At 43.3% G+C, this 143,133-nt stretch overlaps 6 protein-coding genes and 3 pseudogenes across 18 annotated transcripts; all 9 read right to left on the bottom strand.

The window, feature by feature from the left end:
- Positions 1 to 7,625: 7,625 nt before the first annotated feature.
- Positions 7,626 to 13,766, bottom strand: mrps2 (mitochondrial ribosomal protein S2). The gene is made up of 4 exons (XM_017722059.1): positions 13,709 to 13,766; positions 12,222 to 12,335; positions 9,981 to 10,110; positions 7,626 to 8,856 (listed from the first exon to the last, which is right to left on the bottom strand). The coding sequence occupies exons 1-4, from the start codon at positions 13,731 to 13,733 to the stop codon at positions 8,334 to 8,336; spliced, it is 792 nt and encodes a 263-aa protein (XP_017577548.1). The 5' UTR covers positions 13,734 to 13,766; the 3' UTR covers positions 7,626 to 8,333.
- Positions 13,767 to 25,347: 11,581 nt separating this feature from the next.
- Positions 25,348 to 32,440, bottom strand: ppp1r26 (protein phosphatase 1, regulatory subunit 26). Its single transcript, XM_017722058.2, has 2 exons — positions 32,299 to 32,440; positions 25,348 to 28,866 (listed from the first exon to the last, which is right to left on the bottom strand). The coding sequence occupies exon 2, from the start codon at positions 28,796 to 28,798 to the stop codon at positions 25,364 to 25,366; it is 3,435 nt and encodes a 1,144-aa protein (XP_017577547.1). The 5' UTR covers positions 28,799 to 28,866; positions 32,299 to 32,440; the 3' UTR covers positions 25,348 to 25,363.
- Positions 32,441 to 37,173: 4,733 nt separating this feature from the next.
- LOC108442156 lies at positions 37,174 to 48,443 on the bottom strand. 4 transcript variants are annotated; one of them, XM_037545801.1, is made up of 6 exons: positions 48,161 to 48,345; positions 47,957 to 48,078; positions 43,290 to 43,383; positions 41,628 to 41,672; positions 40,753 to 40,824; positions 37,174 to 39,375 (listed from the first exon to the last, which is right to left on the bottom strand). In XM_037545801.1, exons 3-6 carry the CDS (start codon positions 43,316 to 43,318, stop codon positions 38,868 to 38,870), a joined length of 654 nt encoding a protein of 217 aa, XP_037401698.1. In that variant the 5' UTR covers positions 43,319 to 43,383; positions 47,957 to 48,078; positions 48,161 to 48,345; the 3' UTR covers positions 37,174 to 38,867. The 4 variants fall into 4 exon arrangements, with proteins under 4 accessions (XP_037401698.1, XP_037401699.1, XP_017577545.2 ...); XM_037545802.1 differs by lacking the exons at positions 47,957 to 48,078; positions 48,161 to 48,345 and adding an exon at positions 48,358 to 48,443; XM_017722056.2 differs by lacking the exon at positions 47,957 to 48,078.
- Positions 48,444 to 49,449: 1,006 nt separating this feature from the next.
- LOC108442150 (interferon-inducible GTPase 5-like) lies at positions 49,450 to 62,938 on the bottom strand. Of its 3 annotated transcripts, none has more exons than XM_017722046.2 (5): positions 61,736 to 61,941; positions 59,762 to 59,850; positions 55,095 to 55,204; positions 54,732 to 54,822; positions 49,450 to 51,193 (listed from the first exon to the last, which is right to left on the bottom strand). In XM_017722046.2, the coding sequence occupies exon 5, from the start codon at positions 51,109 to 51,111 to the stop codon at positions 49,969 to 49,971; it is 1,143 nt and encodes a 380-aa protein (XP_017577535.1). In that variant the 5' UTR covers positions 51,112 to 51,193; positions 54,732 to 54,822; positions 55,095 to 55,204; positions 59,762 to 59,850; positions 61,736 to 61,941; the 3' UTR covers positions 49,450 to 49,968. The 3 variants fall into 3 exon arrangements, with proteins under 3 accessions (XP_017577535.1, XP_017577536.1, XP_017577537.1); XM_017722047.2 differs by lacking the exon at positions 61,736 to 61,941 and adding an exon at positions 60,830 to 61,164; XM_017722048.1 differs by lacking the exons at positions 54,732 to 54,822; positions 55,095 to 55,204; positions 59,762 to 59,850; positions 61,736 to 61,941 and adding an exon at positions 62,906 to 62,938 and having other exon boundaries at positions 49,450 to 51,136.
- On the bottom strand, positions 58,688 to 61,954 carry LOC108442146 (annotated as a pseudogene).
- Positions 61,950 to 71,774, bottom strand: LOC108442145 (annotated as a pseudogene).
- A 10,687-nt stretch (positions 71,775 to 82,461) lies between these two features.
- On the bottom strand, positions 82,462 to 107,191 carry LOC108442144 (interferon-inducible GTPase 5-like). 4 transcript variants are annotated; one of them, XM_037545738.1, is made up of 2 exons: positions 107,142 to 107,191; positions 82,462 to 83,753 (listed from the first exon to the last, which is right to left on the bottom strand). In XM_037545738.1, the coding sequence occupies exon 2, from the start codon at positions 83,706 to 83,708 to the stop codon at positions 82,605 to 82,607; it is 1,104 nt and encodes a 367-aa protein (XP_037401635.1). In that variant the 5' UTR covers positions 83,709 to 83,753; positions 107,142 to 107,191; the 3' UTR covers positions 82,462 to 82,604. The 4 variants fall into 4 exon arrangements, with proteins under 4 accessions (XP_037401635.1, XP_037401633.1, XP_037401632.1 ...); XM_037545736.1 differs by lacking the exon at positions 107,142 to 107,191 and adding an exon at positions 86,168 to 86,296; XM_037545735.1 differs by lacking the exon at positions 107,142 to 107,191 and adding an exon at positions 85,448 to 86,115.
- Positions 103,036 to 130,611, bottom strand: LOC108442155 (interferon-inducible GTPase 5-like). 5 transcript variants are annotated; one of them, XM_037545743.1, is made up of 4 exons: positions 127,137 to 127,327; positions 126,929 to 127,050; positions 122,854 to 124,042; positions 103,036 to 103,184 (listed from the first exon to the last, which is right to left on the bottom strand). In XM_037545743.1, the coding sequence occupies exon 3, from the start codon at positions 123,995 to 123,997 to the stop codon at positions 122,873 to 122,875; it is 1,125 nt and encodes a 374-aa protein (XP_037401640.1). In that variant the 5' UTR covers positions 123,998 to 124,042; positions 126,929 to 127,050; positions 127,137 to 127,327; the 3' UTR covers positions 103,036 to 103,184; positions 122,854 to 122,872. The 5 variants fall into 5 exon arrangements, with proteins under 5 accessions (XP_037401640.1, XP_037401637.1, XP_037401636.1 ...); XM_037545740.1 differs by lacking the exons at positions 103,036 to 103,184; positions 126,929 to 127,050; positions 127,137 to 127,327 and adding exons at positions 127,738 to 127,871; positions 130,211 to 130,301; positions 130,574 to 130,611 and having other exon boundaries at positions 122,743 to 124,042; XM_037545739.1 differs by lacking the exon at positions 103,036 to 103,184 and having other exon boundaries at positions 122,743 to 124,042.
- On the bottom strand, positions 103,179 to 107,243 carry LOC108442151 (annotated as a pseudogene).
- Positions 130,612 to 143,133: the final 12,522 nt, after the last annotated feature.

Here is a 143,133-nt window from a genome sequence, read left to right as displayed (position 1 = left end):
AAGACCAACCCACATTTATGACCTTCTCTAAAACTACTTTGAAACAGTTGTAAGAGGTCCTGGGTGAAAAACTTCGCTCCAGGATTGCATGAAACTTTCCAAATGCTTTTCTACCATCATACACACTTGAGCCAGGTAATCCAAGGCTGGACTCGTCTGCAGCAGGTTGGTGTTTTGAGGGCTGGAATAAAACAGAAAACATGGGCTGGGGTTCCTCAAGGATCAATACTAGGGCCCTTGTTTTTCTTTCTTTTTTTTAAATCTAACCTAAAGAGACTAATGCTGGACTTATGTGTGTGAACGTATGAGAAGTTGTTAGTGGGAAATCACGATCTGTCGTTTTTCTAGTGTGTGCTTTGAGGTTTTGTGTTCAAAGGGGAATTCCACGATTATTTTTTCCCCAAATATCTGCATAAATCAACCTTTGCGATGCAGTTCAAAGTAGTTTGCTGTGAAAAGGTTCTTTGTAGAGATTTCTTTACAGTGGTGGAGATGGGAACCAGGGGTGGCCATGTCTAGAACACAAATATAGACCTTTTATTGGCAGTGAACCTACACGTGTCTTCTGAAATTTTATGTGTAATGTTGATTGTGGTAACATAGCGATAAACATAAATAAAATATATAGTTGTTTTGCTTTGAGATCTGCTGAATCTCTTCAGCATGAATCAATTAAACAATTTGTTTAAGGCCAAAATCTTCAAAACTCTCATAAAACAGCGTCTCAGTCATCAGGCAGTGAATTCAGAACCAGTTCATGTAGGAACTTTCTGTAGGAGCTTTTAGAGGGACGTCTGGTTCCCATCACCACCACTGTGAGGAGCTTTTAGAGGGAGACGTCTGGTTCCCATCACCACCACTGGGAACAGCTCTGACTCTCTGGAACGGAGCGTTTCACCCCAAACTGCTCTGAATGACATCTTCATTAAATTATGCAGAATTTTTGAAAAATCAGTGGAATTTGTCTAGAAGATGAGTGTAAAGTTTCTGCTGTGATAATTGAGACGGTGCTCTTTTCTCCATCTCCTGTTCCTCATTGTCTATTTTAACTCTATTTTAGAGCTTCTGCGAGAGCGAGTAGTGCACTCATGTAAACACTACGAGTGAAGAAATATGACGTCACAGCCACCAATCAGGGAGGTCCACACTAGCTGGCGTGAGAGAACGCCGACCGTATGTGTGTTTTTATGTAAGTCTAAATCGTTTTGTGTCGAGATCACCTGATAACGTGAGTGACCGAGTGGGAGTTCCATGCACCACACGTTCTCAGATCTCCCCCAGTGTCGCGTGGCCTCTGTAAAGGTTCTTGTACCTCGAGGAACGTTCTAATTACCCTCTGACGTGGAGCACAGCATGTGTTTTAGCTCAGAGACCTGTTCAAGGTACTTAAAGGAATAGTTCCCCCAATGTAGCTGATCAGCCAAGACATGTTTACGCCAGGACTTGGTTTGAAATGTCCTCGCCCACTTTGCACAAAAGGTCACTGGCTGGAGGAAGAGGTTGCCCCCAGCTAATCAGCTAGCCATGCAAAATCTTGTTTTTTTTGTTTTTTTAGACGTTGGAGCAAGTAAAGTGATGAGGTTTTATCAATAGTTTAGCTGTATAACAGATGCAGTACCCAAATCCCAGCAAACTGAATGTAGTGGTTAAGCATTTTAAAGTGGTTCGCTGTGACGAGCAGCTGTATCTGACGTTGTTTTCAGGTTTGAAAGGGGACGTCCATCAGATTTCAGTGATTCTGGGTAAGTTCTGCCCCTGAAGTCAACACATGTATTCACTCGGCCCCTCAGACCCTCAGAAGGTCAGCTAAGAAACTTCACCTGAGCTGATAAAGTAACAGAACAGCCCTTAAGGCGGCGTTGGAGATTCCCCCAAGGCTAAATGGACGAGGGCTTAAGACCTGTGTTGAAAAAGGTGGCTAGTTTTGTTGGGCCGCTGTTTGGCTGACCACTTCAAACTTGACTGGGGCAAAATCCGCTGCTAACAAATGTTCGTCCCCTTTAAAAAACCCTACACTACACCAATGAGGGTCCTTGGGCAAGACTCCTAACACCGCCTTGGCCTCCCTGTGTAAAATGATCAAACTGTAAGTCGCTCTGGAGAAGAGCGTCAGCCAAATGCCGTAAATGTAAATGTAAACCGTGGTGGGTTGCCAAGTAATGCCAAGTGAACTTGTGTGAGGTTTCATGACCTTTGACACAGGTTTGGCTGTAAGATTGGATTAAGGTGACCATTAGCCTCATATGGAGCTCCAGTGCAACACTAAGGAGGAAAACTTGGTCCCACTTTATATTAAGTGTCCCTTATAACTGTGTAGTTACATGTGAACAACATATGCAACAACAGTGTAACTACTAATGATTTAGCCAGTTACAGATAATTACAGTACTACACCTTATGTAATTACACACGTGTAGCAATTTCAGCTGTTATATAGGTACAGTGCAATTACAGTGTGGTTATTTGCAGAATGGCAACTAATGTGATGTGATTGGTTACCTTGTTATAACATAGTTATTCTGTAGTAATTATGTAAACCAAATGTAATATGTAAAAAACTTCTGTATCAAAAAGATGTGCTTGTGTAATTACACAGGCTGTACTGCTGTAATCCGTCTGTAACACTGAGCAAATCATCAGTAGTTACAGTGTTAAATATGTTATTGATGTGTAACTACACAGTTATTAGAGGCACCTAATAATATAAAGTGTGACGGAAAACTTCAGACATGTCTTGGCTGATGAACGCACTGGGAATTTGTGTATATCTGATTTATCCTCTCGCTTTTTCATAACACGCTCAATGTCTTGTTCATACTAAGGTACCTACTGTGACCTCTTGTTATCTGAGTATGTTCAGCTATCATTCTTGAGGTACTGCGGCGGTACCTCGGCTTTCCTGTTCCTTTTGTTTCACCATGGAAAGCAGCGCTGTTCATCGCTGTCCTCACGCATCCTCTACCAGGACCCTCCATCGCTCTGTTAGGAATAAACTGATCTGAACTGGACCCTGAAAGAGTCTGTGAGTCTTTCCAGAAAGTGGTTGTGGCATCTCATTATTTCAAGATGGGGGGGGGGGGGGCAGAAAAATCTCTTCTGAAGACATCATTATTAACTTCCAAAAAACTCAAAAAAAAGATTTACTTTTATTTCATTTCATGTTATAAATGCTTCAGTCGTGTAAACTGAGTGTAAATAAATACGAGACCCCAAGAGACTAGTAGTATAATCAGTATAATAACAATAGTGAAATTATATCACTTTGCATTGATGCTTCAGTATATTTGAAAAATACTATAATTATACCAAAAACTAGGAGTGCGTGAGAAAGTATCACGATATTTCAGAACATTTTCTTAATACACGATATCATCATCATCATCATCATCATCATTAACTGCTTAGTCCAGATTGGGTCGTGGTAGCAGTTGGGAGAGCAGAGAATCCCAGACAACACTGTTCCCTACAACATCCTCCAGCTCATTCCCAGGACCCCCAGCTGCTGCCAGGACCAACTTGGAGTTGTAATCCCTCCAGCAGTTCCTAGGACGACCCCGGTAGGCTGTGCCTGGTACACCCCCACTGGGAGGCCTCCAGGGGGCATCCGGATCAGATGCCCGAACCACCTCAGCTGGCTGCCCTCAATGCGGAGGAGTGGCGGCTCTAGTCCGAGCTCCTCACCCTATCGAATAGAGTGTAGTCATCAGCCTGTGAAGAGGCTCATTTCTGCTCCATGCATCACAATATTTGGATTTTCTGCGATAATTGTAAATGGACAAAAAGAACCAGAAGTGCCCCGTTTAAAAAAGCCACGATCAACAAACCAAAACAAATGCCCAGATTCATAAAACTAGACGGCAACAGAGCAACGCCACGCAAAAAGTGCGTAACTGTATTTTCATCCGTTTCCTAGACATGAGCCAATCAACATCCACATGTACATGAGCACATACGTGCCAAGTGAAGCTCCGGTTGGCTCCCAAAGTCACCAGAAACAAAGAAACAACAACAACCGAAATTCTCAGAAACAGCGACAAAGGAAAGTGCAGCAAATAATAATAAAATTAAATTGAAGTTTTAATTGTAGGAATTACAGTTTAGCATGTGAGATTTCACGTCTCACTGGTAAGAATGTAAACCTTTTTCCCATTTATTAAAATCACAGTATTACTACTGACATGACTTGAACGTCGGGATAAATCTGGGTGGCGCTTTACGAATGTGGTCCAGTGTTTCACTTAAAGAGCCAAATTCATTTAAACGAGACTAATTATGCTCATTAGAATGAATCATGCAGTTGGTCAGTCGTTACCATGACAATAAATAATGTCATATTGCCCACCCGGTCCACAAACGGTGTTGTTGGTCATCATGACAGTGAATGTAATGCCGTCCCATCACGACCTGCTACTCAGGGTCACAGGACTAGTGTCATTCCTCCAGGTGTGTGTTAGAGGACACAGCAATGATTCGGTCCACCCTGTGGACACCAACACGACCTGTCCAGGGTGTATCCTGCCTTCTGCCCGATGACTGCTGGGATAGGCTCCAGCACCCCACCCCACCCCCCCGACCCTGAGGGAGAAGCGGCTTAGAGAATGGATGGATGGATGGATGGATGGATGGATGGATGGATTTCACTAAAACAGCTCAGAAAACTTACGAGTTTATTGTTGGCCCATAGAACACTGACATTACTGCCACTTGCTCAGGAGCGCCCTCTACTGTCAGACACACCCAGGACACATTACTGAGTGGCAGCTCTCTGGCATGACTGCTGTGTGCTTGACCGCGTGAAGCGAGGTGGTCAGGGACGGCATGGGGTGTAAGCAGGCTCTATAGAGGCTTACCGCCTTGGACTGCTAGCTAAGCATCTCCTCTGTTACGGCTGTTTCACACATGTTCCCGCTTGGTTTGTTGGCAACGAGCTGCTTCCATTCTAACTCGGATGGATTTTCTCTCAACATTTTGGACTTAGTATCTCAAAATGACTCCTCTGAAAATTTAGATTACATAGCTCAAATGACTCTTCTCTGAATTGTGACCTAGAATGTCAAAATTTTGACTTATCTCAAAATCTGTAAAAAAAAATTGGACTTTGTAGCTCAGTTGAGTTTTCTCTCAAAATTTTGACTTAAAATTTTCTCTCAAAATTATTTCTCGTGCATATCTAACACTTCATACGGTGACATTAAAACGCAAAAAGAAAACAAATGACAGGAATAACAATATCATTCAGCATAACAATCCATTTCGTGGCTTCTCACAGTGCCATTATTTTCTCTTATGTCACAGTTCTTAATCCACACGTTACAAATATTTAAGCAAAAATGCCTCAATAACGTCAAACGCGGTGATAATTAGGCAGAAACGGGGGACTTTTATTATGAAAGTGAACAGGGCAGGGCAGGGCGTCTTTAGGTCGTTACTCGTTTTGACTAAACCAAGTGGCTTTAATGAGGATTTTATATTGAATTATTATTATTATTATTATCTTTAGACTAATTATTAGAACATATGGGCGAAGAAGAAAGATGTAAATAAAGTCGCTGTGTTATAAATATAATTATTATAATAAACCGCATATTAAACCGAATATTAACTCGCTCATATTATATCTATTAGGTCTGATTATATTTAGTGATATAATAATAATAATAATAAAGTGCTTGATAAATATGAATAAACCGTGAAACGCAGTTCTTACCGTCGGGTCAACGCTACGGCAGCCTGCCGGGTCCAGCCAGGCACGTCAATGGCTCCGCCACCTTAGGGCGGTCAACCTCGCTGCGGGACAGCACTGAGTGCCGTTACAGAGCGGCAGTTTAATAAAGATACTGTCCAGAATTCCACTATTTCAGGAATATCGCTCTCAGAAAGTGGGATAGGATTATATAACAGAGGGAACGCAGTGATCCAGGCTCATGTCTGTGTGGTGTTTGTGTGTAGATGTGGTCGTGTGGTTGGTGAAGCTCAGAGAACCTGCTGATGTGGTTGGTGAAGCTCAGAGAACCTGCTGATGTGGTTGGTGAAGCCCAGAGAACCTGCTGATGTGGTTGGTGAAGCTCAGAGAACCTGCTGATGTGGTTGGTGAAGCCCAGAGAACCTGCTGATGTGGTTGGTGAAGCCCAGAGAACCTGCTGATGTGGTTGGTGAAGCTCAGAGAACCTGCTGATGTGGTTGGTGAAGCTCAGAGAACCTGCTGATGTGGTTGGTGAAGCTCAGAGAACCTGCTGATGTGGCTGTTTATCCTCTGGTTTTATATTAAGCTGCTTTCATTTAATCATCTGTTTGGGGGTCTGAACTTTATGTAGGAGCTATTTATTCACAGTGATGGTTAAAGCTTTGTAGCGGTCAGTTAAATCGTTCCTTAATCCGTGTAGATGTTCATCATGGAATGACTTTAGCACCTTCTTACACGAAGCTGAAGTCAGACTCTTATTCAGCAGGTTCCTGTTCGAGTTTTCACGTTCCACCTTAAATGCTGCAGCTTCAGGCACCAGAAAGTAACTGCTGCACCATTTAAGGTGGAACGGGAAGACGAAGCCGCTTTAGCTCCGTCCTTCTGACCGTGTTTAGGGGGTTTATTGTGTGTTTCTGTGTATTAATATTATAAGTGACTCACTCACTGATGGATTCGCTGAGGTGTGTTTCTCACTCGTCTATAATTATGTACATTCCCTGCTACAAAACCCACATATGCTGAGTTTTAGATGCTGTTTAAATGAAATACTGTGTGATCTCAAGATGAACTAAGGCGTGCTGATTTAGCTAGCACCGTTATGAGTGGTCCAAATAAGAAACGAGTTACGGGGCTCCATCATAATCCATTTATTACCCTCATGAAGTCACACTGATCATAAATATGTTGTGTATTAGCCTCCAACGTTGGTCTCCAACACTGGTCCTGGAGAGCTTCCTTCCCACATTACGTGCCAACCTGTATCCCGTAAGCTGCCCCCCCCCCCAACTCTTATACATCTGATCCAGCCAATCAGGGACATTGAAAGAGGTTGATTAGCTGGGATAGGTGTGGCTGGATCTAGGCTCTGCAGGTAGGTGGCTCTGTAGGACTTGGGTGCTTCATACCTGTGACAGTACATCTCAAGAAGTCAGTCCCTATGTGTAGGGTAGTGTTGTCCTGCATAGAGATAAACAGAGCAGGCAGGTCAGTCTATGGCCGAACCACAGCTGTTCTGAGGTCATCTGAGAACCAATCACTGCTGATTGCGTTGTCTCGTTATAACATGCTTCAAAAACATACAGCAATCTCAGCGACCTCATGCTAGTTATGGACAATGAGCCGAAGGCTTGAGGCAATTGTAGCTAGTAAAGAAGCAGTAACTGGAGGGCTGAGAAAATAAGGCAGATCTTGTGTTGGACATTAAGTAATGACTTAATAGGCCATAACAGAGCGACAGCGCCCAAAAAAACAATTTAATTAATATCATTATCTTTAAAAAATCCTGCTTAATTAGATGTTATTTTCCCATTTGGGTGGGCCTGCAAGGGCTCCGCCCCTGAGCGGCTACCGCATTATCAAATCGGCGCCCTTTCCACCCCTCGTCATACGCCAGTTACGGCTGTGTGCACATTCACGGCTCATAAAACACACGATTACCACATTATGACTGAACCCCTCTTTAATTTAGCACACTTCACACAGAGAAGCTCATCGTCATAAAGAACACACAGGTACTGCATCACTACTAGTCCTCCGACGTCCCGTCAATCCAGGTCTTCATGTCTACGGGGGAAACCGTAAACAAAACTGTTCCAAACCAGATGTTTTCATCCTGTTTTACATCTGAAGTGAAATGCTGCAAAACTGTTCACAGTGGAGACGATAGGAACCAAATGCTGCCTGGTGTCTGAGACGCGGATTTACAGTCGTTTTGAGAAGGTTGAGACGATAGGATTTGAGAAGGTTGCAGGGTCCCAATGGGCTTTCCCCACTATTTTAGCATCACCATTCCATATAAAGCTCAGAAGACACGTGTGGGGTCACTGGTGGTTTTGGATTGTAAATAAAATCGTAATATCTGTGTTACAGAAGTCGCGTCATCACCACTGTAAACAGTCGCTTGGACAAATCACAACAGAGTTACGCAGAAGATCTGAGAAACCGGTGGACGTCTCCTTTAAGAAGTCCTTAATTAGCCAACAGGAGATTTGAGTTGGAGGTGAAACCTCCGAAAAGAGGGTTGGTGACCACTGCTGCCTTTTGGACCATCAGGTTAAGAGCAAAAGACTGTGATGGAGAACCTCTGGCCAAAATGATGACCTCCCTGCTCCTCTGCACCCCCCTCTGTCCACCCTCCTATCGATCACTCTCATATCCCCTTGAGCAGCTCCATCCGTTTCCTCTTGTCCTTCGCCCTGTTGATGGTCATCTTGAGGAGCCGACAGTACAGTTCCATGGCGACGGGTGTGTCATCGTTGCCAGGCACCGGGTACGTAACTAAGCTCGGGTTGCAGTTGGAGTCCACGATCCCGACGGTGGGGATGTTCATTTTGGCGGCGTCTCGGATGCCCACGTGCGTCTGGAAGACGTTGTTGAGCGTGGAGAGGAAGACGATGAGGTCGGGCAGGCGCACTCCCGGCCCGTACTGCACGGGGGCGTTAGTGAGCAGCCCGCCCTGCCAGTAGCGCGTGTGCGCGTACTCTCCGCACTCCTGCGCCGTCCTCTCCACCAGGTGAGCGAACTGACGTCTGCGGCTCACGAACAACACGATTCCCCCGCGGTACGCCACGTGTGCCGTGAAGTTCAGCGCCCTCTGCAGGTGGTCGGCTGTCTGCTCCAGGTCAATAATGTCGACATCCAGGCGACTCCCAAACAGATACGGCTCCATCAGCCTGAGGCAGGGAGTCAGGAAGGCAGAGTCAGGAGACGGTTAGCGAGTATTAATGACGGGTTTTGTCAACATCATATTGATATTTCTCTTATTAGTCCTGCTTAGAGAGGGTGTCCTTAATTTATTACTGTACCCCCTCAAAAAACCCAAAATTTGATTAGATGTAACAGCGGACTTTCCTCGGCTGTAGAATCAAAACTCATTTTTCAAAATTTTGGCATAATTGAATAGTTAAGATGTAAACAAAGTTCATTCAGAGTCTTAGAGACAGAATGGTTCACAGTGGTGGTGATGGGAACCGGACGTCTGTTAAGCTTCTGAAAGCTTCCACAAAACTATTACACAACTTGGTTACAAATATTCTGCCTGATATCTGAGACACTGCTGTTTGACAGTTTAGAGACGAGCCTTTTGCCTTAAATATGTATTTTCAAAATGCATTCAGGGCAAGGAAGTACATGAAAGATGACCTTTTTGTGTTTAATAGTATTTTATCATTATGAATATTACATGTAAAATCTCAGATTCGACGTCTGCATTTGTGCTGTAGACAGTAAGTGGGTTTATCTGCGGTTAATAACTGATAACTGCAGAAAATCTGATGTTTTCAGGAATCCAATCAATGTTTACATGCACTTGATAATCAGATAATGTGATTTGAAAACGGCCAATAAACTTTCTGTCTCACCACTTTACCTGAAAATATGTAAAGACATCTGAAGATGTATCATCTAAAAGATGAAGAATTCTAAAACCTTTAAACTGGTCCAGCATGTATTTGGCTTCGGCGATGCAGCTCGCTTATTTCCAGTGCCGCGGTCGGTTTTCGCTCATGCTCAGACTGAGAAATCCGCCAGAAATCAGAGTAAGAGCCTCCAGCACTGAGAAATCTGATTACTGAGCTAAACCCCAGCCTCTTTATCAGATTTCTCCATCAGAGTTTGGTGTTTACATGACCATTTCAATACTCAGATAACTGCAGAAACCCGATTATGATCAGATCGGATCGGATGAGTGCGTGTAAACGCACTCACTGCGCCTCCCTACATACTCAGAATGGATTTACACCATTTGACCGCATCTGCTGATCTTTAGAGCTGCTCTATCGCTCTGTGCAGCGCCTACCTGTGCCTGCAGCCTTTCTTATGTCCAAGGTGCACTCGGGCCTCAAACAGGTCCTTTACGGTGAACAGCTCCGACAGGCGGAAGTAGTCAGGCTGGGTCAGAGGAACGTTCAGGATCTTTTCATTCACACCTGCATGCAAAACACCGGACACACAACAGCAGAGGGAAGACCAGACGAGAGGGTGAGGTCACAGGTTCACGTCCTCACACAAAACTACATCTATTCATCTCAAAGGCCTCGTTCACACCTGGCACTGAGACGCATCCTGGGGGAGTTCATCATAATAAGCAGCATCAAGTACAACTGTAAAGTCCTGTTTACTGGATTTAGAGTGATACACTATATGAAATATTGAATAAAAATCACTGTATCCAGAGTTTCTGATAGCAGTTTTTAAATTCAGCACTACTGGTTCTACCTGGTCAGATATCTGAAAAAAAAAAAACAGATATCATGACAAGTTGTGTATTGAGAACACTTTACATAATGCCCACCTCTTTATATCATCTTAAATACATACACACTATATTTCCAAAAGTATTCCCTCCCCCATCCAAATCACTGAGTTCAGGTGTTCCAGTCACTTCCATGGCCACAGGTGTATAAAGCCGAGCCCCTCGGCCTGCAGACTGCTTCTACAGACATTAGTGAAAGAATGGGTCGCTCTCAGGAGCTCAGTGAATTCCAGCGTGGTGCCGTGATCGGACGCCACCTGTGCAGCAAGTCCAGTCGTGAAATTTCCTCCCTACTAAATATTCCACAGTCCACTGTCAGTGGGATTATAACAAAGTGGAAGCGATTGGGAACGACAGCAGCTCAGCCACGAAGTGGTCGGCCACGTAAAATGACAGAGCGGTCAGTGGATGCTGAGGGGCATAGTGCGCAGAGGTCACCAACTTTCTGCAGAGTCCATCACTACAGACCTCCAAACTTCATGTGGCCTTCAGATCAGCTCAAGAACAGCGTAGAGAGCTTCATGGAATGGGTTTCCATGGCCGAGCAGCTGCATCCAAGCCTTACATCACCAAGCGCAGTACAAAGCCCCTTAGTTCCAGTGAAAGGAGCTCTTAAAGCTTCAGCTCCAAGAGATTTTGGACAATTTCACGCTCCCAACTTTGTGGGAACAGTTTGGGGACGGCCCCTTCCTGCTCCAACATGACTGCACACCAGTGCACAAAGCAGGTCCATAAAGACACGGATGATCCAGTTTGGTGTGGAAGAACTTGACTGGACTGCACAGAGTCCTGACCTCAACCTGACAGAACACCTTTGGGATGAATTAGAGCGGAGACTGTGAGCCAGGCCTTCTCATCCAACATCAGTGTCTGACCTCACAAATGTGCTTCTGGACGGTCAGAAATTCCCATAAACACTCCTAACCCTTGTGGAAAGCCTTCCCAGAAGAGCTGAAGCTGTTATAGCTGCAAAGGGTGGGCCGACATCATATTAAACCCTATGGATTAAGAACGGGATGTCACTCAAGTTCATATGCGTGAGAAGCAAGACGACAGAATACTTTTGGGAATATAGTGCATATCGCTGTTGTCTGAACATTGTTTATTACATAATCTGAAAATACCTGTCGATCTTGACATTGTGTGTAAATTTCACGATGAAGGGACTAAACAAAATGACCCAAAATTACTAGGAAAAAACTCTGGTTCCATTGACTTATGATAAAAGCAAACTATGTTTTTTCCTTCTCCTGTAAAGTTACCATTAAATATGTATTACAATCCATTACAATAATGCAAATTCTTCACTCAGCTTCTCTTTGGGAATCACTATATTATGTGAGCTCCAAGCTAACTGAGGTGCACTTTCACTTCTTCACACTGGATTCAATACTAATTACAGCAACTCTACATAAACAAGGATATTTGTAGCTGACAAGAAAATTTGCAATTTTTTAGAAAATTTTCCAATTTAAAGCCTCACTCTCAATATCTGCAGAGCTGGTCAGCTCAGAGCGAGGACTCTTCTGCAGGGTATGTTTAGTAGGTTCTCATACACTTTACTTCAGGTACATTCAGTTTGGGACTGCAAACCTAAGTTATGTGCACTCACTGCAGTCCCAGGTTGCAAATCCTGGTGGGAAATTACAACAAAAGGCACAATCATTCATTTTATTCCACATTAGATGCTTTTATCAGGTACCTGAAGTCTGTAAGAGAACAAAGATGAGCTACGTTCATGAAATAACAGATCAGAGAGTCTAGACAAGGTTTCATCAGTCGTACCTGCGTCCACGCTGGGGGCCGCAGGTCTGGCAGCTGCAGCGGCACTAGAGAATGTGTGGCCATTGCAGGACAGAGCAGCTCCAACCACACCAGGACTTCGGAGACTGTGGATCGCTGACATGTTAAAACAAAAAGAGACAAAGGAAAGTATGTTACTGAAACACAGCGGACATGACTGATGAGGGCTTTGCAATGTCCAGAAGAAATAAAATGACCCATCAGAGTTAAGTGACCATTTAGAAGAGTCCATAAGTCGGCATCCAAGATTTTTTCTTAAGTCAAAAGTGTGATGAATTATTATAGATCTTTAAAAATCTTCGCAAAATTAAACAATTAAACGATGTAAACTGAGCGGTTTGGTGTGAAACGCTCTGTTCTAGATAAACGTTCCGAGTCAGAGATGCTCACAGTGGTGGTGATGGGAACCAGACCTCCCTCTAAAAGCTCCTACAGAAAGTTCCTACATGAACTGGTTCTGAATTCACTGCCTGATGACTGAGACGCTGTTTTATGAGAGTTTAGAGAACTTCAACTCCATTCATGGTGGAGGGAGACATGCAGGGCGCTGTGCGGCAAAATAGTCCCCAAAGAAAACTCATTATTCCAGATTTTCCACTGTTTTCCATCATCAACATTCCATATAAGCTCAGAAGACTCGTGTAGGTTCTCTGGTGGTTCTGGATGGTAAATAAAGTGTCTATATCTGTGTTGTAGTCATGGCGACGCCTGGTTCCCATCACCACCACTGTAAAGACGTCTGAACCACTTCACACCAAACCCTCTGGATCTCTGATTACACCTCTCACTCTGAGTTATGGCAGAAAAATCAGTAGAACTCCCCTTTTACACATTTTATCCATCTTTGCTGCACTAAAAGTTTCTACTCTTCTGGAAAGTCTTTGCACAAGAAGTTGGAACATTGCTGTGAGCATCTGACTGCCTTCAGCCTCAAGAGCATTAGTGAGGTCAGGGACTGATGTTAAATGATTCCAAAGGTGCTGGACAGAGATCCATCACTCCAGTGAACACAGGGCTTTATACCCCTCTAGATCACGCTTGGCTTTGGGCATGGTGACCTTATAATATGCAAATAGCAGCAACAACAACAACAACAACAACAATAATAATAATAATAATAATACTATATTGGGGTAATAGAAACTATTCCAAGAGCTATTTACGTAAATTTGTGGAACATAATGACCAAACATCTTAATTTGGCTTATTCCCCAACTTCTTATTCGAATTTCCCGTTCCACCTTAAATGGGCACCACTTCCATTCTGCCGCCTGTCAGGCATGACTGCAGCTACTGCACCATTTAAGGTGGAACGGAGAGTTCGAACACGCAGTGATCTTGAGCGTCATCAAGCCAACACAGCTTCGCTACGAGCTCAATGAACGTGCTTTATCGCACAGAACAAGTCGATAAAACTCCGCTCAGAGGCGCATTTTATCAAAGAACCGCGCTCATTACAAACAGTTCACCTTTCATCAGTACCCTCGCTGCCATGCTCCCGGTCTCCTTCCTCGGAATGTTAGACGATTGGACTTCTGGGTAATGTAGTATATGAGCAGTGTAATCCCAAACAGAGGCAGCGTGAAAAGCCACTCAGTGGACTACAAGAACCACAAACACGGCAACTCATTCAAAAACATCACGCTTTATTGTTCACAAAACGTTCTTAACAGCGTTTCTTGCGTAATTTTTAAAATATTGACTAAATATCAGCGCACGTCACGCAAAAGGGTGGATGAACATGAACAGCGCAGAAAAGCTGCACAACTGCACAAAATAAGGATAAAGTGTACAATAATTACAATAAGTACAATTTCAACCCACAACCTCAGTTTCAGTTTCGAAACAGGAAAAAATGAACAAGCAAACAAATAAAATAAATAAATAAATGAATGAATCACAAAAGAACATGAAACGCTCAAAAGGCAAGACTGCCGAACACTGCAAATTCATGGAGTGCGAAACCACAAGCATCCACCCACCCATGAACTACGCCAACAAATCCTCACCATTTCTGTGGAATTAAACAGTAAAGAGCGGTTTGGTGTGAAACGCTTTGTTCTAGATAAACTGAGTCAGAACCGTTCACAGTGGTGATGATGGGAACCAGACGTCCCTCTAAAAGCTCCTACAGAAAGTTCCTACATGAGTTTTCCATCATCGACATTCCATATAAGCTCAGAAGACTCATGTAGGTTCTCTGGAGGTTCTGGAAGGTAAATAAAGTGTCTATATCTGTGTTGTAGTCATGGCGACGCCTGGTTCCCATCACCACCACTGTAAAGACGTCTGAACCGTTTCACACCAAACCGATCAGAACCTCTGATTACATCACACACGGAATTGCACAAAACCTTTGAAAAACTGGGTGGACTTCCTCTTTAATCAGACCTTGAATAAATAGAGATGGGGGCTGGGGGTCTGCGGGCATCTGGGCAAGCTGACCGCAAACTGCAGCTTCCTTTTCACCGCTTTCATCATTCTGCTCCCCTGTAACTACAGAGCACACAGAGACAGACTCAACAGCGGTTCTCCAGCAAACTCAGTGTTCCACCCCTGTGCGTTCCACTGCTAGGGGACGGTAGTGTTCTCGTCCTCATTTACGCTGTTCTAGAATGTTCTCACCTCATCTCACACTGTTCTAGATTGTTCTCACCCCATCTCACACTGTTCTAGAATGTTCTCACCCCATCTCACGCTGTTCTAGAATGTTCTCTGTTCTCTATTAGCCAACATCTACAATAATTTTATAGTAATTTGTATAAATACAAATATAAAAAAAAACCTTTAAACTTGGAGACACGATGATGTTCTGCCATCATTCCTCTCTTCCATATCTATATTCAGCAGTGGAGGAGGTTCCTCTGCACTTTATTTACACTGAAAGAGGAACCACACCAATTTTTCAAAATTCCTTCATAATTCAATCATTGAGATGTAAACATTCAGAGGGTTTGGTGTGAAACGGTTCAGACGTCTTTACAGTGGTGGTGATGGGAACCAGGCGTCGCCATGACTACAACACAGATATAGACACTTTATTTACCATCCAGAACCACCAGAGAACCTACACGAGTCTTCTGAGCTTATATGGAATGCTGATGATGGAAAACAGTGGAAAATCTGGAATAATGAGTTTTCTTTGGGGACTATTTTTCCGCACGGCGCCCTGCATGTCTCCCTCCACCATGAATGGAGTTGAAGTTCTCTAAACTCTCATAAAACAGCGTCTCAGTCATCAGGCAGTGAATTCAGAACCAGTTCATGTAGGAACTTTCTGTAGGAGCTTTTAGAGGGACGTCTGGTTCCCATCACCACCACTGAGAGGAGCTTTTAGAGGGACGTCTGGTTCCCATCACCACCACTGTGAGGAGCTTTTAGAGGGACGTCTGGTTCCCATCACCACCACTGTGAGGAGCTTTTAGAGGGGACGTCTGGTTCCCATCACCAGTTCTGACTGTGAGCGTTTCTCTGTTTACATCTCGACCAATGAATTACGCAGAAAATTTGAAACGTTGATTCCCCTTTATACAACATTCTAAACTATAAGTTATATTTTTAGAAATAATATAAAAAACATCCATTTAAATAATGTAATTTATTTAAAATATATGCAAAAAGAGAAATTTTATTTTTGAGTATTTTTTAAGTATTTTGGGAACAAGAAGGACAAAAGATCTCCTTAAAGCTTTTCTTGATATCAGGTTTGTTGAATGTTGCACAGCTTTCTGAGAATCGTCTGCAGCCCTGCTCATCACTCTGGAAACGAGCAGGCCTAGCGCATCATGTAGAACTTCATCTGATGTTATAGAACTGAAAGCACTGCTACTAAACCTCTGGACGGTTGTGCACTGCAGTGATCAAATGTGCTAACCCTCCACGTGTGTTCGTGTATGTGTACCTGCCGGATGTGTCTGAACTTCTCTCTCCTCTCTTCTGTAGTCAGGGCAATGTAGGGGCTGAGCAGCTCACCTGGATCGATGGAGCTGGACAGGGACCTGCTGGAGGAAACAGACACAGCGAGATGAGAGTGGAGCTGGATTCGTTTGGGAGGAAACAAAATGAATCAAGTTAAGCTTGAGATCCAAAGGAGCTCCACACAGTTCCACCAAATCTGGTAGAAAAGAACAAGCCGTCCCCTCCTGTGGGTCCAGTCAGCCGTTCGCTGAACAGGGAGCGTCTGTGCAGATCTGTGCAAATCAGGCTGCCGTCAGGCCCAGTGGGAGAAGAGCCAAACAGCTCCTCCACTGAGGACGGACTTAAAAGAAGATCCCACTGTTTTCCTTTTTGTGAAGAGATTTACATTAAAGCGCTCAAGTCTGACGGTTTTCCTGCATATTCTCCTTTTTCCTGAGGGAATTTTTAAGACATCTGTTGTTTTACGTACCAAACATTCATAATTCATTTCTCCGTGATCCCTTTTCCGTCCTCTCTTTGTCCCCTGGTATCAAACGGTCTGTTCCTGTTATGCTAGTCTAACACCATCTCACGTCTGATGTCGGTCTCACACCAAACGACTTCTGAAGACGAATTTCCAACGTCGGAATAAAATCACGAGTCTTGCTTGATCTCAAACGCGTAGTGTGAGGTGGTCGGGACGGCCGTCCTAACTCGGCCTTTTCCTCGTCTTGACGCCGCGACAAAATCAATTTAATATTAGCGTAATTTTTGAGTTTGGCTCATGCGAATAGTGACAGAAGAAAGCGTGAAGGGGACTTTAAGAACGGCGCTACTGAAGAATCATCCATGCAGATTTCTTTTCTTTCTGTTACAGTGGTTTCTTATTCCCAGTCCTGCTGACGTGTACGGTCCCTGCACATTTTACAGGAATTCTGGGTGATGATCTGCCTGAATATACAGCTCTACAGTGAACTGCTCTGAGCTCCAGAGCGTCACACACCCAGCTAACGCATCTTCACACCTGCACCACTACAGACTGGAAGGAAAAGGTACATTTCACCAGGTGCGTGATGAGAAGCGGTAACGTAACCAGACGAATAAGACCCTTCCGTGAAAAACTAAGAGAGAGGCTTTACTGTCAAGGGCTTGGCAGAGACACACAAAGTCAATAATTCAAGGCAAAAAACGTAACGAGGTCAATCAGAAATGCTCTTACTCAAAGAAACCTCGCCAAGAATCTAGTCTAAAAACCTGGGCTTAACACTAAATCTAACGAGACACAGGAACAGATTAATGATTGGAGCGCTGAGATGCGTCATCAGTCTTGTGATCCCCCAGAGGGTTACATACACTGTATTTCCAAAAGTATTCCCTCGTCTGGCTTCTCACGCATATGAACTTGAGCAACGTCCCATTCTTAATCCATAGGGTTCAATATGATGTCGGCCCACCGTTTGCAGCTATAACAGCTTCACCTCTTCTGGGAAGGCTTTCCACAAGGGTTAGGAGTGTTTATGGGAATTTCTGACCGTTCTTCCAGAAGCACATTTGTGAGGTCAGACGCTGATGTTGGACGAGAAGGCCTGGCTCACAGTCTCCGCTCTAATTCATCCCAAAGGGTTTCTATAGGGTTGAGTTCAGGTGTTCCAGTCACTTCCATGTCCACAGGTGTATAAAGCCGAGCCCCTAGGCCTGCAGACTGCTTCTACAGACATTAGTGAAAGAATGGGTCGCACTCAGGAGCTCAGTGAGTTCCAGCGTGGTACCGGGATCGGACGCCCCCTGTGCAACACAGACCTCCAAACTTCATGTGGCCTTCAGATCAGCTCAAGAACAGCGTAGAGAGCTTCATGGAATGGGTTTCCATGGCCGAGCAGCTGCATCCAAGCCTTACATCACCAAGCGCAATGCAAAGCGTGGAATGCAGTGGTGTAAAGCGCCGTCACTGTCGAGCCCTCCTGCTACCCACTTCAGACCAGCTGCCCACGCCCCAGCTGCCACCACCTGTCCTGGACTAGTTGCCCACCCTACACTGAAGTTTCTCATGGACTCCCAGCTGTTACTAATACCAATATTACTGCTATTAATATTATTAGTATAATCATTTGTAGGTAGTTTGACCAGAGGAGGACGGGTCCCCCCTGGTGAGCCTGGTTCCTCCCAAGGTTTCTTCCTCAGTTCTGAGGGAGTTTTTCCTTGCCACTGTTGCCCCTGGCTTGCTCACCAGGGGGGTTTTTTACACTCCTGTTAAAACTTTTTTTTTTGTTTTTGTCTTTTCTAAAATTCTGTAAAGCTGCTTTGTGGCAACATCCGTTGTAAAAAGCGCTATATAAATAAATTTGATTTGATTTGTAAAGCGCCGCCACTGGACTCTAGAGCAGTGGAGACGTGTTCTCTGGAGTGACCAATCACGCTTCTCCGTCTGGAAATCCGATGGACAAGTCTGGGTTTGGCGGTTGCCAGGAGACGGTACTTGTCTGACTGCATTGTGCCGAGTGTAGTTTGGTGGAGGGGGGATCATGGTGTGGGGGTGATTTTCAGGAGTTGGGCTCAGCCCCTTAGTTCCAGTGAAAGGAGCTCTTAAAGCTTCAGCACCAAGAGATTTTGGACAATTTCATGCTCCCAACTTTGTGGGAACAGTTTGGGGACGGCCCCTTCCTGCTCCAACATGACTGCACACCAGTGCACAAAGCAGGTCCATAAAGACGTGGATGAGCCAGTTTGGTGTGGAAGAACTTGACTGGCCTGCACAGAGTCCTGACCTCAACCCCATAGAACACCTTTGGGATGAATTAGAGTGGAGATGTTCTCGTCCAACGTCAGTGTCTGACCTCACAAATGTGCTTCTGGAAGAACGGTCAAAAATTCCCATAAACACTCCTAACCCTTGTGGAAAGCCTTCCCAGAAGAGCTGAAGCTGTTATAGCTGCAAAGGGTGGGCCGCCATCATATTAAACCCTATGGATTAAGAATGGGATGTCACTCAAGTTCATATGTGTGAGAAGCCAGACGAGCGAATACTTTTGGAATCTGTTGGGGTGCATGCAGATTCCAGTTTTATGACCAGTTTATCATCAACATTCCATATAGACTCAGAAGACTCGTGTAGGTTCTCTGGTGGTTCTGGATGGTAAAGTGTCTATATCTGTGTTGTAGTCATGGCGACGCCTGGTTCCCATCACCACCACTGTAAAGAAATCTGAGTGTCTACAATCAACCATTTCACACCAAACGACTCGGAATGGCTCCGTTTATATCCCAAACACCGAACTGCGAATACATTTAGGAAAATTACCGGCATTCTCCTCTGACAATTACTGTATATCGACATGCACAGGCCACACAGAGCAGAACACACAAGGCTGTGTTTGAAAGTCACTCTTTATTATTCTTTTTTATTTTTATTTTTTCATTTTTATTTTAAAGATACAGTTGGAGTATCTGGCCTCTGAATGAACCAGGGGAAGAAAAGCTCCATTTTCTGCAAAACAGCAGCCCAGCGCAGCCAGCGAGAGGCCTTTCTCTCCTTCACGTCCACAAAGAAAACGAAATAAATAACGTTCTTCTCACACAGGAAGGTGTTTACACGCCCGACCGGTCGGATCGAACAGAAGGAAACGGCTGAGAAACAGACCGGGGGGGTGCGCTGTGGAGGCAGATGCAAATACGTTTGAGAGTTTGTGTCCGAAAGAGTCCGTAAACAGCAGAGGCGAGTGTGTGAGCACGATAAAGAAGAAAACATTCCCTCTTTCCGTCCGGCATGCCAGTAAACATTGACATTTTTAATTCTGCTTTGAATGAGTTAGAAAAGAAATATGTACAACTTGGTAATGACAGTGTGTACAAGAATACAAACAGTCCTTTAAAAAAAGAAACAGAAAAATAAACAATAAACAAAACGTTACACTTGAGAGACGGATACCGGTTCCTCTCGTGGGCTTTTCTTGATATGACTAAAGTCTAACCTGTTAAAAAAGGAGAGATTTATACATATTTGTTGTAAAATAACAGGAATAGATAAGAAAACATAAAACTTTAGGATTGTAGCTGAACAGCGGCGTTGAGAAAGCTCCGAGTCCAGTAAATACCGAGCTACGACCACCACAGTAGCACGACGAGGGTCTTCGACTCTTTTTTACTGTGACGGCCCTCCTACTGCGTTTAATACAAACTCGCATGTCAGGCTCCTCACAGTAGAAGGGCTGTTTGGGCCATTAGGCTAACGCAGTGGTTCTGAGTACTTAATAAATACTTAACGAGTTCAATCAGTAAAAATCTCAACATGTGCGCTGCAGGACTGTCAGTGAACCCCACAGGTTCAATAAATATGCTTATACAAGGCACGGCAGGGATCACAGACCACCGGGGTACTTCACAAAACAAGGCTTCTGGAGGAAATCAAGGAGAAGAGGTAGTGGTTTGGTCTAAAACTCTCCGAACTGTTCACAGTGGTGGTGATGGGAACCAGACGTCCACCTCTAGAAGCTCCCTCACAGAAAACTCCTACATAAACGCCTGACGTCTGAGACACTGTTTTACGATGGGTTTGAGAAACTATGAGGCAGAACAGTCCTCAAAGAAAACCAATCATGTCAGATTGATCACTATTTCACCACTAACACTGCACATAAAACCTCAGAACTCTCGTGTAGGTTCACTATCGGTTTTGGATAGCCCTGGTTCCCATCACCTCCACCGAAAAAGACAAGTCTACAGTCACCTCACACCAAATCACGCAGTAAAAAAGTGAGGACTGTCCAACAGGAACGTCCCTCATCTCCTCCCTAACTGGCTCAAACTGACCTCGCGATTTTTTCAGACTTAATTCCCGTTCAGCCTAATGAGAAACGGAGAGTGAGCTGCTAGTTCCAAATGATCATTATCTTGTATGTTTGTGAAGGTTTGCACTGTTAAGTAAGGCTGTAAGGAAAACTTCAAGGAAGATGCCTGAAGGCCTTAGCGTTCTCCTGCCTGGCGTCATGCAGAGGCTTCGTTCGCCATGCCGGGCACGTGGCAACTGGGCGAAACCTGCGGACAAAGACGCTACGCGACAAAGCCTCTGATCGGTCGGTAAAAAAAGAGCTCAGCCTTTAAACAACGATGGACTTTGAGAAGCTTCGGCTTTGGCAGATAAACTAATATTTCACTGTGAAACACGTATTTGTTAAATAAACAACAAACACCTCCTAAACGCAAGATGCTGAGTTTGTTATTCTGTAGTACGGAGCACCAAAACATACAGGTCATCTTCTACTTAGGTTCTCAGGAGGACGAGGCTGAAGTTGGCTTCCTATTTGCCAGAATTTCCCCGTTCCACCTTAAATGGTGGCGGGATTCTGTGCTCAAATGGTGCCATAGTTAGAACTACGTAAGATTTGTTTACCAGCAGTCATGGAGCTCATCACAAAATGCCACAGCATCACGTGGAACATCTGCGACACTAAAAACCGCAGAGCTTGTAAGCTTGCGAAGGCATTTTCGGCTCCGTACAACCCTCGAGAACTTTTGCGAGAAGAACGGCGAGGCCTTTAGTCTGACTGCGATTAAAACACGATTCATTTTTCTACACGTCTGGGCTCCTTTATCAGGCCAACGCCTTGCCTGGGCAGAGGCTTCAACACGAGTTCTGTCAGTCACAGTATTTTAGACTGCAAACCCAACGTTATGCAAACACTACACACTTCCACTGTGAAAAGGCTCTCATTTCCTTGAATGGTGTTTTCTCAACACTCCATAAATCCATCTGATTGTGAAATACCCCTCGGCACTCTGAGTCAGACGTTCCTTTGCAGGGTTCTCCGGCTCCAGCCAGCGCTCTAACGCACCTGATTCACCTCAGTGAGCCGATCGTCCAGCTGATCTGAATCAGGCAGAGCCGAGCGATCGCGCCAAACTGAGCAAATCGGCCTGCCGGCATAGAAACGAGGCCAGGTAGGACCCCTCGGCCTCATGAAGGAGCTGACGCGCCCCGCGGGGACGAAGCAGGTGCGAGGGTCCAGAACGCCAATGAGCTACAGCTCCTCTGCCGCGCACACGCAGGAGCGTTTCGGTTCTCAGCTAAAGATACTCCTCACCAGAATAACTACTCTCACTTCCCGAAAAAGGCAAATAGTGTGCATGTGTGCGTTACAGAAAGGCAGACAGTTCTCTGGCGCGAGATACAGTGCAGTCACTATGGTGGGCAGATCTTCGTCCCTCTGATGACTGATGCTGAGGCCTCGTTTTCACCTGGCGTTAACCTGCATCCTGGGTGGTCTGATCATCAGTGGACAGCGTTAGGTACAGGTGTGAACGGGGACCAACGCAGTTTATAGTGACCTGATCATGCAAACCACCTTCGGAGGTGATCAGGGACACACGTGACCACATAATGTCGCAAAAGGGTCCCGAAGCACCCCCATGGAGTGCTGAAGGACCACCCTAATCAACTGCATCATCACAGCAAAGGGGAAAGCAGCGAAGCTCATAGGACGATCTCGCTTCTCGTTCGTTTGAAACAAAATAAAGAAATTTGAATAATAATAATAATAAAAAAAACTTTAAATTGAAAGAATTTTACATAATATCAACAACAATAATAATATTAATAAAACAACAAATAATTGAACATTCTAGTTCAGGCATGTCCACCGGCACTTGCTCCACTCCACTTTTCTGGATCCCTCTGCTTGCAGCTGGCGCAAGGCATCTATTGCAGTTATGTAAATAAAGGAACCGGACGGAACGTATCTAGGTCCGTAAACAATCCGGTGCTCAGTTTGCTGTAGTATAACGAGACTAAAATACAGATTTTTAATGCTTTTATATAATTCACGTGCACGAGAGCTAGAACACGTGTCAGACTCCAGTCCTCGTGGACCAAAGCACGGCAGACTTCAGCTCACTGCCTCGTTAAACACGCCTGATTCAGCTCGTCAGCGAGGACTTCGTTAACTGAACCCAGACTGTTAGATGTGTGTAAAGGCTGATCTCCGCGGTACTTTGGCCTGGAAGGTCTCCAGGCTGACATGCCTGAGCTGGAATGCTCTGAATTATTTATTGTTTTATTGTCACTATTATCTAAATTTCTATAAATTCCTCCGAATTTAATCAGAATCGCCCATCATTGTGATTTGTTGGTATTTTTAAAGTGAAAAATCAATGCATCCTCTCCAGAGATCACAATTTAGTGCACAATGTCTGTTTATTTGCGGTTTAAACATATGTGGGGGGAGGGGGGGGGGGGTGGTGGTGGGTGAAAACATAAAATGTCCCATAAATTTTGCACAGGCCACAGGCAAATTCGGCAAATAAACAATAACTGTGCATTAAAATATGCTTTGTGTTCTCGGTGGAGGAGCTTATCTTCACTAAATTGACAGAACGTGGAACACGACCGTACGTCTCGCTGCCCGCCTGTGATCAGGTCGCCCCCTCGCTGATGCGAACGCCAAGCGGGAACAGGCCCGACGAGGATCTATTCCGCCGGTTATTCGCTGTTTTTTGAGGTTCTCGTCATTACCACTGTTTACTGTCCACAATGAAACGAGCGAGTTCATATGTACCTGAAAGGGATATTATTCACCAATTCCTTATTATTAAACAAAATGAACAAAAGAACAAAATCAAACCATAAAAAAACTAAATAAACAAACAAAACACACCTTTGACTCATATGCAACCAAATCACGGCTGATTCAGTTCAGAAAATGCAAAAGGAAGTTCGATCTCTTAATGACATCATGAGTGCATTTAAATATATCCAGAAATGTACAAACATTTTTATATATATATATATATATAAAAAGAAGAATGGTAGAACACTCACAAGTCCTACGTGACGCTCCCTTAGATCCATAATGTACAAAAAACCCCAAATAAAACCCGAAAAAAAAAAAGGACTCAAGAGGGGAAGAGTCTGGGCGAAATCCAGTCAGCCTGCGATTAAAGTGACCCGAACCCGGCGCAGCCTGCAGAGCCAAAGCTTCGTCACCCTGCGCCCGAAAGCTGAAAGCGCTCAAGTAATCGAGAGGGGCAGAATTAAAGGGGAACTCCACCGATTTCTCTAAATTTCTGCTAAAATTTAGAAGACAAAATAAAGACATTAGGTAGTTTTTACTGTTCTAGAGAGTCAGAGCCGTTCACAGTGGTGGTGATAGGAACCAGACGTTCACCTCTAAGAGCTCCTACATGAAACGGTCATGAAGGTGCCACCTGGTAGGGCTGGATGATTAATTAACGGTTTTTATATTGAAATCACGATTTTAAGCGAGTGCAATTTTCAAAACCGCAAGAGACGCAATACTTAAAACTTTCTATAAAATGTAAGGAAAATTTTGAAAGAGGGAAAACTAAACTCTGTTGACGAGGCAGACCAATCAGAAAGAACCAAAGCGCCACGTTTCGTGACATCACAACCACAACTTACTGGGAGTTTGGTGCACCCCCCCATTGAGGGGTCAAGCCTCAAGCTGGTAAAGGTCACTATTCTGGTCTTGTCCAAATAAATATATAAATAAATAAATAAATAAATAGGCCCAAACCTTATTTTACAGAATATAATCGCAATTTAAATTGCAGTCGCAACATCAGTCCAGCCCTACGGCCCCAGACGTTGTTTATTTATAGTTTTGAGGTTTTGGCCTAAAACACATTTCAAAATTAAAATCCAATCATGGTGGGGAGGCACACGCAGGACGGGTTCTCATGAATGACTGAAATGACCAATCCTCCCCCCCCACCCCCCCTTACTGCTGTAATGTGGGAGGAAAACCCCTAAATAGAAAATTGAACTCCACAAACTTTTTGCTGTAGCATGTAGAGCTCAACACTATTTTTCAGATTTATTACCATTTTAGCATCATCAGCATTCAACATATGAAGCTGATGAGACTCGTGTAGGTTCTCTGGTGGTTCTGGATGGTAAATAAAGTGTCTATATCTGTGTTGTAGTCATGGCGACGCCTGGTTCCCATCACCACCACTGTAAAGACGCCCGAGTGTCTACGATCAAACCTTTCAGACTCTGAATGACTCATAAAATGATCTCAAACTTTGGCGGCTTGGTGGCATTGCCCTTTAAGTGTGCTGTATGGTCTAAGCTGTTTTTGAGAGAGAGAGAGAGAGAGAGAGAGAGAGAGAGAGAGAGAGAGAGAGAGAGAGAGAGAGAGAGAGAGAGAGAGAGAGAGAGAGAGAGAGAGAGGGTGGTGGTGGGGGGGGGGGGGGGGGGGCGTGTATGTCTATACTCACTGAGTGGAACGCTGGAGTCTCTTATCTAGCCTCTGCTGCTCTGCTCTCCTCTCCTCACCTAACTCTACATCTGTCTCATCTTTGCACCTCTCATCCTCATCCTGTCTTCCATCACTTGTTCTTTCCCTCTCTTTCTCCCTCTCTTCCTGCCTGTTTCTGAGCTGCAGGTGGTTGGTCTTGTGTGGGGAGAGCGGAATGACCGCCGCCTGGTCCCTCCGCAGGCGCACCACACTGGCGGTGATGCGCGGCTGGGACAGGGCAGGAGGCAGGGGTGCGCAGGACAGGTGGGATGGGTTAGTGGGCAGGTGAGGGGACAGGTGCGGAGGGTTAGGGGACAGGTGCGGAGGGTTTGAGGACAGGTGTCTGGTGTTAGGGTTCAGGTTAGTGGGGTGAGGGTAAGGGGTACTGGGGGAAAGGAAAGGTGGTTGGTCCCAATGTGGCCTCTTTATCCGACTGTGCAGGTAGAACGTATCTGTCCTGCTGTCGGGGGTTACCGAGTGCAACCGATCTCCCTTGGGCATCTCCGGGGGGGTGCTGAGGGGGGGTTTTACAGGGGAGGGACACACAATGCTAATAACCTCCTTTAAAGGGATTCTATTCCTGTTCTGAAGGCCACTCGACAAGTCTCTGAAGTCCACCATGGTGGCTTCCCTAACATCGGTCATGCTGCAGTTCTCTGGCTTCATCAAGAAAAGGTTCTGGTGCTGGACTTGGCACTGGGCTTCCCAGGTGCCTGTCAAACCCACCACAAACGGGTCAGAGCTGGTTCCTTCCCTGAAGGACACCTGATTCTTTCCTGCATCCAAGCTTCCGTTCCTCCACTCATCTGAGGTCCTTGCCAACACTGCTTCTGTCCTACCGCCTTGCGTGACCATCGGAGGCTCACCGGACGCTGCAGCGGTGTCGGCAAGTCTCGGCATAATCACAGGTGTCACAGACATCTCCTGTGGTCGCTCGTGGTCCAGCTGTTGATCTGTCCTCTGAAGACTTGGCGAAGCCCCAGCAGGAGCAGATTCTTTTGTCTTTGGCTCCTCTACTTTAATGTCCCGCTCTATGAGCCTAGTGGCTGTGGAGGCGACTTCCCCAGAGTCCTCTCGCTTCACTGAAGGCGCTACCACCGTCGTCACTTTTGCTTTCTCAGCAAGGAACCTGCGGATCTCCTGCTCGATGCTGTCATCACTGTCCACTGAGCTGCTGTCTTCATCCACATGCACACAGGGTTGAGGGTCCGCTGCTGTCCTTACTCCGGCACCTTTCTCCTGCTCTGCTTCTGCAGGCTTCTTGCTGCTCTGATGTGGCTTCAGACCCCTGTGCTTAGAACCTCCATGCAGCTCCTTGCTGCTCTTGGCCGGTTTCGCAGCGAGAAAGATCTTCTGCTCCGTGACAGGTTTGTGTTTTCTGAAGGTGTCAGGAGCTTCTGTGAGCTTCAGTCTCTTTTGTGCCTTGAGTTTCATGTCTCTCACTTTCTTTTTCACTCTTTTCTTTGTCTTAAGAAGGTCTTTTATTGCCGCATCGAGATCTTCATCACTATCCAGTGAACTGCTCTTATCACTGCTGTAATTTCTCTCTGGACAAACCAGAGGCCTTGGAGCCCTTGAGGGGCTGCTGGAAACTTTTTCCTTGCTTACAGATCCTTCTGGGTGTCCATGAAAGGGAGAGTTCTGTCTTGGCTTCGAGTGTCTTGCTGCGATCGGGCTACAGGTATGTGATGCCATGGCAGGAGAAGTGTTGATCTGGGTAACTGGCCTGGGCTGAGACTCCTCCTTACAGCATTTATCGACAATTTGCCTTTTCTTGTCTTCCTCCTCCTTGTGTTTCCTTTTGCGTGTGAGTGACAGTCTTTCTGCTTTGCTCTGGTCACTGTCGGCGTTCTTCTTCTGGAACACTTTAGGAGCTACGGGACCTCCGGGGCAAGTGACAGGCGACGGTGCTGGTGGCTCTTCGTGCATCTTCGCCTTGAGTTCCAGAAACTTGCGGATCTCTTGTTCAATCCCGTCCTCGCTGTCCACAGAGCTCTCGTCACTCTTCTCATCCGGCTGCAAGGGAAGACCAGAGGGAAAGAGAAGTGGGGCCTCTACCACCGTACTCTTTGCCAGACTTAGGCTGGGTTCGAATGCTGCAGGCATGACTGTCTTGGAGATGTCCAAAATGGCCTCAGCACACATCAGCTCAGCTGTGGTGTTCACCGTTAGGGTGGAGTGGATCTGATGCTCGACCACTGGCTCTTCAGCTCTGACCGTGCAAACGGCATCTCCTCTTGCCTTCAGGCTGGGTGCCGGAGACAAGTTAAGAGAATGGCTCACAGCTAGAGGCTTAGGCGAAGCACACTTTACCTCCCTCTCAGGGGCTGCACTTTTCTTCTTGGTCTTCTTCTTGGTCAGGTTTTTAAGCGGCTGAACACTAACGTGATCTGCAGGTGGAAGGATGGGCACTTTGCTGTTCTGCGTAGCCACCAAAGGACTCTGCTTTGGGTGAAGTTTATGTTTCTCCTGCTTCTCCTTTTCCTGCTGGTAATGCCGGATGGCCTCCTCAATGCCATCATCGCTGCTGGATTCCAGCTCCTCCTTCACGTGCAAAGATTTCTCGTGACGTTCTTTCTGCTCTTGCTGAAACCTCTGGATTTCCTCCTCAATGCCGTCATCACTACTGGAGTCCTGCGATGACTCCTCTTCCTCTTTTATGTGGAGGGGAGGAGGCGTTCTGTCCGCCCCAAGCGAAGAAGACGAGGCCTTCCGTGCTCCAGAGGACGGTGGAGCTTTTGCAGGCGAAGTTTTAGCTGCGTCCATTTTTCTGAAGGGGTTTTCTTTGCTCGGCTTCTTTTTCGCCTTCTTCAAGGTCACCAAGGGTTGGATCCCTTTTGAACATTTCTGGTCATGGTTACTTGCGGTTAGCACCTTATTGCTGTTGGAATGTGAGAGCTGTTTAGGAGTTTCGGGCTCTCTTCTTTGGGTGACTTTGGGAGTTGGCAGTGGACTCATGGCTGGCTCCCCTTTACGCTGGTGGTCCACTTTCTCCTTCAGGTACTCCTGGATGGCCTCCTCGATCCCTCGGTCCACAGAATCGTCGCTGTCAGAACCTTCGCTCGCAACCAAGCCAGCTGCCTGGAGCTTGCTGCAGTCTGAAGCAGCCCATCTGGATCTTGAAAGCGCCTCCACGTGGCGAGGCTTAGCCTTGTGGCCAGTGTGCCTGGCCAGGTCAAGGGCGGACTGGGCGCCGGCGTTGGCCTGCACGCTGTCGCTCATTTCGGAGGACTGCGTGCTGCAGAGGCTGTCGATGATCATCTGGACTTTGTGGGTGATCGGGGTTCCGCTGGCGGACGTGAAGTCGCTGTCTGAAGCACTGTCATTGAAGCAGAGCGGCAGGCTGAAGCTCTTACCGGACCTCCATTCTGAGTGAACTGCCACCACCGGAGGAACCGTCTTCAGGAACATTCTAGAACACCAGGCTAGAAAGCGTGGAGGGGCATGGGGGGTGGCAAAGCCTCCAACTGCGTCACATTCTGAAAGAGAGAAAAATCTCATTAGACATTCGCCAAAGCAGCACAGTCATTCGTTTCAGGTATGACAGCATCGGTCCCGTCAGGAATTACGCAGGACATGGACATCTTAAAGGGCCACTCCTACAGTGATGTCACAGTCTTCAGAGGGAAAGACATTCGGGCTTAAAGACTCCCTTCAGATTTGGGCTTGAATTAGGTCGGAACTTTTGAGAAAATCCTGTCTAAGTCTGATCCAAAACAAAAGTGCTAAAAATAATAATAATTCAGGTTTTTAAAAATTTCAGCCCAATTAAGATCTTAACAATTCAGTTCAGCTAATTTTTTGTAAAACGTGTGGAATTCCCCTTTAAATTACTGAGCCAGTCAACACAGAGTGGCGACAATAATCATCACAGCATGAATAAAAAAAATTTAAAAAAACTATAATAAAATAAGTCAGCAGCACTTTTCCAACATTTCTGATAGGCTAATCTTCAGAAGTTTAAAAAAAAACATCTGTAAAATCAACATTTAATATAAACTTTTACACGTCGCTTCTGTCAGATCAAAACCTCGTATCTCCAAAACTATAACTTTACAACAGGAGGTGAGAACTTACTCTACTTTTAATGTTAGTCAATGGAACCAGACGTCTTTTCCCCAGTAATTTTAGGTCATTTCTTTTGGTCCAATCATCATAGAGTTTACACTCAATATATAAGCCTGTGGGTGTTTATAAATTATATCAAAAACTGAAAAATGACAAAAACAGAGATACGAGGTTTTGTTCCGACAGCAGCGATGTGTTTTTTGGTCAAACACACTGAAGATGTGTCCATTTGGCTGCGCCAAACTGTCGTCTCTCCCAAACTGGTTTACATTTTATCCATCTTTTCTCACAAGAGTGGGTTCTAAGTTTCATCCACAGCATGGCTGGGCGTCTCCACGGCAGATTAAACCAGGTAGAAGGTGATTACAATAGAAACAATAAAGCTGAAGCAGCGCAAACGCCGGTAACACCTAGTTAAAGTGGCAGTTCAGTCCAGTTGAGCTCAGCCGAACGTTTCAAGCCGTACTTTAGTGCTGAACGTCTCTCGATACAAAGAGCGCATAATTAGACCCATTTAACTGTATTAATGCAGCACGTTGTGCAAAAACACTGAAAAAATCCATCATATTCAGTTTTTTATGAGTACGCCTTTAAATGCCGCGCTCCAGGAGCTTTTTTCTCCGTACAAACTGAGAAAGGCTGAACATCCTGATACATACTGTAAACCGTAAAACTGCCCGGAAGTGTCCGGATATTATATTATTGCCATATCACCCAAACCTACTGTGTAGGGACAATAACAGCCACCATGAGGGTGTAGATAAATAAAAGTCTAAACAACAGCCATTCACACGTGAAATGACCATTCGGTGGCCATTCCATACACAGAAAGGCTCTAACGAGCACTAATGGTCAGTGCAGCCCATTCCTGTACTCTTCAAGACCCGGAACACAGATCGTCATTAAAGGGCCCATATCAGGAAAACCCCACCATCAAGTATCCCAGTTTCACAACACGCACAGAAACAAGGCTGGCGGTTTAAAATTTACCGCTTCTGTGACATCACAAGAACTCATTTACATATCTGCCTGCAGCCATTTGAGCCCCACCCACTCACAATAAAGTTATAAGGGGCGTTTCAGCTCAGTGCTTTTTGGAGTGATGCACAGCCAATCAGAACACAGCTCATTTACATACATCAGTCATACAGGCACACCAGCAGACCAATGTCATGAGCACTCCTGGGTTAGTAACTACACAACAAAGAAAAAAATGTAGGATATGGGGCCTTTAAAGGGGAACTCCATCACGTTTTCAAAATTCTGCGCAAATAAACTGGTTAATGTGTCAAAGTTCAGACACAAAGTACAGAGCGGTTTGGTGTGAAACGCGCTGTTCTAGATAAACGTACAGAGTCAGAACCGTTCACAGTGGTGGTGATGGGAACCAGACGTCCCTCTAAAAGCTCCTACAGAAAGTTCCTACATGAACTGGTTCTGAATTCACTGCCTGATGACTGAGACGCTGTTTTATGAGAGTTTAGAGAACTTCAGCTCCATTCATGGTGGAGGGAGACATGCAGGGCGCTGTGCGGCAAAATAGTCCCCAAAGAAAACTCATTATTCCAGATTTTCCACTGTTTTCCATCATCAGCATTCCAGATAAGCTCAGAAGACTCGTGTAGGTTCTCTGGTGGTTCTGGATGGTAAATAAAGTGTCTATATCTGTGTTGTAGTCATGGCGACACCTGGTTCCCATCACCACCACTGTAAAGACATCTGACCCGTTTCACACCAAACCCACTCAGAATCTCATCTCACCGACTGAATTATGCAGAAATTTTGAAAATTGGTGAAGTTATCCTTTAAAAGTACCGACTCTCCCAGGCTGCAACATTCAGCCCGCACCCCGTTCACTCAATAAGCAGGCGTTTTTTGTGACGTCACACCCTCCCAATTAGCGGACCGTGTTTCCATGCGCGCACCGAACCGGGCAGGTGTACCGCGCGCGCCGCTGAAACCCCGCCAACCCGGTTTGTTTTGAATCGAAAGCAAATTAGCGGCTCCGGCTCTTCGCGCTAGCGGCCGCGGCTGAAGCGGAGCCCGGTGGCCGAAAACGAGCTTTCTGTGGTTCGTTTTTAATGTAAAACCTTCCTTAAAACGTCAAATAAGCGAGAAAAAGCAAAGTTTCGTCATAATTCTCCCCACTTAGACGCTTAAAGGGCAGCTAGCGCTGCATTTCTGAGGCTACATGAGCGGGTTCGCTATAAGCCGCCGAAGGAGCTTTTAGCATCGGCTACCGCTACGGCTACAACCGCCGCACGAAAAGCGGAACATCGGCGCTAAAAACCCCACAAAGCGGCTCCCTAAACACCCCTACGCGGCTCCGCTGAAGGGACAAGGCGCCCTAGTCCACCACAAACCCCGCTTGCCTTTGTCGAATTCACGCCTCGCCTTGCAGACCCCCACCGCCGAGGCGCCGCCTGTCCACGGCGCCTGCTGCCGGCTCAGGCTGCACCGACCGCCGGCGAGCGCAGCTAAGAGACACCGCAGAGCATGCAGCTTCCGGCGGCCACCCGGCCGGCCAGCCCCGCCGCTGTTTACGTCCTAACGCATCGAAAACCGCCGCCGGAGCTTCAGCAGACAAACTTTCAGCAATTTGGAGACGAGCACGCGTGTAAAAAAGACAGTTTGGGCGATATGTGCGCGGAGGTGGGGCGGCAGGGAGGCAGCCGGCGACGCTCTCCGGGGTTCTCCACAGCGGGCTGGGCTACAAGTCTGCCGGGCCTCTCGACTCCGAGCCGGCGAGAAAGCCAGCCTCTTTGTATCGAGGCTCGCCGAAAGGTTATGAGACTAAGCGGCGACTATGAGCGCCGTATGACACACAAAGGACACATGCCTACCTGTGGGAGCGCCGGGCGGCCGCGTCTCTGCGCCTCGGTTCCGAAAAGTCTCTTGTTGCGGATTTCTCTCTTTACCGAGCGGTCCGGTGTCCACACGGAGCGGAGCGGGCGCGCACAGACACGGCGCGGACTCGCGCACCCCCTGCCTGCCTTCCTACTTACCTTGGAGAGCTCACTTAAAGGGACAGTGCACCGTTCAAAGCACGGACCTGCCAGGGCTCTTGGCTGAGTGCACTGGTTCTGTTCACTATACAGAACGGTTCCTTGCGTGATGAAGCGGCTCCTCAGATTGACGCGTGGTATATGGTTCTTTTCGAATACGGTTCTTTAATAGCACCAGAAAGGGGTTCTTCTATTTCCTCGCTTGTAACGATAAAAGAACCCTCTTTGGGTCTGTATAGAGCCATTTACACCAACACGTTCTCCATCAGTCTGGAGAACTTTTTTGCCATTCACATTTAAGCATGCAGATGGTTCTAAACAGAACCATTCGCTTTACTAAAGCACCCTTGAAGAGCCATCTTTTTTCACCAGTTCACTGGCCACACACACACACACACACACACACAATATTCCCAAAAGTATTCGGTCATCTGGCTTCACACATACGAACTTGAGTGACGTCCCATTCTTAATCCATAGGGTTTAATATGATGTCGGCCCACCCTTTGCAGCTATAACAGCTTCAGCTCTTCTGGGAAGGCTTTCCACCAGGGTTAGGAGTGTTTATGGGAATTTTTGGCCGTTCTTCCAGAAGCTCATTTGTGAGGTCAGACGCTGATGTTGGACGAGAAGGCCTGGCTCACAGTCTCCGCTCTAATTCATCCCAAAGGGGTTCTATGGGGTTGAGGTCAGGACTCTGTGCAGGCCAGTCAAGTTCTTCCACACCAAACTGGCTCATCCACGTCTTTATGGACCTGCTTTGTGCACTGGTGTGCAGTCATGTTGGAGCAGGAAGGGGCCGTCCCCAAATTGTTCCCACAAAGTTGGGAGCGTGAAATTGTCCAAAATCTCGTGGTGCTGAAGCTTTAAGACTTCCTTTCACTGGAACTAAGGGGCCGAGCCCAACTCCTGAAAACAACCCCACACCATGATCCCCCCTCCACCAAACTTTACACTCGGCTCAATGCAGTCAGACAAGTACCGTCTCCTGGCAACCGCCAAACCCAGACTCGTCCATCGGATTTCCAGATGGAGAAGCGTGATTGGTCACTCCAGAGAACTCGTCTCCACTGCTCTAGAGTCCAGTGGCGGCGCTTTACTCCACTGCATTCCACGCTTTGCACTGCGCTTGGTGATGTAAGGCTTGGATGCAGCTGCTCGGCCATTGAAACAGTAGGAGTGAGCAGTGAGGAAATTTCACGACTGGACTTGCTGCACAGGTGGCGTCCGATCACGGCACCACGCTGGAATTCACTGAGCTCCTGAGAGCGACCCATTCTTTCACTAATGTCTGTAGAAGCAGTCTGCAGGCCGAGGGGCTCGGCTTTATACACCTGTGGACATGGAAGAGATTGGAACACCTGAATTCAGTGATTCGGATTGGGGAGTGAAGACTTTTGGAAATATAGTGTGTATGCACACCAGTCTATTCAGCCTACAGCAGTTTAGTCCCGCCCATTCACGCTGATGTTATGAAGAATGTTTTAGCTCCTTCTTAAATGAGGCAGCATTAAATGAGCTGTCCTTTTTTACTTTACAGCTACAAGGTGGACCGACCAGGTAGGAGTTGTTCTGTCACATGTGGAGAACTGCCCAGTAGTGTGGTCAAGAGCTGCTGAGAAACTTCACATTGTTCAGAACAGAGCAGCCAGTTTAGCTCGTCACCAGTCTTTCCATGCGACTGTGTGTGGACATGCATTAACGATTAACTGTGGAGGCTAAACTGAAATCCTGTCTTCTGTTATTCCTGCGTGATGTCCTTTGGAATAATACACCACACTTCTTTAGTAAAAATAAATAAATAATTAATCTCTTTTTTCTAATACACATCAAGTGAGTTGGTGGTGAGTGAAATCGCAGGAAGAAAACTTCTTCAGCTCAGAACACGCTCCCCATTAACATCAGAACAATCGCTAGCAGATTTTCTTTTAAAAAGTTACTCAAACTAAATTTGATGAACCTTATATAGATGCTATAGAACCTTTAGAGATGGTGTAGGACTTTTAATGGAACATTTATAGATGTTGTAGGACTTTTAATGGAACATTTATAGATGTTGTAGGACTTTTAATGGAACATTTCTAGATGTTGTAGGACTTTTAATGGAACATTTCTAGATGTTGTAGGACTTTTAATGGAACATTTGTAGATGTTGTAGGACTTTTAATGGAAGGTTTATGGATGTTATAGGACTTTTAATGGAACATTTATAGATGTTGTAGGACTTTTAATGGAACATTTCTAGATGTTGTAGGACTTTTAATGGAACATTTCTAGATGTTGTAGGACTTTTAATGGAACATTTATAGATGTTATAGGACTTTTAATGGAACATTTATAGATGTTATAGGACTTTTAATGGAACATTTATAGATGTTGTAGGACTTTTAATGGAACATTTATAGATGTTATAGGACTTTTAGTAGAACTTTTACAGATTTTTTGTTGTTTTGTGGACATTTTGGTCTTCAGTGTAAATTATTATTGTTTATTCTTTCTTTTTTTTAGCATTTGACTTATTTTTGAGTTTTGTTTCTGTTTTTAGTTTTTCTTATGATACAGGGCGAGTTTAAAGATGTGTGTTTTATTTTGATTGTAATTGCTCTTGTGTGGACCCCAGGAAGACTAGTGGCCACTTTGTGGAAGCTTATGGGCGTCCAAATAAAGAATAAAGCACTTACTAATCACCACTTTCCGGGTGCCAGTCCACCACAGGGCAGACACACAGCCACATATTCACCCACACTCACACCGAGGGGCAATTTATTATCTCCAGTTGGCCTGACTGCACCCTGTGATGGACAGGCTGCCCAGGGTGTTTCCTGCCTTCCACACAATGACCACTGGGATAGGTTCAGCACGCCCCCATGACCCAGAAGGATAAGTGGCTTAGATTGTGCGTGTGGCCTGACCGCGTGTTAATGGACACATGGAGAACTCCACTTAGAAAGGACTCTGGGTGCCCGGCCGGAGAATCGAACCCCTTCTTGCTGTGAGGGGACAGCGTTGCCCACTTTGCCAGTAGCTCAGACAGTATTGCCTTCTCTGTACAAAGGGAGGAACCTCAGTGTAGCCATGGCAGCTCATACAGATAGTATGTATTTAAACTGGACCCACGACCACCTGTGGTCACAGAGCCCACCAGCAGGTCAAAGCACCCCTGATAAAGACTAACTATCGTAACATTTCCTTTCCTTTCACTTACACTGTATGAGCTTCTCACGTCAATTAAACCCCTATAGAAACGACAGAATCCTGAACTGCTTCATCTAGAACGTTACACAGCAATTACTCCTTATCATAAACGCAGGAATCACTAGTAGTTTCACAAGGCGACTTATTTAAGTTCAAAAGTACTTTTGGTTATTATATTTTGCTGTGTTTACAGTACTGTATTGTGCTGTATTACTGATACGTGAGTATTAATTGATAGTCTTTGCTGTTTGTGGCCTGAGTGATTCTTTGTAGACTACATATTAGTATATTTTACCACTTTATGCCATCTTATTCATAGATCACAGTGAATTGTTCATGCTTACATGATGACCATTGGTTAGTAGTGTGAAGGTGAGCCAATACTGTGCTGAATATTTGTTGATTTGTTAATACACTACTGCTATATATGCTTATAGATGTAGACTGTAACCCCTGGCACTGTCCCTGTGCTGCAGCTGGATTTAGCAGCTGGATTTACGCCTCTGTGTGTATAATTAACCGTGTGAAATCATCACTGGAGTTTTATTAATGAAGACTAATGTGTACTATACCTTTATATGCTATATTCATCAAATATGCTTCTGCGTTAATCTTCTAAACAGAACCAAACATATTAAACAACTCTGACGGCTGATTAATGACACCCATCAACGCTCTGGCTGGACTTGCTGTAGTGTTTAGCTCACCTGAACCAGCAGGAATAGACTCTACAACACCTCCCGGGCACCCAGCATATCTTGTGTGTCATATCTGGCTCACAAATAGCTGATAACACAATACACACATTACACAACAGTTTACTGAGGCAGCTCATTAGACTTCTGCTCCACACATAGATAAAGACGTCAGTAAGCAACATAACAAGCCAGAATGCAGTTAATGGTCCATTGCTGTGGTTGTACTTTTGCAGTTTATTCTCAGTAACAATAATAATAATAATAAAGATTTGGACAGTTTGTCATATATGGCAGGTGGAAAGGTGAAGATGCAAGGAGTAGAGGTCGTAAAGGTGGATGACTTCAAATATCTTGGGTCAACCATCCAGAGCAATGGACAGTGTAGAAAAGAGGTGAAAAAGAGGGTGCAGGCAGGATGGAGTGGGTGGAGACGAGTGTCAGGGCTGATGTGTGACAGAAGGATAGCAGCAAGAGTGAAAGGGAAGGTCTACAAGACAGCAGTGCGTCCTGCTATGATGTTTGGTTTGGAGACTGTGGCTCTGTCTAAAAGACAGGAGGCTGAGCTGGAGGTGGCGGAGATGAAGATGCTGAGATTTTCGTTGGGAGAGACCAGGATGGACAAGATTAGAAATGAGCAGATCAGAGGGACGGTGAAGGTGGAGCAGTTTGGAGATAAAGCCAGAGAGGCCAGGTTGAGATGGTTTGGACATGTGTTGAGGAAGAATAGTGGATATATTGGGCAAAGAATGTTGGAGATGGAGCTGCCGGGTAGAAGGAGAAGAGGTAGACCTCAGAGAAGGTTTATGGATGTAGTGAAGGTGGACATGGAGATGGTTGGTGTGAAAGTAGAGGAGGCAGTGGATAGGGCAAGATGGAGGCAGATGATCCACTGTGGCGACCCCTAAAGGGAGCAGCTGAAAGAAGAAGTAGTTAAATATGGCAAGAATAAATGATGTTTATGATTTTCACCAGCAGAGGGAGACATTTCACTGGATTCCCTCATGTTCAGAGGGAAGTTAAAGGGACTTGGTTCAAATCTCATCTCTATATAAAGAGTTTGGTGACTCAGCAGTGATTCCATAGGCATACAATAAGATTATAATAACAACTACTTCACTTCCAGCTCTGTTTGGTAACTGAGAGGAGCAGGGCGTGCTGTTTGCTACCCGATGTTTCTTACTGAATAACCGTGGAGTTCCCCTTTAACACGCCTGCGCTGGTAAACAGGATTAATTACGCTCTCTTTATAATGAAACATGCGGGTGGTCAGTGATCTTAAAACACTGATGACGTCCGCAATGCACGCAGAAAAACACAACGTGGTGTGATTTATCACAATAGCGATAAATATACTGCCTGTAATTTCATAATATTAACGCCGTCACCCGGCTGGGGAACTGAACCCAGCCCTTTTTGCTGCGAGGCAACAGCGCTACCCTGCGCCACCGTGCCACCCCAGCATCTGATCACTTGGACCTAATTCTTGCTGGAGTGTGGGTCTGACCCGTATTCCTGAAGAAGCTCACACAGAATAGGGGTCAAAGGACAGCCCTTGCGCAGAATTGTCCCCCCTGTGCTTTCATTGCGTGGCAGCATGTTCCCCAAGATTTTACAACTTTCTAAACTGGGATGATCTGCTAGTTTCTTTTTAATGCAAAAGTCTAAGTCCGACCACTCGGCCTCCATAGCACCGTCCACTGTCTCCAGCTCTTCAGTCTGCTGCTGTGAGGACTGCCTCCTTTCTGACGTCTGACTCTTCCTTCTCTTTTTCCTACTCAGTGTGCTTCCCCAGTTTTCTAATCGCTGAGCCAGAATTTGTGCCAAGATGAGATATTTGTCATTCGCAAAGTTCTCTGGCAAGGAGGATGTGTTAATAATTTCATTGAGTTCACGTTTCAACTGGTCAACTGTCTCGTCATTCAGATGGCTGTATTCTAAGGCCCCATCAGGTCTTTGTACCTTATTTAGCTCTAGAGTATGAATGGCGGCCACAATCTCAACTCCACTGATGTTTTGGTTGTCCTTCCCGGGTCCTTCTGCCGTTCCCAGCTCCAGAGCTTGCATGGCTGCTGTAACCTCCTCATCAGTACTGTCTTTTGTCTTCAGCTCCAGGAACAGGGGCCTGTGGTCTTTGTTTGCTACGTCATCAAGGACGGTACATTTTTTGAATAACCCCTGACATTGCTTAAGCATAAAAAAGTAGTCCAACCTGGACACGATCTGCTCCCTGTTTCTGTTCTTTGTTGAAAAGGTATGTTTAGAACCTCCAGGTGCGTCACGTTCTGCAAAGACGTCAAACAGGTCATGACGGTCCATTAACTGCTCTACCAGTGGTCTGATTTTTTCGTGTTGAGGGTTTCTCTGTGATTCTGGATAATTCTTTAGGTTTCCTTTGTCTCCTTTGGCCCTGTCACTCTGTCTGAGTGTGGTGTTGAAGTCTCCTCCAATCACTAATGCTCCTAGGGTCACTTTCTCCAGATATGGTGAGAGCAGCTCTAGAGTGCTGGTGTCGTCTTAATGATTGTACACGCACACGAATGTGAAATCCTGGCCTTTCAGGCTGCATCGCAGAACCACGTAACGCCCGTTTTCATCCACTTCTTGGCTAAAATACTTAAACTTAATTTTCCTGTCTTTTTTCACCAAAATAGCCGCTCCTTTTCCGTTGTCACTATATGTCGTGTAGTAAGCATTCCATTCACTTAATGCTATCGTACCACCTTTACCGATGCATGTTTCTTGCAAAAAAATGACATGCGGGTCATCCTCTGATTTTTGCCGTTGTAAGCGGTTTACAACTTCCTGTAAATCTTTCTTCCCATTTATGTTGTAGCTGACGATGTTGAGACGATATGCAGGGTCATCTCTAGGTTCCTCTTCAGGCTCCTCTTCAGGTTCCTCTTCAGGTTCCTCTTCAGGCTCCTCTTTAGGTTTCAGTGTTGTGAACCGACGTCGAATGTTGAACACTCCAGTGCAACACCTAAACAAAGACTGTGTGCTGTTCCTTTCTCTGCCAGGAGCACTAGATAAATAAAAACATTCATTAATAAATTAATAGATCCAGAGGTCTGTGTGTAGAAAAATCAGGTAAGCACAAAATCAACAAAATTAGTTATGTTTTTGCATCACAATGCAACATTGATACAGACTTAAAAATGAAACATAATAATGAAATAGTAAATAACTCTTGCATTGTTGTTTGTTTGTTTTTTGCTCATTCTCAAAAATGTTATGGGCTGTGGTGAAAACACACTGTAAAATTTATATATATATATATATATATATATATATATATATATATATACACACACTATATTGCCAAAAGTAATTCACCCATCCAAATTAGCTCATGAGCAGCGTAGAGAGCTTCAAGGAATGGGTTTCCATGGCCAAGCAGCTGCATCCAAGCCTTACATCACCAAGCGCAATGCAAAGCGTGGAATGCAGTGGAGTAAAGCGCCACCACTGGACTCTAGAGCAGTGGAGACGAGTTCTCTGGAGTGACCAATCACGCTTCTCCGTCTGGAAATCTGATGGACGAGTCTGGGTTTGACGGTTGCCAGGAGATGGTACTTGTCTGACTGCATTGTGCCGAGTGTAAAGTTTGGTGGAGGGGGGATCATGGTGTGGGGGTGTTTTTCAGGAGTTGGGCTCGGCCCCTTAGTTCCAGTGAAAGGAACTCTTAAAGCTTCAGCTCCAAGAGATTTTGGACAATTTCATGCTCCCAACTTTGTGGGAACAGTTTGGGGACGGCCCCTTCCTGCTCCAACATGACTGCCCACCAGTGCACAAAGCAGGTCCATAAAGACGTGGATGAGCCAGTTTGGTGTGGAAGAACTTGACTGGCCTGCAGAGTCCTGACCTCAACCCCATAGAACACCTTTGGGATGAATTAGAGTGGAGACTGTGAGCCAGACCTTCTCATCCAACATCAGTGTCTGACCTCACAAATGCGCTTCTGGAAGAACGGCCAAAAATTCCCATAAACACTCCTAACCCTTGTGGAAAGCCTTCCCAGAAGAGCTGAAGCTGTTATAGCTGCAAAGGGTGGGCCAACCTCATATTAAACCCTATGGATTAAGAATGGGATGTCACTCAAGTTCATATGCGTGTGAAGACAGACGACCGAATACTTTTGGCAATATAGTGCATTTCGAAGAAAGATATTATAGTAATAAACTTTATCAGATGTAACTTATTTCTTTACACCAAAAAAAAAAACACACACAAACAAACAAAAAAATTAAATATATTATTTTCTCACTAGCATAGCTACAGTTTTCTGTACCATCCTACTTGCAGACTTTGACTTCAGCCAAGCCTGCATGTCCATTGACTCTAATGCTCAGTGGCAGAGAATCAAAGAGTGGAATGAGTCCAATTTTACCAACACATTTACCTGAATTCATCCTCCCTCAGCCGTCTGTCATTCTGATTCAGAGTACAGCTGTTGTTTGGCTGTCTCGGTGTTCTAAAAAGGAGAATCAAAAGATGCTGTTTAACAATGTAAACAAAGTCATTCAGCATGTCTGATAGTACAGACTCAGATCTCTTTACAGTGGTGGTGATGGGAACCAGGCGTCGCCATGACTACAACACAGATATCGACACTTTATTTACCATCCAGAACCACCAGAGAACCTACACGAGTCTTCTGAGCTTATATGGAATGTTGATGATGGAAAACAGTGGAAAATCTGGAATAATGAGTTTTCTTTGGGGACTATTTTGCCGCACAGCGCCCTGCATGTCTCCCTCCACCATGAATGGATTAAAAATAGATTTTAAGGCCAAAGTCTTCTCTTTACAGGTTACATTTTACTTGAACCTGATCTTACAAGCCGCTCGACTCCCTGATTTCATGACCACTGGAGACAATGGTGGTTTGTCTTGAACTGAGCCGTTTTCTACTTCTTTCAACCAAAGCCATCGTCAAATAAGGAGTTTGTAATTGTTTATTTAATGAATTTTACTCAGGTTTGGATACAAACACATCAAGGATGTCCTCCGTATACAGGTATTAAAGAGATGTGGGTGTGGAGGAGCTCAAACATCTTTAGATTCTCTTCATCACTGTCACCGATTCTCTGCTTCACATCTTTTGCAGCGTGGACTTAGTTTAGCCTCTTGCTCTGTACACCTCATCACATCACAGAAGCAGACAAAATACCATGTCTTAATAGTCAGGGGTCTTTTTAAACTAAGGTGTTGACATGGAGTCTGTGATAGTCCGAATAGTCATTATTTGGGCCCTCCATAGATCCAGATACTCACCTTGTCGGCAACAAAGTGATGCTGTTGCCTATCTCCCGTAATGCTCTAGAAAGGAGAAGAAAAGCGTGACAGTTATCACCAATCCACCTTAAACTACAACTACATCTCTCCATCTTAAACACCTTGTAGCTGTACTGAAGATAAGGCGTTAGCAGGACATGGCATATGCAACGTAAGCAGTTTCCTGAGGCCAGTGGGGACTATTGGGTCTTTAGGTGGGACCATAGTGTTTCAGGGACAAACACACGCCTTTAAATTCAAACAGCACCATAACTATCGCATAATATCTCTAAAAACATTGGTATAGCTTGCTTAAATGTATATGTTCTTCAGTGTGTTTAATTTTCAGCAGCAACCAAGGTAAAATAGCTAATCATTAGGCTAATAATTCAGAACTGCCAAATACAGAACTGCAAGATTGTTTAACATTTTAGTTGATTTTAAAAGAAGATTAGTCATCAAGGTGCACTCTGAGAAAAAAGTAAAGGGAATGAAGTAATTTGCTGCAGAACACGGATGCCCAATCCTGGTCCTGGAGATCTACCAGCCTGGAGAGTTCAGATTCATCACATTTGGATCTAATATTCAGATACTTTGAAGGCCTTCGTTAACTGAATCAGCTGTGTTAGTTAAGGGCTGGAGCTAAGCTCTGCAGGGTGCTAGATCTTTGAGGACCCTGCTGTAGAATGATTCAGTTCATTGAGTTAAACAACTATGTCCATGCAAGTCATGTTAAAACAAACTGCTTTCCAGGTATTTAGAATTATTTGTTTAAAACAATCTCTTGCATACTACTGAAGGTGTGTCCAAAATTTGTCAGATGTTTTCTTTTGAGATCCCTCCTCAACAGTCATTATAAATAGAAGCCATTCTATAAACTCTGCCTATCACTGTGTGTCCTGTCGGCTGAAAGTCCTATACCGTCTCCATAAAACCTGAGGTGCTTGGACCCCTATGATTGCCAGTCACCATGTAATTTGAGGTCTCATTGCGACAGTCCACAGAAACATCAGTTTCAGACAAAAACTGAGTGGCAGCTGATTGTCTTGGTTAATCATTTAGACACAGCATGCTCTTTGCTCCCATTAATGGGGTTGGAGAAATGTGTATGAATGAAACAAACTGTTTAAGAAACTTCTGTTGCATTTTGGCTCCATTAATCGGTGCCACTATGGCACAGAGTTCCAGTTACTTTAGCCAAGTTCATGTTTTCCGCTCATGAAACTCTTTCAACCTACATGATTTATATGAGTGGCATGTTTTATCATTTAAAATCAGGAACTGAAAGGCGAGAAGTTTTATTTGTCACTCAGTGATGTGTTTGGAGGTAGTAAAAGGTACATATGGGGTAACTTTAGGGGAACCAATCAGAATCTTTCTGGGGCAAGTGCTCCTGACTTCATTTCTGGGGCTAAGGTTGTGTTATATAGGAAAATATATTGTCAGTATCGACCATACTCATCGTTACTCAGCTTATTGTGATGGAATTTATTACAGTATAAAACATATTAACATATTTCCCACAACTAGGCGGCAAGTTGAAGATACACTTTAGCAAATTCAATGCACATTAGTGGTTTTAGGGGGTTTGACTAGTGTTCTAACCTGGGTGTATTTAATTTTGAAACAGTCAGTTCTTTGTATTCATATAAATGTACATACCGGAATTTATTCCCAAAGAAGTTTGCCATTGCCAGGACAGTCGAGAGCAGGTGGACTGAACGTCAGGGGCTGACAGGTCTCTGGTAAAAAGCTCCTGCGTGATCACAACGTTGAAAGCATATATTACCATTACATTCCCAATGATATTGATTTGATACCAAGTATTTATTCATTTTGAGCTTTTCTGAATATTCCTGAATATATAAAACAATATACTAATGTTTACTGTAAATTAATTGTCTGGGTAGTGAAACAATGAAAAGTCATGAATTTGAGGCCAAACTTGGGTCTAAACAGAAAGGTCAGAGGCTTTTGTTTGTCCAGAATGAATGGACTTAAAGAAAACACGGTCAGCAGTTCTTAGTGTCCATGATCACCTTTATGATCTTTATTATGTGCAGTGGCGGACAGTAACTGAGTAACTGAAGCCTGTTTAATTATGAGAGATGAAGAGAGGAGTGCTGTCATCCGGTCTGAATGTACGCTGTGCGCGTTTGGCTGCCGCTACTCGCCGGTGTTTTGTTTTTCTTTGGTTGCTTTTCTTTCCCTTTGCGAGACTTTTGGTACATATACTCTCCAGTATCGATGGACTCGTCTCTCTATGTTCAACAAGGTTTGGGAATTTAGTGTCGTCTCATCAACACGGCATCTATCTGGTGCTCTACAATGTGGGCGAGCCAGTTGTTTGCCTGGATTGAGATTGTTTGGATTGTCCTGTCGCTCTTCTGCGAACCTGCGACAGGCCTGTTCCAATACACCGCCGCTGAACTTCTCCGGCTGCGTTATCTCCGGTATGAGCCTCCGTCAGCAGTGCTGCATTTTCACCCGGACACTGCTTTTCTGCCTCGCCCGAGATGCATTCATCGTGGGTCTCGCCGGATTTTCCGTGTTGAAGATAGCTCTACTGAAATTCCATCATTCTGGTCCACCACCCGTCGCCCTCGCAGGAATACCGGCCGGCGTGTTAGCCACAGCATGCTTGCTAGCTTAGCCAGATCAGCTAATGCTACGGCCAAACACCACTACACTACCGTCAACTTCGGTCTTCTCAACATCCGCTCACTCACGAACAAGGGACATCTCATTAAAGATCTCCTCACTGAGCGCAAGCTTGACTTTCTCTGTCTAACTGAAACCTGGCAACAACCTAACGACTCCTCACAACTCAACGACTCTGCTCCTCCTGGGTTTGTCTACGTGTCAACCCCGTGGAGTAGGTCGCGGATGAGGTCTCGCGATACTTCATCTGTATCTGTGCCTGCTCTCAGTTCTCTGGAATGTTCAGCATGTGAAGTGCCTGGACCCTCTCCTACCATCACCGCTACAGTCTACCGTCCTCCTAAGCCCCATAATGACTTCCTAACTGATTTAGCCTCTCTACTCACTCATTCATCTACTCTCTCACCTAATCTAATATTGCTGGGGGATTTCAATATCCACATGGACTGCAATAATCTCCCCCTCACCAAAGACTTCTCATCCTGCCTGGAGAATTTTGGATTTAATCAATTCATCGATTTTCCTACTCACATAAAAGGACATACACTGGACTTAATCTGTTGTTCCGGTCTCACTCCGTCTAATTGTGCAGCTGATGAAGTTCATGTTACTGATCATTTCCTCCTCTCATTTAACATTACACTATGTCTCTCCATAACCAAGCCATCATGTCTCATCTCATTTAGGAACATCAAAGACATTGATAAGGATGTCCTCACCTCCAGCCTGGACAATATTCTGAAACTGGACAGCTCATCTTCGCTTGATGAACTTGTTGACCACTATAACAATAGTTTAACCTATATTCTCAACTCTTTCGCTCCTGTGAAAACTCGCCCCGTTTCCTTCACTCATTCTGCCCCCTGGTATACCCCTAAACTACGGCTAATGAAAGCTAAAGCTCGTCAGCTCGAGCGACTCTATAGAAAATCTGGTCTTACCATCCACAAAGAAATGCACAAAACGCACATGTTGCAGTATAAGGATGTAATTGTTCAAACTAAATCCTCCTATTACTCTGGTCTAATTAACTCTAGTGAAGGGAACACCAAAACACTGTTCTCTCTAGTCAACAAACCTTTCCAACCCAAATCCTTCCTACCTTCCCACTTTTACTCAACTGATACTTGTAATGCTTTAATGTCGTTTTTTTTTAGTGACAAAAATTCATAAAATCCACCAGAACATCTGTCCTGATCACTGAGCTTGATCCTTTCCCTACAGTCTTAGTTAAATATGGTCTTTCCTCTCTGCTCCCCCTCATAACTGCCATTATTCATTCCTCACTCACTAGTGGAAAACGGCTGCTATCACTCCTATTCTGAAAAAACCTGGCTCAGACCCCAACAACTTTAATAACCTTCGCCTGATTTCTAACCTCCCTTTCATTTCCAAAATACTTGAAAAAGTTATTGCTACTCAAATTCATTCCTTCCTATCCCAAAATTGTCTCTATGAACAATTCCAGTCTGGTTTTCGCCCCTCCATAACACAGAAACTGCTCTTCTTAAGATCACTAATGACCTTCTCATGGCATCTGATTCTGGTTTATTTTCCATTCTCATTCTTCTAGATCTGAGCGCAGCCTTCGACACTATTTCTCATACTATCCTCCTTAACAGACTATCTTCCTTTGGCATTAATCATATCGCACTCGACTGGTTTCATTCCTATCTCTCAGGCCGCACTCAGTTCATTCAACTCAAATCTTTCAGGTCTCAGTCTTCCCCTGTTTCTTCTGGTGTACCCCAGGGTTCTGTCCTGGGACCCCTACTTTTCATAATTTACCTTCTGCCCCTTGGCAATATTTTTCGCTCTTTCAACATCCATTTCCACTGCTATGCAGATGACACCCAGCTCTATCTATCTAGTAAACTAAGTACTTTGTTCCCGCCCTCTTCCCTTTCCAACTGTTTATCTGAAATAAAATCCTGGTTCACCTCTAATTTCCTAAAACTTAACGGTGATAAAACTGAAATTTTGCTTTGTGGTTCCAAATCCACATTATCTAAAGTGGATATTTTCTCTATCCAAATTGACAGTACATTAGTCTCCCCCTCACCTCAGGTTAAGAGCTTGGGTGTCATCTTAGATAACTGTTTATCTTTCCGCTCTCACATTAGTAACGTGACCCGGTCTGCGTATTTCCATCTGCGTAACATCAATCGTCTACGCCCTTCCCTCACCCCCCATACTGCATCTACTCTAGTTCATAGTCTTGTTACATCCCGCATTGACTACTGTAATTCTCTTTTCTTTGGCCTTCCTCATAAATCCCTCCATAAGCTTCAGCTGGTTCAGAATGCAGCTGCCTGTATTATCACTAAAACTCCTTCATTCTATCACATTACACCTGTCCTTCAACAGCTCCACTGGCTCCCTGTTAAATATAGGATTGAATACAAAATTCTCCTCCACACATTTAAGGCCATACATAATCTTGCCCCCCCTTATCTGTCAAATCTTCTCCAAATCGCAACTTCTACCCGCTCGTTCAGATCCTCCTCTTCCATTCATCTCTCTGTACCTTCTGCTCGTCTGAGTACCATGGGGTGCAGAGCTTTCAGCCACTCTGCTCCCAAACTCTGGAACTCCCTCCCACCTGACATCCGGAACATTGACTCTTTTCCTCTTTTCAAATCCAGTCTTAAAACTCATCTGTTCAAAATAGCCTACTCTCTCTGTTGATGTTTTTATTTTATTTTATTTTTTTATATATAACCCTACATTTTGTAGTGTCCTTGTGTGTCGAGAAAGGCGCTTTTTTTTTAATTAAAAATTTATTATGTAATTAGTTTCTGTACTTTAGTATTTTTTGGTGTATCTGTACTGAAGTTTCTCCGTTCTGGGCGTCTTTCTCCTTTCACTCCACTACATTTCAGAGTCTAATATCCGACTTTTTCCTCCTACATTTTGAGAAATCTGTCGTTCCTTTTGGTTTCTGTGTGTATAAAAACGTCACATGTCAAAACGAAAGAAGCGCAAAGCCAGAGCACCAATCAGGGCCCAGCGGTCACTTTGTTTAGAGCTGGTTTTGACCTGTTGGTCATACCGACCCAGTGCAGCACGCGGTTCAACGTCAGCGCAGCAGCGTAAAACTTTGGGAGAGTCTGTTCAACATAAATGATGAACTAACCTAACTTTGTGTAAATAGAGCTCAATATAGAAATATGTCCACATATGCAGTCGAGACTGACGCGGCTTTTTTCTGAATTTCTACAAACACCATTTCATTTTATAGTAAATTAGTTTGGGCTGGTTTATGTTTATGAACAGACGCCTACAGATCAACATAGTAAAGGAGCTCATCTGTGATCCTGAGTTTAAAGCCAGTTTTTATTCAACTTAAACTTGGAAATAAGATGCATCAATTAATCTTTAGTAATCTTACTTTTGATACTTAAGTACATTTGAAGGTAAATACTTTAGTATTTTTACTCAAGTGGAGGTCTAAAGGGAGGAACATTTTACCTTGGGGGTCTAATTTAACTCAGGTACATGGTACTTGACTTCATTCACCACTGCGTATGTGTCACTTTTTTACAGTGTGGCTTGAATGACAAAACATGTAACAGTCAAAAAAGTTTAGAAGTCATTGAGTCAATCAAAGTTGTAGCCTGCTTTCTAAGTTGGTTAAAAGCTTGTAGATACATTGCATATTCTCCTACCTTCAGTTATGCTGCTTTTAAGCTTGAAATTGTGGTTGTGACAGAAGCCACTAATCCAAGTACATCAGGTTTTCTCTGCAGAGCCAGCTTACATTGCTGTCCTCTCTTGATTCACAGGTAGGCTGTGACAGATCAGACAGATGGCTGTGTCCAGTAACTCTAAAATAATTAATTAATTTTTTAAAAGTTACTGCTTTTACCCACCAATCTCTCTTCCGTGACCTGGAAACTGATTTGCTGATCTTTTCTGCAGTTCGAATTCCAGAGGAGACAAAACAAGCTGCTTCAGAAACCCGCCGAAGAGTCTTCCAACTGAGGATTCTGATTTTTCTATTCTGATTTTAAGCTCAGCTATATGTTTATTTCAGTCAAGTATATAGCTTTAAACAAACAGCACTAACCTTCTTCCTGGCAACAGCGTAATCTGCAGAAGATACAGAACCCAGCACACTGCTGGTTGAATCTTTTTTAAGAACAGGGTGAAGACATTTCCTGTCTAAGTGAGAGGGGAAATAAGACAGTCTGCTTTTGTGGTTTATGCCTGTATGTTGAAATGAAGCCATCGTCTTCTAGGAATAGGGCTTCTGCTCTGAACTTGAAGTTTAAAGTAAACTTCTGAGGGTCTTTTTTTGTTTAAAAGTTCTGTAATATTTAGGCCACTGTATTCAGATGTATATATTGTTAAGACAGGATAATTCTAAACTACTTTCTAAGTAGACAAGTACTTATGAGACCGTATTCTACAGAGGTAGGAAAACTGTCAGTAATGGTCATGTTTACAGAGGGGGTTACCTGTAAAATATGTTCATGTTTACCAAAGCGGTTTTCTGTAGATTATGTTGTGCTATTCAATCTCTGTACTCCCAGAGTGAGTGTTGTGTTTGTATACTCAGCATTAAGTCAAGCTCGTTCAATCGTTCAGTGTTAGTGTTGATCTCCACCAAGGTTGTGCCTCGTCTCCACCCCTGTTCGTGATATTCATGGATAGGTTGTCAATGCGTAGCCGAGGTCCGGCGGCGAAGTTGGTATGTGGATCACCACCTCCAAATCTGAGTCCATGGTCCTAGCCTGGAAAAGGATGGCATGCCCACTCCAGGTGAGGAGATAGGACTTGCCCCATGTGGAGGAATTTAAGTATCTTAGGGTCTTGTTGGTGAGCAATAGGAAGAGGGATCATGAGATAGGCAGCAGGCTGGGACAGTTGGCAGCAGTAATGTGGTCACTGTACTGGACTGTAGTGGTGAACGCCTCTAAGTGGAACAGCCTACATGGACAAGACCACAATGTTGTCCTAGGACCCGATGTTGGTGATTATATCTCCAAGTTTGTCTAGGAGAGGCTTGGGATCCCCCAGAATGAGCTGGAGGAAGCTGCAGGGGACTGGATTGTCTGGGATTTTCTACCCTCCCAACTGCAACCCTACCTGGACTAAGCGGTTAATGACGATGAATGAATGAAAGAAATAAAATCTAAAGGTACACAAAATGCAGCTGTTGCTTTTTAAAAGTTTTTATTTTTAAAAGTTATTTTTATGCGGCTATAATACACATCAAGGATGTAAAAGAGTCTAATAGTGTTTACTGTTTATAGTTTATAGCTGTTTTGGTGTAGAGACAACATGGCATGAAAAAAACTTTATTCAGAGAATGTCACACAATGAAAGTGGAGAAAAAGACGTGAGTACTCATCTACAAAGTCAACATATAAGCATAGATAACAAACCACAAGCATTCTGGTACAAAGTTTGGTAAGAAAAGGAAATTTCTTAGGTATTCAAGAGCGTACATGAAGCTGAAACCCATAAACCTGTGTTACAAAACTATTTAATTATAATTATGCATCAGAGAATTACTTTTCATTGTTTTAGAACAATTAGAACAGACATTTAGAACAATCATTGGAAGAAAGATCTCAGGTGTGTGTGTGTGTATATATATAATTATTATTATTTTTTTAATCACTTATATTTCAATCAGTTGTACTTTCTCCTGAAGTATCTCAGGGTGTTCTCATCACTTTAATCCTGCCTCTCTCAGCACCTTTCTGGCTTCATCTGCCAGCACTTTCAGGCCTTTCTGAAGCAGATCACGTGTCGTAGTGAAAGAGATGGCTGCTGCTGCGGCGCTCCCAGGACCAGGAAACAAACTACACAGGAACTCTCCCACTGCTGACGCTCCCATTCTGACCGCTGAGTTTTGTGCAAGTTCCTTTAAAAGAGTGGACTTTTCAAGGGTCTTCAAATGTGGCTTGTTCACTCGTTCTGAGAGCTTTTTTAGTGATTTGTCATCAAGACCAAAGGCGTAGTAGCACCTGGTGAAGAAAGTTGCCATGATACTTGTATCACACGCGAATGTCAGACCGGGCACCGGGGCCACTGCAATTCCAGCAGACAGAAGAGCTGCAGCCCAGATCTCTTTCTCAAACGTTTTCACTTTTTCCTCTAGAATAGCCACAGAACTGACCGGCAACGACAGCAGCAGAGCGCACTGCTTATGCTGTGGGAGCTCTGATAGCAGTGTGGCTACCAGCCAGTCGAAATCAAATTCAGAAAGATCCAGGGAGGAAATCAGGAAAACTTTGGGCTTTCCGAATTCCTTTAAGTTCTCTTGGCAGTTTTCTCTGATTTTTGAGAGAGTTTCTTCTTTGTTGAATCTCTCCTTCTTCTTTCTTTTCTCTGACTGAATGTTGTTGTCTATCTTTGATCTAACAAAGTAAAACAGCTTTTTCTTTTTTTGGATCTCTTTGGCCAGCATGGAGTCGTTCTCTCTGAACCTCTCTGATGAGATGATAAGGAAAAAGTCATACCTGTCAAAATTCATTGCCTTAGCATATGTGTTTGCTTTGAACTTTGGGGTTCCGACTCCTGGCAGGTCCCAGAATACCACATTTGGCATTGTGGGGTGTGTGTAAGGTGTTGGTTCAGTGGTGGTTTGAGTAACTCCAGTTTCAGCTGCTCCTTCATCTTCATCACCCAGATTTCTAAATGCATTGATAAAGGTTGACTTTCCTACCCCTGATTCTCCAGTTACAGCTACATTGAGTGAGACATTAAACAGACGTTCAATCTGCTCTTGTGCCTTTTTACTTGCCCTGTCTAAAGTGGGCTCTCCTGACGACTGTATGGCTGCACTTTCATCACAGCTTCGGCTGGTCATCGTCACGGTGTGGACACTGCAGGATGTCTTTGATTTCAGAAAATGTTTTAGTGCCACAGTCAGCGTAGAGGAGCTCCAAATGCTGCCAAAACAAAAGTGAACATTACGAATTTCAGGAGATAAACTTTCTAAAGATGCCTCAGGCATTGCAGTGCGGCTTACACAAGCATAACTATATCTAACCAACTGTGCTCATTAAAATGAAGAATTCGTTATTGTTATCTTATTGTCTAATACTGTATCCACTCTGTAAAAATACTGTAAAATTTACAGTAATTTACTGGCAGCAGAATCGCCAGTAAAGTACTCTGTATTCATGGTAAATATTTTACGGTATTTTACTTTAATTTTATAGTACATTGCATTTTGAAGTATATTACTGTAAACCTATACACTGCTCTGAATGACCAAGCTGTAAAATAAACACTGTAAATTTACAGAAATGTCTTACAGGGTCGTGTTGTACAACCTCAATTCCAGTGAAGTTGGGACGTTGTGTAAAACATAAATAAAAACAGAATACGATGATTTGCAAATTCTTTTCAACCTAAATTCAATTGAATCCACTACAAAGACGAGATATTTAATGTTCAAACGGATAAACTTTATTGTTTTTTGCAAATATTCACTCATTTTGAATGTGATGCCTGCAACACGTTCCAGAGAAGTTGGGACAGGGGCGTGTTTCCCACTGTGTTACATCACCTTTCCTTTAACACTCAATAAGCGTTTGGGAACTGAGGACACTGATTGTTGGAGCTTTGTAGGTGGAATTCTTTCCCATTCCTGCTTGATGTCCAGCTTCAGCTGCTCAGCAGTCCGGGGGTCTCCGCTGTCGTATTTTGAGCTTCATAATGTGCCACACATTTTCAATGGGAGACGGTCTGGATTGCAGGCAGGCCAGTCTAGTACCCGCACTCTTTTACTACGAAGCCACGCTGTTGGAACACGTGCAGAATGTGGCTCGGCATCGTCTTGCTGAAATAAGCAGGACGTCCCTGAAAAAGACGCTGCTTGGATGGCAGCAGATGTTGCTCCAAAACCTGTATGGACCTTTCAGCATTAATGGCGCCTTCACAGATGTGCAGGTTACCCCTGCCATGGGCACTAACACCCCCCCCCCCCACCATCAGAGATGCTGGCTTTTGAACTTTGCGCTGAAAACAATCCGGACAGTCCTTTTCCTCTTTGGCCCGGAGGACACGACGTCCATGATTTCCAGAAACAGTGTGAAATGTGGACGCGTCAGACCACAGGACACTTTTCCACTCTGCGTCAGTCCATCTCAGATGAGCTCGGCCCAGAGAAGCCGGCGGCGTTTCTGGGTGGTGTTGATATGTGGCTTCGCTTTGCATGGCAGAGTTTTAACCTGCACTTGTAGACGGAGCGACGAACTGTGTTCACTGACAGTGGTTTTCCGAAGTGTTCCTGAGCCCATGTGGGAATATCCGTTACAGAATGATGTGGGTTTTTAATGCAGCGCCGCCTAAGGGGTCGAAGGTCACGGGCATTCAGTGCTGGTTTTCTGCCTTGCTGCTTACCTGCAGAGATTTCTCCAGATTCTCTGAATCTTCTGATGATATTATGGACTGTAGATGATGAAATCCCTAAATTCCTTGCAGTTGCACGTTGAGAAACGTTGATCTTAAACTGTTGGACTATTTGCTCATGCAGTTGTTCACAAAGGGGTGAACCTCGCCCCGAACCACGCACCCAATCATGACACCTGTTTCCAATTAACCTGTTCACCTGTGGAATGTTCCAAACAGGTGTTTTTTGAACATTCCTCAACTTTCCCAGTCTTTTATTGCCCCTGTTCAACTTCTTTGGAACGTGTTTCAGGCATCAAATTCAAAATGAGTGAATATTTTCAAAAAACAATAAAGTTGATCAGTTTGAACATTAAATATCTCGTCTTTGTAGTGTGTTCAGTTGAATACAGGCTGAAAAGGATTTGTAAATAATCATCGTATTCTGTTTTTATTTATGGTTTACACAACGTCCCAACTTCACTGGAATTGGGGTAACATGGGAAATTCTGGAGGGTCATACAGGGTTGGGTAGCATTAAATATTCAAGATACAATACAAAAAAAAACTTTACTTGATTCCATTACAGTAATAAAAATGATAAGATGTAAGAAGTGCTAATGACAAATGTCTCAAGGTTCTTAGAGATCTGAAGAGGTTTGAGAGTTTTGGGGGGACTGGTTGATTACTTGAAGTAAATGACTTCAGCCAGTCAACAGAGTTTATATTAAGTATTTTATTTTTTTTAGAAAAACAGAAATCTGCAGTTCTTCTGAAGATGTTTGAATCAGGCGTTTAACCGTATTTTCTAAATCACCAGATTCTACAGCAGCAAATTACTGAGCCCCTTAAGTGCCGTTGCAAAGAGAAAATTTGAACCACAATTTTTTCCCCTTGCAAAATGTTTGCATTTCTTTACAAAATCTGCTGCATTTGCAAAGGAACTCTTTGAATTATTGCGAATAAATACAAAAATAAACGTGGGAATGCAAAACATTTGTAGGAGAATGCAAATTTTGTGATTTTGTGTGAGGAAGTAGATTTTTTAAAAGTATGGTCTCGTGGGGCCTCCATAGCAAAGTGATCTGATCTGGAAGTAAACTGTTTTTCTCATCTCAGCGTTTCGAGCTGGTTTCCTCTTGGGAGGAAGAACAGTTTGGAATGTGCTGAGCCTTGATTTTTGAACTTATTATCCAATGTCAACACTCAAAAGTCGACTTATTTATATGGTACAGTACACTCTGCTGTACAAACATCTCAGTTTATATATATATAAACTGTCCAAGAGGAACAGAAAGTAATCAGATTATGTTACTCTAATATAGTAATGCTTTAGATTAGGTTAGTCATGTTAACAGGTAACCTGTAATCTGAAGTGACGCTGCCACGCCTTCATCTTATGGTTCTTTGCGTCAGACTGGCCTTCTCTCGCTCCTGCTCTTCCCTGCCTTATCACTTTCCTCATGCTTTGCCCCTTGTCTGCTGCATTGCTTTCAGTTTCATGGATTTGTAGCTGAGGTTATTATTTTTATTGCTTTTTTTTATTCACTTTTTTCATTTATTTTTGCTGTAATAATTTTGAGATATTTATATCGGGCTCTAATATGTTGGTTAAGACGCTGTACGGTCACAACGCATTTTTTAAGTTGTATTAATTCCGTTCTTTTTTTCATGTTTCCCGAGCGCCGACTGGTGGCACTGTTGTGTACAGCGTTTATACTTAAATGAAGCAGCAGAGTTCAGTAGCTTAAGTGATTCTCTGCAATACTTTAAGCTTTGTAACTTGAAATCAGTTATAGACTGTTTAAAGTTTTGCTATATATGTTTACATTATAATTTATTACACATGTTTTGTGAACATAAGAGAAGCATAGTGGACGCTTGTACGGGGAGTGCGAGAGCGCTATTCTGGCTGCCTGAGCTCACTACTGCCCCATGCTACTTCAGGAATAAACCTTCAGATCTCCACTTCCTGGGGTGTGCGTGACTGGTCTAGACTACTGTTTCAAGTCTGCTACAGATTCACATTCATCAATTCTTAGCTACGTGTTCAGCCCCTTCTAGCTCTTATGGACACACTCCTGCACTTACATCCAGCTGCCTCCTGGTTCTGCGTGTCGGTCAGTTCATAAAGATGTAACAGCTGTCCAGCGCCGTAAACGTCAACAGCTCAAGAAATGTGCTGCAACAGAAAAGACACTCAAACTGCAAAATCAGTCAAATTCATGTAGAAATACCTTCACTCTTTTTAAGAGGTACATCAGATCAATATCGTCTGCTTTCACATTATTTTCAGCATCATCGAGTAAATCATGATTAAAAATAAGAATTATTACTCGCACAGAAACACAGCAGCCCATTACAGCCTCAGTCATGAGAACGCTTGTTTTAATAAACTAGTGAGTGTCATGTCGTTTTTTACAGTGTGACATAAAAATCATGATGTTAATTTACCTTCAAAACGAGATGCACACGCTTCAGCAGCCGGTCGGGTTTTGAAACAGGTAACTGAAGTGTGGGGGTGAAATATGGGTGTGGCACACTTGGCAAGGTCTTCCAAATTCCTGTGGAAGGAGAAAGTGAAAGAACTAATTTGTGTTTTTGAACTCCGTTAATGTGAAGAAGCTTATTGACAATTCCAAAATCCTTCTAAGACAACAAGCCTTACAAATTCTATTACTTTTTTTTCAGCTTAAATACAATTCCCAACTCCAAAAATGTTGGGCGGCTGTGTAAAATGTGAATAAATGTAAATGAAAACAGAATCGAATGAATTTCAAATCTTAATGAGCCATATTTTGTTCACAGTAGAACGTAGAGCACGTATCAGATGCTGAGAGTAAGACCTTTTACCATTTCATGAGAAACATTAACTCATTTACATCTAGAAAAAGTTGGACAGGGGCAACAAAAGGCTGGAAAAGTAAGTGGTACTCACAAAAAAACAGCTGCATGAGAAATTTGCAGCTAACTCACGTGACTTGCTGCTGGTCTTTGTAGTTGTATGTATTGTAGTTTGAGTCCCTGTCTGTGTTTAGTTGGATTCTGATCTCTCCGTATTGGCTCATTGACCCTGGAGCATAATGACCCTGACTTTGCTTTTGCCCTCAATAAAAGTTGCTTACCTCCGCACATGCGTCCGCTACCACGCTCCACGTTACGATTGTGACCCATAGGGTTGTAATTATTATTAGACTGACTTTAGTACAGTTACCATGAACTTTAGTGTTCCATGTTAAAATGCCATCTGCTGAAGAATGCACACGGACTCATTTAAGACTCTGGGCTCTTGAGACTTGCTTGTACTGACTCAGGACTTGAGTCTCAAGACTTGAGATTTACTTCTTACCTGCAAGTCAGGGAGGAGTAAGAGCAATAGATGACATTTTCCCCTATGGCTGATGTTGTATGGACAACACTGCTGGCATCCTGTGTTTTAGTTTGAAGCTCATTTCTTCATCTAGAACAAACTGTATACAACAATTTTACACCCTGCACCCTTCAAATAACCTCTGCTTTCAGCTTGTGTTGCGATGTCGTCCAAATCTTGTTTAGAGTAATTGAAATGAAAACTGAAGCTAGACTTAAAGTAACCGCTGCAGATCTGTGTAGAATATTTTCAAAAGTTATGTTTATGCAGTTATGATACATCAAGAATGTGAAAATTTCTAATAGTGTTTACTGTTTATGCTTTTTAGTTGTTTTGGTGTAGACACACAAATCACTGAGAGAAGACATTATATAACATTAAAATTTTATTCAGGAAATGTTATTGAACAAAAGTGAGGAAAAACACAAGGATATTGATAAGATGAACATTGATCAGTCAAATCAACATATAAACAGAGATAATAATTCAGAAACATTCTGGTACAAAGTTTGGTATGAAAGGAAATTTCTTATACTTATATACTTATACATATTCTTATACATATACATTATAAAAATATTTAATTGTGAATTAAATTGTAAATCAGAGATGCGCTTTTAATTGATGTAGATCAATTAGAAGAGACATTTAGAACAAGCATTAGAAAAAGAATCTGTTTGGGAAAAGAGAGGTGTCGTAATGAAGCGGTCGGATGGTGTGTGAATGCATAATCATTGATTTTGAAGCAAGACTTCGACATGGAGACATTTATTTATTTATTTATTTATTTGTATTTGTATATCAGTAGCGGTCTTGTAATGTATCAACATTTCATTAGAAACGGAACATTTGTAATCCTCCGTTACAGGAAAAAAGGAAAAAACAAACTTCTTAATTCTGGGCCGTTTCCTGTGGTCCTCATGAAGTTTACACACCAAATAAAGAGTAACAGGCATTTTCAGATTATGTCAAAAACTGAAAAACGGAAAAACTGAAAAAGTTGTGTGAAGCTAAAAAAACACCTGGTGTTTGACTGGCAGCAGGTCAGTAACATGATTGGCTATAAAAGAGCATCTCAGAGAGGCGGAGTCTTTCAGCAGTAAAGAGGAGGAGGGGTCACCACTCTGTGAAAGACTGCACCATCAAATAGAGCAACAACTCAAGAAGAACGTTTCTCAACATAAAACAGCAAAGAGCTTCTGCTTTTCATCGTCTACGGTGCAGAATATCATTAAAGACTCAGAGAATCTGGAGAAATCTCTGTCTGTGAGGGACGAGGCTGAACACCAGTATCTGCTGGCCGTGATCTTTGGGCCCTCAGGCAGCACTGCATTAAAAACAGACATGATTCTGTAGTGGAAATCACTGCATGGGCTCAGAAACACTTCTGAAAACCACTGTCTGTAAACACAGTTCATCACTGCATCCACAAACGCTGTTAAACTCTAAAACACAAAGAAGAACCCAAATATAAACAGGATCCAAAAACGCTGCCACCTTCTCTGGGCCGGAGCTCATTTAAAATGGACTGAGGGGAAGTGGAAAAGTGTCCGGCGGTCTGACGAATCGACATTTGAAATTCTTTAGGAAATCATGGACACTGCGTCCTCCGGGCTGAAGACCACTCAGCTTGTTATCAGTGCTCAGTTCTAAAGCCGGTATTCATGATGGTTTAGGGGGGCATTAGTGCTCATGGCCTGGGTGACGTGCTCATCTGTGAAGGCGCCATTAAAGCTGAATGATATAAACATGTTTTATCAACATCTGCTGCCGTCCAGACGACGTCTTTTTAAGCAGAGGTGATGGACACAGCGGTGAACACGCCCCCGTCCCAACTTTATTGGAACATGTTGGCATCAAATTCAAAATATGCATATATTTTTCGAAATGCAATAAAATTTCAGTTTGAACGTTTGATATGATGTCTTTGTACAATTTGCCTTTAAAAATGTGGTTTACATGATATCACATTATATTTTTATTTACATTCTGCACAGCGTGCCAACTTTTGTACATACATGTGTGTACAAATATCTGTGTGTATATACACACTTGCAAGGGAACTCAAAATCATTGGGCACTTTATATACACTTGCCTGTCACTTTATTAGGTACACCTTGCTAGTAAATAGTTGGACCCCCTTTTGCCTAAAGAACTGCCTTAATTCTTCGTGGCAGACTTTCAACAAGGTGTTGGAAACGTTCCTCAGAGATTCTGGTTGGTTATTTGAGTTCCTGTTGTCTTTCTATCATCTGGAACCAGTCTGCCCATTCTCCTCTGACCTCTCACATCAACAAGGCATTTTCATCCACACAACTGACCGCTCACTGGATATTTCCTCTTTCTCGGACCGTTCTCTGTAAACCCTAGAGATGGTTGTGCGTGAAAATCCCAGCAGATCAGCAGTTTCTGAAATACTCAGACCAGCCCGTCTGGCACCAACAACCACGCCACGTTCAAAGCCCCTTAAATCCCCTTTCTTCCCCGTTCTGATGCTCGGTCTGCACTTCAGCAAGTCGTCTTGACCTCCTCTACACGCCTAAATGCAGTGAGCTGCGGCCGTGTGATTGGCTGAGTAGCTATTTGTGTTAACAAGCAACTGAACAGTTTACCTAATAAAGTGGCCGGTGAGTGTATATATGTGGTGTGTGTGTGCGTATGTATGTGCGTATGTGTGTCTGTGTGTGTGTGTGTGTACGTGTGCATGTATGTGTGCGTGTGTGTGTGTGTGCGTGTGTGTGTGTGTGTGCACGCCCAGTGATTTGGTCTTTTACTCTCCTTCAGTTGTACTTTCTCCTGATGTATCTCAGGGTGTTCTCGTCACTCTAATCCTGCCTCTCTCAGCACCTTTCTGGCTTCATCTGCCAGCACTTTCAGGCCTATCTGAAGCAGATCACGTGTCGTAGTGAAAGAGATGGCTGCTGCTGCGGCGCTGCCAGCAACAGGAATCAAACTACACAGGAACTCTCCCACTGCTGACGCTCCCATTCTGACTGCTGATGTTTGTGCAAGTTCCTTTAATAGAGGGGACTTGTCTAGGTTCTTCAAATCTGGCTCGTTCACTCGTTCTGAGAGCTTTTTTAGTGATTTGTCATCAAGCCCAAAGATGTGGTAGCACGTGGTAAAGAATGACCCCACGATAGCCGTATCACATGCGAATGACAGGCCAGGCACCGGAACCGCTGCAATTCCTCCAGACACAGTGGCTACACCCAAGATTACTTTCTCAACAATCTTCACTTTTTCCTCCAGAATAGCCACAGAACTGACCGGCACAGACAACACCAGAGCATCTTGCATAAATTGAGGGAGCTCTGAATTTAGAGTTTCAACAAGCTCCTCAAAATCAAATGCAGTAAGATCCTGGCAGTTTATGAGGAAAACTTTGGAATCTCCCAAATCTGTTAGGTTTTCCTCACAGTTTCTTCTGATTTTTGAGAGTTTCTTCTCTGTTAAAGTCCCTTTTATTTTCTTCACTTGTAATATCAATGCCCTACGATGGACTGGCAACCTGTCCAGGGTGTATCCTGCCTTCCGCCCGAAGACTGCTGGGATAGGCTCCAGCATCCCCCCGCGACCCTAACGGAGAAGCGGCTTAGAAAATGGATGGATGGATGGATGGATGTAATATCAATATCTATCTTTGATCTGATGAAGTAAAACTGCTTTTTTCTTTTTTTGATCTCTTTGGCCAGCATGAGGTCATTCTCCCTGAATCTACGTGATGAGATGATAAGGAAGAAGTCATACCTGTCAAACTTCATTGCCTTAGCATATCTCTTTGCTTTGAACTTTGGGGTTCCGACTCCTGGCAGGTCAGTGTAGAGGAGGTCCAAATGCTGCCAAAAAGAAAAATGAACATTGAGAATTTCATTGTAATATGAGGAATTTGGACAGTCACACAGGATTGGGTAGCGTTACATGTTCAGGATGCAATTCATAAAAAAGACCTTTGATTCTGTTACAGTAAAAAAATGATGAAGATGATGTTTAGGTTTTTGAAGATGTCATATGAATCTTGGAGATCTGAAGAGGTTTTGGATTTCTGGAAAGAAGATGGGGAGGTCTTTTTCTCAGCCAAATCAACAGAACATTTAGTAATTATTTTATTGGCAGAAGTCCAGTTTGACTTGCTTTTGTTAATGTTTTCTTGCCAGATTTTAACGCTGAAATGAGCTAAAATTAACTAACAGTTCCAAAATGTGAAAAAAGTCTCATGAGCAGCTAAGGCAGTTTTAATTTCTCTCAAATTATTTCTTTCTTCAACAGTTTTAGAATGATGCATACACAGCCAGCCTGTCTGCAATCCCGCCGGGACACATGTGACACCATGGGCTCGTGGTGCAGCCTGTCGTGTTTGCAGTGACACATCACATTCTACCTACTCTCACTGCATGAGAGAGAAACGATGCCTGGGGGTCTCGACTTTAACTCAGGTCCATGGTACTTGACTTCATTCACCACTGCGTATGTGTCACTTTTTTACAGCGTGGCTTGAATGACAAAACATGTAACACTCAAAAAAGTTTAGAAGTCATTGAGTCAATCAAAGTTGTAGCCTGCTTTCTAAGTTGGTTAAAAGCTTGTAGATACATTGCATATTCTCCTACCTTCAGTTACGCTGCTTCTAAGCTTGAAATTGTGGTTGTGACAGAAGCCACTAAGCCAAGTAAATCAGATTTTCTCTGCAGAGCCAGCTTACATTGCTGTCCTCTCTTGATTCACAGGTAGGCTGTGACCGATCAGACAGATGTTGGCTGCGCCCAGTAACTCTAAAAATAATTAATTAATTTTTTAAAAGTTACTGCTTTTACCCACCAATCTCTCTTCCGTGACCTGGAAACTGATTTGGTGATCTTTTCTGCAGTTCGAATTCCAGAGGAGACAAAACAAGCTGCTTCAGAAACCCGCCGAAGAGTCTTCCAACTGAGGATTCTGATTTTTCTATTCTGATTTTAAGCTCAGCTATATGTTTATTTCAGTCAAGTATATAGCTTTAAACAAACAGCATTAACCTTCTTCCTGGCAACAGCGTAATCTGCAGAAGATACAGAACCCAGCACACTGCTGGTTGAATCTTTTAAATCTTTTAAAAACAGGATGCACACATTTCCTGTGTGAGTGAGAACGGAAAAAAGACTGTGATTTATGCCTCTATCTTGAAATGAAGCCATGGTCTTCTTCTAGGAATAGGGCTTCTGCTCTGAACTTGAAGTTTAAAGTAAACTTCTGAGGGTCTTTTGTTGTTTAAAAGCTCTGTAATATTTGGGCCATTGTATTCAGAATTATGGGTGAAAGCGTTTAGATACTAGTGAGAAAATATATTGTTGAAACAGGAAAATTGTAAACTAGTTTCTAAGTAGACGAGTACTTATGAGACCGTATTCTACCAAAGTGGTTACTGGTAAATAAAAAGCGGAGAAAAAGACGTGAGTACTCATCAGTAAAGTCAACATATAAACATAGATAACAAACCACAAGCATTCTGGTATAAAAAGGACATTTCTTAGGTATTTAAGAGCATAAATGAAGCTGAAAACTATAAACCTTTGTTACAAGAATATTTCATTGTGCAACAGAGAATTACTTTTCATTGTTTTAGAACAATTAGAACAGACATTTAGAACAATCACTAGAAGAATGATCTCAGGTGTGTGTATATAATATACATACATACATATTTACTCTTACTTACTTTTTTACTTTTTTACTAAATTTACTTACTTGTATTTCAATCAGTTGTACTTTCTCCTGATGTATCTCAGGGTGTTCTCGTCACTCTAATCCTGCCTCTCTCAGCACCTTTCTGGCTTCATCTGCCAGCTCTTTCAGGCTTTTCTGAAGCAGATCACGTGTTGTAGTGAAAGAGATGTCTGCTGCTGCGGCGCTGCCAGCAACAGGAATCAAACTACACAGGAACTGTCCCAATGCTGACACTCCCATTCTGACAGCTGAGGTTTGTGCAAGTTCCTTTAGTAGAGGGGACTTTTCAAGGGTCGTCAAATCTGGCTTGTTCACTCGTTCTGAGAGCTTTTCTAGTGATTTGTCATCAAGACAAAAGGCGTAGTAGCACCTGGTGAAGAAAGACCCTATAATAGCCATATCACCAAGTGAATGTCAGACTGGGCACCGGGGCCACTGCAATTCCAGCAGACAGAAGAGCTGCAGCCCAGATCTCTTTCTCAAACATTTTCACTTTCTCCTCTAGAATAGCCACAGAACTGACCGGCACCAACAGCAGCAGAGCACACTGCTTATGCTGTGGGAGCTCTGATAGCAGTGTGGCTACCAGCCAGTTGAAATCAAATTCAGAAACATCCAGGGAGGAAATCAGGAAAACTTTGGGATTTCCGAATTCCTTTAAGTTCTCTTGGCAGTTTTCTCAGATTTTTGAGAGAGTTTCTTCTTTGTTGAATCTCTCCTTCTTCTTTCTTTTCTCTGACTGAATGTTGTTGTCTATCTTTGATCTAACAAAGTAAAACAGCTTTTTCTTTTTTTGGATCTCTTTGGCCAGCATGGAGTCATTCCCCCTGAACCTCTCTGATGAGATGTTAAGGAAGAAATCATACGTCTTTGCCTGGAAGTTTGGGGTTCCGACTCCTGCCAGGTCCCAGAATACCACATTTGACACTGTGGGGTGTTCGTAAGGTGTTGGTTCAGTGGTGGTTTGAGTAACTCCAGTTTCAGCTGCTCCTTCATCTTCATCATCCAGATTTCTAAATGCATTGATAAAGGTTGACTTTCCTGCCCCTGATTCTCCAGTTACAGCTACACTGAGTGAGACTTTAGGCAGATGTTCAATCTGCTCTTGTGCCTTTTTACTTGCCCTGTCTAAAGTGGGCTATCCTGACAACTGTATGTGTGGTCATTGTCACGGTGTGGACACGGCAGGATGTCTTTGATTTCAGAAAATGTTTTAGTGCCACAGTCAGCATAGAGGAGCGCCAAGTAATGTCCATCCATCCATCCATCCATCCATCCATCCATCCATCCATCCATCCATCCATCCATCCATCATTTTCCGCTTCTCCGGGGTTCGGGTCATGGGGGGCAGCATCCTAAGCAATGAGGCCCAGACCTCCTTTTCCCCAGCCACTTCCACTAGCTCTCCAAGGGGGATTCCGAGGCGCTCCCATGCCAGCTGGGCGATATAGTCACGCCAGCGTGTCCTGGGTCTTCCCCAGGGTCTCCTCTCAGGTGGACTTGCCTGTGACACCTCCCGAGGCATCCTGATCAGATGCCCGAACCACCTCAGCTGGTTCCTCTCGACATGAAGAAGCAGCGGCTCTACTCCGAGTCCCTCCCCGATGACTGAACATCTCACCCTATCTCTAAGGGAGAGTCCAGACACCCTGCGGAGGAAACTCATTTCAGCCGCTTGTATTCGCGATCTTATTCTTTCGGTCATGACCCAAAGCTCATGACCATAGGTGAGGGTGGGACCGTAGATCGACAGGTATCCCACATCACTGCTGACCCAGCACCAATCCGCCTGTCAATCTCTCGCTCCCTTGTACCATCACTCGTGAACAAGACCCCGAGATACTTGAACTCCTTCACTTGAGGCAATAGCCTATCCCCGACCCAGAGAGGGCTCTCCACCCTTTTCCGCCTGAAAACCATGGTCTCGGATTTAGAGGTACTGATTGTCATCCCGGCCGCTTCACACTAGGCTGCAAACCGATCCAGTGAAAGCTGAAGTTTGCAGCCTGATGTCCCCAATAGGACCACATCATCTGCAAAAAGCAGCGATGTGACCCTGAGGTCACCAAACCGGACACCCTCCATCCCCTGACTGCGCCTAGAAATTCTATCCATAAAAATTATGAATAGAATCAGTGACAAAGGGCAGCCCTGACAGAGTCCAACTCTCACTGGGAACGAGTCTGACTTACTGCCGGCTATGCGAACCAAACTCTTGCTTTGTTTTTACAGGGCCTGAATGGCTCGTAGCAAAGAGCCATGTACCCCGTACTCCCGAAGCACCTCCCACAGAATACCCCAGGGAACACATTCGAATGCCTTCTCCAGATCCACAAAGCACATGTGGACTGGTTGGGCAAACTCCCATGAACTGCTCCTCCTGGATCCGAGATTCAACTATAAGCCAGACTCTCTTCTCCAGTACCCCTGCATAGACCTTACCAGGGAGGCTGAGAAGTGTGATACCCCTGTAGTTGGAACACACCCTCCGGTCCCCCTTTTTAAAAAGAGGCACCACCACCCCAGTCTGCCAATCCAGTGGCACCACCCCCGATGTCCACGCAATGTTGAAAAGGCGTGTCAGCCAAGACAGCCCCACAACATCCAGAGTCTTGAGGAACTCAGGGCGGATCTCATCCACCCCTGGAGCCTTGCCACCAAGGAGCTTCTTAACTACCTTAGCGACTTCGGCCTCAGTAATGGATAAGCCTATTCCCATGTCACCAGACTCTGGCTCCTCACTGGAGAATGTGTCGGTGGGATTGAGAAGGTCCTCAAAGTATTCCTTCCACGGAATACTTGACGGCATCTCTCGCCTGGGGTCGTCGAACCGTCGGTTCGAGGATTACCGCCCCGACAGGCACCAACTACCTTACGGCCACAGCTACATTCAGCCGCTTCAACAATGGAGGAATGGAATTCTGAGTCAATGTCCCCCACCTCCCCCGATATCTGGTCAAAGTTCTGACGGAGGTGTGAGTAGAAGATCAATCTGACAGGTTCTTCTGCCAGACGTTCCCAATCCAACTCACCACCAGGTGGTGATCAGTTGACAGCTCAGCTCCTCTCTTTACCCGAGTGTCCAAAACACATGGCTGCAAGTCCGATGACACGACTACAAAGTCAATCATTGAACTGCGGCCTAGGGTGTCCTGGTGCCATGTGCACTTTGGACATCCTTATGTTCAAACATGGTGTTCGTGATGGACAAACTGTGGTTTGCACAGAAGTCCAAAAACTGAACACCACTCGGGTTCAGATCAGAGAGGCCATTCCTCCCAATCACACCCCTCCAGGTCTTACTGTCGTTGCCCACGTGAGCGTTAAAGTCCCCCAGTAGGACAATAGAGTCTCCAGGAGGAGCACTTTCAAGCACCGTTCCCAAGGACTCTAAGAAGGCTGGGTACTCTGAACTGCTGTTCGTTGCATAAGCACAGACAGCAGTCAGGACCCGTTCCCCAACCCGAAGGCGTAGGGAAGCTACCCTCTCATCCACCGGAGAAAAACCCAACATACAGGCGCCAAGTCGAGGGGCTATGAGAAAGCCCACACCTTCCCGCCGCCTCTCACCATGGGCAACTCCAGAAAAGAATAAAGTCCAGCCCCTCTCAAGGAGATTGGACCCAGAGCCCAAACTGTATGTTGAGGTGAGCCCGACTACATCTAGCTGGTATCTCTCAACCTCGCGCACCAACTCGAGCTCCTTCCCCGTCAGTGAGGTAACATTCCAAAGTTCCAAAAGCCAGTTTCAGCAACCGAGGATCAGAATGCCAAGGCCCACACCTACAGACACTGCCCGATCCACAAAGCACCGAACCCCTACTACTGCCCCTCCCATTGGTGGTGGGTCGATGGGAGGGGGGACTCATGTAATTCCTTCGGGCTGGGCCCGGCCAGGCACCATGAGTAAATGCCCGGCCACCAGACGCTTGCTGGCGAGCCCCTCCCCCAGGCCTGGCTCCAGGGTGGGGCCCCAGTATCCCTGATCCGGGCAGGGTACACAAGTCCTGTTTTTCATAGGGGTTATTATGGATCACACTTTGTCTGACCTGTCACCTAGGACCAGTTTGCCATGGGAGACCCTACCAGGAGCTTTTGCTCCAGACAACATAGCTCCTAGGATCATTCAAGCATGCAAACCCCTCCACCCCGATAAGGTGGTGATCCATGGAGACATCCAAGTAATGCAAGAAGTGCTAATGACAAATGTCTCAAGAATCTTGGAGATCTGAAGAGGTTTTAGAGTTTTGGGAGGACTGGTTGATTACTTGAAGTAAATGACTTCAGCCAGTCAACAGAATTTATATTAAGTATTTTATTTTTATTAGAAAAACAGAAATCTGCAGTTCTTCTGAAGATATTTGAATCAGGCGTTTAACCGTATTTTCTAAATCACCAGATTCTACAGCAGCAAATTACTGAGCCCCTTAAGCGCCGTTGCAAAAAGAAAATTTGCAAACACAATTTTTTTCCCTTGCAAAATGTTTACATTCCTTTACAAAGTCCACTGCATTTGCAAAGGAACTCTTTGAATTATTGTGAATAAATACAAAAATAAACGTGGGAATGCAAAACATTTGTAGGAGAATGCAAATTTTGTGATTTTGTGTGAGGAAATAGATTTTTTAAAAGTATGGTCTCGTGGGGCCTCCATAGCAAAGTGATCTGATCTGGAAGTAAACTGTTTTTCTCATCTCAGCATTTCGAGCTGGTTTCCTCTTGGGAGGAAGAACAGTTTGGAATGTGCTGAGCCTTGATTTTTGAACTTATTATCCAATGTCAACACTCAAAAGTCGACTTATTTATATGGTACAGTACACTCTGCTGTACAAACATCTCAGTTTATATATATATAAAATAGTGGGATAGGGACTGCCAGAGCCCTGCAAAATGACCTCCAGCAAGCCACAAATGTGCATGTGTCTGCACAAACGGTTAGAAACCGACTCCATGAGGATGGTATGAGGGCCCAACGTCCACAGATGGGGGTTGTGCTCACAGCCCAACACCGTGCAGGATGCTTGGCATTTGCCAGAGAACACCAGGATTGGCAAATTCACCACTAGCGCCCTGTGATCCTCACAGATGAAAGCAGGTTCACGCTGAGCACATGTGACAGACGTGACAGAGTCTGGAGACGCCGTGGAGAGCGATCTGCTGCCTGCAACATCCTTCAGCACGACCGGTTTGGCAGTGGGTCAGAAATGGTGTGGGGTGGCGTTTCTTTGGAGGATCGCACAGCCCTCCATGTGCTCACCAGAGGTAGCCTGACTGCCATTATTCAGATTCAGATTCCTTTATTGATCCCAGGGGGAAATTGCAGTTGTTACAGTTGCAGCCATTTATGTAAAAATAAACACTTTACTAATAATTTAAGACAATATAGAGAATTTATAGTATGTACATAGGATTTAAGTACTTATGAGTATAGTAAGGTGGCAGTGATTGTGATAGTAATAAGAAACATCAGGTATAAAGCAGTTACAATTATTTAAATTAAGTTAGTGTCCCTCTGAGTTATTGCGCACACAATTGTTATTATTGCACATATGAACAGTTTGGTATTGAGTTTTGTGAATCACACACTGAGGGAGGAGTTATAGAATTTGATGGCTACAGGTCAGAATGACCTCCTGTGGCGCTCTGTGGTGCATTTTGGTAGAGTGAGTCTTGAGCTGAATGAGCTCTTGTGCCTCATCACTGTGTCGTAGAGTGGGTGGGAGCCATTGTTCATAATGGCCTTCAGCTTAGACAGCGTCCTCCTCTCCGACACGGCCGTCAGCAAGTCCAGCTCCACACCCACAGCATCACCGGCCTTGCGGATCAGTTTGCTGAGTCTGTTGGCATCTGCCACCCTCAGCCTGCTTCTCCAGCATGCAACAGCATAGAGGATAGCCCTCGCCACCACAGACTCATAGAAGATCCTGAGCATAGTCCGGCAGATGTTGAAGGACCTCAGGCGCCTCAGAAAATAGAGACGGCTTTGGCCCTTCCTGTAGAGGGCGTCAGTGTTCTTAGCCCAGTCCAGTTTATTGTCAATATACACACCCAGATATTTGTAATCATCCACAGTGTCCACACTGACCCCGCTGATGGACACAGGGGTCACCAATGCCTTGTACCTCTTCAGGTCCACCAGTTCATTTGTCTTTGTCACATTTAGCTGCAGGTGGTTCCGCTCGCACCAAGTCCTTCACCGTCGCCCTGTACTCTTCCTCATCATCCTTGCTGATACATCCAACTATTGCAGAGTCATCAGAAAACTTCTGAAGGTAGCAAGTCTCTGTGCAGTAGCTGAAGTCCGTGGTGTAGAAGGTGAAGAGGAAGGGAGAGAGGACAGTTCCTTGTGGAACTCCAGTGTTGCTGACCACTCTGTCCGACACACAGTGCTGCAGGCGTACATACTGTGGTCTGCCAGTCAAGTAGTCAACAATCCAGGACACAAGGGGGCATCTACCTGCATCACTGTGAGCTTATCACCCAGAAGAGCAGGCCAGACGGTATTAAATGCGCTGGAGAAGTAAAAAAACATGACCCTCAGAGAGCTGGCTGGCTTATCCAGGTGAGCGTATGCTAGGTTGAGCAGGTAGATGATAGCGTCTTCAACTCCCAGGCGGGGCTGATAGGCAAACTGGAGGGGATCTAGAAAAGGCTGGACTATGGGGTCAGAGCTGATACAAGATGAGCCTCTCCATGGTCTTCATGACATGAGACGTCAGTGCCACTGGCCTGTAGTCCTTGGCGTCACTGGGTCGTGGCATCTTTGGAACAGGAACAATGCAGAATGTCTTCCACATCATGCGGACCCTCTGGAGACTCAGGCTCATGTTGAAGACATGTTGAAGTACTCCACAAAGTTGGGTGGCACAGGCTTTAAGCACCCTGGGTGGAACCCCATCAGGGCCTGCAGCCTTGTTTGCGTGGAGTCTCTTCAGTTGTCTTGTCACCTTGTCAGCAGTGAGACGCACACTAGAGGTGGTGGGTGGGGGAGGGATGGAGGTGTGAGATGGGCTGTCGCAGGAGGGGAGCAGGCTATCAGGAGGGGGAGGGGGGATGAGTGGGATGGTCTGCTGAGGACTGGCAGCAGAGGAGTCAGGATGGGGGGGGCAGAGCCTGCAGGGTCAAACCTTTTAAAGAACAGATTTAGCTTGTCGGCCCCGTCCACGCTGACCTCCGTTGTTGCTGGACCTGAAGCTGGCGATGGTCCTCATTCCATTCCAGACCTCCCTCATGTTGTTCTGCTGGAGTTTCCACTCCAGCTTCCTCCTATATTTGTCCTTCGTCTCCTTGATAGCTGTCCTCAGTTCCCTCTGGATCGTTCTCACCTCCACCCTGTCTCCCGCTCTGAAGGCCCTCTTCTTCTTGTTGAGGAGAGCCTTAATGTCCTTTGTTACCCATGGCTTGTTGTTTGGGTAACATTTAACAGTCCTGGTTGGGACAGTGGAGTCCACACATTAATGTAGTCCGTGATGCACTCTGTGAGCCCGTCGATGTCCTGTCCGTGTGGCTCACAGAGTGCAGACCAATCAGTAGCCATTAGGTACCGAGATGAGATCCTCAGACCCCTTGTGAGATCATATGCTGGTGCTGTTGGCCCTGGGTTCCTCCTAATGCAGGACAATGCTAGACCTCATGTGGCTGGAATGTGTCAAGAGTTCCTGCAAGATGAAGGCATTGAAGCTATGAACTGGCCTGCCCGTTCCCCAGACCTGAATCCGATTGAGCACATCTGGGACATCATGTCTCGCTCCATCCACCAACGCCATGTTGCACCACAGACTGTCCAGGAGTTGGCGGATGCTTTAGTCCAGGTCTGGGAGGAGATCCCTCAGGAGACCATCCGTTTTAAGGACATCACATCAAAGTTGGATCAGCCTGTCGTGTGTTTTTCCACTTAAATTTAGTGTGTGACTCCAAATCCAGTCCTCCACTGGTTAATAAATTTGATTTCCATTGATGATTTTTGTGTGATTTTGTTGTCAGCACATTCAACTTTGTACAGAACAAAGTATTCAATGAGAATATTTCATTCATTCAGATCTAGGATGTGTTATTTGAGTGTTCCCTTTATTTTTTTGAGCAGTGTATATACAGTAAAATTTCATAGTCTATTTTATGATACGACCCAAAAAGGACAGTCCAAAATGAACAGAAAGTAATCAGATTACGTTACTCTAATATAGTAATTCTTTGTATTAGGTTAGTCATGTTAACAGGTAAACTGTAATCTGAAGTGACGCTCCCACGCCTTCATATTACAGTTCTTTGCGTCAGACTGGCTTTCTCTCTCTCCTGCTCTTCCCTGCCTTATCGCTTTCCTCATGTTTTGCCCCTTGTCTGCTGCATCTGTCACGGCCTAAAAAGAATGGGCAACAAAACCCTTTTTCCAATTAAAATAAATTTGTATACACCTTGGGGATCAGTGGAGTCGACAGTAAGCACTCGGTAGAGGATAGAGTGTACAGTCTTTATTTAAAAACACCATAAACCACAAATTTAAAAAACAACAACTCCCGTTCAGACCCCGAATATTGATTTAAAAAAAAAGAATGGGGAGGAAGCAGTCCACAGTCCCTCTGGGATCCAGTCGGCGTCAACACTAGGAAAACAATAACAAAAAAACAAACGAGAGATCGAATTACAGCAATCTAAAAACAGCTAAAAAACCTAAACCTAAAGATTTGTAATCTAGCCAGAAACGTCTTAGGGGACGGTTTTATATATATGCACACACACACACTCTTCCACTAGCACTGGCAAATAAAATCCATTACACCACCCAACACACCAGTACCACCCCACATTCAAATTTCACACATTAAGGAAAAAATCCCCCAAAAAAACCCCCCACACTAATCAGAAAAATAAATATCAGGATTAAATTTAACCAGCAACCAGATAAATAAAACCAAATTCTCTAGGACTCATTTCTGCACTTGTGGTTTAAAAACCAACTATACTTAAAAAGCTTCCTACAAATAAAACAAAAACTGGTGATGAGCAGAAGGGTAAAAATAGTTTGTAGTTTGGGGACAGCACACTTAACTCTGGGAAGGGTGAGCGTTCTCACCCTTCCTTCTCTCCCACACGCCTTCAGATAATGCCACGAACGTCGGGTCTCTCGGGTTCCCTCCACACCTGCCTGCAGCGCCACACAGATTCAAAAAGAACCAAGTCCACCTTCCCGGCCAACAGATCAAATCGGCAGTCCCTCGCTTCGCTCCACTTCCGGCCCGAGCAGCACAGTAAATTTGTCCAGTGAGTAACATCGCTCTGCTCTTTCAGTGTCCAGATCTAGCATGCCTTGTCCCACGTTCTTCTCTTCGCTTGCCCCTCTCTAGTTGAGTCTCCATCTCCCTTAAAGGAGGACGTGCAGTCGTCGAAATTAGAGCGATCACAGCTGTCGCTTGTTTTGGTCCCACTAATCACTCTCCGGGCCATTTCGGCAAACCAAAAGTCCCCTTTAAACAGACATCGCCCCTTTTTTTTTTTTTTTTTTTTTTGACAATTCGCCTGTCACTCGTGACATCCTCCCCCACCAATAGGTTCTAGTCCCGAGAACCCCAACTCAAGAAGCCCAAGGACTACAATTTTCCCTTATGACATTTCCCTTCAACATACCTTGCAATAGGCCACGGATCTCTTTATAAAGGGTAGGGGGGACTGGTCTATGCCTTTCCCAAATGGGTGGGGCATCACCAGTGGGAATACAGTGCTTAACAACATCTGTACAGCCATAATCTTCATCATGGGATTCAAATAGATGCTGCCACTTGGCCAAAAACTGTTGTAATTTGCATTGCTGGTCCTCATCTAGCCCGTTGCCCTGCAAAGTCTCACCCTTTAGCCATTCAGGCAACTCATCCCCTAAGGGGCTTACCTCTGAACCCACCTGAACAATGCCTACTTCCGCACCCCCTACTTGAAAGTTAACCACCATATATCCAATATACGGGATATCAAGCCCATTGGCTGCCCTTAGGGTCAGCCACGGTATCCTCTGAGACCCACCCAGCTCTTTGTCCTGAAACAGTTCTTTACAGAGACTCTCTGCAAACATAGTAACCTGGGAGCCAGTGTCAACTAAACATTTTACATCTACACCATCCACCTTTACATCAACAAGAGGGCATACACCGGCCATAGCAGGTTGGGGGCTACGAGGGCCTTTAGGGGGCAATCCGGACACTTGACCCACAGTAGCCGGAGAAACTAAAAATCCTCTGGGGAGGCACATGCGGCTGAGCAATTCCTACTAATATGACCCACCCCATCACAACGGCTACAGATTGGCCTACCCTGAGGATCCCACGCAAACCTGTTAACAGGCATAGCAGCGGTCCGTGGATTTCTCCACCTACCTTCTGACCGGGCAGCTTCGTGGGGAGGTCGTTGATTACCTCAAAACTCATCTATAAGGGTCTTTGGTAATTGGGACATCTACTCTTTAACTTCCCTCATAATTTCGTTACGAAACTCCACCTTCCAGTCACTTACTGACTGTGAGGGCTGGGATCCAACATTAGCAAACATGTATGCAGAGGACTCCCAGTGTTCCTCACATTCCTGCTCTAAGGCTAACGCCTCAGTCTTCACTACCTCAAAAGTCAAAGTGGGAGTGCGCCGCACTTGTTTTCCGAGCTCCTGACGGACGGGACCATCCCGTAACCCCAAAATAAACTGGTCACGTAATAATATATCTCTATCCTCTAAGCCCGTTTCATCCCGGCTTTTCAACCTATGAAACAACTCCCTGAGATGCAAAGCAAGTGACCTAAGAGAATGTCTAGGCGCCTGCTTACAGTTAAAAAAACTCTGCCCTCAAAGCAGCAATTGGCGTGTTATCTCCATATAGCGTAGTTAACAACTCAAACACTTTCTTTGGGGTGTCCCTGTCCTCTTCTTCAAGGGCTAGAACCTCCCGCCTTGCATCTCCATCTAAAAACCCCATTAAAAACTGGACTTGGTACTGCTCACTTAACCTTTGAACGCTTAGCGTATTTCATCTGAGCTTTCCATTCCCCCAATTTCACTGTGCCCGCACCATCAAACTTTGGCATCCAAGGTCCCCCCATAAAAAATGGCATCATTAAAGGCCCTGTGGCCTGAGGATCCCCACCAGGCATATCGTCAACTCACTGCTCAACCCAAGGTATAAATCCTGCCGACTACGCCACTTTTGTCACGGCCTAATTTAAAAAAATGGGCAACAAAACCCTTTTTCCAATTAAAATAAATTTGTATACACCTTGGGGATCAGTGGAGTCGACAGTAATCACTCGGTAGAGGATAGAGTGTACAGTCTTTATTTAAAAACACCATAAACCACAAATTTAAAAAACAACAACTCCCGTTCAGACCCCGAATATTGATTTAAAAAAAAGAATGGGGAGGAAGCAGTCCACAGTCCCTCTGGGATCCAGTCGGCGTCAACACTAGGAAAACAATAACAAAAAAACAAACGAGAGATCGAATTACAGCAATCTAAAAACAGCTAAAAAACCTAAACCTAAAGGTTTGGAATCTAGCCAGAAACGTCTTAGGGGACGGTTTTATATAACGCTCACCCTTCCTTCTCTCCCACACGCCTTCAGATAATGCCATGAACGTCGGGTCTCTCGGGTTCCCTCCACACCTGCCTGCAGCGCCACACAGATTCAAAAAGAACCAAGTCCACCTTCCCGGCCAACAGATCAAATCGGCAGTCCCTCGCTTCGCTCCACTTCCGGCCCGAGCAGCACAGTAAATTTGTCCAGTGAGTAACATCGCTCTGCTCTTTCAGTGTCCAGATCTAGCATGCCTTGTCCCACGTTCTTCTCTTCGCTCGCCCCTCTCTAGTTTAGTCTCCATCTCCCTTAAAGGAGGACGTGCAGTCGTTGAAATTAGAGCGATCACAGCTGTCGCTTGTTTTGGTCCCACTAATCACTCTCCGGGCCGTTTCGGCAAACCAAAAGTCCCCTTTAAACAGACATCGCCCCTTTTTTTTTTTTTTTTTGACAATTCGCCTGTCACTCGTGACACATCGCTAGAACATTTTATTTTGTTATTTCTCATTTCTTGGCTATGACTCATTGTCTTTCCACATTGCTCAATTTCAGGTATTTTCTTACTTTCTTTGACTTTGACTTAACTTTCAGTTTCATGGATTTGTAGCTGAGGTTATTATTTTTATTATTTTTTTTATTCACTTTTTAAAATGTATTTTTGCTGTAATAATTTTGAGATATTTGTAATGTGAACTTCACTAAAAATGTTAGTTTTCTAATTGATGTCTTTGTGTAATGAAAAGTTAGTAATTAAGTAGTGAGGCATTTTCTCTTACAGGTTTTGTTCCTCCTGCACGTTGCAGCTGAGGCCTCAGTTACTGTGACACCCAGAGTGAGCACCCGCGGCAGTTTTACCGGGGTTGTTAGAAGCATAGTGGATGCTTATGTGGGTAAGACGTACTGAATAGCTCTCCTCTAACTAAACGTATAAAAGCCATGAATTTCACTTAAAACGGCACATAGAACGTAAAGCTAGAGACACAGAATATGTTTAATGGTGTGTAATAAATTTATGATGAATTTGAATGGAACTTTGATGTTTAGCTCACGTTTGACTATAGGGGGTGCCAGAGAGCTATTCTGGCTGCTTTAGCTTACTACTGCCCCCTGCTACTTTTGTTCAGGAACAAACCTTCAGATCTCCACTTCCTGGGGTGTGCGTGCCTGGTCTAGACTTCTATTTCAAGTCTGCTACATAATTCTGGTGCCGTGACCCGGATTTGCCCCTGATCAGCCACCGCCGATCGCTGGGGCAACAGTGTGACAGCAGAGAGGCCAGTGAATACACCCTGTGATTTTTGTAAGTGATAAATGAGTTATTGACATTGCCAATCTCTTTTCCATGCACAGCTACAATTTATGAGATATTTTTTTGCCTCTCTGATCTTATTTCCTTATTTTATTTCGTCCATTATCTCATACACAAAAAATCACACAGTTAAAGATATGGCAGGTAAGGAGTATAAACTGTATGTTTGTACACCAGTCATTGGCAGGGGCAGAGGGCTGATTAGTACAGTTGAGAGTACAAAGAATAAGACCAGATTGCCAGCTTATGGTGACCCCTTTGACCTAGAATGCACTAATGATGAGGAACCTGCTAAGCCTATGTCCTCAACCTCTTCTGCTAGTAATGATAACACTACGCAGCAATTGCTTGAACTAAGTGGAGACAAATAGGTGATTGGAGGTCTCCAAATCATAAAAAAAGTAGGAAAGGTTGTGGCTTCCATGACTGGTGACAGATGGGTCCCTATGCGGGTATTAAATCCATCTGAAAAGTCTGTGACGCTGAAGAAGAATTCCAAGGTAGCTGACGTCTTCCCCTGTGTGGCATTGGAAGACCTTGATTCAAGTGTAGGACGAATACCAGATGAGGAGCTAGGAGTGCAGACTCAGGCAGTACATGCCGCAGCCAGCAACGGCTCTGATTCAAGTTTCAAAGATGCTTTACAGAAGCTTGGCCTGACTGACTTAGACATTCAGTCATGTGAAGTCTCATCCTTCTGGAAGGGTCAATTAGTGCAGCTGGTTCGTAAGTACGAGGATGTTTTCTCGAAACTCAAGCTGGACTGTGGCAGGGCCAGGGATTTTGTCTACTGCATCCATCTGTCCGACACTCTGCCATTTAGACTGCCATGCTGTTGTGTTCCTCCAGGACAGTATCAGAAATTGAGACAAGTACTTTCGGAGATGGAAGAACAAGAGATTATATGGAAATCCTGCAGTGAGTGGGCATCTCCTCTTGTCTTAGTGTGGAAAAAAACTGGAGACCTCTGCATATGTATAGATTATCGCTGGTTAAATGCATGCACAGTTAAGGATGCCCATCTGTTACCCCATCAGTCTGATTGTCTGGCTACCCTAGGGGGAAATGCTATATTCAGTGCAATGGACCTAACGTCTGGCTTTTATAATATCGAAATGGCTGAGGAATACAAAAAACTGACTGCTTTCACAACACCTATGGGGCTTCATGAGTTCAATAGGGTCCCGCAAGGGCTGTGCAACAGCCCAGCGAGTTTCATGCGCCTCATGATGAATGTGTTTGGTGACCAAAGCTTTCTGACATTGCTATGCTACCTAGACGATCTCCTGGTATTTGCACCAAATGAAGAAGAAGCCTTAAAAAGATTTGAGATGGTTTTTGGTAGACTGCGTGTTCATGGGCTGAAGCTGGCACCAAAGAAGTGCTACTTGCTCAGGCAGAGCGTGAGATTCCTGGGCCACATAGTTGTGAGTGGGGTGGCAACTGACCCCGATAAAGTTAAAACTATCACCAGCATGTCTGAAGTGGATCTCATGCTGGATGATGGGGTTACCCCATCCCAAATAAAGATAAAATCGTTCTTGGGTATGGTTATGTACTATGAACGATTCATAAAGAATTGTTCTTGCATTGCCAAACCCCTATTTGCGTTGACTGCTGCTCTGAAAGGGAAGAAAGGCAATGCAAGAGGTTCCACTGTGTTCAGGAAACTAAGCCCCAATGATCGGAGAAAAGAACATCGTGATTCTTTTGAACAGTTGAAGACAGCTCTTCTACAAACTTGCTCTTGCCCACCCTGACTTTAGTCGCTCGTTCATTTTATCCACCGACGCATCATTAGATGGGCTTGGTGCCATGTTAGCTCCGCAAGTAAGGCTCTTACTCGTGCACAGTGCAATTACCCTGCTCCCTGCTTAGAGTTTCTGGCTCTAAAATGGGCTGTTTGCGATAAATTCAGTCATTGGTTGAAAGGAAACACTTTTACTGTCTGGACGGTCAATAATCCGTTAACTTATATCCTGACAAAACCAAGATTAGATGCGTGTGAGCAGTGGTGGGTAGCCAAGCTAGCACCTTACGACTTCAGCATACAATACATCCCAGGTAGCAAAAATGTAGTTGCAGACGCTTTGAGTAGACAGCCTGTCACTCGCAGCCCTGTTGGTCAAAGATTAGTGTCAGAATCTTATGGGGCACTGTTGGAGGAGGCCAAGCGAGTTGGAGAAAACATGGTTCAAGATGCATTCAAACTCAGCGCCAACTGTCAAATTCTTAGAAATTCCTTTTCAGTTGAGCAGTTGCAGCACCGCTCACTAACTAGCAATGAAATGTCTGCCATCTTAGAGGGGCAAGAAGAATGGGACAAGGGGGCTAAAGAGCGAGCTGTTTCTTGGCTTGTACATGTCGCGCACCAGCTGGCACCTCCAGGTCAGAGTGCACTGCCGTTTTGTTCTCTTAAAGAGCTCTAAGAAAGACAACAAGATGATGGCACACTCTCTTGGGTTTTCTTTTATATAGCACAAGAAAAAAGGCCTTCCTGACAAGAGGGAGCTGGAGAGACATTCAAAGTGCTAAAGACATTGAAACAATGGGAGAAGTTTAAGATACTGGATGGGATCCTGTATAGAGTGAGCAAGGACCCAGTGGCAAAGAAAAGGTGTCACCAGTATGTGGTGCCACCTTCCCTTGTCAGGCTTGTACTCCAGGGTGTTCATGATGACGTTGGACACCAGGGCCAGAGCAGAACGTTATATCTGACAAGACAGAGGTTTTTCTTTGATGGGTATGGAGCACGATGTTTGTGAATGTGAAGTGTTGAAAATGCTGTGTGGTCAGTAAAACACCTGAACCTGAGGGAAAGGCTCCACTCGAAAGTGTCAGAAGTCCCCTGGAGCTGGTTTGTATTGATTTTTGTTCTGCAGAAGATCACCGTGGTCGAAACGTGGATGTACTAGAAATTACTGACCACTTCACTAAAATGGCTCATGCCTTACCTTGTCACAACCAGTCAGCTAATCAGGTTGCACGTCTGCTGTGGGACAGGTATTTCTGCATCTACAGGTTTCCTGAAAGGATCCATTCAGATCAGGGAGCGAACTTCGCTAGCCTGTTGATTCAGGAGTTGTTGCAGGTTGCTGGAGTGAAAAAGTTACGAACAACAGCCTATCACCCCATGGGAAATGGTCATGTTGAATGATTCAATCGAACTTTAGGCACCCTGATTAGAGCATTATCCCCCAGGTCCAGGCTAAATTGGCCTCAGATGTTACAAACCTTGACATGTGCTTACAACTGTACAGCTCATGAGTCAATGGGCTATGCCGCATTCTTCTTAATGTACGGAAGGATTCCCAGATTGCCAGTGGATGTTATATTCAGTAATATTGAGAGAGACAATGACATTACAGATTATGACATGTATGTGAGGAGGATGATGGATGACCTCAAGGAAGCCCTCAACCTGGCCCAAGTCAATGCCAACGTCAGTCAGCAACGGCAAGCAGATCTATATAATCGGAGAGCTAAAGGCTGTGACATCAAGGAGGGGGACCGAGTTTTGTTGGCCAATAAAGGTGAACGTGGCTGTAGGAAACTGGCTGACAAATGGGAATCCACACCCTACATTGTGGTCTCTACAGACCCCAGGTGCCACACATTCCGAATTTGAAACACTGCTACAGGCCTGGAAAAGAGAGTGCACAGGAATTTGCTTCTGCAAGCCAGCTTTCTGCCCATTGAGACAGAAGATGCGATAGAACCGTCATTTGACAATGTCTCAGAATCATGCCATGAACAGAGTATGGAACTTCCAACAGACGGGCCTGTGACAGGGTCTGATTCTTGCAGAATTGACCAAGCTGCCAACTGGGTAGCTGAAGCCATAGCTTCCAGTTCATGTCCAGAGGGTCAGAGCACACTCGTCCCAGAAAATGACCTATCTGAAGTAGACTCAGATACAAGTGCCATTAAGTCACAATTAAGTTGTGACACTGGTGCTGAAGATGCAAGTGAGAAAGGCTGTGATGCTGAAGGGACAGACATTACACAAGAGATGTTGAGAGATGTTGATTCTGTCGATCCTGCCATTGGTGAAGAGGGGATTGGTATAATACCTCCAAGTGCCTCAAATCAAAGCCCCAGTAATCCTGTAGCTCAGATCAGAACCAGAATGGGTAGGATTGTGAGTCCAGTAAACTGGTTAATTCAAAATATGGCACAGATGGCTGTACCTTCATATAATCCTAAGTCTCCACTCTTTCAATTAGGACAGATTGTATTTGTGTAGTACATACACTGAACATGCTTAGTTCATTAGCTGGGTAACCAGTTGCTTGTAGCAGTCACTTAAATAAATAGTGTTAGGTGGTGTTTAGGGCACCCTTGAACAAGCTGACACTCGAGGGTCTGATCAGCCCTCTTTTGCCACTTTCCCTGTGAAGTGGGTAACGTGAGTTGTATATTGAGATACAGAGTATTAGGGAGTGACCGGCTTACACAAACGAATAATGTACTGGTTATCCTGGGCAAGTTTTGTGACGTTCAGGGGGGAGTATGTAGCTGAGGTTATTATTTTTATTACTTTTTTTAGTCACTTTTTAAATTTATTTTTGCTGTAATCATTTTGCGCCTTTGTTTTGGTTTTGGTTTAGTCCGTCCCCTCGTTTCATGGCTCCACCCATGATTGTCGCCACCTGGTTTCCACCTGTCCCTCGTTAACCCTGTTGTACTTAAGCCCTGGGTTTGCACTTTGTCTTTGCTGGTCTTTGTAGTTGTATGTCTTTTAGTTTGAATCCCTGTCTGTGTTTAGTTGGATTCTGATCTCTGTATTGGCTCGTTGACCCTGGAGCATAATGACCTTGACTTTGCTTTTGCCCTCAGTAAAAGTCGCTTACCTCCGCACATGCGTCCGCTACCACGCTCCACGTTACGATTGTGACCCATAGGGTTGTAATCATTATTAAACTGACTTTAGTACAGTTACCATGAACTTTAGTGTTCCATGTTAAAATGCCATCTGCTGAAGAATGCACACGGACTCATTTAAGACTCTGGACTCTTGAGACTTGCTTGTACTGACTCAGGACTTGAGTCTCAAGACTTGAGATTTACTTCTTACCTGCAAGTCAGGGAGGAGTAAGAGCAATAGATGACATTTTCCCCTATGGCTGATGTTGTATGGACAACACTGCTGGCATTCTGTGTTTTAGTCTGAAGCTCATTTCTTCATCTAGAACAAACTGTATACAACAATTTTACACCCTGCACCCTTCAAATAACCTCTGCTTCCAGCTTGTGTTGCGATGTGGTCCAAATCTTGTTTAGAGTAATTGAAATGAAAACTGAAGCTAGACTTAAAGTAACCGCTGCAGATCTGTGTAGAATATTTTCAAAAGTTATGTTTATGCAGTTATGATACATCAAGAATGTGAAAAATTCTAATAGTGTTTACTGTTTATGCTTTATAATTATTTTGGTGTAGACACACAAATCACTGAGAGAAGACATTATATAACATTAAAATTTTATTCGGGAAATGTTATTGAACAAAAGTGAGGAAAAACACAAGGATATTGATAAGATGAACATTGATCAGTCAAATCAACATATAAACAGAGATAATAATTCAGAAACATTCTGGTACAAAGTTTGGTATGAAAGGAAATTTCTTATACTTATACATATTCTTATACATATACGTTATAAAAATATTTAATTGTGAATTAAATTGTAAATCAGAGATGCACATTTAATTGATGTAGATCAATTAGAAGAGACATTTAGAACAATCATTAGAAAAAGAATCTATCTGGGAAAAGAGAGGTGTCGTAATGAAGCGGTCGGATGGTGTGTGAATGCATAATCATTGATTTTGAACCAAGACTTCGACATGGAGACATTTATTTATTTATTTATTTATTTGTATTTGTATATCAGTAGCGGTCTTGTAATGTATCAACATTTCATTAGAAACGGAACATTTGTAATCCTCCGTTACAGGAAAAAAGGAAAAAACAAACTTCTTAATTCTGGGCCGTTTCCTGTGGTCCTCATGAAGTTTACACACCAAGTAAAGCGTAACAGGCATTTTCAGATTATGTCAAAAACTGAAAAACGGAAAAACTGAAAAAGTTGTGTGATGCTAAAAAAACACCTGTTGTTTGATTGACAGCAGGTCAGTAACATGATTGGCTATAAAAGAGCGTCTCAGAGAGGCAGAGTCTTTCAGGTGTAAAGGTGAGGAGGGGTCACCACTCTGTGAAAGACTGGACCATCAAATAGAGCAACAGCTCAAGAAGAACGTTTCTCAACATAAAACAGCAAAGAGCTTCTGCTTTCCATCGTCTATGGTGCAGAATATCATTAAAGACTCAGAGAATCTGGAGAAATCTCTGTCTGTGAGGGACGAGGCTGAAAACCAGTATCTGCTGGCCGTGATCTTTGGGCCCTCAGGCAGCACTGCATTAAAAACAGACATGATTCTGTAGTGGAAATCACTGCATGGGCTCAGAAACACTTCTGAAAACCACTGACTGTGAACACAGTTCATCACTGCATCCACAAACGCTGTTAAACTCTAAAACACAAAGAAGAACCCAAATATAAACAGGATCCAGAAACGCTGCCACCTTCTCTGGGCCTGAGCTCATTTAAAATGGACTGAGGGGAAGTGGAAAAGTGTCCGGCGGTCCGACGAATCAACATTTGAAATTCTTTAGGAAATCATGGACACTGTGTCCTCTGGGCTGAAGACCACTCAGCTTGTTATCAGTGCTCAGTTCTAAAGCCAGTATTCATGATGGTTTAGGGGGGCATTAGTGCTCATGGCCTGGGTGACCTGCTCATCTGTGAAGGCCCCATTAAAGCTGAATGATATAAACATGTTTTATCAACATCTGCTGCCGTCCAGACGACGTCTTTTTCAGGGAAGGCCTTGATTATTTCAGCAAGACGATGTCAAACCACATTCTGCATGTATTACAGCAGCACTGCTCCGTATTAAAAGAGTCCGGGTGCTAAACTGACCTGCCTGCAGTCCAGACCAGTCACCACTGAGAACATTTGGTATGTTATGAATTGAAAAATATGACAAATGAGCTCCTGAAACTGACGATCAGCTGAAATCCTGAATCAAACAAGGACCGAAAACATTTCACTGTCAGAACTACAGCAGCGTCTCCTCAGTTCCCAAACACTGACAGAGCTGTTAAAGCAGAGCTGATGGACACAGCGGTGAACACGCCCCCGTCCCAACTTTATTGGAACATGTTGTTGGCATCAAATTCAAAATGTGCAAATATTGTTCGAAATGCAATAAAATTTCACAGTTTGAACGTTTGATATGATGTCTTTGTATGATTTTCCTTTAAAAATGTGGTTTACATGATATCATCACATTATATTTTTATTTACATTCTGCACAGCGTGCCAACTTTTGTACATACATGTGTGTACAAATATCTGTGTGTATATACACACTTGCAAGGGAACTCAAAATCATTGGGCACTTTATATACACTCACTGGCCACTTTATTAGGTCCCTTTTGCCTTCAGAACTGCCTTAATTCTTCGTGGCACACTTTCAACAAGGTTCTCCTCTGACCTCTCACATCAACAAGGCATTTTCGTCCACACAACTGACCGCTCACTGGATGTTTCCTCTTTTTCGGACCGTTCTCTGTGAACCCTAGAGATGGCTGTGTGTGAAAATCCCAGCAGATCAGCAGTTTCTGAAATACTCAGACCAGCCCGTCTGGCACCAACAACCACGCCACGTTCAAAGCCCCTTAAATCCCCTTTCTTCCCCGTTCTGATGCTCGGTCTGCACTTCAGCAGGTTGTCTTGACCACCTCTACAGGCCTAAATACAGTGAGCTGCGGCCGTGTGATTGGCTGATTAGGTATTTGTGTTAACAAGCAGCTGAACCTAATAAAGTGGCCGGTGAGTGTATATATGTGGTGTGTATGTGCGTATGTGTGTGTGTGTGTGTGTGTGTGTGTGTGTGCACGCCCAGTGATTTGGTCTTTTACTCTCCTTCAGTTGTACTTTCTCCTGATGTATCTCAGGGTGTTCTCATCACTCTAATCCTGCCTCTCTCAGCACCTTTCTGGCTTCATCTGCCAGCTCTTTCAGGCCTATCTGAAGCAGATCACGTGTCGTAGTGAAAGAGATGGATGCTGCTGCTGCGATGTTCCCAGGACCAGGAAACAAAATACACAGGAACTGTCCCAATGCTGACACTCCCATTCTGACCGCTGATATTCGTTCAAGCTTCATTAATAGAGGGGACTTGTCCAGGTTCTTCAAATGTGGCTTGTTCACTCGTTCTGAGAGCTTTTCTAGTGATTTGTCATCAAGCCCAAAGATGTGGTAGCACGTGGTAAAGAATGACCCCACGATAGCCATATCACATGCCGCTGCAATTCCTCCAGACACAGTGGCTACACCCAAGATTACTTTCTCAACAATCTTCACTTTTTTCTCCAGAATAGCCACAGAAGTGACCGGCATAGACAACAGCAGAGCGTCCTGCTTATGTTGAGGGAGCTCTGAATTTAGAGTTTCAACAAGCTCCTCAAAATCAAATGCAGTAAGATCCTGGCAGTTTATGAGGAAAACTTTGGAATCTCCAACATCCGATAAGTTTTCCTTACAGTTTCTTCTGATTTTTGAGAGAGTTTCTTCTCTGTTAAAGCCCCTTTTATTTTGTTCATTTGCAATATCAATGTCTATGTTTGATCTGATGAAGTAAAACTGCTTTTTTCTTTTTTTGATCTCTTTGGCCAGCATGAGGTCATTCTCCCTGAATCTACGTGATGAGATGATAAGGAAGAAGTCATACCTGTCAAAGTTCATTGCCTTAGCATATGTCTTTGCTTTGAACTTTGGGGTTCCGACTCCTGGCAGGTCCCAAAGTGTCACATTTGGCATTGTGGGGTGTGTGTAAGGTGTTGGTTCAGTGGTGGTTTCAGTAACTCCAGTTTTAGCTGCTCTTTCATCTTCATCACCCAGATTTCTAAATGCATTGATAAAGGTTGACTTTCCTGTACCTGATTCTCCAGTAACAGCTATACTGACTGAGGCTTTAAGCAGCCGATCAATCTGCTCTTGTGCTCTTTGTAAAGTGGGCTCTCCTGATGCCGGTCTGGCTGCCCTTTCATCAGAACGTCGGCTGGTCATTGTCACGGTGTGGACACGGCAGTCAGTGTAGAGGAGGTCCAAATGCTGCCAAAAAGAAAAATGAACATTGAGAATTTCATTGTAATATGAGGAATTTGGACAGTCACACAGGATTGGGTAGCGTTACATGTTCAGGATGCAATTCATAAAAAAGACCTTTGATTCTGTTACAGTAAAAAAATGATGAAGATGATGTTTAGGTTTTTGAAGATGTCATATGAATCTTGGAGATATGAAGAGGTTTTGGATTTCTGAAAAGAAGATGGGGAGGTCTTTTTCTCAGCCAAATCAACAGAACATTTAGTAATTATTTTATTGGCAGAAGTCCAGTTTGACTTGCTTTTGTTAATGTTTTCTTGCCAGATTTTAACGCTGAAATGAGCTAAAATTAACTAACAGTTCCAAAATGTGAAAAAAGTCTCATGAGCAGCTAAGGCAGTTTTAATTTCTCTCAAATTATTTCTTTCTTCAACAGTTTTAGAATGATGCATACACAATATTAACCTCTTTTTCTCTAGGGTGTATTTTGGTTTATCCTTCTGAATTTCCATGATCAATTTGTAAGGCAAATTCAGTAACTGCATGAAAGAAATGAAAATTTGTATTTTATTTTGTGTAAAAGCTCCTCAAATTAACGTGTTTTATGATCTCCACATATCACTATACGCTCAGAATTTACTGCTGAAAGCCAAAAATCTCCAACGCTCTTTGTGTTATTTTCTAAAAGTGATGTTTCCAGAGCAGATCACTGAAGAGACGCCGTCTGTTTATAGTTTAGAGCCCAGATTTGGGGAAAAACGGGTCGACTTTCAGTAGAAAAACAAACTGAGTTCAGCTTCTTTTATTCTAAGGGTTTAAAATGACGTCACCGTCTATTAGACTGGAGAGAAGAGCTACAGCCTCACACGACGCCCAGCTTCTGAATGGAGCTTATGGAGTATGAACATTATGGAGAACATGACGGAGTGCGGTTTGGAGCCACCGGTGGTCCTGAGGAGTTGAAGAGGTTTTCATGAGTAAATTATTATTTTTTGCAACTGTGACAATCAGCTCTCAGTTTTTGTGTGAAGTTAATGCATTTTTAAGATTATAGAACACGTTAAGTTCTGTGGGCCAATGAAATCACTGAAAGCTTAGGGACCGTCTACAAATGACCATAATCAATGTTCAAGCAGGACGCACCAGTAAGAAATTTTAGGAATTCTTTCAGACCTTTAAGCAAATAGACAAATGACCTCCAGTCAGAGTTTTAGAATGACCTCTGTTTATAAGTGTTGTTGACTGGAGGTCTCAAAAGAAGGTTTCTACCAGACTGACTTGTTGACTTTGTCAACCTTCAGTTACGCTGCTTTTAAGCTTGAAATTGTGGTTGTGACAGAAGCCACTAATCCAAGTACATCAGGTTTTCTCTGCAGAGCCAGCTTACATTGCTGTCCTCTCTTGATTCACAGGTAGGCTGTGACCGATCAGACAGATGTTGGCTGCGTCCAGTAACTCTAAAAATAATTAATTAATTTTTTAAAAGTTACTGCTTTTACCCACCAATCTCTCTTCCGTGACCTGGAAACTGATTTGCTGATCTTTTCTGCAGTTCGAATTCCAGAGGAGACAAAACAAGCTGCTTCAGAAACCCGCCGAAGAGTCTTCCAACTGAGGATTCTGATTTTTCTATTCTGATTTTAAGCTCAGCTATATGTTTGTTTCAGTCAAGTATATAGCTTTAAACAAACAGCACTAACCTTCTTCCTGGCAACAGCGTAATCTGCAGAAGATACAGAACCCAGCACACTGCTGGTTGAATCTTTTAAATCTTTTAAAAACAGGATGCACACATTTCCTGTGTGAGTGAGAACGGAAAAAAGACAGAGTCCGCTTTTGTGATTTATGCCTCTATCTTGAAATGAAGCCATCGTCTTCTTCTAGGAATAGGGTTTCTGCTCTGAACTTGAAGTTTAAACAAACTTCTGAGGGTCTTTTGTTGTTTAAAAGCTCTGTAATATTTAGGCCATTGTTTTCAGATTTATGGGTGAAAGCGTTTAGATACTAGTGAGAAAATATATTGTTGAAACAGGAAAATTGTAAACTAGTTTCTAAGTAGACGAGTACTTGTGAGACCGTATTCTACCAAAGTGGTTACTGGTAAAATAAAAAGCGGAGAAAAAGACGTGAGTACTCATCAGTAAAGTCAACATATAAGCATAGATAACAAACCACAAGCATTCTGGTATAAAAAGGACATTTCTTAGGTATTTAAGAGCATAAATGAAGCTGAAAACTATAAACCTTTGTTACAAGAATATTTCATTGTGCAACAGAGAATTACTTTTCATTGTTTTAGAACAATTAGAACAGACATTTAGAACAATCACTAGAAGAATGATCTCAGGTGTGTGTATATAATATACATACATACATATTTACTCTTACTTACTTTTTACTAAATTTACTTATTTACTTACTTGTATTTCAATCAGTTGTACTTTCTCCTGATGTATCTCAGGGTGTTCTCATCACTGTAATCCTGCCTCTCTCAGCACCTTTCTGGCTTCATCTGCCAGCTCTTTCAGGCTTTTCTGAAGCAGATCACGTGTCGTAGTGAAAGAGATGGCTGCTGCTGCGGCGCTGCCAGCAACAGGAATCAAACTACACAGGAACTGTCCCAATGCTGAAACTCCCATTCTGATCACTGAGGTTTGTGCAAGTTCCTTTAGTAGAGGGGACTTTTCAAGGGTCGTCAAATCTGGCTTGTTCACTCGTTCTGAGAGCTTTTCTAGTGATTTGTCATCAAGACAAAAGGCGTAGTAGCACCTGGTGAAGAAAGACCCTATAATAGCCATATCACCAAGTGAATGTCAGACTGGGCACCGGGGCCACTGCAATTCCAGCAGATAGAAGAGCTGCAGCCCAGATCTCTTTCTCAAACATTTTCACTTTTTCCTCTAGAATAGCCACAGAACTGACCGGCACCGACAGCAGCAGAGCGCACTGCTTATGCTGTCGGAGCTCTGATAGCAGTGTGGCTACCAGCCAGTCGAAATCAAATTCAGAAAGATCCAGGGAGGAAATCAGGAAAACTTTAGGATTTCCGAATTCCTTTAAGTTCTCTTGGCAGTTTTCTCTGATTTTTGAGAGAGTTTCTTCTTTGTTGAATCTCTCCTTCTTCTTTCTTTTCTCTGACTGAATGTTGTTGTCTATCTTTGATCTAACGAAGTAAAACAGCTTTTTCTTTTTTCGGATCTCTTTGGCCAGCATGGAGTCGTTCTCTCTGAACCTCTCTGATGAGATGATAAGGAAAAAGTCATACCTGTCAAAATTCATTGCCTTAGCATATGTGTTTGCTTTGAACTTTGGGGTTCCGATTCCTGGCAGGTCCCAGAATACCACATTTGGCATTGTGGGGTGTGTGTAAGGTGTTGGTTCAGTGGTGGTTTGAGTAACTCCAGTTTCAGCTGCTCCTTCATCTTCATCACCCAGATTTCTAAATGCATTGATAAAGGTTGACTTTCCTACCCCTGATTCTCCAGTTACAGCTACATTGAGTGAGACATTAAACAGACGTTCAATCTGCTCTTGTGCCTTTTTACTTGCCCTGTCTAAAGTGGGCTCTCCTGACGACTGTATGGCTGCACTTTCATCACAGCTTCGGCTGGTCATCGTCACGGTGTGGACACTGCAGGATGTCTTTGATTTCAGAAAATGTTTTAGTGCCACAGTCAGCGTAGAGGAGCTCCAAATGCTGCCAAAACAAAAGTGAACATTACGAATTTCAGGAGATAAACATTCTAAAGATGCCTCAGGCATTGCAGTGCGGCTTACACAAGCATAACTATATCTAACCAACTGTGCTCATTAAAATGAAGAATTCGTTATTGTTATCTTATTGTCTAATACTGTATCCACTCTGTAAAAATACTGTAAAATTTACAGTAATTTACTGGCAGCAGAATTGCCAGTAAAGTACTCTGTATTCATGGTAAATATTTTACGGTATTTTACTTTAATTTTATAGTACATTGCATTTTGTAGTATATTACTGTAAACCTATACACTGCTCTGAATGACCAAGCTGTAAAATAAACACTGTAAATTTACAGAAATGTCTTACAGGGCGTGTTGTAATACGGGAAATTCTGGAGGGTCAAACAGGGTTGGGTAGCATTAAATATTCAAGATACAGTACAAAAAAAACTTTACTTGATTCCATTACAGTAATAAAAATGATAAGATGTAAGAAGTGCTAATGACAAATGTCTCAAGGTTCTTAGAGATCTGAAGAGGTTTGAGAGTTTTGGGAGGACTGGTTGATTACTTGAAGTAAATGACTTCAGCCAGTCAACAGAGTTTATATTAAGTATTTTATTTTTATTAGAAAAACAGAAATCTGCAGCCCTTCTGAAGATGTTTGAATCAGGCGTTTAACCTTGTTTTCTAAATCACCAGATTCTACAGCAGCAAACTACTGTGCCCCTGAAGTGCAAAGAGAAAAATTGCAACCACATTGGTTTGGAGATTGTGGCTCTGTCTAAAAGACAGGAGGCTGAGCTGGAGGTGGCGGAGATGGAGGCAGATGATCCGCTGTGGCGACCCCTAAAGGGAGCAGCCGAAAGAAGAAGAAGAAGAAGAAGAAGAGGAAGAAGAAGAAGAAGAAGAAGAAGAAGAAGAAGAAGAAGAAGACTGCTTTATCTTGCAATAGTTTTACATTCCCTTACAAAATCCACTGCATTTGCAAAGGAACTCTTTGAATTATTGCAATTGAGAGCAGGACTATTACATGGGAATGCAAAACATTTGAAAGAGAATGCAAATTTAGGAAATTTACATGTACAGTATCTCACTAAAGTGAGTGACCCCTCACATTTCTGCAGATATTCTCTCTTTTCATGGGACGTCACTGTAGAACTGAAACTCTGATATAAGTTAAAGTGGTCAGTGTGCAGCTTGTACAGCAGTGCAGATTTACTGTCCTCTGAAAAGAACAACACACAGACATTAATGTCTGAATAGCTGGCAGCACAAGTGAGTCCACCTCACAGTGAACGTGTCCAGATTGGGCTCAGAGGGTCAATATTTAGTGTGAGCACCATTATTATCTAGCACTGCCGGAACCTTCACAAAGTGTAGGGCAGTTGACTGGACACACCTGCCCACACTGTAACACCACCACCACCTGGCCGTTAAGCTCCTCGTTAGAGAACAGCAAGTTGTGCAGAAAGTACTGAAACATTGAACAGCTGGACAGGCGCATTCAGAAGTTTAGAGAAGGTCACATTGAGTTCACCTGAATCCAGAAAGCCAAATATCCCTGACTTTTAGTGAGTAGTGTATATATGTGTGTGTGTGTGTGTGTGTGTGTGTGTGTGTGTGTGTGTGTGTCACTGTCTCGTTGAAGGTATCGTTCTTGTTTTATTTTATGATATGTCCCAAAAGGACAATCCAAAGGGAACAGAGAATAACCAGATTACGTAACTCTATTATGGTAATCCTCTGGATCGTTAGTTGTTTTTAACAGGTAATCTGTGCTGTAAAGTAACCCTCCCAAGCCTGGTGTCACGGACCCCTCATCTTATGGTTCTTTGCGTCAGACTGGCCTTCTCTCGCACCTGCTCTGCCCTGCATTATCTCTTTCATCATGTTTTTACTGCATCGCTAGAACGTTTTGTTTTGTTAGGGTGTTTGCATGCGCTCTCAGTTGCTGCCTATGACTCGTTGTTTATCCAGGTATTTTCTTACTTTCTTTTCCTTTTGCCTGAACTTTCAGTTTCATGTTTATGATCATGGATTTACACACACTACACTTTTAACCCCTTCTAGCTGTTATGGACACAGTTCCTGCATAAACTCTAATGTACACACTCCTGCACTTACATCCAGCTGCCTCCTGGTTCTGCGTGTCCGTCAGTTCATAAAGATGTAACAGCTGTCCAGCGCCGTAAACGTCAACAGCTCAAGAAATGTGCTGCAACAGAAAAGACAGTCAAACTGCAAAATCAGTCAAATTCATGTAGAAATACCTTCACTCTTTTAAGAGGTACATCAGATCAATATCGTCTGCTTTCTCATCACTTTCAGCATCATCGAGTAAATCATGATTAAAAATAAGAATTATTACTCCTTTTATTATTAGACCTTCCACGTCTTTTAGCGGTTTCATGTCAAAATTACAGGACTTGCTGTCTTCCCTAGTGCTGGAGTATGACAAAGCATTGCTGCTGGGTGATTTTAATTTTCATATTGACGATGACTCTGATGGACCTGCCCTAGAATTTTTGAACACCTTGGAATCCTTTAATTTTGTTCAGCATGTAGTTGGCCCAACTCATAATCGGGGTCACACACTGGATTTGGTGTTCTCTCTAGGAGTGTGCCCTCACTCTGTTTCTTTGGTAGACCTATTTGTGTCAGACCATAATTGTCTTTCTGTACTGGTGTAAATGATTTGGCTAGCTCTTTTAATTCTTTATGTTTAAGTTTTAGATAAGGTCGCTCCTGTTAGAATGAAGATGAAATCTCTTGTTAATTCTACCCCATGGATTAATGAGGATATCTTGAGCTTGAAAAGGATATGTAGGAGGGTAGAACGGGAATGGAAAAAGTCTCAACTTCAAGTTCACTACTTATATTTGAAGGATTTATGGTCTATTTTTAACAACAGAATGAGGAGTGTAAGAGCCAAATATTTTAATGAGTTGATAACTGCAAATATACGTAATCCAAGGTTCTTGTTCTCTAGGATAGACAACCTGGTTAACGGGGTGGCTGTGATTACACCTAGTTCTGAGATTGATGCTGAACAGTTTTTAAGATTTTTCTTGGATAAAATCAAGGCTCTGAAACATAATATAGCAATTTCTTCTCGTTTAAATGGTGATGTGGCTCCTCAAAATGAAGGAGTTGAAATTTTCACTCAGTTTTCTCCCATTTCCCTTGAGGAATTAAAAGAAGTTGTGAATTGTTTACATCCTTCAACTTCTCCTGGTGACATTCTCCCAGCTACATTTGTTAAGAGCATTCTCGATTCTGTGGGCATTTATCTTCAAGAAATAGTGAATTTGTCACTTAATACGGGCTGTGTGCCAGATTGTTTTAAATTGGCGATCGTGGAGCCGATTCTCAAGAAACCTGGTCTTGATCCAATGGATTGTGTAAATTACAGGCCAATCTCAAAGTTACCTTTTATCTCAAATATTCTTGAGAAAGTGGTCGCAAAACAGCTGCTGTTCTTTTTAGAAGAAAACAGTATTTTTGAGAAATTTCAGTCAGGTTTCAGGCAGAAACATAGCACTGAAACAGCGCTTTTGAGAATATTAAATGACCTCTTGATGAATGCAGATGCTGGGGAAGTCTCTGTTTTAGTTTTATTGGATATAAGTGCAGCCTTCGATACAGTTGATCATAATATTTTAATAGAGAGGTTGCATCAGTGGGTTGGAATATCTGGAACTGCATTAGATTGGTTCATTTCGTATTTGACAAATAGAACCTTTAGGGTATCTACTGGAAGAAAGTTATCTTCATGTGCTGATCTAACGTGTGGAGTTCCACAAGGTTCAATCCTTGGTCCTATACTTTTTAACTTATATATGCTCCCCTTAGGTGACCTGATTCGTCGTTTTAATATCTCTTATCATTTTTACGCAGACGATACACAGCTTTATCTCTCTGTTAAAAGGAATGACTTCAGGAGATTAGAGAGTCTCACTGATTGTATTAAAGCAATTAAGGATTGGCTGAGCTGTAATTTCCTGAAATTAAATGACAGGAAAACAGAAGTATTGGTTCTGGGTTCTCAAAAGGTTGCTGATAACCTAAAGAAGGAACTTGGGTTATTGGCTTCACAGATAAACCCTTATCCCAGAAACCTCGGAGTCATCTTTGACTCAGATCTTAATTTCTCAATGCATATAACAAAGCTGGTGCAGGCCTGTTATTTTCAACTGAGAAATATTGCCAAAATCAAGAAAATGCTCTCCTTCCAGGACACAGAGAAGATCATTCATGCTTTTGTATCATCATGACTTGATTATTGCAATGCACTATTTACATGTCTTAGTCAAGGGGCAATGGCACGGCTGCAGTTGGTTCAGAATGCAGCTGCCCGGGTACTTACTGGGACTAAAAGAAGGGAGCATATTACCCCTGTACTGGCATCTCTGCATTGGTTGCCTGTTGTTTTTAGAATTCAGTTCAAAATTTTGGTTTTAACATACCAGGCGGTGCACGGTGATGTGCCAAAATATATCTCAGAGTTATTATCACCGTATCCTAGTACCAGATCACTAAGGTCATCTAGTCAGGGGCTCTTAGTGGTCCCTAGGACAAAACGGAAACGAAAGGGAGATTGTGCTTTTTCTGTGTGTGCCCCCAAGTTGTGGAATGCTCTGCCTTTGGATGTTAGACTAGCTGGATCAAAGGACATTTTTAAAGGAAGACTCAAGACGCATCTCTATTCATTAGCTTTTGGTCACAGGTGATGCTTTTGTTATTTATTGGATAGTGCTGCATTGTTTTTATGGTTTTATGTCAGTTTTATGTTGTTTATGAATGTAGCTGTACTATTTTTATAGTTATATGTATCTGTTTTGTTTTATCATTCTATTTTTAGTACTTGTTGTTTGGGAAGCACTTTGTAGTTGTGCTTAGAAAAGTGCTATATAAATAAATGTTTACTTACTTACTATGTTTACTACTCGCACAGAAACACAGCAGCCCATTACAGCCTCAGTCATGAGAACGCTTGTTTTAATAAACTAGTGAGTGTCATATCGTTTTTTACAGTGTGACATAAAAATCATGATGTTAATTTACCTTCAAAACGAGATGCACACGCTTCAGCAGCCGGTCGGGTTTTGAAACAGGTAACTGAAGTGTGGGGGTGAAATATGGTGCTTAAATGGGTGTGGCTACAAAATAGGTCTGGTCCTATTGGCATAGGCATAGAGGGTATTATATTAATAAATTATGAATACCTGTAGTATTATATTAACAGTATTTTCTCAGTAGGTGCTCTCAAATTACTGAAAGGAGGGAGTGAAGGAAGCAATTGATTGTGTTTGTGGACTAAGGTGTCTTTGAACTCTGAACCAAATTCAGGTTGAAACGTGAAGAAGCTTATTGACCGTTTCCAAATCCTTGTTAGACAATAAACCGTACAACCTTCACTAGTTTTTTTGTAAAATTAAAAATAAAAGCCTTGCATTAAAAGTGCACATTAGTGTGCAGATGTTGAGCTTGTGAAGAACAAACTCCATGTACAGTTTGCCAACTGATAACATCTCTCAAACAGTTTGCATACATTTTAAAAAGTTACTCAAACTAAATTTGATGAACCTTTTATAGATGCTATAGAACCTTTAGAGCTGGTGTAGGACTTTTAATGGAACATTTATAGATGTTGTAGGACTTTTAATGGAACATTTATAGATGTTGTAGGACTTTTAATGGAACATTTATAGATGTTATAGGACTTTTAATGGAACATTTATAGATGTTATAGGACTTTTAATGGAACATTTGTAGATGTTATAGGACTTTTAATGGAACATTTATAGATGTTGTAGGACTTTTAATGGAACATTTATAGATGTTATAGGACTTTTAATGGAACTTTTATAGATGTTGTATGACTTTTAATGGAACATTTATATATATGTTATAGGACTTTTAATGGAACATTTATAGATGTTGTAGGACTTTTAATGGAACATTTATAGATGTTGTAGGACTTTTAATGGAACATTCATAGATGTTATAGGACTTTTAATGGAACATTTATAGATGTTGTAGGACTTTTAATGGAACATTTAGAGATGTTGTAGGACTTTTAATGGAACATTTATAGATGTTGTAGGACTTTTAATGGAACATTTATAAATGTTATAGTTCTTTAATTAGAACTTTAGATTTTTTGTTGTTTTGTGGACATTTTGGTCTTCAGTGTAAATTATTATTGTTTATTCTTTCTTTTTTTTAGCATTTGACTTATTTTTGAGTTTTGTTTCTGTTTTTAGTTTTTCTTATGATACAGGGCGAGTTTAAAGATGTGTGTTTTATTTTGATTGTAATTGCTCTTGTGTGGACCCCAGGAAGACTAGTGGCCACTTTGTGGAAGCTTATGGGCGTCCAAATAAAGAATAAAGCACTTACTAATCACCACTTTCCGGGTGCCAGTCCACCACAGGGCAGACGCACAGCCACATATTCACCCACACTCACACCGAGGGGCAATATATTATCTCCAGTTGGCCTGACTGCACCCTGTGATGGACAGGCTGCCCAGGGTGTTTCCTGCCTTCCACACAATGACCGCTGGGATAGGTTCAGCACGCCCCCATGACCCAGAAGGATAAGTGGCTTAGATTGTGCGTGTGGCCTGACCGCATGTTAATGGACACATGGAGAACAAACTCCACTTAGAAAGGACTCTGGGTGCCCGGCCGGAGAATCGAACCCCTTCTTGCTGTGAGGGGACAGCGTTGCCTTCTCTGTACAAAGGGAGGAACCTCAGTGTAGCCATGGCAGCTCATACAGATAGTATGTATTTAAACTGGGCCCACGACCACCTGTGGTCACAGAGCCCACCAGCAGGTCAAAGCACCCCTGATAAAGACTAACTACCGTAACATTTCCTTTCCTTTCACTTACACTGTATGAGCTTCTCACGTCAATTAAACCCCTATAGAAACGACAGAATCCTGAACTGCTTCATCTAGAACGTTACACAGCAATTACTCCTTATCATAAACGCAGGAATCACTAGTAGTTTCACAAGGCGACTTATTTAAGTTCAAAAGTACTTTTGGTTATTATATTTTGCTGTGTTTACAGTACTGTATTGTGCTGTATTACTGATACGTCTGAGTATTAATTGATAGTCTTTGCTGTTTGTGGCCTGAGTGATTCTTTGTAGACTACATATTAGTATATTTTACCACTTTATGCCATCTTATTCATAGATCACAGTGAATTGTTCATGCTTACATGATGACCATTGGTTAGTAGTGTGAAGGTGAGCCAGTACTGTGCTGAATATTTGTTGATTTGTTAATACACTACTGCTGTATATGCTTATAGATGTAGACTGTAACCCCTGGCACTGTCCCTGTGCTGCAGCTGGATTTACGCCTCTGTGTGTATAATTAACCGTGTGAAATCATCACTGGAGTTTTATTAATGAAGACTAATGTGTACTATACCTTTATATGCTATATTCATCAAATATGCTTCTGCGTTAATCTTCTAAACAGAACCAAACATATTAAACAACTCTGACGGCTGATTAATGACACCCATCAAAGCTCTGGCTGGACTTGCTGTACTGTTTAGCTCACCTGAACCAGCAGGAATAGACTCTACAACACCTCCCGGGCACCCAGCATATCTTGTGTGTCATATCTGGCTCACAAATAGCTGATAACACAATACACACATTACACAACAGTTTACTGAGGCAGCTCATTAGACTTCTGCTCCACACATAGATAAAGACGTCAGTAAGCAACATAACAAGCCAGAATGCAGTTAATGGTCCATTGCTGTGGTTGTACTTTTGCAGTTTATTCTCAATAATAATAATAATAATAATAATAAAGATTTGGACAGTTTGTCATATATGGCAGGAGGAAAGGTGAAGATGCAAGGAGTAGAGGTCGTAAAGTTGGATGACTTCACATATCTTGGGTCAACCATCCAGAGCAATGGACAGTGTAGAAAAGAGGTTGAAGAAGAGGGTGCAGGCAGGATGGAGTGGGTGGAGACGGGTGTCAGGGCTGATGTGTGACAGAAGGACAGCAGCAAGAGTGAAAGGGAAGGTCTACAAGACAGCAGTGCGTTCTGCTATGATGGACGGTTTGGAGACTGTGGCTCTGTCTAAAAGACAGGAGGCTGAGCTGGAGGTGGCGGAGATGAAGATGCTGAGATTTTTGTTGGGAGAGACAAGGATGGACAAGATTAGAAATGAGCAGATCAGAGGGACGGTGAAGGTGGAGCAGTCTGGAGATAAAGCCAGAGAGGCCAGGTTGAGATGGTTTGGACATGTGTTGAGGAGGAATAGTGGATATATTGGGCAAAGAATGTTGGAGATGGAGCTGCCGGGTAGAAGGAGAAGAGGTAGACCTCAGAGAAGGTTTATGGATGTAGTGAAGGTGGACATGGAGATGGTTGGTGTGAAAGTAGAGGAGGCAGTGGACAGGGCAAGATGGAGGCAGATGATCCGCTGTGGCGACCCCTAAAGGGAGCAGGCAGAAGAAGAAGAAGAAGAAGTTAAATATGGCAAGAATAAATGATGTTTATGATTTTCACCAGCAGAGGGAGAAATTTCACTGGATTCCCTCATGTTCAGAGGGAAGTTAAAGGGACTTGGTTCAAATCTCATCTCTATATAAAGAGTTTGGTGACTCAGCAGTGATTCCATAGGCATACAATAAGATTATAATAACAACTTCATCACTTCCAGCTCTGTTTGGTAACTGAGAGGAGCAGGGCGTGCTGTTTGCTACCCGATGTTTCTTACTGAATAACCCCCCCCACCCCACCCCACCACGGATGGATTAGATGTGCTTCTATTTAGTCCATTTATGGTGGAGGGAGACATGCAGGGCGCTGTGCGGCAAAATAGTCCCCAAAGAAAACTCATTATTCCAGATTTTCCACTATTTTCCATCATCAACATTCCATATAAGCTCAGAAGACTCGTGTAGGTTCTCTGGAGGTTCTGGATGGTAAATAAAGTGTCTATGTCTGTGTTGTAGTCATGGCGACGCCTGGTTCCTGTCTAAAGAAAGAGTTGGTAACAAATCATTTTACACTGCACACTTTGAAGGACTTTGTTTACATCACAGCAACGGAATTGCTAAAACAACAGAAAAATCCGTGGAGTTCCCCTTTAACACGCTGCGCTGGTAAACAGGATTAATTACACTCTCTTTATAATGAAACATGCGGGTGGTCAGTGATCTTTAAACACTGATGACGTCCGCAATGCACGCAGAAAAACACAACGTGGTGTGATTTATCACAATAGCGATAAATATACTGCCTGTAATTTCATAAAATAAACCCCCCCCCCCGCCGTGCTAATGAATGTTTTATAATTCGTCTGTAGTTTAATTTGAGAAGTTTCTGTATTGTTGTTTCTCAGCTCTTGGCATTCTGTTATCCCTACTGTTAGACTGGGGAAAGTTCTTCCTGTCTCATTCATTCAGCCATTCATTCATTCATTCAGCCATTCATTCATTCATTCACCCAGCCATTCATTCATTCAGCCAGCCATTCATTCATTCAGCCATTCATTCATTCAGCCAGCCATTCATTCAGCCAGCCATTCATTCATTCAGCCATTCATTCATTCATTCAGCCATTCATTCATTCAGCCAGCCATTCATTCATTCAGCCAGCCATTCATTCATTCAGCCATTCATTCATTCATTCAGCCATTCATTCATTCATTCAGCCATTCATTCATTCAGCCATTCATTCATTCAGCCAGCCATTCATTCATTCAGCCATTCATTCATTCAGCCAGCCATTCATTCAGCCATTCATTCATTCATTCATTCAGCCATTCATTCATTCAGCCATCCAACCAATCAACCCACTTATCCCAGCACTTGCTGGATGAAATCTACGAGGCTTGGGGTGAACATGTGAGCTCCACACAGAAAGGACTCTGGTCGCCCGGCTGGGGAACTGAACCCAGCCCTTTTCGCTGCGAGGCAACAGCACTACCCTGCGCCACCGTGCCACCCCAGCATCCGATCACTTGGACCTAATTCTTGCTGGAGTGTGGGTCTGACCCGTATTCCTGAAGAAGCTCACACAGAATAGGGGTCAAAGGACAGCCCTTGCGCAGAATTTTCCCCCCTGTGCTCTCATTGCGTGGCAGCATGTTCCCCAAGATTTTACAACTTTCTAAACTGGGATGATCTGCTAGTTTCTTTTTAACGCAAAAGTCTAAGTCCGACCACTCGGCCTCCATAGCACCGTCCACTGTCTCCAGCTCTTCAGTCTGCTGCTGTGAGGACTGCCTCCTTTCTGACGTCTGACTCTTCCTTCTCTTTCTCCTACTCAGTGTGCTTCCCCAGTTTTCTAAGCGCTGAGCCAGAATTTGTGCCAAGATGAGATATTTGTCATTCGCAAAGTTCTCTGGCAAGGAGGATGTGTTAATAATTTCATTGAGTTCACGTTTCAACTGGTCAACTGTCTCATCATTCAGATTCTTTTAAGCTTGAAATTGTGGTTGTGACAGAAGCCACTAATCCAAGTAAATCAGGTTTGTACACTCTGCTGTACAAACATCTCAGTTTATATATATACATAGAAAATTTTACAGTCTGTTTTATGATATGACCCAAAAAGGACAGTCCAAGAGGAACAGAAAGTAATCAGATTATGTTACTCTAATATAGTAATGCTTTGGATTAGGTTAGTCATGTTAACAGGTAACCTGTAATCTGAAGTGACGCTGCCACGCCTTCATCTTATGGTTCTTTGCGTCAGACTGGCCTTCTCTCGCTCCTGCTCTTCCCTGCCTTATCACTTTCCTCATGTTTTGCCCCTTGTCTGCTGCATTGCTTTCAGTTTCATGGATTTGTAGCTGAAGTTATTACTTTTATTTTTTTAATTAACTTTTTAAATGTATTTTTGCTGTAATAATTTTGAGATATTTGTAATGTGAACTTCACTAAAAATGTCAGTTTTCTAATTGATGTCTTTGTAATGAAAAGTTAGTAGTTAAGTAGTGAGACATTTTCTCTTACAGGTTTTCTTCCTCCTGCACGTTGCAGCTGAGGCCTCAGTTACTGTGACACCCAGAGTCCAGCACCCGCGGCAGTTTTACCCGGGTTGTTAGAAGCATAGTGGATGCTTGTGTGTGTAAGACGTGCTGAATAGCTCTCCTCCTAAAATGTCTAACTAAACATATAAAAGCCATGAATTTCACTTAAAACGGCACATAGAACGTAAAGCTAGAGACACAGAATATGTTTAATGGTGTGTGATAAATTTATGATGAATTTGAATGGAACTTTGATGTTTAGCTCACGTTTGACTGTAGGGGGTGCCAGAGAGCTATTCTGGCTGCCTGAGCTCACTACTGCCCCCTGCTACTGTTGTACAGGTATGTTCATGCCTTAAGTGTTTGTAAGGTGGATTTAAATGAAATATCTGAGATCTGTTGGGCTCTAATATGTTGGTTAAGACGCTGTACGGTCACAATGTGTTTTTTAAGTTGTATTAATTCCGTTCTTTTTTTCATGTTTCCCGAGCGCCGACTGGTGGCACTGTTGTGTACAGCGTTTATACTTAAATGAAGCAGCAGAGTTCAGTAGCTTAAGTGATTCTCTGCAATACTTTAAGCTTTGTAACTTGAAATCAGTTATAGTCTGTTTACATTTTTGCTATATATGTTTACATTATAATTTATTACACATGTTTTGTGAACATAAGAGAAGCATAGTGGATGCTTGTATGGGGAGTGCGAGAGAGCTATTGAGCTGCACAGCTTCAGCAGCCGGTCTTGTTATGAAACAGATAACTGAAGTGGGGGGTGAAATATGGGTGTGGCACACTTGGCAAGGTCTTCCAAATTACTGTGGAAGGAGAAAGTGAAAGAACTGATAGATCCTGTTTGTAAACAAGTGTTTTCCAACTCAGTTAATGTGAAGAAGCTTATTGACCATTTCAAAATCCTTCTAAGACAACAAGCCTTACAAATTCTATTACTTTTTTACACCAAAAAAGTTGGGACGCTGTGTAAAATGTGAATAAATGTAAATGAAAACAGAATCGAATGAATTTCGAATCTTAAGAGCCACATTTTGTTCACAGTAGAACGTAGAGCACGTATCAGATGCTGAGAGTAAGACCTTTTACCATTTCATGAAAAACATTAACTCATTTACATCTAGAAAAAGTTGGACAGGGGCAACAATAGGCTGGAAAAGTAAGTGGTACTCACAAAAAACAGCTGCATGAGAAATTTGCAGCTAACTCACGTGACTTGCTGCTGGTCTTTGTAGTTGTATGTATTGTAATTTGAGTCCCTGTCTGTGTTTAGTTGGATTCTGATCTCTGTATTGGCTCGTTGACCCTGGAGCATAATGACCCTGACTTTGCTTTTGCCCTCAATAAAAGTTGCTTACCTCCGCACATGCGTCCGCTACCACGCTCCACGTTACGATTGTAACCCATAGGGTTGTAATTATTATTAGACTGACTTTAGTACAGTTACCATGAACTTTAGTGTTCCATGTTAAAATGCCATCTGCTGAAGAATGCACACGGACTCATTTAAGACTCTGGGCTCTTGAGACTTGCTTGTACTGACTCAGGACTTGAGTCTCAAGACTTGAGATTTACTTCTTACCTGCAAGTCAGGGAGGAGTAAGAGCAATAGATGACACTTTCCCCCTATGGCTTATGTTGTATGGACAACACTGCTGGCATTCTGTGTTTTAGTCTGAAGCTCATTTCATTTACATTTACGGCAAATGTGGTGTTAGGAGTCTTGCCAAAGGACTCTTATTGGTATAGTGTAGGGGGCTTACCCTGGTGGGGGATTGAACCCTAGTCTACAGCGTAGAAGGCAGAGGTGTTAACCACTACACTATCCAACCAAATTTCTTCATCTAGAACAAACTGTATACAACAATTTTACACCCTGCACCCTTCAAATAATCTCTGCTTTCAGCTTGTGTTGCGATGTGGTCCAAATCTTGTTTTAGTTGTTTTGGTGTAGACACACAAATCACTGAGAGAAGACATTATTTAACATTAAAATTTTATTCGGGAAATGTTATTGAACAAAAGTGAGGAAAAACACAAGGATATTGATAAGATGAACATTGATCAGTCAAATCAACATATAAACAGAGATAATAATTCAGAAACATTCTGGTACAAAGTTTGGTATGAAAGGAAATTTCTTATACATATATACTAATACATATTCTTATACATATACCTTACAAAAATATTTAATTGTGAATTAAATTGTAAATCAGAGATGCACTTTTAATTGATGTAGATCAATTAGAAGAGACATTTAGAACAATCATTAGAAAAAGAATCTATTTGGGAAAAGAGAGGTGTGCTTAATGAAGCGGTCGGATGGTGTGTGAATGCATAATCATTGATTTTGAACCAAGACTTCGACATGGAGACATTAATTAATTAATTAATTTATTTATTTATTTATTTGTATATCAGTAGCGGTCTTGTAATGTATCAACATTTCATTAGAAACGGAACATTTTTAATCCGCCGTTACAGGAAAAAAGGAAAAAACAAACTTCTTAATTCTGGGCCATTTTCTGTGGTCCTCATGAAGTTTACACACCAAGTAAAGAGTAACAGGCATTTTCAGATTATGTCAAAAACTGAAAAACAACAAAACTGGAGATATGAGATTTTGTTCTGACAACAGTAATATTTATTTATATACAACCCCATTTCCAAAAAAGTTGGGGCGCTGCGCAAAATTTAAATATAAATAAAATGCAACGATGTGCAGATCATTTAAACCCTATATTTTATTGAAAATAGCACAAAGACAACAAATCAAATGTTGAAACTGAGAAATTTTATTGTTTTTTGAAAAATATTTGCCCTTTTTGAATTTGATGCCAACAACACGTTCCAGAAAAGCTGTAATGGGGCAACAAAAGGTGGGTAAAGTTGTGTGATGCTAAAAAAACACCTGGTGGTTGATTGACAGCAGGGCAGTAGCATGATTGGCTATTAAAGGACATCTCAGAGAGGCAGAGTCTTTCAGCAGTAAAGAGGAGGAGGGGTCACCACTCTGTGAAAGACTGACCGATCAAATAGAGCAACAACTCAAGAAGAACGTTTCTCAACATAAAACAGCAAAGAGCTTCTGCTTTTCATCGTCTACGGTGCAGAACATCATTAAGGACTCAGAGAATCTGGAGAAATCTCTGTCTGTGAGGGACGAGGCTGAAAACCAGTATCTGCTGGCCGTGATCTTTGGGCCCTCAGGCAGCACTGCATTAAAAACAGACATGATTCTGTAGTGGAAATCACTGCATGGGCTCAGAAACACTTCTGAAAACCACTGTCTGTGAACACAGTTCATCACTGCATCCACAAACGCTGTTAAACTCTAAAACACAAAGAAGAACCCAAATATAAACAGGATCCAGAAACGCTGCCACCTTCTCTGGGCCTGAGCTCATTTAAAATGGACTGAGGGGAAGCGGAAAAGTGTCCGGCGGTCCGACAGAATCAACATTTGAAATTCTTTATTGGAAATCATGGACACTGTGTCCTCCGGGCTGAAGACCACTCAGCTTGTTATCAGTGCTCAGTTCTAAAGCCAGTATTCATGATGGTTTAGGGGGCATTAGTGCACATGGCCTGGGTGACCTGCTCATCTGTGAAGGCTCCATTAAAGCTGAATGATATAAACATGTTTTATCAACATCTGCTGCCGTCCAGACGACGTCTTTTTAAGCAGAGGTGATGGACACAGCGGTGAACACGCCCCCGTCCCAACTTTATTGGAACATGTTGTTGGCATCAAATTCAAAATGTGCATATATTTTTCAAAATGCAATAAGATTTCACAGTTTGAACGTTTGATATGATGTCTTTGTACAATTTTCCTTTAAAAATGTGGTTTACATGATATCATCACATTATATTTTTATTTACATTCTGCACAGCGTGCCAACTTTTGTACATACATGTGTGTACAAATATCTGTGTGTATATACACACTTGCAAGGGAACTCAAAATCATTGGGCACTTTATATACACTCGCCTGCCACTTTATTAGGTACACCTTGCTAGTAAAATGTTGGACCCCCTTTTGCCTTCAGAACTGCCTTAATTCTTCGTGCCAGACTTTCAACAAGGTGTTGGAAACGTTCCTCAGAGGTTTTGGTTGGTTATTGGAGTTCCTGTTGCCTTTCTATCATCTGGAACCAGTCTGCCCATTCTCCTCTGACCCCTCACATCAACAAGGCATTTTCGTCCACACGACTGACTGCTCACTGGATATCTCCTCTTTTTCGGACCGTTCTCTGTGAACTCTAGAGATGGTTGTGCGTGAAAATCCCAACAGATCAGCAGTTTCTGAAATACTCAGACCAGCCCGTCTGGCACCAACAACCACGCCACGTTCAAAGTCCCTTAAATCCCCTTTCTTCCCCGTTCTGATGCTCGGTCTGCACTTCAGCAAGTCGTCTTGACCACCTCTACATGCCTAAATGCAGTGAGCTGCGGCCGTGTGATTGGCTGATCAGCTATTTGTGTTAATAAGCAATTGAACAGTTTACCTAATAAAGTGGCCGGTGAGTGTATATATGTGGTGTGTGTGTGCGTATGTATGTGTGTGCGTGTGTGCGTGTGTGTGTGTGTGTGTGTATGTGTGTGCGTGTGTGTGTGTGTGTGTGTGTGCGTGTGTGTGCACGACCGGTGATTTGGTCTTTTACTCTCCTTCAGTTGTACTTTTTCCTGATGTATCTCAGGGTGTTCTCATCACTGTAATCCTGCCTCTCTCAGCACCTTTCTGGCTTCATCTGCCAGCTCTTTCAGGCCTATCTGAAGCAGATCACGTGTCGTAGTGAAAGAGATGGCTGCTGCTGCGGCGCTGCCAGCAACAGGAACCAAACTACACAGGAACTCTCCCACTGCTGATGCTGATATTCTGCCCACTGCTGATGCTGATATTCACTGAGTTTTCTGCAAGCTTCTTTAATAGAGGGGACTTGTCCAGGTTCTTCAAATCTGGCTTGTTCACTCGTTCTGAGAGCTTTTCTAGTGATTTGTCATCAAGCCCAAAGATGTGGTAGCACGTGATAAAGAATGACCCCACGATAACCATATCACATGCGAATGACAGGCCAGGCACCGGAGCCACTGCAATTCCTCCAGACACAGTGGCTACACCCAAGATTACTTTCTCAACAATCTTCACTTTTTTCTCCAGAATAGCCACAGAACTGACCGGCACAGACAACAGCAGAGCATCTTGCTTATGTTGAGGGAGCTCTGAATTTAGAGTTTCAACAAGCTCCTCAAAATCAAATGCAGTAAGATCCCTGCAGTTTATGAGGAAAACTTTGGAATCTCCAAAATCTGTTAGGTTTTCCTCACAGTTTCTTCTGATTTTTGAGAGAGTTTCTTCTCTGTTAAAGCCCCTTTTGTTTTCTTCATTTGCAATATCAATGTCTATGTTTGATCTGATGAAGTAAAACTGCTTTTTTCTTTTTTTGATCTTTGGCCAGCATGAGGTCATTCTCCTTGAATCTACATGATGAGATGATAAGGAAGAAGTCATACGTGTCAAACTTCATTGCCTTAGCATATGTCTTTGCTTTGAAATTAGGGGTTCCGACTCCTGGCAGGTCCCAAAGTGTCACATTTGGCATTGTGGGGTGTGTGTAAGGAGTTGGTTCAGTGGTGGTTTCATTAACTCCAGTTTCAGCTGCTCCTTCATCTTCATTACCCAGATTTCTAAATGCATTGATAAAGGTTGACTTTCCTGCCCCTGATTCTCCAGTTACAGCTACATTGAGTGAGACATTAAGCAAACGATCAATCTGCTCTTGTGCTCTTTGTAAAGTGGGCTCTCCTGATGCCGGTCTGGCTGCCCTTTCATCAGAACGTCGGCTGGTCATTGTCACGGTGTGGACATGGCAGACAGTGTAGAGGAGGTCCAAATGCTGCCAAAAAGAAAAATGAACATTGAGAATTTCAGTGGAGTCAAGGATAGATGGGTGAACTTTGCACATATGGCATAACTGTATCTAACCCACTTTACTCCGTAAATGAATAATTATGTTTCGCCTAAGTGCCATTGCAATAACAAAAAGTTGCAACCCCATTGTGTTCCCTTACAAAATGTTTTCATTCGCTCACACACTTGAAAACATGAAAAAAGACTCATGAGCAGCTAAGCTAATTTTATTTTCTCACAAATTATTTCTTTCTTCGGCAGTTTTAGAATGATTTTTACTTATTACCCTCTTTTTAAATCCAGGGTTTATTTTGGTTTGTCCATCTGAATTTCCATGGCCAATTTGTAAGGCTAATTCAGTAACTGCATGAAATAAATTTTACTTTAAAAAATTATTTTTCTGTAAAAGCCCCTCAAAATAAAACGTGTTTTTTGTCTGCCCTGCGATGGACTGGTGACCTGTGCAGGGTGTCCAGCGTATTCAAGTGTAAGCCCATGACTAAGTGATCATGTGAAGAAGTTCAAGAGGCCATAGATGAACATCAAAGGGAAAGTCTGTCACGCAAAGCTCCTCGCATGTTGAGACCCCTTATGCTCCAGGTTGCCACAGCTGCTGCAGCTGTTAGCCCTGAAGAAACCACTGAGGTAGGATGCACAGTTGTTAATGCAGCTCAGTGCATTTCCAGTAATTTCTCAAAAGCTAATGAAAATGTTGCAAGTGGTTCAAATGCACTGGAGTGTGTTCTCAGTGTGTTAGAAAGGGTGTCCGAGCGAACCAGCCAGCCTGTCTGCAATCCCGCCGGGCCACATGTGACACCATGGGCTCGTGGTGCAGCCTGTCGTGTTTGCAGTGACACATCACATTCTACCTGCTCTCACTGCATGAGAGAGAAACGATGCCTGGGGGTCTCGACTTTAACTCAGGTACATGGTACTTGACTTCATTCACCACTGCGTATGTGTCACTTTTTTACAGTGTGGCTTGAATGACAAAACATGTAACACTCAAAAAAAAGTTTAGAAGTCATTGAGTCAATCAAAGTTGTAGCCTGCTTTCTAAGTTGGTGTCGTGGAAATGTATTTAATAGTGTTGAAATATGCCTTTTCAGCTATTATGCTTAAGGATGATTCTAAATGTCACAGGGGCCCGAGAGGTAGCGGGATTGTTTTGTGTCTCATGAGATAAGGGGAAGTGACCTCGCTATGAGAACAGAAGCAGAGTGTGAAGATAGAGGCAGCGAGAGAGCCGTAACGCCTAGCCACAAGGCTACGGGTCGATTCTGGATGTTTTGCTTGGCTGCTCGCTGTAAACAGGTCGTATAAGATAAACATGTAAGAGAATGGTGTACAATTGAGAATAACGCTGACTAATGCTTACTGCCATGAAAGGAACGTAAGGGCGGGGGAATGACAGAAGGGTATAAGAAGCACAACACACAGCTAGGAAAGATATAGGAAAGATACAGGAAAGGGAGAGAGAATCCATTTTTTGTCATGTTCGCTTTTTAATAAACTTGTTACTCACTTTGATAAAGACTCAGAGGCTCACATTCATTTTTTTGTCACGATTTTCCACCACATTGGTTAAAAGCTTGTAGACACATTGCATATTCTCCTACCTTCAGTTACGCTGCTTTTAAGCTTGAAATTGTGGTTGTGACAGAAGCCACTAATCCAAGTAAATCAGGTTTTCTCTGCAGAGCCAGCTTACATTGCTGTCCTCTCTTGATTCACAGGTAGGCTGTGACAGATCAGACAGATGTTGGCTGCATCCAGTAACTCTAAAAATAATTAATTTTTTAAAAGTTACTGATTTTACCCACCAATCTCTCTTCCGTGACCTGGAAACTGATTTGGTGATCTTTTCTGCAGTTCGAATTCCAGAGGAGACAAAACAAGCTGCTTCAGAAACCCGCCGAAGAGTCTTCCAACCGAGGATTCAGATTTTTCTATTCTGATTTTAAGCTCAGCTATATGTTTATTTCAGTCAAGTATATAGCTTTAAACAAACAGCATTAACCTTCTTCCTGGCAACAGTGTAATCTGCAGAAGATACAGAACCCAGCACACTGCTGGTTGAATCTTTTAAATCTTTTAAAAACAGGATGCACACATTTCCTGTGTGAGTGAGAACGGAAAAAAGACAGAGTCTGCTTTTGTGATTTATGCCTGTATCTTGAAATGAAGCCATCGTCTTCTTCTAGGAATAGGGTTTCTGCTCTGAACTTGAAGTTTAAACAAACTTATGAGGGTCTTTTGTTGTTTAAAAGTTCTGTAATATTTAGGCCATTGTTTTCAGATTTATGGGTGAAAGCGTTTAGATACTAGTGAGAAAATATATTGTTGAAACAGGAAAATTGTAAACTAGTTTCTAAGTAGACGAGTACTTGTGAGACCGTATTCTACCAAAGTGGTTACTGGTAAAATAAAAAGCGGAGAAAAAGACGTGAGTACTCATCAGTAAAGTCAACATATAAGCATAGATAACAAACCACAAGCATTCTGGTACAAAAAGGACATTTCTTAGGTATTTAAGAGCATAAATGAAGCTGAAAACTATAAACCTTTGTTACAAGAATATTTCATTGTGCAACAGAGAATTACTTTTCATTGTTTTAGAACAATTAGAACAGACATTTAGAACAATCACTAGAAGAATGATCTCAGGTGTGTGTATATAATATACATACATACATATTCACTCTTACTTTTTTACTAAATTTACTTATTTACTTACTTGTATTTCAATCAGTTGTACTTTCTCCTGATGTATCTCAGGGTGTTCTCGTCACTCTAATCCTGCCTCTCTCAGCACCATTCTGGCTTCATCTGCCAGCTCTTTCAGGCTTTTCTGAAGCAGATCACGTGTCATAGTGAAAGACATGACTGCTGCTGCGGCGCTGCCAGCAACAGGAATCAAACTACACAAAGACTCTCCCAATGCTGAAACTCCCATTCTGATCACTGAGGTTTGTGCAAGTTCTTTTAGTAGAGGGGACTTTTCAAGGGTCGTCAAATCTGGCTTGTTCACTCGTTCTGAGAGCTTTTCTAGTGATTTGTCATCAAGACAAAAGGCGTAGTAGCACTTTGTGAAGAAAGACCCTATAATAGCCATATCACCAAGTGAATGTCAGACTGGGCACCGGGGCCACTGCAATTCCAGCAGACAGAAGAGCTGCAGCCCAGATCTCTTTCTCAAACATTTTCACTTTTTCCTCTAGAATAGCCACAGAACTGACCGGCACCGACAGCAGCAGAGCGAACTGCTTATGCTGTGGGAGCTCTGATAGCAGTGTGGCTACCAGCCAGTCGAAATCAAATTCAGAAAGATCCAGGGAGGAAATCAGGAAAACTTTGGGATTTCCGAATTCCTTTAAGTTCTCTTGACAGTTTTCTCTGATTTTTGAGAGAGTTTCTTCTTAAGTGTAAGGTGTTGGTTCAGTGGTGGTTTGAGTAACTCCAGTTTTAGCTGCTCCTTCATCTTCATCATCCAGATTTCTTGATGCATTGATAAAGGTTGACTTTCCTGCCCGTGATTCTCCAGTTACAGCTACATTGAGTGAGACATTAAGCAGACGTTCAATCTGCTCTTGTGCCTTTTTACTTGCCCTGTCTAAAGTGGGCTCTCCTGACGACTGTATGTCTGGTCATTGTCACGGTGTGGACAGGGCAGGATGTCTTTGATTTCAGAAAATGTTTTAGTGCCACAGTCAGCGTAGAGGATCTCCAAGTAATGTCCATCCATCCAGCCATCCATTCATTATCTTCCGCTTCTCTGGGGTTCGGGTTGCGGGGGCAGCATCCTAAGCAATGAGGCCCAGACCTCCCTTTCCCCAGCCACTTCCACTAGGTCTCCAAGGGGAATTCCGAGGCGCTCCCAGGCCAGCTGGGCGATATAGTCACGCCAGCGTGTCCTGGGTCTTCCCCGGGGTCTCCTCTCAGGTGGACTTGCCTGTGACACCTCCCGAGGCATCCTAATCAGATGCCCGAACCACCTCAGCTGGTTCCTCTCGACGTGAAGAAGCAGCGGCTCTACTCCGAGTCCCTCCCGGATGACCGAACTTCTCACCCTATCTCTAAGGGAGAGTCCAGACACCCTGCGGAGGAAACTAATTTCAGCCGCTTGTATTAGCGATCTTATTCTTTTGGTCATTACCCAAAGCTCATGACCATAGGTGAGGGTGGGAACGTAGATCGACCAGTAAATCGAGAGCCTTGCCTTATGGCTCAGCTCTTTCTTTACCACAACAGACCGGTAAAGAGCCCGCATCACTGCTGACCCAGCACCAATCCGCCTGTCAATCTCCCGCTCCCTTGTACCATCACTTGTGAACAAGACCCCGAGATACTTGAACTCCTCCACTTGAGGCAAGAGCCTATCCCCGACCCAGAGAGGGCTCTCCACCCTTTTCCGCCTGAGAACCATGGTCTTGGATTTAGAGGTACTGATTGTCATCCTGGCCGCTTCACACACGGCTGCAAACCGACCCAGCGAAAGCTGAAGTTTGGAGCCTGATGTCCCCAATAGGACCACATCATCTGCAAAACGCAGCGATGTGACCCTGAGGTCACCAAACTGGACACCCTCCATCCCCTGACTGCGCCTAGAAATTCTATCCATAAAAATTATGAATAGAATCGGTGACAAAGGGCAGCCCTGACGGAGTCCAACTCTCACTGGGAACGAGTCTGACTTACTGCCGGCTATGCGAACCAAACTCCTGCTTTGTTTGTACAGGGCCTGAATGGCTCGTAGAAAAGAGCCATGAACCCCGTACTCCCGAAGCACCTCCCACAGAATACCCCGGGGAACACAGTCGAATGCCTTCTCCAAATCCACAAAGCACATGTGGACTGGTTGGGCAAACTCCCATGAACCCTCCAGAGGGTGAGGGCGAAGAGTTGGTCCAGTGTTCCACGACCAGGGCGGAACCCGCACTGCTCCTCCTGGATCCGAGGTTCGACTATAAGCCAGACTCTCTTCTCCAGTACCCCTGCATATACCTTACCAGGGAGGCTGAGGAGTGTGATTCCCCTGTAGTTGGAACACACCCTCCGGTCCCCTTCTTTAAAAAGAGGCACCACCACCCCAGTCTGCCGATCCAGTGGCACCGCCCCCGATGTCCACGCAATGTTGAAAAGGCGTGTCAGCCAAGACAGCCCCACAACATCCAGAGCCTTGAGGAACTCAGGGCGGATCTCATCCACCCCTGGAGCCTTACCACCAAGGAGCTTCTTAACTACCTTAGCGACTTCGGCATCAGTAATGGACAAGCCTATTCCCATGTCCCCAGACTCTGCCTCCTCACTGGAGAACATGTCGGTGGGATTGAGAAGGTCCTCAAAGTATTCCTTCCACTGCCCAATGACGTCTTCATTCGAAGTCAGCAGCATACCATCTCCACTATATACAGTGCTAGTGGCACACTGCTTTCCCCTTCTGAGTGGCCTGACGGTTTGCCAGAATCTTTTCGGAGCCGACTTAAAGTCACTTTCCAAGGCCTCACTAAACTCTTCCCATACACGGGTTTTTGCCTTGGCGATGACTGAAGCCGCAGATTGCTTGGCCTGTCCCACAGGTGTCCCAAAGGCCAAGCATGCCCGGTAGGACTCCTTCTTCAGCTTGACGGCATCTCTCACCTGGGGTGTCCACCACCGAGTTCGAGGATTACCGCCCCGACAGGCACCAACTACCTTGGGGCCACAGCTACAGTCAGCCGCTTCAACAACGGAGGAACGGAATTCTGAGCCAATGTCCCCCACCTCCCCCGATATCTGGTCAAAGTTCTGACAGAGGTGTGAGTTGAAGATCAATCTGACAGGTTCTTCTGCCAGACGTTCCCAGCAAACCCTCACTATACATTTGGGCTTGCCTGGTCTGACTGGCACCTTCCCACCACCTGATCCAACTCACCACCAGGTGGTGATCAGTTGACAGCTCAGCTCCTCTCTTTACCTGAGTGTCCAAAACACATGGCTGCAAGTCTGATGACACGACTACAAAGTCAATCATTGAACTGCAGCCTAGTGTGTCCTGGTGCCATGTGCACTTATGTACATCCTTGTGTTCAAACATGGTGTTCATGATGGACAAATTGTGGTTTGCACAGAAGTCCAAAAACTGAACACCACTCGGGTTCAGATCAGAGAGGCCATTCCTCCCAATTACACCCCTCCAGGTCTCACTGTCATTGCCCATGTGAGCGTTAAATTCCCCCAGTAGGACAATAGAGTCCCCAGGAGGAGCACTTTCAAGCACCCTTCCCAAGGACTCTAAGAAGGCTGGGTACTCTGAACTGCTGTTCGTTGCATAAGCACAGACAGCAGTCAGGACCCGTTCCCCAACCCGAAGGCATAGGTAAACTACCCTCTCGTCCACCAGAGAAAACCCCAACATACAGGCGCCGAGTCGAGGGGCTATGAGAAAGCCCACACCTGCCCGCCGCCTCTCACCATGGGCAACTCCAGAAAAGAATAAAGATCGGGGCAGGGTATTGTCTTTTCATAGGGGTTATTATGGATCACACTTTGTCTGACCTGTCACCTAGGACCAGTTTGCCATGGGAGTCCCTACCAGGAGCTTTTGCTCCAGACAACATCGCTCCTAGGATCATTCAAGCACGCAAACCCCTCCACCACGATAAGGTGGTGATCCATGGAGACATCCAAGTAATGTAAGAAGTGCTAATGACAAATGTCTCAAGAATCTTGGAGATCTGAAGAGGTTTTAGAGTTTTGGGAGGACAGGTTGATTACTTGAAGTAAATGATTTCAGCCAGTCAACAGAATTTATAATAAGTATTTTATTTTTATTAGAAAAACAAAAATCTGCAGTTCTTCTGAAGATTTGCCCCGATCAGCCACCGCCGATCTGTGATTTTTGTAAGTGATAAATGAGTTATTGACATTGCCAATCTCTTTTCCATGCACAGCTACAATTTATGAGATATTTTTATTTCCTTATTTTATTTCGTCCATTATCTCATACACAAAAATTCACACAGTTAAAGATATGGCAGGTAAGGAGTATAAACTGTATGATGTTTGTACACCAGTCATTGGCAAGGGCAGAGGGCTGATTAGTACAGTTGAGAGTACAAAGAATAAGACCAGATTGCCAGCTTATGGTGACTCCTTTGACCTAGAATGCACTACTGATGAGGGACCTGCTAAGCCTATGTCCTCAACCCCTTCTGCTAGTAATGATAACACTACGCAGCAATTGCTTGAACTAAGTGGAGAGTTAGGGACTCAAATAGGTGATTGGAGGTCTCCAAATCATAAAAAAACGTGGTTGTAGGAAAGGTTGTGGCTTCCAAGACTGGTGACAGATGGGTCCCTATGCGGGTATTAAATCCATCTGAAAAGTCTGTGACGCTGAAGAAGAATTCCAAGGTAGCTGACGTCTTCCCCTGTGTGGCATTGGAAGACCTTGATTCAAGTGTAGGACGAATACCAGATGAGGAGCTAGGAGTGCAGACTCAGGCAGTACATGCCGCAGCCAGCAACGGCTCTGATTCAAGTTTCCAAGATGCTTTACAGAAGCTTGGCCTGACTGACTTAGACATTCAGTCATGTGAAGTCTCATCCTTCTGGAAGGGTCAATTATTGCAGCTGGTTCGTAAGTACGAGGATGTTTTCTCGAAACTCAAGCTGGACTGTGGCAGGGCCAGGGATTTTGTCTACTGCATCCATCTGTCCGACACTCGCCATGCTGTTGTGTTCCTCCAGGACAGTATCAGAAATTGAGACAAGTACTTTCGGAGATGGAAGAACGAGAGATTATATGGAAATCCTGCAGTGAGTGGGCATCTCCTCTTGTCTTAGTGTGGAAAAAAACTGGAGACCTGCGCATATGTATAGATTATCGCTGGTTAAATGCATGCACAGTTAAGGATGCCCATCCATTACCCCATCAGTCTGATTGTCTGGCTACCCTAGGGGGAAATGCTATATTCAGTGCAATGGACCTAACGTCTGGCTTTTATAATATCGAAATGACTGAGGAAGACAAAAAACTGACTGATTTCACAACACCTATGGGGCTTCATGAGTTCAATAGGCTCCCGCAAGGGCTATGCAACAGCCCAGCGAGTTTCATGCGCCTCATGATGAATGTGTTTGTTGACCAAAACTTTCTGACATTGCTATGCTACCTAGATGATCTCCTGGTATTTGCACCAAATGAAGAACAAGCCTTAAAAAGATTTGAGATGGTTTTTAGTAGACTGCGTGATCATGGGCTGAAGCTGGCGCCAAAGAAGTCTTACTTGCTCAGGCAGAGTGTGAGATTCCTGGGCCACATAGTTGTGAGTGGGGTGGCAACTGACCCTGATTAAGTTAAAACTATCACCAGCATGTCTGAAGCGGATCTCATGCTGAATGATGGGGTTACCCCATCCCAAATAAAGATAAAATCGTTCTTGGGTATGGTTATGTACTATGAACGATTCATAAAGAATTGTTCTTGCATTGCCAAACCCCTATTTGCACTGACTGCTGCTTTGAAAGGGAAGAAAGGCAATGCAAGAGGTTCCAATGTGTTCAGGAAACTAAGCCCCAATGATCAGAGAAAAGAACATTGTGATTCTTTTGAACAGTTGAAGACAGCTCTTCTACAAACTTGCTCTTGCCCACCCTGACTTTAGTCGCCCGTTCATTTTATCCACCGACGCATCATTAGATGGGCTTGGTGCCATGTTAGCTCTGCAAGTAAGGCTCTTACTCGTGCACAGTGCAACTACCCTGCTCCCTACTTAGAGTTTCTGGCTCTAAAATGGGCTGTTTCTGATAAATTCAGTCATTGGTTGAAAGGAAACACTTTTACTGTCTGGACGGTCAATAATCCGTTAACTTATATCCTGACAAAACCAAGACTATATGCGTGTGAGCAGCAGTGGGTGGGCAAGCTAGCACCTTACGACTTCAGCATACAATACATCCCAGGTAGCAAAAATGTAGTTGCAGACGCTTTGAGTAGACAGCCTGTCACTCGCAGCCCTGTTGGTCAAAGATTAGTGTCAGAATCTTATGGGGCACTGTTGGAGGAGGCCAAGCGAGTTGGAGAAAACATGGTTCAAGATGCATTCAAACTCAGTGCCAACTGTCAAACTCTTAGAAATTCCTTTTCATTTGAGCAGTTGCAGCACCGCTCACTAACTAGCGATGAAATGTCTGCCATCTTAGAGGGGCAAGAAGAATGGGACAAGGGGGCTAAAGAGCGAGCTGCTCCTTGGCTTGTACATGACGTGCACCAGCTGGCACCTCCAGGTCAGAGTTCACTGCACTGCTGTTGTCCAAGAAAGACAACAAGATGATGCCAGTAATAGGTAAACACTACATGGATTAGTTTTCTTAGCCAGCATAGTTATAAACAACCTTAAAAGCTATAAAATTTATATTAATAAGCTACTCACTACCTGAAGTACACTGGAGGACGGTGAAGAAGATCTGGACAGTCTGCAGGCTTATATCGACGAGTGTTTCGAACAAGTTGTTATGGGGAAACCAAACAACACGCCGACTCCGTCCGGCAACAAAGGAGCTCCATCCACCAAGAGGAGTCGCCCAGAAGATTCACCAGGGGCTTCTTCTCAGTCCAGCGAAATGGTGGATATTTTGGAGTCCATTGATAAGAAGCTGTCCAGTTTCGACGCTCGCCTCTCCATTTTGGAAATTCTCCACAAGGAGTTTCAGGCTCTCCGGGAGTCGGTAGAGTTCAGCCAACAGCAGGTGGAAGCACTCGCTGTGGAGAACGCCGCTCTCAGAGAGTCGGTGAATTCCCTCACCAAGGGAATGACCCGGCTCTCGGAGGAGAATAAAAAAAAAAACCATCACCGTAAAAACCATCAACTTCGATCGTGTTCACAGTATAGGAGCTAAGCGACCCGGGGCACACAGACCCAGACCAATCGTAGCCAAATTCGAACGTTTCAAGCAGAAAGAGCTGGTGAAGGGCCACGGACGGGAGCTGAGAGGAAAGGACTTCAGCGTCAACGATCAGTTTCCTAAAGAGATCCTGGAGCGACGCAAAATCCTGTTCCCTCTCCGGAAAAAACATATTCAAGAAGGTTCATGAGCTATCATCGCGGTGGACAAACTCTATGTAAACGGACAGCTCTATCGCGACCAGGAAACCACGCCATGGCTATACTGATCAGGTGACCTGTGTATACAAACACCTTTTTTCTCTATCTTCTTTTTTTTTTGTAACTCTTTCGCTCTTTTCTTCTAAAAGATTCATTAGACATATCTGTATATAACAATTAATGCCGGTTCAGTCAGCATAGTGGATTGTTTTGTTATGCTAAGTAATTATTATCCATCCATCCATCCATCCATCCATCCATCCATCCATTTTCTAAGCCGCTTCTCCGTCAGGGTCGCGGGGGGGAGCTGGAGCCTATCCCAGCAGTCTTCGGGCGGAAGGCAGGATACACCCTGGACAGGTCGCCAGTCCATAGTAATTATTATTATTATTATTTTTTTATTATTATTTATTTACTTTTTTTTTTCTTTTTTCTTTTTTATTCTTTTGCTATATTTGTCACTTTGGAACACCCTTTCCTTTTCTTTCTGCACCCAACGTGTTTCCCACACAGCACACACAATGCTATACAGGACACACAACATGCAGTGTACACTCACATACACATCCACACACACACACATCTTCAGTGAGCACACAACACTTTCTCGATTAATTTCAATATGAGCACACTGAGGTTTGTTTCATGGAATGTGCGTGGAGTTGGTTCAAGGGAGAAGAAGGTGAAAATTATTAACCGATTAAACGACTTACAGGCTGACATTGTGTTCCTACAGGAGACACGTGTCCAGAACATCTGCACACACACTCTCCTCTTCACAGTTTCCTCATATGTACTCAGCCTGTTACAACTCTAAACAAAGAGGTGTAGCTATATTAATTAACAAAAGGATAAACTTCTCTATTAGAGACACGATATCAGACCCCGAAGGCACATTTATAATACTTAATCTATCTATTCAGAATATAGATTTATGTATTGCCAGTATATATGGACCAAATGTTGATGATCCCTCCTTCTTTCATACCTTCTTCACCTCACTTGCTGATCACTCTGACACCACACTTGTAATAGGAGGGGACTTCAACCTGGTACTTAATGCAGAGATTGACAGGCTCAGTACAGCAGTGAGTCAAAGGAACTGGCAGTCTGCAGACATTCTTAAACAATACATGAAGGATTTTGGTCTTTGCGATGCTTGGCGCTCACATCACCCCACTCTGAGAGATTATAGTCTTTTCTCACAAGTACATCACTCCCACTCCCGCTTGGATTACTTTTTAGTCAGTAGCTCCATGATGACGGAAATCACAGACACTCAGATACATCCTATCACTATTAGTGATCACGCACCTGTATCTGTGTCTCTGACACAGAAACGAGTTACACCACCAACTAGGAACTGGAGATTTAATACATCATTACTTAAAGAACAAGATTTCATTAATTATTTTAAACGAGAGTGGGCTATATACTTAGAACAAAATAATCTGTCGGAAATATCGCCATGTGTTCTATGGGAAGCAGGAAAGGCAGTAATGCGGGGTAAAATAATTTCTTACTGCGCACATAAGAAAAATAAAGAAAAAACATTTATATTAGAATTGGAACAGAAAATTAAATCTTTAGAAAATGCCTATGCTGCATCACCACAAGAAAATATAATTAACAGCCTGAGGAAACTTCAATTGGAATTAAATGAAATACTTGATAAGAAGACACAATTTATGTTGCAGAGGTTACGTCTGGAAAACTTTGAACATGGAAATAAATCTGGAAAATTCCTGGCCAATCAGTTAAAACTGAATAAAGAAAAAACAGCTATTCACTCTATTAAAGACTCGTCGGTAATATTACTCATGACCCACAACAAATAAATAACTCCTTTAAAGACTTTTATGAAGCCTTATACTCATCACAGATTAATCCATCTGATGCTGAAATTGAAGAATTTCATAATGACATAAATCTTCCTAAATTAAATGAGGACCAGATTACAACTCTTGATTCACCGTTTTCATCATCTGAATTCTATAAAGCAATACAGCACCTTCCAAATAATAAAGCCCCAGGCCCAGACGGTTTCCCAGCAGAATTCTATAAAGAATTCTGGCCTGTGTTAGAACCTACTTTTTTCAGGATGGTGACTCAAATCAAGAATAACCACACAATCTCTCCAAACATGAACTCGGCCAACATTAGCCTGCTTCTTAAACCAGGCAAAGACCCAACACTTCCATCTAGCTATCGCCCAATCTCTCTTATTAATGTAGACCTTAAAATTATTTGCAAAGTTCTCGCAAGAAGATTAGAAAAAATCACTCCATATATTATACATTCGGACCAAACAGGTTTTATCAAGGGCCGGCACTCGGCCGATAACACACGCCGACTAATAAATATAATAGATTACTGTTCCATTAACAAATTAGAAAAAATAGTAGTCTCTTTAGATGCAGAGAAAGCATTCGACAGGGTAAATTGGAAATTTTTGTTAGCAGTTCTACATAAATTTGGATTTGGCCCATCCTTTATAAACTGGATCGAAACATTATACAGCTCTCCAAATGCACGGGTTAGGACAAATGATCTTATTTCACAAAGCTTCAGTCTGCAGAGGGGAACTAGACAAGGTTGCCCACTCTCTCCCTCAATGTTTATCATCTTCATTGAGCCACTAGCAGCAAAAATCCGACAGAATGTAAACATCAAAGGAATCCAAACAGAAAATACAGACCATAAAATAAGCCTTTATGCTGATGATGTATTACTTTTCCTCGGGAACTCACAAACCGCTCTTCTAAAGACAATCGCACTTATAGATAAGTTCTCATCTGTATCAGATTACTCCATTAATTGGAGTAAATCAACAGTTTTGCCTCTGAATTGTAAATTTCAGAACATCATCACTACATCACTACAGTCGGGCAACATTAGATATCTAGGTATACATTTTTCTCCCAGGCTGTTAGATCTGGTACGACTGAACCATATTCCTCTACTAAAAACAATAGAGAACGATCTCAAACTTTGGAACTCTCTACCTATATCTCTCATGGGGAGAGTTGCCACAATAAAAATGATGATTCTGCCTAAAGTAAATTATCTGTTCTTAATGATCCCTAATAAACCTTCTATTGCTTGATTTAAGTCACTAGACTCATATATTTCTAAATTTTTATGGAAAAGTAAAACATTGAGAATAAGTTTGAAGACTTTACAAAAGCTAAAATGCAGAGGTGGTCTAGAACCTCCCGGGTGGAGGGGTGGTGCACTCAAGTGGGGGGACAACCACATAGGGCCGGTTGGTTCTGGACCCAGGACCATTGTGTCTGTGTGTATATGGGTGGGTGTGAAGTTTGTTGCGGGTGAGTGTGTTTGTGTTGGTATGTATGTGTGTGTGTTTGTATGTGTTTTTATTGTAATTGTATGTGTATTGTAATTGTGAGTATGTGTATGTGCGATAATTGTTGTCTCTTGTGTGCATGTGGGGGTGTATGTTTTGTGCTGTGTCAGCTGTGTGGGCGGGGTCCTGGGCGCCGGCCTGGAGAGCGGTAGCCCGGTGCTGGTGTCCGCTTGCCGACACTGTGAGTCCATGTATGTTCCGTGTGTGTGCATGATTGGGTGACTGGTGTGTGTGATTGGGATGTGTGGGTGTGGGTGTGTGTGGGTGCATGTGAGCATGTGTGTGTGGACAGCTGGGCCTGGGTCTATGACTTGCTGAGCCTGGACATCTGTGGTACATGGTGGTGGGCAGGAGTTACCCCTCCCCACCGCTCCCTGCTGCTCGCCGACTCCGCTAAGATACTGGATGGGATCCTGTATAGAGTGAGCAAGGACCCAGTGGCAAAGAAAAGGTGTCACCAGTATGTGGTGCCACCTTCCCTTGTCAGGCTTGTACTCCAGGGTGTTCATAATGACGATGGACACCAGGGCCAGAGCAGAACGTTATATCTGACAAGACAGAGGTTTTTCTTGGATGGGTATGGAGCACGATGTTTGTGAATGTCAAGTGTTGAAAATGCTGTGTGGTCAGTAAAACACCTGAACCTGAAGGAAAGGCTCCACTCGAAAGTCTCAGAAGTCCTCTGGAGCTGGTTTGTATTGATTTTTGTTCTGCAGAAGATCACCGTGGTCGAAACGTGGATGTACTAGAAATTACTGACCACTTCACTAAAATGGCTCATGCCTTACCTTGTCACAACCAGTCAGCTAATCAGGTTGCACGTCTGCTGTGGGACAGGTATTTCTGCATCTACAGGTTTCCTGAAAAGATTCCATTCGGATCAGGGAGCGAACTTCGCTAGCCTGTTGATTCAGGAGATGTTGCAGGTTGCTGGAGTGAAAAAGTTATGAACAACAGCCTATCACCCCATGGGAAATGGTCATGTTGAATGATTCAATTAAGTTGTGACACTGGTGCTGAAGATGCAAGTGAGAAAGGCTGTGATCCTGAAGGGACAGACATTACCCATGAGATGTTGAGAGATGTTGATTCTGTCGATCCTGCCATTGGTGAAGAGGGGATTGGTATAATACCTCCAAGTGCCTCAAATCAAAGCCCCAGTAATCCTGTAGCTCAGATCAGAACCAGAATGGGTAGGATTGTGAGTCCAGTAAACCAGTTAATTCAAAATATGGCACAGAAGGCTGTACCTTCATATAATCCTATTTATAATTTTACTAAGTCTCCACTCTTTTAATTAGGACAGATTGTATTTGTGTAGTACATACACTGAACATGCTTAGTTCATTAGCTCGGTAACCAGTTGCTTGTAGCAGTCACTTAAATAAATAGTGTTAGGTGGTGTTTAGGGCACCCTTGAACACTCGAGGGTCTGATCAGCCCTCTTTAGCCACTTTCCTTGTGAAGTGGGTAACGTGAGTTGTATATTGAGATACAGAGTATTAGGGAGTGACCGGCTTACACAAATGAATAATTTACTGGTGTTCTGGGCAAGTTTTGTGAAGTTCAGGGGGGAGTATGTAGCTGAGGTTATTATTTTTATTACTTTTTTTTAGTCACTTTTTAAATTTATTTTTGCTGTAATCATTTTGCGCCTTTGTTTTGGTTTTGGTTTAGTCCGTCCCCTCGTTTCATGGCTCCACCCATGATTGTCGCCACCTGGTTTCCACCTTCCCCTCGTTAACCCTGTTGTACTTAAGCCCTGTGTTTGCACTTTGTCTTTGCTGGTCTTTGTAGTTGTATGTATTGTAGTTTGAATCCCTGTCTGTGTTTAGTTGGATTCTGATCTCTGTATTGGCTCGTTGACCCTGGAGCATAATGACCCTGACTTTGCTTTTGCCCTCAGTAAAAGTCGCTTACCTCCGCACATGCGTCCGCTACCACGCTCCACGTTACGATTGTGACCCATAGGGTTGTAATCATTATTAAACTGACTTTAGTACAGTTACCATGAACTTTAGTGTTCCATGTTAAAATGCCATCTGCTGAAGAATGCACACGGACTCATTTAAGACTCTGGGCTCTTGAGACTTGCTTGTACTGACTCAGGACTTGAGTCTCAAGACTTGAGATTTCCTTCTTACCTGCACGTCAGAGAGGAGTAAGAGCAATAGATGACATTTTCCCCTATGGCTGATGTTGTATGGACAACACTGCTGGCATTCTGTGTTTTAGTCTGAAGCTCATTTCTTCATCTAGAACAAACTGTATTCAACAATTTTACACCCTGCACCCTTCAAATAACCTCTGCTTCCAGCTTGTGTTGCGATGTGGTCCAAATCTTGTTTAGAGTAATTGAAATGAAAACTGAAGCTAGACTGAAAGCAACCGCTGCAGATCTGTGTAGAATATTTTCAAAAGTTATGTTTATACAGTTATGATACATCAAGAATGTGAAAATTTCTAATAGTGTTTACTGTTTATGCTTTTTAGTTGTTTTGGTGTAGACACACAAATCACTGAGAGAAGACATTATATAACATTAAAATTTTATTCAGGAAATGTTATTGAACAAAAGTGAGGAAAAACACAAGGATATTGATAAGATGAACATTGATCAGTCAAATCAACATATAAACAGAGATAATAATTCAGAAACATTCTGGTACAAAGTTTGGTATGAAAGGAAATTTCTTATACTTATATACTTATACATATTCTTATACATATACGTTATAAAAATATTTAATTGTGAATTAAATTGTAAATCAGAGATGCACTTTTAATTGATGTAGATCAATTAGAAGAGACATTTAGAGCAATCATTAGAAAAAGAATCTATTTGGGAAAAGATAGGTGTCGTAATGAAGCGGTCGGATGGTGTGTGAATGCATAATCATTGATTTTGAAGCAAGACTTCGACATGGAGACATTTATTTATTTATTTATTTATTTATTTATTTGTATATCAGTAGTGGTCTTGTAATGTATCAACATTTCATTAGAAACGGAACATTTGTAATCCTCCGTTACAGGAAAAAAGGAAAAAACAAACTTCTTAATTCTGGGCCATTTCCTGTGGTCCTCATGAAGTTTACACACCAAGTAAAGAGTAATAGGCATTTTCAGATTATGTCAAAAACTGAAAAACAGTAAAACTGGAGATATGAGATTTTGTTCTGACAACAGTAATATTTATTTATATACAACCCCATTTCCAAAAAAGTTGGAGCGCTGAGCAAAATTTAAATATAAATAAAATGCAATGATGTGCAGATCATTTAAACCCTATATTTTATTGAAAATAGCACAAAGACAACAAATCAAATGTTGAAACTGAGAAATTTTATTGTTTTTTGAAAAATATTTGCCCTTTTTGAATTTGATGCCAACAACACGTTCCAGAAAAGCTGTGATGGGGCAACAAAAGGCGGGTAAAGTTGTGTGATGCTAAAAAAACACCTGGTGGTTGATTGGCAGCAGGTCAGTAACATGACTGGGTATAAAAGAGCATCTCAGAGAGGCGGAGTCTTTCAGCAGTAAGGCAGCTCAGTTCCCTTAGGCAGCGTTGCATTAAAAACAGACATGATTCTGTAGTGGAAATCACTGCATGGGCTCAGAAACACTTCTGAAAACCACTGTCTGTGAACACAGTTCATCACTGCATCCACAAACGCTGTTAAACTCTAAAACACAAAGAAGAACCCAAATATAAACAGGATCCAGAAACGCTGCCACCTTCTCTGGGCCTGAGCTCATTTAAAATGGACTGAGGGGAAGTGGAAAAGTGTCCTGTCGTCCAACAAACCAACATCTGAAATTCTTTATTGGAAATCATGGACACTGTGTCCTCCGGGCTGAAGACCACTCAGCTTGTTATTAGTGCTCAGGTCTAAAGCCAGTATTCATGATGGTTTAGGGGGGCATTAGTGCACATGGCGTGGGTGACCTGCTCATCTGTGAAGGCTCCATTAAAGCTGAATGATATAAACATGTTTTATCAACATCTGCTGCCGTTAAGACGACGTCTTTTAAAGCAGAGGTGATGGACACAGCGGTGAACACGCCCCCGTCCCAACTTTATTGGAACATGTTGTTGGCATCAAATTGAAAATGTGCATATATTTTTCGAAATGCAATAAAATTTCTCAGTTTGAACGTTTGATATGATGTCTTTGTATGATTTTCCTTTAAAAATGTGGTTTACATGATATCATCACATTATATTTTTATTTACATTCTGCACAGCGTGCCAACTTTTGTACATACATGTGTGTGCAAATATCTGTGTGTATATACACACTTGCAAGGGAACTCAAAAGCACTGGGCACTTTATATACACTCACTGGCCACTTTATTAGGTACACCTTGCTAGTAAGAGGTTGGACCCCCTTTTGCCTTCAGAACTGCCTTAATTCTTCGTGGCAGACTTTCAACAAGGTTCTCCTCTGATCTCTCACATCAACAAGGCATTTTTCGTCCACCGTTCTCTGTAAACCCTAGAGATGGTTGTGTGTGAAAATCCCAGCAGATCAGCAGTTTCTGAAATACTCAGACCAGCCCGTCTGGCACCAACAACCACGCCACGTTCAAAGCCCCTTAAACCCCCTTTCTTCCCCGTTCTGATGCTCGGTCTGCACTTCAGCAGGTTGTCTTGACCACCTCTACACACCTAAATGCAGTGAGCTGCGGCCGTGTGATTGGCTGATTAGCTATTTGCGTTAACAAGCAACTGAACAGTTTACCTAATAAAGTGGCCGGTGAGTGTATATATGTGGTGTGTGTGTGCGTGTGTGTGTGTCTGTGTGTGCATGTGTGTGTGTGTGTGTGTGTGTGTGTGTGTGTGTGTGTCTGTGTTCGCGTGTGTGTGTGCGTTTGTGTGTGTGTGTGTGAGTGTGTGTGTGTGTGCTTGTGTGTGTGTGTGTGTGTGTGTGTGTGTGTGTGTGTGTGTGTGTGTGTGTGTTACTCTCCTTCAGTTGTACTTTCTCCTGATGTATCTCAGGGTGTTCTCATCACTGTAATCCTGCCTCTCTCAGCACCCTTCTGGCTTCATCTGCCAGCTTTTTCAGGCCTTTCTGAAGCAGATCACGTGTCGTAGTGAAAGAGATGGCTGCTGCTGCGATGCTCCCAGGACCAGGAATCAAACTACACAGGAACTCTCCCACTGCTGACACTCCCATTCTGGCCGCTGAGTTTTGTGCAAGTTCCTTTAATAGAGGGGACTTGTCCAGGTTCTTCAAATGTGGCTTGTTCACTCGTTCTGAGAGCTTTTTTAGTGATTTGTCATCAAGCCCAAAGATGTGGTAGCACGTGGTAAAGAATGACCCCACCATAGCCATATCACATGCGAATGACAGGCCGGGCACCGGAACCGCTGCAATTGCACCAGACACAGTGGCTGCACCCAAGATTACTTTCTCAACAATCTTCACTTTTTTCTCCAGAATAGCCACAGAAGTGACCGGCACAGACAACAGCAGAGCTTCTTGCTTATGTTGAGGGAGCTCTGAATTTAGAGTTTCAACAAGCTCCTCAAAATCAAATGCAGTAAGATCCCTGCAGTTTATGAGGAAAACTTTGGAATCTCCAACATCCGATAAGTTTTCCTTACAGTTTCTTCTGATTTTTGAGAGAGTTTCTTCTCTGTTAAAGCCCCTTTTATTTTCTTCATTTGCAATATCAATGTCTATGTTTGATCTGATGAAGTAAAACTGCTTTTTTTTTTGTTTGATCTCTTTGGCCAGCATGAGGTCATTCTCCCTGAATCTACGTGATGAGATGATAAGGAAGAAGTCATACCTGTCAAACTTCATTGCCTTAGCATATGTCTTTGCTTTGAACTTTGGGGTTCCGACTCCTGGCAGGTCCCAAAGTGTCACATTTGGCATTGTGGGGTGTGTGTAAGGTGTTGGTTCAGTGGTGGTTTCAGTAACTCCAGTTTCAGCTGCTCCTTCATCTTCATCACCCAGATTTCTAAATGCATTGATAAAGGTTGACTTTCCTGCCCCTGATTCTCCAGTTACAGCTACATTGAGTGAGACATTAAGCAGACGATCAATCTGCTCTTGTGCTCTTTGTAAAGTGGGCTCTCCTGATGCCGGTCTGGCTGCCCTTTCATCAGAACGTCGGCTGGTCATTGTCACGGTGTGGACACGGCAGTCAGTGTAGAGGAGGTCCAAATGCTGCCAAAAAGAAGAATGAACATTGAGAATTTCATTGTAATATGAGGAATTTGGACAGTCACACAGGGTTGGGTAGCGTTACATGTTCAGGATGCAATTCATAAAAAAGACCTTTGATTCTGTTACAGTAAAAAAATGATGATGATGTTTAGTTTTTTGAAGATGTCATATGAATCTTGGAGATATGAAGAGGTTTTGGATTTCTGGAAAGAAGATGGGGAGGTCTTTTTCTCAGCCAAATCAACAGAACATTTAGTAATTATTTTATTGGCAGAAGTCCAGTTTGACTTGCTTTTGTTAATGTTTTTTTGCCAGATTTTAACGCTGAAATGAGCTAAAATTAACTAACAGTTCCAAAATGTGAAAAAAGTCTCATGAGCAGCTAAGGCAGTTTTAATTTCTCTCAAATTATTTCTTTCTTCAACAGTTTAAGAATGATGCATACACAATATTAACCTCTTTTTCTCTAGGGTGTATTTTGGTTTATCCTTCTGAATTTCCATGACCAATTTGTAAGGCAAATTCAGTAACTGCATGAAAGAAATGAAAATTTTTATTTTATTTTTTGTAAAAGCCCCTCAAATTAACATGTTTTATGATCTCCACATATCACTATACGCTCAGAATTTACTGCTGAGAGCCAAAAATCTGTGACGCTCTGTGTTGTTTTCGAAAAGTGATGTTTCCAGAGCAGATCACTGAAGAGACGCCGTCTGTTTATAGTTTAGAGCCCAGATTTGGGGAAAAACGGCTCGACTTTCAGTAGAAAAACAAACTGAGTTCAGCTTCTTTTATTATAAGGGTTTAAAATGACGTCAAAGTCTATTAGACTGGAGAGAAGAGCTACAGCCTCACACGACGCCCAGCTTCTGAATGGAGCTTATGGAGTATGAACGTTATGAAGAACATGATGGAGTGCGGTTTGGAGCCACCGGTGGTCCCGAGGAGCTGAAGAGGTTTTCATGAGTAAATTATTATTTTTTGCAACTATGACAATCAGCTCTCAGTTTTTGTGTGAAGTTAATGCATTTTTAAGATTATAGAACACGTTAAGTTCTGTGGGCCAATGAAATCACTGAAAGCTTAGGGACCGTCTACAAATGACCATAATCAATGTTCAAGCAGGACGCACCAGTAAGAAATTTTAGGAATTCTTTCAGACCTTTAAGCAAATAGACAAATGACCTCCAGTCAGAGTTTTAGAATGACCTCTGTTTATAAGTGTTGTTGACTGGAGGTCTCAAAAGGAGGTTTCTACCAGACTGACTTGTTGACTTTGGTAACAACAGGTTTCTAACAAAAAACAAATTTTGCCTTATTTTGCACGTTATTCTTGATGAACTGGGTCATTTTACAGGGATTACTTGTTTCCTTTAAAATGTCACTGTACCAATATTTTTAATTTTCTTGCTGGTTTCTGAACTTGCCACCATTGTCTCTGTTCATACGTGTACTTATGTCCAAACTCCAATTCATACTGTACAATTTTGTCAGCTTTATGTTTAAAAAATGTCCATATCTACAGTCACGTGAAGAAATACACCCCATTTAGGGCCCAACGTCTTGTAGTGGGCCCTGTGCTCACTCCCAGAATTGGCAGATCCACCACTGCAGGCCTGTGCTTTTCACAAATGAGAGCAGGTTTCACCTGAGCACAGATGTGACAGGGTCTGGAGACGCCGTGGAGAACGTTATGCTGCCTGCAACATCATTCAGCATGACCGGTTTGGTGGTGGGTCAGTGATGGTCCGGGGAGGCATATCCCTGGAACGACGTACAGATCTACTACAGATCTCTATAGAATCATCCAGTAACTATGGCACCGAAACTCTCAACACAACTCTTGACCTTTCAAGTCAGTGCGATAGGTCAGATATTAAGGAGCCACCCACGTTCAGGGGAGATGAGAATGACGAGTATACTGTCCAGTGGTGGATAGATGTTACTGAGCCATACTTACAGAAAATCAACTTCCCGGAAACAGAAAAGGCAAATACAGTTCTAAGTCACTTGTTGGGTAGACCATAGTGAATAGTGAAGGACATGGTGAAAGTGGGACTAAAGAGTGGTTCTCCTTGCGAGCCTCGGGAAAATCTATGATGTGCTGAGGCATTTCTTCAGCCCTGTATCATGTCTGCCACTAGCCGCACAGCCTAAGGACAAAGAAAGTCCAGGCAACTACTGAGTTCTCTTGAGTTCTACAACATAATGGGGCCGGGATGGAAAATGTTCATTCGGAATTGCCCCAGCTCTGATTTGTCCAGTGTATTCAAGTGTAAGCCCATGACTAAGTGATCATTTGAAGAAGTTCAAGAGGCCATAGATGAACATCAAAGGGAAAGTATGTCACGCAAAGCTCCTCACATGTTGAGACCCCTTATGCTTATGAGACCCACAGCTGCTGCAGCTGTTAGCCCTGAAGAAACCACTGAGGTAAGATGCACAGTTGTTAATGCAGCTCAGTGCATTTCCAGTAATTTCTCAAAAGCTAATGAAAATGTTGCAAGTGGTTCAAATGCACTGGAGTGTGTTCTCAGTGTGTTAGAAAGGGTGTCTGAGCGAACCAGCCAGCCTGTCTGCAATCCCGCCGGGCCACATGTGACACCATGGGCTCGTGGTGCAGCCTGTCGTGTTTGCAGTGACACATCACATTCTACCTACTCTCACTGCATGAGAGAGAAACGATGCCTGGGGGTCTCGACTTTAACTCAGGTCCATGGTACTTGACTTCATTCACCACTGCGTATGTGTCACTTTTTTACAGTGTGGCTTGAATGACAAAACATGTAACACTCAAAAAAGTTTAGAAGTCATTGAGTCAATCAAAGTTGTAGCCTGCTTTCTAAGTTGGTTAAAAGCTTGTAGATACATTGCATATTCTCCTACCTTCAGTTACGCTGCTTCTAAGCTTGAAATTGTGGTTGTGACAGAAGCCACTAATCCAAGTAAATCAGGTTTTCTCTGCAGAGCCAGCTTACATTGCTGTCCTCTCTTGATTCACAGGTAGGCTGTGACAGATCAGACAGATGTTGGCTGCATCCAGTAACTCTAAAAATAATTAATTAATTTTTAAAAAGTTACTGCTTTTACCCACCAATCTCTCTTCCGTGACCTGGAAACTGATTTGGTGATCTTTTCTGCAGTTCGAATTCCAGAGGAGACAAAACAAGCTGCTTCAGAAACCCGCCGAAGAGTCTTCCAACTGAGGATTCTGATTTTTCTATTCTGATTTTAAGCTCAGCTATATGTTTGTTTCAGTCAAGTATATAGCTTTAAACAAACAGCATTAACCTTCTTCCTGGCAACAGCGTAATCTGCAGAAGATACAGAACCCAGCACACTGCTGGTTGAATCTTTTTAAAAAACAGGATGCACACATTTCCTGTGTGAGTGAGAACGGAAAAAAGACAGAGTCTGCTTTTGTGATTTATGCATAGATAACAAACCACAAGCATTCTGGTACAAAAAGGACATTTCTTAGGTATTTAAGAGCATAAATGAAGCTGAAAACTATCAACCTTTGTTACAAGAATATTTCATTGTGCAACAGAGAATTACTTTTCATTGTTTTAGAACAATTAGAACAGACATTTAGAACAATCACTAGAAGAATGATCTCAGGTGTGTGTATATAATATACATACATACATATTTACTCTTACTTACTTTTTTACTAAATTTACTTATTTACTTACTTATATTTCAATCAGTTGTACTTTCTCCTGATGTATCTCCTCCTGATGTTGTTCTCATCACTGTAATCCTTCCTCTCTCAGCACCTTTCTGGCTTCATCTGCCAGCTCTTTCAGGTTCCAAATGCTGCCAAAAACTAAAATGAACATTATGAATTTCAGGAGATAAACTTTCTAAAGATGCCTCAGGGATTGCAGTGCGGCTTACACAAGCAAAACTATATCTAACCAACTGTGCTCATTAAAATGAAGAATTAGTTATTGTTATCTTATTGTTTAATGCTGTATCCACACTGTAAAAATACTGTAAAATTTACAGTAATTTACTGGCATCTGAATGACCAAGCTGTAAAATAAACACTGTAAATTTACAGAAATGTCTTACAGGGTCGTGTTGTAATACGGGAAATTCTGGAGGGTCATACAGGGTTGGGTAGCATTAAATATTCAAGATACAATACAAAAAAACTTTACTTGATTCCATCACAGTAATAAAAATGATAAGATGTAAGAAGTGCTAATGACAAATGTCTCAAGGTTCTTAGAGATGTGAAGAGGTTTGAGAGTTTTGGGGGACTGGTTGATTACTTGAAGTAAATGACTTCAGCCAGTCAACAGAGTTTATATTAAGTATTTTATTTTTATTAGAAAAACAGAAATCTGCAGCTCTTCTGAAGATGTTTGAATCAGGCGTTTAACCGTATTTTCTAAATCACCAGATTCTACAGCAGCAAATTACTGAGCCCCTGAAGTGCAAAGAGAAAAATTGCAACCACATTGGTTTGGAGACTGTGGCTCTGTCTAAAAGACAGGAGGCTGAGCTGGAGGTGGCGGAGATGAAGATGCTGGGATTTTCGTTGGGAGTGACAAGGCTGGACAAGATTAGAAATGAGCAGATCAGAGGGACAGTGAAGGTGGAGCAGTTTGGAGATAAAGCCAGAGAGGCCAGGTTGAGATGGTTTGGACATGTGTTGAGGAGGAATAGTGGAGATATTGGGCAAAGAATGTTGGAGATGGAGCTGCCGGGTAGAAGGAGAAGAGGTAGACCTCAGAGAAGGTTTATGGATGTAGTGAAGATGGACATGGAGATGGTTGGTGTGAAAGTAGAGGAGGCAATGGATAGGGCAAGATGGAGGCAGATGATCCACTGTGGCGACCCCTAAAGGGAGCAGCCAGAAGAAGAAGAAGAAGAAGAAGAAGAAGAAGAAGAAGAAGAGGAAGAAGAAGAGGAAGAAGAAGAAGAAGAAGATTGCTTTATCTTGCAATAGTTTTACATTCCCTTACAAAATCCACTGCATTTGCAAAGGAACTCTTTGAATTATTGCAATTGAGAGCAGGACTATTACGTGGGAATGCAAAACATTTGAAAGAGAATGCAAATTTAGGAAATTATTTGCATGTACAGTATCTCACAGAAGTGAGTGCACCCCTCACATTTCCACAGATATGTTATTCTATCTTTTGATGGGACGTCACTGTAGAACTGAAACTCTGATATAAGTTAAAGTGGTCAGTGTGCAGCTTGTACAGCAGTGCAGATTTACTGTCCTCTGAAAAGAACAACACACAGACATTAATGTCTGAATAGCTGGCAGCACAAGTGAGTCCACCTCACAGTGAACGTGTCCAGATTGGGCTCAGAGGGTCAATATTTAGTGTGAGCACCATTATTATCTAGCACTGCCGGAACCTTCACAAAGTGTAGGGCAGTTGACTGGACACACCTCCCCACACTGTAACACCACCACCACCTGGCCGTTAAGCTCCTCTTTAGAGAACAGCAAGTTGTGCAGAAAGTACTGAAACATTGAACAGCTGGACAGGCGCATTCAGAAGTTTAGAGAAGGTCACATTGAGTTCACCTGAATCCAGAAAGCCAAATATCCCTGACTTTTTGTGAGTAGTGTATATACGTGTGTGTGTTTGTGATGTGTATGTGTGTGTGTGTGTGTGTGTGTGTGTGTGTGTGTGTGTGTGTGTGTGTCACTGTCTCCTTGAAGGTATCGTTCTTGTTTTATTTTATGATATGACCCAAAAGGACAATCCAAAGGGAACAGAGAATAACCAGATTACGTAACTCTATTATGGTAATCCTCTGGATCGTTAGTTGTTTTTAACAGGTAATCTGTGCTGTAAAGTAACCCTCCCAAGCCTGGTGTCACGGACCCCTCATCTTATGGTTCTTTGCGTCAGACTGGCCTTCTCTCGCACCTGCTCTGCCCTGCATTATCTCTTTCATCATGTTTTTACTGCATCGCTAGAACGTTTTGTTTTCTTAGGGTGTTTGCATGCGCTCTCAGTTGCTGCCTATGACTCGTTGTTTATCCAGGTATTTTCTTACTTTCTTTTCCTTTTGCCTGAACTTTCAGTTTCATGTTTATGATCATGGATTTACACACACTACACTTTTAACCCCTTCTAGCTGTTATGGACACAGTTCCTGCATAAACTCTAATGTACACACTCCTGCACTTACATCCAGCTGCCTCCTGGTTCTGCGTGTCAGTCAGTTCATAAAGATGTAACAGCTGTCCAGCGCCGTAAACGTCAACAGCTCAATAAATGTGCTGCAACAGAAAAGACAGTCAAACTGCAAAATCAGTCAAATTCATGTAGAAATACCTTCACTCTTTTTAAGAGGTACATCAGATCAATATCGTCTGCTTTCACATCACTTTCAGCATCATCGAGTAAATCATGATTAAAAATAAGAATTATTACTCGCACAGAAACACAGCAGCCCATTACAGCCTCAGTCATGAGAACGCTTGTTTTAATAAACTAGTGAGTGTCATGTCGTTTTTTACAGTGTGACATAAAAATCATGATGTTAATTTACCTTCAAAACGAGATGCACACGCTTCAGCAGCCGGTCGGGTTTTGAAACGGGTAACTGAAGTGTGGGGGTGAAATATGGTGCTTAAATGGGTGTGGCTACAAAATAGATCTGGTCCTTTAACTGTTGATCATAAACAGAAATGACATAGAGGGTATTATATTAATAAATTATGAATACCTGTAGTATTATATTAACAGTAACCCTCATTACTTTTTTTGTAAAGTTAAAAATAATGTGCACTTTTAATGCAATGCTTTTAGTGTTCATGTGTTATGTTTGTGAAGAATATTATGTACAGTTTGCCAACTGATAACATCTTTTTTTGCCTTTGCGTGTAAAACGCATATGGGTTTTGATGAGCTGTGACAAGGAGGTTATCTTTCTGTTTAACATTGTCATGGAGCTATTTACCTTAACCTTCAGGATGTAGTGTTCCGCCCTGTGTCCTTCACTCACCTTCACCACGATTGCTACTTGTCATGTTAAATTTTCCCAACCAACAGTTCCAAATGCTGCCAAAAAGAAAAATGAACATCACGAATTTCAGTATATAATTGAATTTCATAACTATATCTAACCAACTGTGCTCATTAAAATTAAGAATTTGTTATTGTTATCTTATTGTTTAATACTGTATCCACCCTGTAAAAATACTGTAAAATTTACAGTAATTTACTGGCAGCAGAATTGCCAGTAAAGTACTCTGTATTCATGGTAAATATTTTACAGTATTTTACTTTAATTTTATAGTACATTGCATTTTGTGGTATATTACTGTAAACCTATACACTTCTCTGAATGACCAAGCTGTAAAATAAACACTGTAAATTTACAGAAATGTCTTACAGGGTCGTGTTGTAATATGGGAAATTCTGAAGGGTCATACAGGGTTGGGTAGCATTAAATATTCAAGATACAATACAAAAAAAAACTTTACTTGATTCCATTACAGTAATAAAAATGATAAGATATAAGAAGTGCTAATGACAAATGTCTCAAGGTTCTTAGAGATCTGAAGAGGTTTGAGAGTTTTGGGGGGACTGGTTGATTACTTGAAGTAAATGACTTCAGCCAGTCAACAGAGTTTATATTAGGTATTTTAATTTTATTAGAAAAACAGAAATCTGCAGCTCTTCTGAAGATATTTGAATCAGGCGTTTAACCTTGTTTTCTAAATCCCCAGATTCTACAGCAGCAAACTGTGCCCCTGAAGTGCAAAGAGAAAAATTGCAACCACATTGGTTTATCTTGCAATAGTTTTACATTCCCCAGCAAAATCCACTGCATTTGTGCTTGAGCACACCTTGTGCTCCTCCTCCTCGTTCTGCTTGAGGATGCCCCTCAGGTGCTCAATTGGGTTTATTTCTGGAGGCATTCATGGCACTCCAGACCATGATGCTACAACCACCATGCTGGACTGCAGGCAAGAGACAGTTGTCTTGGGGCTCCTCACCAGGGTGCCACCACACAGGCTGGACACCGTCTGAGCTTCACAAGTTTATCTCGGTCTCATCAGACCACAGGATATGGTTCCAGTAATCCATGTTCTTGGACCTCTTGTCTTCAGCAAACTGTTTCTGGCCTTTCTTGTGCATCAGCTTCAGAAGAGGCTTCCTTCTGGGATGATGGCTATGCAGACCAAGTTGATGCACTGTGCGACGTATAGTCTGAGCACCGACAGGTTGACCTCCCACTTCTTCAACCTCTGCAGCAATGCTGGCAGCACTCATGCATCTATTGTTTGAAGCCAACTTCTGGATATGATGCTGAACACGTGGACTCAACTTCTTTGGTCTGTTCCAAGTGGAACCTGTCCTGGAAATCCGCTGTATGACCTTGGCCACTGTGCTATAGCTCAGTTTTAGGGTGATAGTCCAGTAGCAGCCTGTGCAGCACTGGTGAATCCCATGCCCAAGAGGGTTCAGGCAGTGATAGTAGTCACTGACGCCAGGGAGGGATGACGACAATTGGGCACAATTTGGACATGTTCACTGTGAGGTGGACTTACTTGTCCATGAAATGAACCCTGATAATTTGGAATATTCAGAGATGCATATGGAATGAAGCTTGAGACTATGGAATGAAACTCTGTATAATTGGAATAAAATCTGAGAATATGGAATGAAATCTGAGAATATGGAATAGAAAAGACACTCAAACTGCTAAATCAGTCAAATTCATATAGAAATACCTTCACACTTTTTTTTAAGAATTATTACTCACCTAGAAATACAGCAACCCTGTAACATGTGGTCAGAATGGCAGACACTTGCGGGTGAAATGTCATAAGGTTTAATACCAAAAGTAATCAGGAAAATCCAAAGAGAGAGAAAACACAAATCGTAGTTCAAGTTCAGTCCGAATTCACAACACAAAACAGTCCAAGCAGGCAATAGTACACTAGGGCAAAACAGTAATCGAAACCGGCTCAAACTCAAGTCCAGAGGGAACTGAGGACAGCCATCAAGGAGGTGAAGGACAAATTTAGGAGGAAGCTGGAGTGGAAACTCCAGCAGAACAACATGAGGGAGGTCTGGAATGGAATGAGGACCATCACCAGCTTCAGGTCTAGCAACAACAGAGGAGTAGAGGGTAGCGTGGATGGGGCCAACAAGCTAAATCTGTTCTTTAACAGATTTGACATGGAAGGCTCTGTCCCCCCCCAGCCTGACTCCTCTGCTGCCAGTCCTCAGCAGGCCATACCACTCATCCCCCCTCCCCCTCCTGAAAGCCTGCCGCCCTCTTGTGACTCACTGCTGACCAGGTGAGAAGACAACTGAAGAGACTCCACACAAACAAGGCTGCAGGCCCTGATGCGGTTCCACCCAGGGTGCTTAAAGCCTGTGCCGCCCAACTTTGTGGAGAACTTCAACATGTCTTCAACATGAGCCTGAGTCTCCAGAGGGTCCCCATGATGTGGAAGACATCCTGCATTGTTCCTGTTCCAAAGACGCCACGACCCAGTGACGCCAAGGACTACAGGCCAGTGGCACTGACCTCTCATGTCATGAAGACCATGGAGAGGCTCGTCTTGGATCAGCTCCGATCCGTAGTCCAGCCTTTTCTAGATCCCCTCCAGTTTGCCTATCAGCCCCGCCTGGGAGTTGAAGACGCCATCATCTACCTGCTCAACCGAGTTTATGCTCACCTGGATAAGCCAGCCAGCTCTGTGAGGGTCATGTTTTTTGACTTCTCCAGCGCATTTAACACCGTCTGGCCTGCTCTTCTGGGTGATAAGCTTACAGTGATGCAGGTAGATGCCCCCCTTGTGTCCTGGATTGTTGACTACCTGACAGGCAGACCACAGTATGTACGCCTGCAGCACTGTGTGTCGGACAGAGTGGTCAGCAACACTGGAGTCCCACAAGGTACTGTCCTCTCTCCCTTCCTCTTCACCCTCTACACCACGGACTTCAGCTACTGCACAGAGACTTGCTACCTTCAGAAGTTTTCTGATGACTCTGCAATAGTTGGATGTATCAGCAAGGATGATGAGGAAGAGTCCAGGGCGACGGTGAAGGACTTTGTCGCGTGGTGCGAGCGGAACCACCTGCAGCTCAATGTGACAAAGACAAAGGAACTGGTGCTGGACCTGAGGAGGGACAAGGCATCGGTGACCCCTGTGTCCATCAGCGGGGTCAGTGTGGACACTGGCAGATTATAAATATCTGGGTGTGTATATTGACAATAAACTGGACTGGGCTAAGAATTTGACGCCCTCTACAGGAAGGGCCAAAGTCGTCTCTATTTTCTGAGGCGCCTGAGGTCCTTCAACATCTGCCGGACTATGCTCAGGATCTTCTATGAGTCTGTGGTGGCGAGTGTTATCCTCTAAGCTGTTGCATGCTGGGGAAGCAGGCTGAGGGTGGCAGATGCCAACAGACTCAACAAACTGATCTGCAAGGCCAGTGATGTTGTGGGTGTGGAGCTGGACTCACTGACGGCCGTGTCAGAGAGGAGGACGCTGTTTAGGCTGCAGGCCATCATGGACAATGGCTCCCACCCACTCTACGACACAGTGACGAGACACAAGAGCTCATTCAGCTCAAGACTCACTCTACTGAAATGACCACAGAGCGCCACAGGAGGTCATTCTTACCTGTGGCCATCAAACTCTATAACTCCTCCCTCAATGTGTGATTCACAAAACTCAATACCAAACTGTTCATATGTGCAATAATAACAGTTGTGTGTGTAATAACTCAGAGGGACACTAACTCAATTAAAATAATTTAAATAATTGTAACTGCTTTATACCTGATGTTTCACATTACTATCACAATCACCGCCACCTTACTATATTCTTGAGTACTTAAATCTGGTGTACATACTGTAAATTTCTCTATATTGTCTTAAATTATTAGTAAAGTGTTTATTTTTACATATATGGCTGCAACTGTAACAACTGCAATTTCCCCCTGGGATCAATAAAGGAATCTGAATCTGAATCTGAAACTTGGTGAAAGGTCAAAACACAGGAAACACAATGGGGCAAGAACACTTAGTAATTGCATCAAACAATACCTCGCAATGATTCTGACTAAAGTACCAGCTTATATAGGTGGGGACTGAAGTTTGTCAGGTGCAAGTGATCAGTACTCAGGAGACTGTGATCACTGACAGGTGCAGGGGAAGATCACATGATCCCCCCGAGCACTCTGGGAGATGAAGTCCAATTCTCCCATTGACTGTGTGAGAATTCACCAATATGCCATTGAGATAAACGAATATGAATTTACCCAACATGTCTCGCAGGTCATCATTAATGAATGCCTGGAAAACAGAGGGAGAGACAGAGAGCCCAAAAGGCATAACTAAACATTCATAGTGCCCCCTGGTGGTCAAAAAGGCGGTTTTCCACTCATCTCCTTTCTTTATCCGTATTAAATTATACACACTACGGAGGGTCTAGCTTGGTGAAGTATTGGTCTCCTTGGAGCTGTTTCAGTGCTACTGGGACCATGGGTGAGGGGTGTGGATAGGCCTTGGAGATTGGATTACGAGCCCTGTAGTCTATACACGGCCTAAGACCTCCATCTTTCTTCTTTATGAAAGAGAAACTAGAAGCTATGGGAGAGGTAGAAGGGTGAAAAAAGCCCTGGTCTAAGGTTTCATCAATATATACATCCACGGCCTTCTGTTCTTCCTGTGTTAGGGGATACACTCGGCTTTGGACAATACCAGTTCTGATGCCAGGTCTATAACTCAATCATAGGGTCTGTGGGGTGGCAAATTGGTGGCATTTTTCTTACTAAACACCTCCTTTAAGTCTAGATATTCTTGGGGTATTTCAAAGGAGGAATCAGAGTCCGGAGTTTCAATAGTGGTGGATCTGATGGCGAAGACAATTTTGGAAACAGTAATTTGTTTAACAGTGTGATCAGTCCATGAAATGGTCGGGTTATGTTTCTCTAACCAAAGAGAAAGCCCAAGCCCCGGTTTGTTATAAGATCAGGAAGGACAGTTTTTCTGAAGGCAATGCGCTAGCTTTGGTTTCGATAGGGATGGTGACATAGGTGATGGGCCTAAGCCCCATAGGGTTTCCATCTAATGCAGTAACTTCTTGGGCTCTCAGGAGGTTCTGGACAGGGATGTTTAGTTTCTCCACTATCTGGGCATGTATGAAGTTACCCTCGGCCCCGGAGTTGATCAGTGCTGAAACGACAACAACATTAGGTTGAAGGCACAACTGAACAGGTAACAGTACTGATTTGGAAACCAACCCCTTTGTGGGAATACTTTCCAGGGGTTGGTGCCTTGTTTTGAGAGATTCTCCTGCGACACTCTCTGATGCGGTGACCAGGTTGCCCACAGAACAAACACAGCTGATGGGAGAAATGGTGCTCCCTCTCTTCTTTTGATAACCGGGATGATTCACATACCATGGGTTCTGGAATCTCTGGAGCCTCCCTGAGAATTCTGATGTGATGTAATATGCTTTGAGGGGCCCGTGCCCCTCCCCTCTTCTTTCTGGAGTTCAGTAAATTATCTAGCTTAATCACCAATGATATTAACTGATCTAGGATCAGTCCATCATCCTTGCTGGCTAGCTTGTTGAGAATCTCCGGGTTTAGTCCATGTCTAAACATCACCTGTCTCATTCCAGCCGCTACTGGCTGTGAGAGTTCTGAATTCTAGTGCGTATTCCACCACAGAGTGCGAGCTCTGAAGTAGCTGGGTTAACAGTTCTCTGCTAACTTTTCCCTCATAGGTGTGATCAAAAACGAGTTTAAACTCTTTCAAAAAACGTGCATATGACCAGCCGCTGAAGGAGGGCCAGCAAGTGGTAGCCTGTTCTAAAGCCTTTTCTGTTAGTCTGGACATCACAAGAGAAATCTTGGCTTGGTCTGATCCTATTGGCGAACTGTCAAATAATACTGAGCATTGCAACAAAAAACCTCTGCATTGATCAGGATTGCCTGAAAATTTATCAGGTTTACTAACCAGAAACGTTGTTGGTGCCTTCATAGTCACTGGGTTAGCGGGAGCTGTCATGGCTGTCTGATCCATCAGATGCATACCACGAAAATGGCTGGTCATCTGCTTGATGCTGTTCACAAGTTGTACCAACTGAGCTTGTTGTTCTGTTTGTTGATCAGTGAGAGACTCCAGTAAAAGCGTTACTCCTGGGAGGACCAGCTGATGTTGTCCCAGAAGTTGGCCCTGTTCAGTAAGCGCCCTTTGGGTGATGTCCATACCTCGCAATGATTGTAACTAAAGTCCCAGCTTATATAGGTTGGGACTGAAGTTTGTCAGGTGCAAGTGATCAGTACTCGGGCGACTGTGATCACTGACAGGTGCAGGGGAAGATCACATGATCACATGAAGTCCAATTCCCCCATTGACTGTGTGACAAACCCAATACAGTCTCAGTAATGAGAAATCCTGTTTTAATAAACTAGTGAGTTTCATGTAGTATTTTACATGACATTGATTTACCTTCAAAACGAGATGCACACACTTCAGCGGCCGGTCGGGTATAGGCATAGAGGGTATTATATTAATAAATTATGAATACCTGTAGTATTATATTAACAGTATTTACTCAGCAGGCGCTCTCAAATTACTGAAAGGAGGGAGTGAGGGAAGCAATTGATTCTGTTTGTGGACTAAGGTGTCTTTGAACTCTGAACCAAATTCAGGCTGAAACATGAAGAAGCTTATTGACCGTTTATAAATCTTTGTTAGACAAAAAAACATACAACCCCATTACATTTTTTGTAAAATTACAAATAAAAGCATTTCATTAAAAGTGCACATTAGTGCACATGTATTATGTTTGTGAAGAACAGACTCCATGTGCCAACTGATAACATCTCTCAAACAGTTTGCCTTTGCGTGTAAAACGCATATGGGTTTTGATGAGCTGTGACACGGATGTTATCTTTCTGTTTAACATTGTCATGGAGCTATTTACCTTAACCTTCAGGATGTGGTGTTCCGCCCTGTGTCCTTAACTCACCTTCATCACGATTGCTACTTGTTGCGTTACATTTTCCCAACCAATGTCTTTGCAATTTGCAGCGTGCACGAGAACATGTTTATTTTATGTCAAGCATTAAAATTTAACTTTTACATATAGGCATATTTTATTCTATTATTATAACATTGGGGAGCGATGAAGAGGTGGACGCATTTGCTGAGAGAAGTAAGATTTATTAGGGGCAAATCCATAATCAGGGTCTAGACAGTCCAGTGTCAAAGAGACAACACGGAGAGATCGAGGGACAGACATAACGAAAATGAACACAGGATAAACAAACAAAGGAGGCCAGAAGAACAAACACCAAACAAAGACCAGCCAACTAACAGGGGAGAACACAGGGCTTTAATACAGAAACAACGAGGATTAACAAGACACAGGTGAGAACAATCAAGGGCGAAGTCAAGAAACAAGGGGGCAGGACCAGGAAGAATCGAAACAAAGAAGCACATGGACAAGACCTAAACTAAATGGAGGACTGGGAGGGGCCAATCGCGACAATTATGTTTAAAAAACTTTCTACATACTAGTTTCTCCTCACTGCAGCTAAAAAGTAATGAAAGCTTACAGCCCTTGAATTAGCATTGCGCTAACTCAATGGGGTGGGTTGCCAGGTTGCAGTTCACATAACAGGACTGACCAATATTCCTTGTTGACCCATTTGGCAAGGCACTTTATCCCTCCTGCAATGCTGGCAGTGCTGGGCTGCTCCCAGACGCCATGCACTTGTTTGCAAAAGCAGTACCCCTGGCTGAATGAGGCATTTAATAAACTAGTGAGTTTCATGTAGTATTTTACATGACATTGATTTACCTTCAAAACGAGATGCACACACTTCAGCGGCCGGTCGGGTTTTGAAACAGGTAACTGAAGTGTGGGGGTGAAATATGGTGCTTAAATGGGTGTGGCTACAAAATACGTCTGGTCCTTTAACTGTTGATCAGAAACAGACATGGCATAGAGGGTATTATATTAATAAATTATGAATACCTGTAGTATTATATTAACAGTATTTACTCAGCAGGCGCTCTCAAATTACTGAAAGGAGGGAGTGAGGGAAGCAATTGATTCTGTTTGTGGACTAAGGTGTCTTTGAACTCTGAACCAAATTCAGGCTGAAACATGAAGAAGCTTATTGACCGTTTATAAATCTTTGTTAGACAAAAAAACATACAACCCCATTACATTTTTTGTAAAATTACAAATAAAAGCATTTCATTAAAAGTGCACATTAGTGCACATGTATTATGTTTGTGAAGAACAGACTCCATGTGCCAACTGATAACATCTCTCAAACAGTTTGCCTTTGCGTGTAAAACGCATATGGGTTTTGATGAGCTGTGACAAGGAGGTTATCTTTCTGTTTAACATTGTCATGGAGCTATTTACCTTAACCTTCAGGATGTGGTGTTCCGCCCTGTGTCCTTCACTCACCTTCATCACGATTGCTACTTGTTGCGTTACATTTTCCCAACCAATGTCTTTGCAATTTGCAGCGTGCACGAGAACATGTTTATTTTATGTCAAGCATTAAAATCTTGACATATTTTGAACTTTTACATATAGGCATATTTTATTCTATTATTATAACATTGGGGAGTGATGAAGAGGTGGACGCATTTGCTGAGAGAAGTAAGATTTATTAGGGGCAAATCCATAATCAGGGTCTAGACAGTCCAGTGTCAAAGAGACAACACGGAGAGATCGAGGGACAGACATAACGAAAATGAACACAGGATAAACAAACAAAGGAGGCCAGAAGAACAAACACCAAACAAAGACCAGCCAACTAACAGGGGAGAACACAGGGCTTTAATACAGAAACAACGAGGATTAACAAGACACAGGTGAGAACAATCAAGGGCGAAGTCAAGAAACAAGGGGGCAGGACCAGGAAGAATCGAAACAAAGAAGCACATGGACAAGACCTAAACTAAATGGAGGACTGGGAGGGGCCAATCGCGACAATTATGTTTAAAAAACTTTCTACATACTAGTTTCTCCTCACTGCAGCTAAAAAGTAATGAAAGCTTACAGCCCTTGAATTAGCATTGCGCTAACTCAATGGGGTGGGTTGCCAGGTTGCAGTTCACATAACAGGACTGACCAATATTCCTTGTTGACCCATTTGGCAAGGCACTTTATCCCTCCTGCAATGCTGGCAGTGCTGGGCTGCTCCCAGACGCCATGCACTTGTTTGCAAAAGCAGTACCCCTGGCTGAATGAGGCATTTAATAAACTAGTGAGTTTCATGTAGTATTTTACATGACATTGATTTACCTTCAAAACGAGATGCACACACTTCAGCGGCTGGTCGGGTTTTGAAACGGGTAACTGAAGTGTGGGGGTGAAATATGGTGCTTAAATGGGTGTGGCTACAAAATACGTCTGGTCCATTAACTGTTGATCAGAAACAGACATGGCATAGAGGGTATTATATTAATAAATTATGAATACCTGTAGTATTATATTAACAGTATTTACTCAGCAGGTGCTCTCAAATTACTGAAAGGAGGGAGTGAAGGAAGCGATTGATTCTGTTTGTGGACTAAGGTGTCTTTGAACTCTGAACCAAATTCAGGTTGAAACATGAAGAAGCTTATTGACCGTTTATAAATCCTTGTTAGACAAAAAAACATACAACCCCATTACATTTTTTGTAAAATTACAAATAAAAGCATTTCATTAAAAGTGCACATTAGTGTTCATGTGTTATGTTTGTGAAGAACAGACTCCATGTGCCAACTGATAACATCTATCAAACAGTTTCCCTTTGCGTGTAAAACGCATACGGGTTTTGATGAGCTGTGACAAGGAGGTTATCTTTCTGTTTAACATTGTCATGGAGCTATTTACCTTAACCTTCAGGATGTGGTGTTCCACCCTGTGTCCTTCACTCACCTTCACCACGATTGCTACTTGTTGCGTTACATTTTCCCAAACAATGTCTTTGCAATTTGCAGCGTGCACGAGAACATGTTTATTTTATGTCAAGCATTAAAATCTTGACATATTTTGAACTTTTACATATAGGCATATTTTAATATCTGAATATTTTTATTCTATTATTATAACATTGGGGAGCGATGAAGAGGTGGATGCATTTGCTGAGAGAAGTAAGATTTATTAGGGGCAAATCCATAATCAGGGTCTAGACAGTCCAGGGTCAAAGAGACAACACGGAGAGATCGAGGGACAGACATAACGAAAATGAACACAGGATAAACAAACAAAGGAGGCCAGAAGAGCAAACACCAAACAAAGACCAGCCACCTAACAGGGGAGAACACAGGGCTTTAATACAGAAACAACAAGGGTTAACAAGACACAGGTGAGAACAATCAAGGGCGAAGTCAAGAAACAAGGGGGCAGGACCAGGAAGAATCGAAATCGGACAAGACCTAGACAAAACGAAAGCACATGGAGGACTGGGAGGGGCCAATCGTGACAACTAAAAAAAAAAACTTTAAAACTACTAGTTTCTCCTCACTGCAGCTAAAATGTAATGAAAGCTTACAGCCCTTGAATTAGCATTGTGCTAATTCAATGGGGTGGCTTGCCAGGTTGCAGTTCACATCACAGGACTGAGCAATATTCCCTGTTGACCCATTTGGCAAGGCACTTGATCCCTCCTGCAATGCTGGCAGTGCTGGGCTGCTCCCAGACGCCATGCACTTGTATGCAAAAGCAGTACCCCTGGCTGAATGAGGCATTGTTGATTTTTTTATTTAAAAAAGTGCCACAGCAAACTCTCAAAAAAACAAAAAAAAACAAAACACTTTCATATGTGTTAATGTTGCTTCATTTAGGACTGGTTAAGCAGGTCGTCTTGCTAAGGTATCCCAGGTGGTTACTAAGGTGCTTGACCGTACATGAGATCGGCTCCAAAAGCAGCACTAGCGCACTCATCTGCTCTATGATTGTGCGCTGATGAGACGACATTTGAGATCCAGTTTGTAGCTCACATCCGTGGACTGTCAGTAGAAAAGAAATTCAGCTTCTTTTTATTCTTCTATTAAAATTGCATTAGCCAACTATTAAGAAGACAGTTCCAGCTTCCATATGACGCCCACCTTTGGAACGAAGCTTATAAAATATGAAAGTTATGAAGTTAGTAGTTAGTAGTAGGAGTTACCCACTATACTCTACCAGCCATGAGTCCCCGTACAGGTCCCAGACACCAACAGAGACAGCTCTGTACCCCATAGTGTTAATGCGAACACAGTGTCGAACAGCATAGACCACACATTAAACGAAGCCTCTATTTGATCGCTTGTAGATTATTGCTCATCTACACTTTCCTGTTCGCATGTACACATAATTCAAATAATTGATGGACCAAGACCCCAGACGGGGGTGCAAGAGCTCCACCTTCACAGACAGTTTGGGATAATGAGGGGGGTTATTGAAAGGTCTGGAAAAGCTCAGAGTTGTTGTTTGTCCTGCTGCTCTTACCCAGGGCCACTTGGGGACACACTCTGCCAGTCAAAAGTTAGTTAAGAGCTAATTAAGGAAGTTCTGCATTTCCTGAGGGTCTTGGTTGATTAAATGCTGGCGGATTAGGTGCATGTGCAGGTGGGAGAGAGAGAGCGAGCGAGCGAGAGGCAGACACCCGTCCTCATCAGGATGCAGAGTGCTTGGGACTCAGTGTGGCCATTATATACTCACCGGCCACTTTATAGGAAACCTGTGCTTTGTAGCTCTCTGTAGGAGAAGACGCAGCGCAAATAAAACTGGATGGAGTTTAATTTGGAAAGGCAGATAAGAACCGCTTTTCAATTAATTCTAACGACATATACACTCGTTTAGACGTATACACAGACTGATCACTTCACTGAGTACACCTCCTTGTGTCTTTGTCCACTTTATCAGCTCCACTGACCGTATAGCTGCACTCTGTAGTTCTACAGTTACAGACTGTAGTCCATCTGTTTCTCTGATACTCTGTTACCCTGTTCTTCAGTGGTCAGGACCCCCATGGACCCTCACAGAGCAGGTACTGTTTGGGTGGTGGGTCATTCTCAGCACTGCAGTAGCACGTACGTGGTAGTGTGTTAGTGTGTGGTTACAGTGGTAC

The sequence above is a fragment of the Pygocentrus nattereri genome, chromosome 16, assembly GCF_015220715.1.
Source record: "Pygocentrus nattereri isolate fPygNat1 chromosome 16, fPygNat1.pri, whole genome shotgun sequence".
NCBI classification, from domain to species: Eukaryota; Metazoa; Chordata; class Actinopteri; order Characiformes; family Serrasalmidae; genus Pygocentrus; species Pygocentrus nattereri.
This window is presented reverse-complemented; position numbering and strand designations above follow the sequence as displayed.

What these genes read in the sequence shown, in the direction of transcription:
- LOC108442155 (XM_037545740.1), bottom strand. Translation starts at nt 123,997, where the DNA reads ATGACCAGCCGACGTTCTGATGAAAGGGCAGCCAGACCGGCATCAGGA.
- LOC108442156 (XM_037545802.1), bottom strand. Translation starts at nt 43,318, where the DNA reads ATGGCAAACTTCTTTGGGAATAAATTCCG. An exon ending in TTCTTTGGGAATAAATTCCG is followed by an intron (nt 41,673 to 43,289) that starts GTATGTACATTT and finishes TCTCCTTTCTAG; the next exon opens with AGCATTACGGGAGATAGGCA. An exon ending in ATCACTTTGTTGCCGACAAG is followed by an intron (nt 40,825 to 41,627) that starts GTGAGTATCTGG and finishes TCTCCTTTTTAG; the next exon opens with AACACCGAGACAGCCAAACA.
- LOC108442150 (XM_017722048.1), bottom strand. Translation starts at nt 51,111, where the DNA reads ATGACCAGCCGAAGCTGTGATGAAAGTGCAGCCATACAGTCGTCAGGA.
- mrps2 (XM_017722059.1), bottom strand. Translation starts at nt 13,733, where the DNA reads ATGGCAGCGAGGGTACTGATGAAAG. An exon ending in AGCGAGGGTACTGATGAAAG is followed by an intron (nt 12,336 to 13,708) that starts GTGAACTGTTTG and finishes TTAACATGTCAG; the next exon opens with CGATCCACAGTCTCCGAAGT. An exon ending in GGCCCCCAGCGTGGACGCAG is followed by an intron (nt 10,111 to 12,221) that starts GTACGACTGATG and finishes TTTTGCATGCAG; the next exon opens with GTGTGAATGAAAAGATCCTG.
- ppp1r26 (XM_017722058.2), bottom strand. Translation starts at nt 28,798, where the DNA reads ATGTTCCTGAAGACGGTTCCTCCGGTGGTGGCAGTTCACTCAGAATGG.
- LOC108442144 (XM_037545735.1), bottom strand. Translation starts at nt 85,618, where the DNA reads ATGGCTTCATTTCAAGATAGAGGCATAAATCACAAAAGCGGACTCTGT. An exon ending in ACGCTGTTGCCAGGAAGAAG is followed by an intron (nt 83,754 to 85,447) that starts GTTAGTGCTGTT and finishes TCTTTTTGGCAG; the next exon opens with CATTTGGACCTCCTCTACAC.